This window comes from Scyliorhinus canicula, chromosome 3 (genome assembly GCF_902713615.1).
Source record: "Scyliorhinus canicula chromosome 3, sScyCan1.1, whole genome shotgun sequence".
NCBI lineage: Eukaryota > Metazoa > Chordata > Chondrichthyes > Carcharhiniformes > Scyliorhinidae > Scyliorhinus > Scyliorhinus canicula.
The window spans coordinates 60,733,366-60,853,210 of record NC_052148.1 but is presented as its reverse complement, the minus strand read 5'-3'; the positions used below and the strand labels follow the sequence as shown (position 1 = coordinate 60,853,210).

The 119,845-nt window shown below is 48.1% G+C and overlaps 1 protein-coding gene across 1 annotated transcript; it reads left to right on the top strand.

The window, feature by feature from the left end:
- The first annotated feature begins 10,739 nt into the window (after positions 1-10,739).
- slc45a2 (solute carrier family 45 member 2) lies at positions 10,740-119,627 on the top strand. The gene is made up of 7 exons (XM_038790613.1): positions 10,740-11,314; positions 11,705-11,881; positions 22,317-22,657; positions 24,120-24,263; positions 53,315-53,438; positions 95,597-95,802; positions 118,761-119,627. Exons 1-7 carry the CDS (start codon positions 10,948-10,950, stop codon positions 118,983-118,985), a joined length of 1,584 nt encoding a protein of 527 aa, XP_038646541.1. The 5' UTR covers positions 10,740-10,947; the 3' UTR covers positions 118,986-119,627.
- The last annotated feature ends 218 nt before the right edge of the window (positions 119,628-119,845 follow it).

Below are 119,845 nucleotides of genomic sequence, written 5' to 3'. Positions count from 1 at the left end.
CAGTCGTCCGTCTAAGAGTAACTGTGTGGGGGTGTGTTTGGTCAGAATGGTGATGGGGTTGAGTCCGGGAATGTAAGAAAAGTATTGTACCGCCCAGAATACCGCGAGCAGGTGCCTTTCGCAGGCTGAAAATCCTACCTCTACTGGGTCTAACAGTCTGGAGGCATAAGCCACTGGTCGTAGCTGCTCGTGCCGTTCCTGAAGGAGCACGGCCGAGAGGATCAGATCAGTGCTTGCTACCTCAATTGCATAGGGAGAGAGCGGGTATGGAACTTGTAGTGCAGGTACTGCGCTAAGGGCTTTCTTTAACTCTTCCACAGCCTCTGTATGCTGCGGAAGCCATTCCCAAGGGGCTCCTTTCTTAAGGAGGTCTGAGAGTGGGGCTACCTTGGTCGCAAAACCATCGATATGGTTCCGACAATACCCAACCAGTCCTAAAAATGACCGGAGGGCTGAAACATTTTGGGGAAGGGGCAATTTGACGATCGAGTCAATTCTTTTGAACTCGATCTCGCATTTGCCATGTATGATGATTGTACCCAAATACATCATTTTATTCTCCAATAGTCGGGCCTTTCTGGGGTTAACTTTACATCCGATTGAGTTCAGAAGTTCCAGGTGTTCAGACAGAAGCGTGATGTGCTCTGCCTTGGTGTCTGTCTGCAGTAATAGGTCCTCCACATACTGTGCCAGACATTCGGGTCGGGAAAATTTTGCTAGTCCATTTGCCAGCTGTCGGTGGAAAATGGAGGGGCAATTGTGGAATCCTTGTGGGAGGCATGTCCACGTGCACTGCTGACCTTTGAATGTGAAGGCAAATTTGTACTGGTACGCCTTTGCCAATGGGATTGACCAAAAGCCGTTGCTAATGTCCAATACCATGAAATATTTGGAGTTGAGTCCCTGCTTGAGCATGGTCTCGGGACTTGTTGCTACCGTGGGGGCTACTGCTGGGGTAACTTTGTTGAGTTCCCGATAATGGTCAGACGCCATGATCCGTCGGGCTTCCTCACTGGCCAAATAGGGGCATTATAATCGAGGCTACTGTCCTAAGTACACCCTGCTCTAATAAGCTCTCTATAACTTTTCAATTTCTCCCTCCGCTTCTAAGGGAAATCTGTACTGTCTCTGTGGTCTCGGGTCAGGTGCTGTAATTTGAACTTGTCCAGTCATTCTGCCGCAGTCGTGCTGGTGACTGGCAAATGCTATCCTGTGCTTGTTCAATAACTGCCCTAACCTGTTTGTCCGTGCTAAGTGTGGTCGGGGTCAAAACAACAGTCGCCTACTGCGCTAATCCTGTTTGCGTACTCTCCTACTGTGAGCATTGTGGGTGCTCTGTCTGATTTCGCCATTTGCCAGACACACTGATTGACTGGGTCGAATAACAGGCTGTGGGCATTCATAAAGTCAATGCCCAGTATGTGTTCTGCTGTGCGGGGCAGATTAACTAAAACAACGGGGTGTCTGGTGGAGATATTCCTAGTTGGATGGGTACAGGGGCTGTAATGTGTCCCTGCTGTGAGTGGCCTGTAAAGCCGCTGAGTGTTATTGTGGCTGTAGTGGGCCACGTGTCTGCCTGTGGTGTACTGGAGGAATTAATGGTCGTGCGGGACCCTCCTGTGTCCCAGAGTAATTCTATGGGCTTTCCCCGAATTTTCGTCGTGACTACCGGTCGTCCGGATCGGTCCCAGAGGGTGTCACAGACCCAAGTGGGGGAGCCCGAACACCGTCAGTCTGTTCCGTCCACATTGGTCTGTCCTGACTGCGTCCCTATACTGTGGATAGGCTTAGCTTTGTTCCCGGTCAGAGTGCCTGTCTGCTGGCCTCTCTGAGATTTCTGCGGGGCGTTGCATTCCCTAGAAAAATGCCCTAACTGTCCGCAGTTAAAACATTCCTGTGACTTCTGTGGGGGGCTGTTCTTTCCCTCATTTACCATGCGGGGTTTTGGTGTGCTCTCACTGCCTGAATATCTGCTGCAGCCTGAGCTTCTTTGTGGCTCTTTAATGTTATTTTGCCGTGGACAGATTGCTCCCAAGCGCAGGACAATCTTTTCAATACCCATTTTTCATTATGGGCCTCTTCTGAGGGGTCGTAATTGGAGCAGACATTCTGTCCTGCATCTGTGGCGTGGGAGATGATAGTGCGGGTCCATTTAACAACATGTTATCTCACGTCAAATGTGCGCGGTCTAAATCACAGAAGAAAACTGCAGTGAAGTGAATCCACAGCCTTCCTGTGAATGCTGTGGGGTGCTCGGTCCTTTTCTGCCTACACTTATTAGGCCTTCGACTGGGTCTCTGTTGTACCCTATCGCGTCTAAAATAGCTGTATGCATCTCTTCGAGGGTGCTCGTCCAACGGTTCTGGGGTCGGGGAGGGCTGCAACTACTGATGAGTCTAAACTCAAAAACTGTGAGCTTCACCTGCTCTCGCTCATCCAGGCCGTACATGGTCGCCAGCTGCTTCACTCTTGCGAAGAATTGGTGGAGGTCTGCAGTGGGGTGAGGAACGGGGTGATTTTCTCACCACGCGTCCCTTAGTGAGTTTCGGTTAAGGGGTGGTGTATGTGATATCGGCGTGCGCCTTCTGGGTTGCTTTCGTTGGGTGGTGACTGGTCATTGGTGCGGGTGCTATCTGATCTGTGGGGGGTTGGGGCGACTTTACTTTTCTGCCTGCGCTGCTAGCGCACATGTTCCTGAACATATCGCTGCACTGTCTCACTCAACTCCTGCCAATCTGGGGGCATTTTCTTCTTCTAATTGTGTTCCAAAGGTCTCTTGGAAGCCATTCTGCCAGAAAGCAGAGATTGCAGCTCCGCAATCTGCTTCCTACATTTTGCGTCGTCTACGGTGCTTTGCCTTTGCTCAGTGGTGGCAGCATGGAGTGTCCTTAAAGCTGCCTTTAGGTCGCTACACTGCTTCTTCAGTGTCTCTACCTGTTTTTCTGATTCTTCCCTTATCAAGACTGCAGCGCTGCACATCTGATAGGTCTGTTTCGTACTGAACTTGAGAGCTGCTCAGATGGGCTAGACAAGACTGATGTGCCCTCTTGGCATCATCCACCTCTCTATCCTTATCTCCCAGTCGTTGCCTTAATCCTAAATTCTCCTTTTCGATGTCCCTGACATCCACTTTGCTCATTCTGTTTTTCTCCTCCAACTCTGCTCGGAGCGTCCTGACGACCTCCTCTGTGCCTCGCAATTGTGCCAAGCAGGACACAATTGCCATCGGCTTACGTGCTTTACCTAGACTTTTCTTGTGAATGTCAGACAGGTTCTCCCACCAAGTATGTCCTATACTCCCGGGACCTGTCTCCTCATTCAAACAAAACTCACTCCAAAGGGGCCATCCTTTCCCTTTGAGGTACTTCCTGAGTTCCAGCTCCCAAACGGGACCCTGACCTACTCTGCTGCTGTTGGTTGCTGCGACCACGAACTGCTCTGGGTTCATGAGGCGTTCCATTGCCTGCATGGCCATTTCTTTTTCTCCTATGCTCTCTTAAATTTGGAATGAGGGATTATAAGGCAATGCTATAAAATACGGGTACGGCTTTCACTATGTTCTGAATTATAAACTCCCGACAGTTTGTCGCAACAAAAATCTCTCGGTTTTACCTTACAACCCTGTTAGTTACACATGCAAAAACACACTTCCGAATTATGAGGATTGATTTGAACTACTTGAACACTTGTGGTTTTTCCTTTTCCCAATTGGATTTCAGATTCAAATTTCTGGGTTCTCTCAGAGTGGGGGGGCCACTTCTAATCGAGTCCCGTCGGATGTCGCGACTAAATGTTGCCTCGTTCTGGGTGAGTGTGCTGTTACACTCAATTTGGCTCGTTTGTTCCTTAGCTGTGGAGTCACCAGGTATCGTTAAGATACCGCCACAAGTTTCAAGTTCAAGTTCAAATCAATAACTCCACACACCAGTTAGTAAGTTCAAACAAGACACGTTTATTATAATACAGTAATCTACTAATCATGCATATAAAACTATAAGACTAGGCTAATCCTACCACTGATAGGCCAAATACGTATCTGGATAAGGGGACTGCCGGATCAGGGAACAACGGCTTCTAGCTTTGTCCTGGGTCCGCAGGCTTCCAGTAGTTATGGACTAAAGGGGGTCAGGAGTGTCTACTCTCGTAGCGTGCATTGTATGACACTTACGTGATGGCGGCTACTGTCCAGGCCTCGCCTCCTCAAGGTTCTTCTGCTGCAACTGTGTTCTGCTGGGAGGGCTGGTTGGTCAAGGAGAGGCTGGCAGAGAGAGAGAGAGCTGGGGTCGGGATCTCTGTCTTATACCTCTCTCAGGATCTTGCGCCCACCTGGGCGGACCCTCTATACACTCGCAATCGATTGGGTCTCCTCCCAATAACGGGGCAGTCTCTCGATCACTGGGCGGTTCTTGGGACTTATTGTTTTGGACTTCTCTTGGCGCCGAGAAGTCTGGCCTTCTATTCAATGTATCGATTTGCGTTAACTTGTTTCCATTGTACCTGGGAATCACCCGGTATCGCCTATTAGTACTCTGGCTGCATTTCCTCAAATAGCTGCTTCAACAAAGTTGTTTCAGCCTCTTCCTTGTCTTCAGACAAGACTGCTCTGCTTTAAAATATTACTCTTTTTTTTAAACACTATCCTACTTGGAAACAATTGTGGACTCAGAGTCAGGCAGATCAGAACTCAGCTCCTCTCTCTTTCAAAGCTTCTTCAAAACTCACTGCCTCTCTGCCTTTCTGGGCTCCACCCAGCAATGACCTAATCTCTCCAAATTAAAATATATATGGGGCGGGATTCTCCCTCCTGGGGACTAAGTCCACACGCCCGCCGGAAAACGGGCGGGAATCACTCTGGACTTTTTCCTAGAAAGTCCGGGGTGATTCCCCGTCCTCAAGGGGGCCAGCAGGGCCCCGGCTGCATCCCGCAGCTCCGGCTGCCGGCGATGCCCTGCTGTACAGACCGCACGGCTGCGCATGCGCACGGCGGCCGTCTGTGGATCTGCATATGCGTGCGTCTAAGCGCCGGTCCCCGCGCAACATGGCAGAGCCCTACAGGGGCCCGGCGCGGAGGAACATAGGCCCCCCCTGGAATGTGCGCAACTGCCATAGCCACCGATCGTGGGCCTGGCCACCGTGGAGGCGCCCCCCCCCCCCAAAGTCGGATCCCCCCGCCCCCCACCAGGACAGCCCCTGCAGCCAGAACGCCGAGGTCCCTGCGGGTAGGACCACATGTGAACCACACCAGCCGAACTTGGCGGGTACTCGGCAAGTCAAGCGAGGAGAATCGCCGCCGGGGCCGCTTTCTACGGCCCCCGTGTCAATCGTGCATGCCGATTGGTGGCGATTCTTCGGTCACGGGAGAATCGCGTGCCGCGTGGGAGCCTATTTTGGGTTATTTTCTGCACCCGCGCCGAGCGTGATTTTGGTGCGGAGGGTCGGAGAATCCTGCCCATGATCTCTGCAGGATGAAAAAGAACATTAACACCCCAGGGACTTTCCCAGGCAAACCTCTATGACTTAGTCCAGACTGAAAAACATATCCTGTGTCAATTTCACCTGCTGGCTGTCAGAAGCTCCCAGGCCTGTACAAACCAAAATCATTTTAAAACCATGACCACTGCAAAAAAAAACACTATATCCTCAGGCTTTTAACTCTTGTCCTAATATTTAGAAGTCAATATTCCCAAATTCCTCCAATCACCACAGATACTTGCCCAGAGTGATGTGACAATGACAAAAGATAGTAATCAGCTCTACCATAACCTAGTTTTAAAATCTCCCTTATCGTGATTAGACAGGCATGATTTTCAATGTAAAAAGCATTTGCAATGGAAAAGATGATTCCATAAGGTTAACAAATCATTCACTGCAATCTGTATTACATTCTTGTACAAATTATTATCCTGCATTGTACAAATTAATATCCTGAAACGCAATGTCAATTGAGTTACTGAAATCACATTGCCGGATAACTACTACGACTACTAATAATAATAATCGCTTATTGTCACAAGTAGGCTTCAATGAAGTTACTGTGAAAAGCCCCTCGTCGCCACATTCGGGGAGGCCGGAACGGAATTGAACCCGCGCTGCTGGTCTTGTTCTGCATTACAAACCAGCTGTTTAGCCCACCGTGTTAAACCAGCCCCTAAACTACCCTTACGGGTCACTTTTCCATAAAGTTGCAAGGAAGTCAGACAATAATATGATTGATATTGATATGTACTGAAGTGCAGTGAAAAGTATTTTCCTGCAGCCAAGGGAATGTGCACATTCCCTTGGAATCAGTCCAAGGGAAAGCTGTTGAGCCTGGCAGTTGTGGGGAAGAAGCTGTTCCTATGTCTGGATGTGCGGGTCTTCAGACTTCTGTATTTCTGCCTCATGGAAGGCTCTGGGAGAGGGCAAAGCCTGGGTATGAGGGGCCTCTGACAATGCTGTCTGGCTTTCTGAGGTGTATACAGAATCAATGGGAGGATGGCAAGCTTGTGTGATGAGTTCACCACACTCTGCAGTTTCTTACGATCTTGGGCCGAGCAGTTGCCATACCAAGCTGTAATGCAGCTGGATAGGATGCTCTCTGTGGCACATCTGTAGAAGTTTCTGAGAGTTGATGCAGGCATGCTGAATTTCTTTAGCTTCAGTTGGAAGTGGACATTTTGGGCTTTCTTGACTGTTGCATCAATGTGATTGGACCAGGACAAACTGTTGGTGATGGTGATCCCAGGAACTTAAAGCTATCGATCATCTCTACTTTGGAGCCATTGATGTGGGGGGGGGGGGGGGGGGGGGGATTTGTTTTAAAAGGAATTCTGTTCTGCAGTGATCATGGTTTTAAAAAAGTATTTTGTTTTGCTTTTTAGTAATAGAAGGTGAAATTGACAAGGAATTTTCAGTCTAGACTAATGGCCTGTGGTTTGAGGAGTAAATCCCCTGGGAGGTTAATGTGCTTTTGCAGCCTGCAAAGACCATGGGGGGGGGGAATTCTCCCTCGGCCGACGCCAAAATCGGGAAAAGGCGATGTGGACGTAGAATTGGTTCTGAAGCCGAAATCGTGCCCGGAGCCAGATTCACACCAAATCGCAAGTCTCCAGTGCCTCGACAGCAGTGTCAATGCATTCTATTCCACATGTACAGTAAACGCTGTTCACATATTAGCAGGCCTGACCTGGTATTCTCCAGGGCCTTCGGTATCCTCTGCCTCTGCCAGGGGGGAATTCCCAATGGCGAGGTTGACTTGTGCTTTTAAAATCGGGAAACATAGGGCAGCACAGCGGCACAGTGGTTAGCACTGCTGTCTAACGGCGCAGAGGTCCCAGGTTTGATCCCATCTCTGGGTCACTATCAGTGTGGTGTTTGAAGATTCTCCCTGTGTTTGCGTGGGTAGGTGGATTGGCCATGCTAAATTGCCCCTTAATTAGAAAAATTAACTGGGTACTCTAAATTTACTTTTAAAAATCGGGAAACAGGCGTTCTAGCAGAAGAGGGAGAGAGATGGTGTAGGACATGCAGAAGCACAGCCGTAGGCTGCCGGGCCTGATACTGGCAGTGCTGGCTGGGCGGCAGGAAGTGACCTGGGGATGGGACATGAAGCTGGAGTGACCCTCCAAGGGGACCGGGGTGTCCAGGCTCAGACCATCATTTCCGCGGCCTGCAAGGCAGCCATCTTGCTGCGCACCCCACTGACCACCCACCTTGGCCTATGGTTCTGCAGAGTGACACTGGCCATGTGGGTGCCCCCACCCCACTCCCCAGCCCCCACCGGTGGTGCGGCGGTCTGCAGTAAGTCTTCACCCTGTAAAGGAGATTATTAGCAGCCTTCTTGGTGAGGTTCGGGGGGGGTGGAGGATGGACAATAAACGCACAGTGTTAGACAGTCCAACACATGGAGCCCAGGGGGTGGGTAGCTGGTGGCTTCAATGGCCAGGGTACCCGGCCATTGCATGTGGTGCAGGGTGGGGGTTCCCCAGGTGGGGGTGGGGGGCTGGGGAGGGGTTTTGGGTGTGTGGGATGGATGTTGGTGCTAGGGGCACAGTGCTGCCTACTCACCCTGGCTGCCCTGAGGAGTTTGTGCAGTTTTTTAATGACACTGCTGGCCACTCCTGATGGTGTTGCTCACAACACTTACAACCTCTGCCACCTTTGTCCAGGGACAATGGATGGCGGCGGCTGGCAGCCTCCTTCCGACCCCGGGGCACGGGGTCACCCACCTCTCCTCCACGGCATCTAGCAGGTTCTCCAGTTGAGTATCTGTGAAACTTGGTGCCGATCTCCTTGCTGCCATCTTATTGGCTTGCATGAGTGTGTGTGAGGAGTGAAGAGTGTATATGCGGCTGCAGCTTGTCAGCTTCCTGAGTGTCAATCCTGACCTGGCGAATCCAGCACCGTTTCTGCTTGGATTTGATTGTCTTCCCACGAGGCACCGGTGTGAGCCGGTCAGTGAATTGGTCCAGGTGCAGCTCCAGTTTTGCTGTTGTAGAAGTCCACGACTCTTGCCGGCGTCAACACTAAGTCTCAGGAACGGTGTGTTTTCCAGCTTGGGGAGATGAAGCCATTTCTGGTTGGAGCTCAGAAAGACAGAGAGGCAGTGAGTTTAGATAAGCTTTGAGAGAGGAGCTGAGTTTTGCTCTGCATGACTCTGAGTCCAGAATTCTTTTTAAGTAGGATAGTTAAAGCGGAATAATTTTTAAACCAGAGTAATGTTGCCTGAAGACAAGAAAGAAACTGAAACAACTGAATTGAAGCAGCTGTTTGAAGATAGTTAGCCAGAGTCTGAAGGGGTTCTAACAAGAGCCAGAATCTGCTCCGTACCACAAGTATTACTCCATGCCATGCTAATTTTAACTGGATTAAGTGCTGTATGTTTATTTTCTTGGTGTTTAATGGGAAATTGCATAGTTGTATTAAAGGATAATTTTAAGCTGTTCCTTTTTGGGTGTGGTTAAAAGTTTGATATTGTAGTTAGAATAAAATTTTGTTTGACAAATACCAAAGCCCTATTTTTTTCTGCAATCACTCCCGCAGCGAATCATTCTTTCTGCCCAGTCTTAAAATAAGCTAAATTATTGGGGGTTCAGTCCAGTATCATAGCCACAGTTGGGGTCTGGTCTGGGTTTGTAATAGAAGCCTTATACACAAAAAGCAGGACAAAGCCAAACAGCTAATTACTGCCCCATCGTGTGCTCTCAATCATCAGCACAATGATGGAAAGTGTCATCGACAATCGCTATCAAGTGCCACTTGCTCAGCAGTAATCTACTCACTGACACTCAGTTTAGGATCCACCAAGCCACTCAGTCTCTGGCCTTGTTGCGGCTTTAGCCCAAACATGGACAAAAAACTGAGCCCTAGGGGCGAGGTGAGAATGACTGCCCTTGACTTCAAGGTAGCATTTGACCGAGTATAACATCAAGGAATCTGAACAAAACTGAAGTCAATCAGAATCAGAGAGAAAACTCCCCACTGATTGAAGTCCTGCTTGGCAAAAAGGAAGATGGTTGTGGTTGTTGCAGGTCAACCATTTCACTCCTAAAACATCACAGCAGAAGTCCCTCAGGGTAGTCTGCTGGCTCTACCTAACCTAGCTACTTCATTAATGATGTTCCCTCCATCATAAGGTCAGAAGTGGGATGTTCATTGATGACAGCACGATTCATGATTCCTCAGATACTGAGGCAGTTCATGTCCATATGCAGCAAGACCTCAGCAATATTCAGGTTTGGGCTGAAAGGTGACAAGTGACATTCACTACGCACAAGGCAGGCAAATACCAACTCCAACAAGAGAGAATCCACCCATCTCCCACTGACATTCAATGGCATTACCAGCATCGAATTCCCCACTATCAACATCCTGGGGGTTACCATTGAACAGAGATTGAATGTGACCAGACACAAAAATATTGTGGGTATAAGAGCAGGTCAGGGCCTGGGAATTCTGCCGAGAATAACTCATGACCTGACTCCCCAAAACTTGCCCAAGGCGCAAGTCAGGAGTGTGATGGGATATTCTCCACTTACCTGGATGAGTGCAGCTCCAACAACACTCAAGAAGCTCGACACCATAAAGGATAAAACAGCCCACTTGATTAACACCCCATCCATCACCTTCAACATTCACTCCCTCCACCAACAATGCACAGTGGAAAAATTTGCTACTATGTACATCACTGCAGCAAACCCCAAAGACTCCTTTGACAGCTCCTGCCAACGGGCGACCTCTTGTCAAGGAGAAGGACAAGGGAAACATGTATATGGGAACACCAACACCTGTGAGTTCCCCTCCAAGCCTCACACCATCCTGACTTGGAAATATCACTGTTGCTTCACAGTCACTGATCAAAATCCTGGAACTCCCTTCCTAATAGCATTGTGGATATACCTATACCATATGAACTAAAGCAGTTCAAGGAGGCACCTCAGCACCGACTTCTCAAGGGCAATTAGGGATGGGCAATGAATGCTGGCCGAGCCAATGATGCCCACATCCTAGAAAGAACTAAAGAAACCACCACTTCAGGCTGTGTGTTCCAGATCGTAACTTGTACAGAAATTATGATTTTATACTTAAAGAGGGGGATAAATACAGTGTCGCAAAAGCAATGTGCGCAAGCATCATAGCCTGAAGAACTGCTCCATCAGCTATGAAAGGGCAGAAAATAGAGAGAATAAGGGCAGAGTTACAGTTTTTGGAGAAAATAATGACAAATACCGCATACTGATTACTTGAAAGAGTTTGAAGGAGTGGTAGGTTTCACACGTGACGGTGTGCTCGCTTTGCAAAGTTTAACAAAACCGATGACAGACGATTAGTATTTCTCTGCCCCCTTGGACTTGCGTCACTGTGGGAACGGGAGATCCAGAAACATTTCTGCCGCTATTCCCGAGAAGTTAGCCGCCTGCAAAGAGGAGGAGGGGAAAAGAAGAAAGAGAAAACAAAATCCGAGGAGCTATGACACGTTCCACGGCGCTGCCCGGGGACAGCGAGGGCCAGGCGGCCGAGCTGCTGGAGCCACCCGCCAGGTCGCGGCTCAGGCTGCTCATGCACAGCACTGTGATGTTCGGGCGGGAGTTCTGCTACGCTGCAGAGGGCGCCTTCGCCACCCCGGTGCTGCTCAGCGTCGGCCTCCCGCGCAGCCTCTACAGCACGGTCTGGCTCATCAGCCCCATCCTGGGCTTCATCCTCCAGCCCGTCCTGGGCTCCGCCAGCGACTACTGCCGCTCGAGATGGGGCAGGAGGAGACCCTATATCTTGGTGCTGGGGGTGCTGATGGTGCTGGGATTGACTCTGTTCCTGAACGGACACGCTTTGGTGACAGGCGAGTAACATCCACCCCAACTTCTGACTAAAAACGCACAGTCGGGCGAGGGTGACAGTTATGGAAGTGCACCTTCATCCTCACAGAACTTTAAAAAAAAGTTAATGTTTCACATTATTCTCAGAGTTCACACCTTATCGGTATGATTTTAACACGATTTAAAGTGCTCCATTCACGAAATATCTGCCTTTAAACCTGTCTGCAGCAAGTCGTTTAACATAGCAAAGTGCTAAACTATTGCAGTCACAACTCTTAATCATCTTTAAAAGGGATCAGGAATAGTATACATAGAAATGTGTCCTGCAAAAAATGTATATGTTAAAATAACCTCAAACTCAAAACTTGTGAGGAACCTTCGAGCTTGATGATCTAATTGAAAATTTATTTCAGCTACCCTGGAGGACAGAAAACAAAGGCTTATTTGGGGCATCCTTATTACAGTTCTCGGCGTGATCGTCTTTGACTTCTCAGCTGACTTCATCGACAGCCCTATCAAGGCTTATTTGTTTGATGTCTGCACCCATCAAGATAAAGAAAAAGCCTTACACTTCCATGCACTGTTAACTGGTGAGTGCATCCCTTCCAGGCCTCTCACTTGGCCGTCTGCAATTATCACGAGTTTCTCCGTGACTTCAGTAGGACTCGACTCGTGATTTTGTCAACCAGAGACGCAGAAAAAAAATAAGCAGCTAACTTTCAGGTATAAAAGAATCCCTTTGACTTATTGGTCTTGAATTGGGGCAGCACGGTAGCATAGTGGTTAACACAAATGCTTCACAGCTCCAGGGTCCCAGGTTCGATTCCTGGCTTGGGTCACTGTCTGTGTGGAGTCTGCACGTTCTCCCTGTGTGTGCGTGGGTTTCCTCTGGGTGCTCCAGTTTCTTCCCACAGTCCAAAGATGTGCAGGTTAGGTGGACTGGATATGCTAAATTGCCCTTAGGGTCCAGATTGCCCTTAGTGTGAGGTGGGGCTACTGGGTTAAGGGGATAGGGTGGAGGTATGGGCTTGGGTAGGGTTCTCTTTTCAAGAGCCGGTGCAGACTCGATGGGCCGAATGGCCTCCTTCTGCACTGTAAATTCTATGAAGTCATTTGTGGACAGTCAGCTGAATGGAGCGGCACAGTGGTTAGCACTGCTCCCTCACAGTGCCACGGATCCGGGTTAAATTCTGGCCTCGGGTAACTGTGGAGTTTGCACGTTCTCCCCATGTCTGCGCTAGTTTCCTCTGGGTGCTGCAGTTTCCTCCCCCCAAGTCCAAAGATGTACAGGTTAGGTGGATTGGCAATGCTAAATTGCCCCTTAGTGTCCAAAAATGTTAGATGGGTTTACAGGGGATAGGGTGGGGGGCATGGCTCTTTCAGGTAGTGTGCTCTTTCAGAAGATCAGTGCTTATTCGATAGGCCGAATGGCCTCCTTCTGCATTGGTGGAATTTTATGGGCGCAATTCTACGGACAGATTTCTGAGTGCGGTAGCGAGCGGGAACTGCCGTGAGCTTCCCGGCAGTGAGGCCGGCAACATAATTCAATGTTAATTGGTCCATTTAATGAGGCCCCACGGTCTTCTCGCCTCAAAGGAAGGCTCGCCAGCCGATTCGCCGGGATCACCCTTGCCAGCATACTACGGACGTTCTTCCCCCCCCCCCCCCTTCTTGCTAACAAGTTTGACCAGCAATTAGACAGCTCGCACTCAGCTCACAGCCATTGCACCGAGATGACTGGCCCCAAGATTCGGAGATGCAGACCTGGGAGGCTCCTCGATGCGGTGGAGACCAGGAAGGATGTCCTGTTTTCCCTGAGAGTGTGAGCCACAGGGCAGCCAGTGCTGCCTGAGACGAGGTGGCGGCGGCTGTCAGCTCAGGGTGTGTGACCAGGAGGCCTGGCCTCCAGTGTCGTAAGAAGGTCAATGCCCTAAGCCAGGCAACATGGGTGAGTTGACACTGATGCCCCCCCCCCCCCCAGCTCAAGACCTTTCTGCCCCCATGCGAGCATCCAGCCTCCAACCCTCCATTTTGGCCCCCAATCCTCCCTTCACCCTCGTCTCCCTTCAAATCCCCCCACCCTTCCTTTACACCCCCCCTCACCACTATTAAATGCGCATGCCGCTAATGATGCTTTTTGAGTCTCTGCAGGAGAAGCTCTCCCACAATCATCGGCAGAGGGCCCAGACAGGCAGAGGGGTCCCAGACATATAAATCCTCACAACCTTCAAGGGGCGGGCCATGGAGGTAACTGGAGTGACGGAGGACAGAGCGGTCACAAATGCAGAGGTTGGTGGCTGCCGCCAAGATGAGGATCCACTGGGCCCCTCACGGAGGACCTGTCATGTGAGTTATTATTGCCATACAGACTGACCCATACCTCCTACTCACCACAGGTCCTCCAGCCAATAGTGCTGGCCCATCACGGGTGACCCCTCACCTGTCTCCCAGGAGAACACCTTGGAGGAGAGCTCCGAGGATGTCATGATGCTGAGCCTCTGGTACAGGGCTACCCAGAGTTGATGGAAATGTTAGGGTGCTGCCGGGCCATTCACAGAGAGATGTTAGCAACACTCCAGCAGGTCCAGCGCCGATTGGAGGAGTTACAGAGGCTACGGGCGCAGGAGATGTTGCCAGCAGTGTGTGGCACCGAGGCCAATATGCTAAGGTGGCGACCGCAGTGGAGAGCCTGGTGCACAACATAAGTGCATGAATGAAGGTGACGAAGGCGTGGCGCAGCCGATGAGGGCCTCAGCAGAATGTCTGACTCATTGGGGTATGTGACCAGCTGCCTCTCCATCCAGAGGTGAACCCCAGGGTCCTATGGGCACCGAGCGGGGGGAGAGGGTGAGGGCATCGGTAGACAGGGGGTGAGGGGGTGGAGGGTAGAGTGGGACACTGCCATCATGGGAGTGGGGTATTGTCGGACACCTGTGACACATTTAAAAACCCTTGACCACAACCAATGTGATGCCTCTGTCACTTTCTTCTGCAATGCGGTTCGAACTCCGAACCCTTGGCCCATCTCTCCAGGCATCCCGTCCCCCCCATAGCACTCGCCCACTCTCCGGCTGTGGACATGTCCCCAGAGCTATGTCCCATCCCCTGGGTGTTCGGATGTTGGCTGCTGCATGTGTGGTGTTGCCTCGCACGGTGACTATGCATCAAGGTGTGATTGGGATGCTAGGTAATGACTCCTGTCCACTCACGGGAATCCACTTGGGTTGTGTGAAGTGCTCAATGAACCACGTATACCAGTTCCGTATTAGCAGTAGCCTTCAGCCGCATGGCCTGGGAGAGAAATAACCCATTGCTTGCTTCTTGTGTGATACCCCCTGTGAAGGGTCCCCACACCCCCGTCGAGCACTGGGACGGCAAGCCCAGCTCTTTGCCTGTGAGCAAAGATGGCTACTTGGCTCCCCGCAGAAGCCCTGCCACCAGGTTCACGTTTTTCAAAAGGAGTGCTAATCGGTGCCAGAGATAGCACTTGTAGGTGAGGCCGACGAATCATGGGAGGCCGTTTTATATGGAATCGCTCCCATTCATTGCATGGAAATAAGGCTTTAAGTGGTAATCATTGGTTTCTCACCACGCTATGGCGAGATCCAGGTTTTGCCTACAGGAGCGGACCGGTTGCATCGCAAACTGCTGCCTGCCGCTGTTCTCATTTTCAGCCTCTCCTGCTTTTCACCAGCATCATTTCGCTCAAGCGAGAGAGCAGGCCAGAGAATTGCACCCTTTGATTCTCTGTTTGAATGTAATCAACAGGCAGACTGGGGTTTCTAACACAGTTTATGCAGCATGTGCCTTGTAACAGTGGGTGGATTATGAAATGATGAACCACAAAATGGATCTTGAAAGTATGAGAAGCTAATCAAGGTGAAAACTCTTTTTTCACAAAAACTGAAGTCAGTGGGAAGGAAATCTTGTCACAATGTCAGTACGGTCTCTATTTCTGAGCCAGAAGCCCTGGGTTCAGGACCTAATGGCCATGGAAGGAATGTTCATAATGTAGCTGAACAGGCTGATGATCAACCTGGAAGCCCTTCAAATGCACTGATAGCAGGTGATGGGAGTGGGAGAGTTTCCTGGTCCCCATGCTTGATGCAGCGTGGCACTCCTCTGGTGATGGCTGGTGACCTGTTAAAGGAGAAACACAAGCTTCAGAAAACAGGCATAAGCAGCTTTGTCTGTCTCGTTCATCTTTGACGCAGATTTCAGATTTCTGGCCTCCACAGTATTTTGCTTTTGCACAAAAAAAAGCTTTTAATTATTTTTATTACGGAAGGGCTTAACAAGGTGAATTGTAAGGAGAAGAAAGAAAGGCTTGCAAATATGCAGAGGACATTCCAAGGCACTGTACGGTGAATGAAATACCTCTGGAGTGCCGCGCTGTTGAAATATATGAAACAAGGCAGCCAATATGAGCGCAAGTGCTGTGAGATCCTACCTGGAATAAGGTCACTGAGCTTCAACCCACCTCATAGTGGATGTTAGTTAGTTCACATTATAAAACTATCCTCAATCTCGCTTGCTTGAAATGTTCCCTCTGTACAATCATTGGGATACAATCATAAAGTTAGGTTTAGTCTTGTTAAAATTATTAAGCACAGAGAGGAAAGAAAAGTTATGTAAAATCTGACATTTCAGTGCAGTACTGAAGGATGCTCCACTGCCGGGGGTGCCACAATTCTCACACCCTGTTCAGCTGAGGCCCTGTCTCCCCTCTCAGTTGGACAGAAAAATCCCATGGCATTACTTGAATATAAACTGAGAAAGGTATGATAGTCACTCATAAAATTCAACAGGATGTTTAGGTGAAACCTCTTTACCCCAAGGGTAAAATGGGTGAGATACCCTCAATTGCGACACAGGAGAGAAGATTGGTAATTCAAAGGCTTTAATTACCAGAGAACCGGACAGCTGCCGAGAAGTGTGGTCACAGCATGCTTCCCAGTGAGCATCATCTCATATACCATTTCCTGGGGGCGGAGCCAGAGGCGGAGTCCCCCAGGGTTCCAAGCCCGGTCTGAAAGGGCCAATGTATTAAAAGCAAGGTACAGTTACAGCAGTTACCGATACCATTCATCACATTGGGGAACTTGCTATTACAAGTGTTAGTTGAGGTGATCAACATAGATACATTTAAGGGGAAGCTAGATAAACGCATGATCTAGAAAAGAATGTCAGGGCATGTTGATGAGGTTGGAAGAAGAAGGCTTGGAGGAGGCAGGGGAAATTAATACCAGCATGGACCTGTTAGGCCTAATGACCAATTTATGTGCTGTAATTATGTACATTTATAAAATTCTCTAAGAATACATGGTTTTAAAAGGAATTGAAGTGTGATGGGATGGCTGGCCGCTTGCTGCAGGCACAAATCCAATAATGGCCAGTAAATCTCAGAGAAGCCTAAAACTGGATTTGCGCTGGAAAGATTTTGGTTTGGGATCATCCCCGCCTCTCTCCGATGACGTGATCAAGTTCAGGCCCAGGAAGGGAATAGGTCTGTGATGTACCATCAATTGGGCTCGAGTCGTGAAGAAGTTCCATATATCAGGCTTTAATCAACTAGTTGTGTGCCCGGCAGTCGACTTACAGAGAAAGGCCAACTGCCGGATCCTACGGGTTCTTATACCCCGCCTCATAGGCGGGACTACTTGCCTCTCGGCCAATCGGTGAGCAGTCACATGACTAGCCTCAACCAATCAGCAGAGAGGCACATGACCGACCTGAGCCAATGGGCAGCGAGTGCTCTGCACCAATGGCAGATAGGTACCGTAAACCTCCTAGTCATACCACCACAGTCTGATTAGCAAATTTTTAAATAACTTAGCATCTAATTATAGTGTTTAATCCTGTTACTTACGCCCTCACTGTAACGTCCCACCCAGCTGGTGCGAATAACTACTGGTTTTCAAAAATGAAAACCAGTAGTAATGACCACGCCAGGGGGCAAAGGTACGTATAGACACTGGGTGGTGAGGGAGATTTCAGGCACTGCCTGCTGGTAGTGCCAACATGGGGGAGCCCCATTTGGGAGGTTCCCCTTGTGTGTGGTGACAAATTCCACTGCAGCCTATTAGTTGTGGAAGTTTGGAAGATTAGACGCCTTCTACACTGTGCCAGCTGGCAGCTTGGGCCTAGAAGAGGCAATAAAATCTCAAGAGTAGACTTCTGGTGGTGGCCATGGTGTGAGTCGTCGCATGTTTGACAGCTCCCGCTCGAGGCAGTCTTTTTGGTCCTTTTCCCCGGTTGCCGGGCAGATGTTTTGAAGGAAAAGGGTGCAGGAGTGGTTGAAGAAGACTATACTCCAGCGGTGAATGGATTTGTGGACCAGAAGTGGATTTAGAAGAAAGGAGCTGCAAGAGCAAGAAACTCTTTGTGTGACGCAGGGAAAGATGGCGGAGAGCAAGGGGCCCTACTAGCCTTACCAACCCAATGGTTGACGGGGCAGTTGGTATACTTTTTGAATGAAAAGTTCAGTCGGCAGAGGGCGATGGCTCTAGAGGACGCGTGGAAGGTGGTAGACCATCTGAAGGCAGGAATCAACCGTGTGGAGCTGAGGATAGAGACACAGACCCAAGCGATCCAGGGGGTGGTGGAGGAGCATGAGGAGCAGTTTACCTTGTTGCCGGCCGAAATTGGGATGTTAAGGGATACCCTGAAGTGGCTCAAGGAGAAAGCGGAGAACCTGGAGAACTGCTCCCGAAGGCAGAATTTGAGAATTGTGGGGTTGTCAGAGAGCATCGAGGGAGCAGATGCAGTCTCTTATGAAGCCAAAATGCTGGAGAAGCTGTTGGAGGAGAGGGCCTTCGAATGGCCCCTGGAGGTTAATCAGGTGCACAGAACGCTGCTGAAGCCGCAGGCAAACGAATCACTGAGAGCGATGGTGGTGAGGTTACGTTGATTCCTGGATGAGGAGACGATCTTGAGGTGGGCCAGGTGGACGAGAATATGTACCAGGGAAGGTAATGGTTGGGTATACCTGGTGCAGAACTGGCCAAGAGGAGAGCAGGTTTCAATCGAGTCAAGACTGCCTTCTTTAGGAAGGGAGTGAAGTTCGCGATGCTGTATCAGGCCCGGCTTTGGGTGACCCACAACGGTCGTGAGTATTATTTTGGCACACCGAAGGAGGCAATCGAGTTGTGAGAAACAATGGATGGGCAGCAGTAGAGGACATTGAAATTTGGAGGAGGTGTGAGGGGATGTTGGTTCTCTCTGCCCCCCTTGCTGGGGTGTTTTTTTGTTCTTGTTTTTATTGCTGTTTCTTTTGGGGGAGTTTTATCATTGGAGTTGTTTTTCTTTTTCATGGGGTTCTTTGGTGGTATGCTGGAGCATCGTGCTGGGTGAGAACCTTTTTTCTTTTTGTTATTGTTGCGTGCACCATGGAAGTGTGCAAGCGGGGAGGAGGGGAATCAGTGGGGTGTAGGATGTTTGGCGTCATGGGCGGGGGCTGCCAGGCTAGCTTGGCAGGCTAGTTCACGGGAGTGCAGTGGGGGGTGAGCTGGTGGTTAGAGAGCTAGAGGGGGTTGGGATTGTTCTTTTGTTTAGGGGGGGGACTGCTGACAGGGATGAGGCTGTTGAATTGCAATAAGTAGGGAGTTGGTGATGGTGGGCATCCGAGGGCGGGATTGGAGGGTTGCATGACACGGGTAGGGGGTTGTCCCAAGAGGGTTGATGGTTGATTGGGGGGGGGATGGAATTCCCCCCAACCAGGCTGATCACATGAATGTGAGAGGTCTGAATGAGCCGGTCAAACGGTCGTGCATGTTCGTGCTTTTGAGGAGTTTAAAGGCGGATCTGGCATTTTTACCAGAAACGCAACTGAAGATCTGGGATCAGACTAGGCTAAGGAAGGGGTGGATAGGCAGGGCTTCCACTCAGGATTAGATATGAAGACGCGGAATGTGGTGGTGCTAATAAATAAGTGGGTGGCGTTTGAGGTGGGGAACATAGTGGCAGATTCAGGGGGTAGGTTCATGATGGTGAGTGGGAAACTGGAGGGGATGCCAGTGAATGTCTATGTCCCAAATTGGGATGACATCGAATTCATGAGGCGGGTGCTAGGAAAGATTCTGGACTTGGACTCGCGGCGGCTGATAATTTGGGTGGGGGGGGGGGGGGATTTTAATACAGTTATTTTTACAATATTAAACCGGTCGAGTCCATAGTCGGGTACTGTATTGGCGGTGGCGAGTGAGTTAAAAAGGATTATGGTGCGCACGGCATGGGGGCAGTGGACCAGTGGAGGTTTGAGAGGCTGAGGGAGATGGAATTTTCGTACTTCTCCCATGTGCGCAAGGTGTACTCCCGGATTGACTACTTCATGATGGATAAGACTCTACTGGCAGGGTGATCAGCTTGGAGTTTTCACCGATTGTGGTCTCGGACCACGCGCTGCATTGGCTGGGCAAGTGGACCGGGGGGGGGGGTTGCAGCACCTGCAGTGGAGGTTAGATTTGGGTGTGTGAGCGGGTGAGGTTCCCTATTTGGTGGCATGTGGAGCTGAATGATACGAGTGAGGTTTCGGCCGCCACGCTATGGGAGGCGCTTAAGGCAGTGGCCAGGGGGAAATGTATATCGATATGGGTGTATAAATATATACATATATATATACACCTTAATAAAAACATTTATAAAAAATCTCAAGAGTGGGGGAGAAAGTTAATGCACTATCAATTACGATGAGACGAGAGTAGAATGAAATCGAGGCTTTATTACACAGAGATGTGTGGCCTCCGACAGCAGCTGGCGAAATGGCTGATGTTCGCAGAGCACACACATTTATACTCTGCCTACTGGGTGGAGCCAGCAGGCAGGGATCTACCCCCATAGTAGTACAGGGGCCTTACCGTAATACTAGTATATACAATGTAATACAACAGTGGTGACTACCACAAAGTACAGTGCGAACAGGTCAACGTATTTTGGTGCAATCAGGTCGTCCACTCCTGCTGCTGTTGGCCCCGCAAAAAAATAAACAAAATGTTTGTGAAGGAGACCTGAGCAGTCCCTTTAAGGATTAGGTGTTAGAGCAGTCATTTTCAAAGTCGGGGTCGCGACCCGTAATGGGTGGCAAGTGGGTGTGTGGAGGGTTGTGGAACCATCCATCGCGCCGTTCCCGATCTTGGGAATTAATGGGCAATAGCCGAAGGAGCCGGCTTCTAAAGACGCCGACTGCGAGAGGCTTTAAAAATGCGGGCGTGCTGCGCATGCGTGCCCGCTCATCAGTGTGCATGTCCGGAGCCCAGCGAGAAGCACCACCTCCTCCTGACATCAGCACCATGACTCAGGAGAAGATTTTTCTTTTTAATTCAATTAGTCTTCCTGCCTGAAGCGAGGCAGAAAGCAGATCACGCGCCTCGAACACTGATGTCACGTGCTCTGGCAGCGATTGCGTTTCCTCCATTTTGTCAGCAGCAAACAAGCAACAGGACAGAAACATTTTAAATGGATTATTTTGTAATAAGAAACCGAAGGCCAGAGACACAAACAGGCCAGGATCTCCAAAGTAAACCTGCTGGGGTGAGTGGCTCAGGAGAATCCACAGCAGCACAAAGCAGTTGTGGCGTGAGTTGTTCAGTGGAGTCCACAACAGGACAAAGCAGTGCTGGTGTGAGCTCCAGGAGCTCTGATGAATAACTCATTCAGGAATGTATCATTGAATGCCAAAACAAGTGAGATCGTGAGGACCAAGCAGGCTCACCTGTTGCATTAAAGGGATGTGAAAATGGTGGGTCACCAGGTTTGGGCGGCATGGGTTGCGAACATTGGCCGGCGTGGGTCTCGAAGGTTGGCCGGTCAGTAAAAATGGGAAAAAAAGTTTGAAAAACTCTGTGTTAGAGAGTTTGCAACATAGTAAGTGAGCGGAGTGTGCTCACTACACGCTCTGTCCTCTTATACTCCAGACTTACAATCTGATCCACAGCAGTAGAACCTCCCCTTGCATTTGCACAGTTTTAGAGGCATGCAAGACACAGAGCTGGGGGTGCCCTTGCACAAACATTTGAAGTGAGCAGGACATGTTAACAAATCAATTCATTATGTAGAGAGGTTCCTGGACTTTAAGGCTGGGAGTTAATGCATAGGTGGAACTCTTCTCCCCACTACCCCCAGCAACCCCGGTCAGGATCAAGCCTGCCTCCATCAGTAGTTAGTTCCTGAGGTTGTGGTCTCCACCCCCATGGGGGAGGAGGACCTGCCTCCAAGAACTTTTGGCTAATCAGCGGGCCAGAACTCTTCAGTCCCAGCAGTGTCATCGAGAATAGTGACCACCATTAGGACTGTCATCAGTCCCTGACCAGAAGCATCACCGGGGGTCAGAGTACAAGGTAAGTGTGACTGCCTTGCCCAGGCCTGACTGACTGATTCTTGGGAGAGTGGTCTTGGAGGAATCAAGAGGCTGAGAGGGTTAGTGGAAGCAAATGTGGCTGGCCCTTTCTGCTGAGGGGGCCTTCCATGGTGCACTGGGTGTCTAAACAGGAAGGCACCCCGACCTTCTTTCCCCATCCACCCTTCGAATCCACCAACTGGTGTCAGCACAAGGCGTGGCAACAATTTTAAGGGAATTTTGAGTTATTTTTCATTTTCTGTGATTAGTGTATTTTTCCAGTTCAAATGCATAAATTTGTAATTTGTGAGCTGAATGGAGCTTTGCTGTTTTGAAACTCAAAACGGATAATTAAATATGAATACTTGAATTGGTCTTTTATTGAAATAACAATTTTGGAGTTTTGACGAATTCCACCATGCAGATGGCACTGCGTAGCAGCTGAGTTAGAACTGGTATCCATATTCCCTTGTTATCTGTTTATTCAAGTCCTTCAGGTTGTCAGATTTAGACATCTTTCCAAGTCAATTCCTAATATTTGAGCAGCACCGACTATTTTTAAAAAATTAGGGGAAGAAACTTAGCTTTCTTTGTCCAACCTATTTGAAAAGAGACACTTAAGTAGTAAGTTGCTTTGATACAAATTGTTCAGATTTTATTCATGTTAATTGTTCTGCCTTCTCTTTGTTTAGGCCTTGGAGGTGCTGTAGGCTACCTAACTGGTGCCATAGAATGGAAGAACACTTTTCTGGGGACTATTTTTGGATCTGAATATCAGATTATTTACATCTTTTCTGTAATTAATTTCATCATATTTCTAATAATACACCTGTGCAGCATTCCGGAAATTCCATTTGGACAAGATGTAGATCTTCAGAAATTATGTTTGTTGCAAAATAATACTCATGGCTATGGAAGCATTGAGAGTCCTGCAGACGGTCACTCTGATCCAAATCTTTCTAAGCCGAGATCTTTGTCAGTGGTGGGAAAATTGGAAGACAATTCGCAATGCATGAAACCATCAGAGGAAAAGGTAATTATCCTTCAATGTGAGTTTTATTTTGAAGTTAGACTTTGTTGGTATGGCAAGGAGGGAGGGCATTGGTTTCTGAAGTGCAGCTGATCAAAGAACAAATGTCTTCAAACTCAATTTCAAGATTTAGGAACCTGACATGAGAGGGTGGGCACGTGGCAACCTCGTAGCAGTGTGTCACTCCCTTGGGGAGTGGGCTGTTGCTGCTGGCAAGAAGGGGAGACCCAATGCCAATGATCAAGAGGGATTGGGGGGTAGAGAGGATGGTTGCCGTCAAGGATGGTGTGGGCGGGAGGCTCTGAAGCCCCGATGCTGGTGATGTTGGGGGGAGAACCTTTACTGTCACTTAGCAATCGGGGCACCCTTTAAAAATGGTACCCCATCTCTGTGAAGCCAGGTTTGCCAGCATGTTTAAGCCCAACCCCTCTCAGTGCCAATGAAAAACTCGCGCCCCTCTAAAATAATTTCTAAGTGTTGGTGGATTGTGATCTGAATTGCACCCAAACACCCAGCGGTAATCGCACCATGTTTCCCGCTGGAGACCACATATATTTCCGTCCACTATGTCTGGAGCATTTTGCGGTGCAGTGGTAGCACCTCTGAACAGGTTCATTATCAACCTGTATATTCTTTCCATATTCCTGATGCCAGGCGGTAAGAGCAGGAACGTTTCCTGGTCAGCTATTCTGCAGAAGGCAGTAATGCAACGGCTCTATACTATATTTAAAAGAAAAGCAACTTGTGGGTCGTTAACAAGAATACAAATAATTCCTTTTAAATATCATGAAAAGATACTGGAAAATCTCCAAATCTTGTTATTGCAACAAAATATGGATGTCAAAATCATGTTGAGACACAATCCCATTGAGACAATGATTATTATGCACACCATGGAACAGATAAGCACTTATGCAGACAGGAAAATATTCTTTTTTTGTTTATAACACAAATGGCTTACAATCGGGTGGCACGCTAGCATAGTGGTTAGCATTGTTGCTTCACAGCTTCAGGGTCTCAGGTTCGATTCCCGGCTTGAGTCACTGTCTGTGCGGAGTCTGCACATTCTCCCCGTGTCTGCATGGGTTTCCTCCGGGTGCTCCAGTTTCCTCCCACAGTTCAAAGATGTGCAGGTTAGGTAGATTGGCCATGCTAAATTGCCCTTAGTGTCGCAAAAAGTTAGGTTGGGTTACAGGGAGAGGGTGGAGGTGTGGGCTTAAGTAGGGTGCTCTTTCCAAGGGCCGGTGTAGACATGTTGGGCTGAATGGCCTCCTTTTGCACTGCAAAATTCTATGATTCTATGAACGCTATAAAATATTTTAGATTTTTATTAGCACCAGCAGAACCTCTCCACAACATGTGTATTGGCATTTTGTAAAGGATCTCTGAAATGTAATGCAATCAACATTGGTTTATTGGTGAAAGTGAACTTAGTAATGCCAATATATTTTTAATGTGTTTTCAGGCATTAAGACATATAACCCTGAAGTCGCTGTTTAAAGCTCTGCTCAGTATGCCTTCTCATTACCGTTCTTTGTGTGTTAGTCACCTCATAGGATGGACAGCATTTCTCTCAACAATGCTATTCTTCACTGACTTCATGGGACAGGTAATAACCAACATGGCATTGGCCAATCTTTTATTTTGAATTTCTTTCTGATGTTTTTGTTTTGGCACCTGGTGTGAACATTTGTCAACAAGAAAGTCAATCAAGACCAAATTGTGCTTTTCATTTCCACGGCTGCCTATCCAATGATACTGTATGCAGTCTCATTTCTGGCCAGTTGTTATGCCTACATGCATTCATTTGGTGCCATCTCACAGCTTCTGGATGCTCATGGACCTCAACTACCAATGCATTACCAGCAGCTTTTTATGCACAACAAGGTATCAAAAACAGTATTGTTCTTTTATTATTCTTTCTTGGCATGCGTACATGGCTGACAGAGCCTGTATTTATTGCCCATTCCTAACTGTCCTTGAGCAGGTGGTGGTGAGCAACCTTCTGGAACTGCTGCCATCCACCTGGTGTAGGTACACCACAATGCTGCTAGGAAGGGAGTTCTGGGATTTTTAACCAGTGACGATGAAGGACCAGTGGTTATAGTTCCAAGTCAGGCTGGTGAGTGGCTTGGAGGGGAACTTGCAGGTGGTGGCATTCCCATGGACCTGCTACCCATGTCCTTCTAGATGAGAGGTTTTGGGTTTGCAAGCAGGGCTTGTAATTGCCTGCTAATTGACCCCTTATCCAACCCGCTCCACTATCATTTCTGCTTTAACTCCATCCCCCTCACATTCTTTAGGTGCTCAGAATAGGGAACCATATTCATGGGTTTGAAATGATATGGTTGAGAAAAACATCTTGGCTTTGGTATTCTTCCATCTCTATTTATAATGCCCATCAAAAGTTCGGGCCTTGGCATGATGCATTTTACTACCACAGCTTTGTCAGACAATTTTTCACAACTTGGTCATTTGTATTGTACAACCAGCTCCGCTCCTTTGAAAATTATGGTCCACGATCAGCATGAGTCCTGTTGAAGGGTCACTGACCTGTTTCTCTCTGGACAGATGCCATCAGACGTGCTGTGCATATCCAACGCTTACTGTTTCTATTGGAGCAAAAATAATCCTTCTTGTCAGCCCTCCAAAAAGCAGCCAGTACCTTATGAGCCTCTCCCCATGCAGTCTTTGCCCATTTAAATAATATTCAATTTCTTTATTCTTCCTACCAAAGTGCATAACTTCACATTTTCCTGCAAAGTTATGAGAGGGCGAGATTGGGTGACAATAATTCTGGTACCTTATTGAGTTCTTTTTGGAAATCCACAGGATAAAACTGTTTCCCTTGGTAGAGAATTCTTGAACCAAGGGACATAGAAAAGTGGCAGAAGATGTGGAAGGGACATGAGGAAAAACATTTATGAAGAGGGGAGTGGGAGTCTGGAATTCGCTATCCAAGTTGGTGGTGGAGGCAGAGACCCAAAACTCCTTTGAAAAAGTACCTGGATCTGCACCTTCAGTGCTTTAATCTACATGGCTATGGACTGGGTGCGGGAAGGTGGGATTAGAAAGGGCACCTGGGTGTCCTCGGGCTGGCATGGACAAGATGGCCGAATAGCCTCCTTCTGTGCTGTATCTTTTCTATGATTCTACTATATTCCATCTGCCAAGTTTTTACCCACATCAAAACTGTCCATATCCTTCTGTAGACTCTTTGTGTCATCCTCACCACTTGCCTACCCTCTTTTTTTTGTCATCCGCAAATCTGGCAATAGTGCATTCACTTCCCTCATCCAAGTCATTAATATATATATATTGTAAATAATTGTGGCCCCAGCATGGATCATCCCTGTGGCACCCCATTAGTTATAACTTGAAAATGCCCCTCTTTACACAATTATGTGCTCTAAGCCAATCCTCTATCCGTGCTAATATACTACCCACAAAATCATGCGTTCTTATCTGATTAAGTAGACTTTTGTATGATACCTTATGGAACACGTTTTGGAAATCCAAGTATATTACATCTATTGGTACCCATTCATCTGCCCTGCCTGTTACCACGTTAAATAATTCTGGTACCTTATTGAGTGCTTTTTGGAAATCCAAGTATATTACATCTACTGATGCCCCTTCATCTAACCTGCCCATCACCACTTTACAGAATTCTAATAAATTTGTTAGGTATGATTTCCTCTTCATGAAGCCATGCTGACCATGCTTGATTTATATTATGCATTTCTCAGCGCTTTGCTATTCTATCCTTTATAATGGACTCTAACATTTTCCCAATGACAGGAGTTAAGATAACTGGCCTATAGCTACCTGTTTTTGTCTCCCTCCCTTTTTGAATATTGGCAGTTTTCCAAATGATAGAATAGAATCCCTACAGTGCAGCTGGAGGCAATTTGGCCATCATGCCTGCACTGACCCTCACAAAGAGCACCCTACCAAGGCCCAGTCTGCCACCCTATCCCTGTAACCCCACTTAACCTACACATCTTTGGACACTAAGGGGCAATTTAGCATGGCCAATCAACCTAACTGGCTCTTTCTTTAGATTGGGACTTTTCCAAAACTTAAGGATTCTTGGACGATTAGTACCAACACATCCATTATCTCTGTAGCTACTTCCTTTAATATCCTGGGATGTAACCCATCAGGTCCAGGGGATTTATCAGCCTTTCGCCCCATTAGTTTCCCTCCTTTTTCACTAGTAATTATTGTATTTATTTCCTCTTCCTCCAAATCCCCCTTCCTCTTCCTCTTGATTGTGTAATATTTTTGGAATGTTATTAGTCTATTCCCCCATGAAGACATGCAAAGTGTTTGCTAAACTCCTCTTCCATTTTCTGGTTATTTCTCCAGTCACATTCTCTCAGGGGCCTACATTCACTTTGGCCTCTCTTTTCCTTTTTGTATATTTAAAGATGCTCTTGCTGTTCATTTTTACATTACGTGCTGGTTTACCCTCAGTTTGTCTTCTTCCTTTTAATTTTTTTGGTGATCCTTTGTTGCTTTTTAAAGCTTTCCCAATCCTCTGGCTTACCACTAATCTTTCCCAGGTTATATGTTTTTTTTTTCAGTTTAAGACGATCCTTCATTTTCTTGGTTAACCATGATTGATTAATCCCCTTTCCAGAATCTTCCTTCCTCACTCGGATATATCTTTGCTGTCAGTCATGAACTATTTTCAGAAACAGCCAGCATTGCTGATGAGCGGTCTTTCCTTCTAAACTCCTTTCCCAGTCTGCTCCAATGACTCTGCCATCATTCCTTTATAATTACCCTTATTTAAGTGTAGCACAGTTGTTTCTCACTCTCAAAATGAATGCTAAATTCTACCATGTGTTACAACACCCTGGGCAAAGTGCGCGGTCAGTTCCAGTCCACTCATTCAGGAGTCACAACACACGTGAATTAATGTATAATTCTTGCAAAAATACACAAAGTGTTTAGCCCTTGGCTGCCCAATAATTACAGTCACCAGGTTTATAAGTTTAAACACAATTACTGTTAATTTATACCAAGACCTATTATGAAATATGCAGTAAATATAACTGGATAACAACAGGTTAATACCTACTTACTCCCTCTAATTGTCCCACCCTCTATCCACAGTCACAGATACACACACAAGACAGGCAAACACAGAGGGGGAGGGGAAGGGGTGAAACATAATGAACATGAAATTCAAAAGATAAGAGTCTTTGCTCCAGATGATGGTCCTTAAGCACATTTTCTTCACAGCAAGCTGGCAGATTAGAATCTCTGGCTTCAAGCCAGTAATGGTCTTTTGCGTAGAGTCACTCATCCAGAGTCCCTGTAGACTGGAAAATGCATTACTCACAGGCAGCAGGCTTTCTGGGGAGAAACTTTATTTCCCATCAAACTGGGCCTTCAGCTTGAGGTTCGCACTCGGGCCTTTATCCTTTTGGAGAGACACTTTATTTCACATCAAACCTTGCTTTTCAGCTCATGGTTTGCCTCCAGGTATCTGTAGTTTCAGGAATCCAACACTCGAGGATAATTGCAATGGGTTCAGCTGGATCTTTTTTGGAGAGGATTTAGTTATGTCTCTTCACCAGGCTGCCAAAATCAAAACTGAAACCAAACTGGATCCTTGGGTCTTTAGTGGAGGCATAGTGGTATTGTTGCTGGACTAGTAACCAAGCGACCCAGGATGATGAGCTGGGGACCCGGGTTTGAATCCCACCACGGCAGATGGTTGAACTTAAACTGAATAAAATATCTGCAATTAAAATTCAAATGCTGGCCATGAATTGATTGTCGGAAAGACCCACCTGGTTCCTTCCCCATCTGGCCAACATGTGACTCCAGACCCACAGCAGTGTGCTTGACTCTGAAATGGCCTAGCAAGCCACTCAGTTGTACTCAACCGCTACAAAAACACAAAAATGAATGAAACTGGATAGACCATCTGGCATCGACCTAGGCACGGCAAACCCAGCCCTGTTCACCCTCAAATTTCTCCTTACTATCACCTGAGGGCTTGTGCCAAAATTGGGAGAGCTGTCTCACAGACTAGTCAAGCAAAAGCCTGATATTGTCTGTAAGGAATGATTCTCTGAGTCTGACAATGTTCCAGACCTCCAAATCACCATTCCTGAGTATGTCCTCTCTCACTGGCAGGTCAGACCCAGCAGAGGAAGTGGCACAATGGTAGACAGTCAGGAGGGATGCCTCAACTTATACTCTGAACCCCATGAAGTCTCATGGCTTCAGGTTAATCATGGGCAAGGAAACCTCCTGCTGATTACCACGTACCAGCCACCATCAGTTGCTGATTCAGTACTCCTCTCTGTAGAGGAAGCACTGAGGGTGGCTAGGATGAATAATATGCTCTGGGCAAGGGACTATAATGTCCATCACCAAGAGTGGCCTGGCAGTACCACTACAGACTGAGCTCGCCAGGTCCTAAAGGACATAGCTGCCAGACTGGGACTGCAGCAGGTGGTGAGGGTAAAGCATATTTGACCTCATCCTCACCAATCTGCCTGTTGAAGATGCAACTGTCCATGACCGTATCGGTAGAAGTGACCACAGCACAGTGCTTGTGGAGACAAAGTCCCAAGTTCACACTGAGGATATCTTCCATCGTGTTGTGTGGCACTATCACCGTGCTAAATGGGATAGACTTCGAAAAGATCTGGAAATTGAAGATTGGGTATCCATGAGGCGCTGTGAGCCATCAGCAGCAGCAGAATTGTAGTCAACCACGATTTGCAACCTCATGGCCCAGCATAGCCCCCACTCTACCATTACTACCAAACCAGGGGATCAATCCTGGTTCAATGAAGAGTGCAGGTGAGCATACCAGGAGCAACACCAGGCATACTGAAAAATGAGGTGTCAACCTGGTGAAGCTACAGCATGGGGCTACTTGTGTGCCAAACAGCATAAGCAGAGATAATAATAAACAGAGATAAGCAATTTCACAACAAACACATCAGATCTAAGCTCTGCAGTCCTACCACAGCCAGCCAGGAATGGTGATGGACAATTAAACAACTCACTGGAGGAGGAGGCCCCACAAATATCCCCGTCCTCAATGATGGAGGAGCCCAGCACATATATGCAAAAGACGAAGCTGAGGCATTCGTAACAAGCTTCAGCCAGAAGTGCAAAGTGGATGATCTATCTCCATCTCCTCCAAAGGTCCCCAGCATCACCGCTATCAGTCTTCAGCCAATACAATTTACTCCATGTGACAGCAAGAAGTTACTGAAAGCACAAGATATTGCAAAGGCTATGGGTCCCAACAATATTCTGGCAATAGTACTGAAGACATGTGCTCCAGAACTTGCCGCACCCTGATTCAGTACAGCTCCAACACTGGCATCTACCCAGCAATGTGATAAATTGTCCAGGTGTGTCCTGTACACAAGAAACAGGACAAATCCAACCCAACCAATTACCATCCTGTCGTGATCTGCATATCTGTATGTGCACAAGGGGTTAATGTATAGACATAACAGCTAAGTAATCACTAGAGGGCAGCACTAGAGATAGGTATAAATAGACAGACTAAAGCCAAAATCCGTCTCTTCATAAGGACAGGGACTAGTGACCAGAGGTAGACAAAGACAGCTCAGCGCAGGTGTAGCTAATCATAAGTATTTCTTATTTAATCTTGTTCATGTAACATCTAGTTTAAGAACTGGAGAGAGAACAAACTCACAGTTAATTTGTCAACTTTACTCAATAAAGTATTTGCTCGAATTCGAGTGTTAATCAACATTGAGTTAAGGATCATCCTGGCAAGAAGCAAATGAGAACATATATATTTCACAAAGCAATATCGGGTTACTAATAGAAGTAGTAATATAATATGGTACCAGGATTTGACTTCAAGAAAGTTTACTAGATATATTAGATTAGAACATGAAAGGAAAAAAGGAAAATTCGTACCGGACATTCGACTTTGGAAGGCTTCGCAGCATTTGGATCTGTCGAAGAACAATCAGCTTGCTGGACCAAGTTCAAGCTCCACATCTACTCAAAACTGCTGGTAATCTTAACTCTAATTGGGAACTTATACAGCAATTCCATATCTTTCGAGAAGCAAAGGATTTGACCACCGCTTCTGAAGCTAGAAAAATAGCTCTGCTTTTATCCATGGCAGGACAGCAGACTGTAGAAATATACAACTCTTTCAATTACTCTGAAAGAGAGGACAAAAACAGATTTGATGTAATAATTAAAAAATATGAAGACCATTGCAAAACGCAGACAAATGAAATCTTTGAGAGATTCAGGTTCAACAGACATTTGCAAAAACATGGAGAATAATTTATTAGCTTTGTCACAGATCTTAAGTTACAAGCACAAAGCTGTAATTTTGCTGCTTTAAGAGATTCAATGATAAGGGATCAATCAGTTGATGGACTATGTGATGAACGTTTAAGACAATCATTATTAAAACAACGATTTAACGCTGGAAATCATGATTGAAAGTGCATGTCGCAAGAAACAAAATCAGTACTTTGAGTTTCTGCAAAGAAAGAACGGTGTGAAAATCCTCCACGAGGCTGAGGAAGTTAAAATGGTGTCTCAACATTCAAAACAGCTTCTTCATGGCAACAGCTCGCATTCAAACCAGTATGCAAATGCACACATCCACAAAAGATGCAAACCGGCAATATTCCGTTCTGCGCACGTGCAAGAAGCTGCGAATGCGCAGTTGAAAAAAACCGTACTGGCTGAAGATCGATTTGCACATGCGCAAGAAGCTCCGCATGCGCAGTTGAAAAAAGATCACACACTGTCCGAAGATCGATTTGCGCATGCGCAAATGATTACGCGTACGCCATGTCATGACGTCAGAAGACTCAGACTACGCCCACTTAAAGGGAAACTCCCCGAAAATCACAAATAAACCCTTAAAGGTACAAAACCCAAATCTTTTACCTCAAAAGGCACAACATTGCCTGAATTTCAACCAGCAGTTGAAAATAAGTTTTGTAGCACCCTAGAACAAGCAGTTTGCAGCATCCAACATGAAGAGCACATTAACAAATCCAAAACTAAAGAAGATGATTTGTTAATTAAAAGTGAAGAGCACAATAACAAATCCGAAACCAAAGAAGATGATTTGTTTGTTGAAGAATACTACTCAGAAATGGCTGAGTTATTCAGATATGATGATCATGGCATCAGCAACAAGTTTGAAAAGCTCAATATGACTCTACTCATGGTAGATGAATCCAATACCATGATGGAATGGCAGATCGTTGATACATTGGATGATAGCAACCTCTCAAATAGCCAAGAAAACGATGCCACACAGAGAGTACTGACCGACTCCGCTGAGAAAGCACTGATCATCTCCACCGAGAGAACACTGCACGACTCCAGAGAGAGCGATGGAAACCTCCCAGAGAGCTCATTAACAGACTCCAGAATGAAAGCAATTAAAAACTCACGAGCGACAACCATGCATGAAGAAGATGATGAAGGTCTAGTCACCTTATTTGAGCAACCAGAAGCAGACTATGAAAGTCTGCTCAGCTCATTTGAACAACAACAAGAAGACAATGAATGTCTAACCACTGTATGTAAGAATAGTGACACAGTGATTACAATCAGCATACAAGATGTGAAAGATCACAGTGAGATTGAAAGATAATACCACGTCAATTAAAACCTCTACTGTTGACAAGAGACTGAAATCTTGAAGACGTTGACCGCAGAAGAGGAGCACCAAGGGATCACAGATGAAGCAGATCAACCAGAAATGACTTCAGAGGAGCACCAAGAAGCAAAGAGGAATCAAATCAACCAGAAATGACTTGTGTCACCAAGATTAATGCAACATCAGATCATTCACACAAACCTCAAGTTGAAAAGCTCAACAAAACATCAGATATCATAAAGGACACAGATACCAATGACTTTGAGAATTACTCAAATTATCCACAAGGAACAGTCATTGAGCACAACAATAACAACAATGAAAACAACAAGAATAACAATGAAAACAACAAGAACAACAACAAGACGACAACAACAGAAAGAACAAAAAAAACAACAATAAAACAACAACCTGTACAGTCCAAAACAATAGCAAGAGTACAAACATAACATGGCATGACAATTAATCTCACATGCATATTTGGTCCAAAACAAACAAGCAAACTAGTTTTCAAGGAAGATGACATACAGAATCGATACTGCAAGCACAGAAAAAAGTACAGGTCAGATAACAAAAGTGATTCAACCATTCAAACATCCCATCATGACTTGTTGCCACTTAAACACAAAAACACTGACGACGTGCAGAAAGACATTAAAATATCAACATCACAACTTCAACTGTTAAGAAGATTCAACAGAAGAAGAAAGAAACTTGAACAACTAAATTTATAAAGATTGGAATCATAAATATTAATTGGCTTTGTATAATTTTAAATATCATCACAACTTGTATAGATATACATATCATCATTTATCTACCTGCTTTGTACAATTTTCTATAAAACAGTACAGAATATATGGAAAAGAAAAAAAGGGGGATGTAGTGATCTGCATATCTATATGTACACAACGAGATGATGTATAGACATAACAGCTAAGTATCACTAGAGGGCAGCACTAGAGACAGGTATAAATAGACAGACTCAAGCCAAGATCCGCCTATCGTAAGGATAGGGACCAGAGTTAGACAAATTCAGCTCAGCGCAGGCATAGCTAATCATAAGTATTTCTTATTTAATCTTGTTCATGTAACATCTAGTTTAAGCATTGGAGAGAGACCGAACTCACAGTTAATTTGTCAACATTACTCAATAAAGTATTTGCTGAAATTGGAAGAGTATGAGTGTTAATCAACCGAGTTAAAGATCATCCTGGTAAGAAGCAAATGAGTAACATATATATTGCACAAAGCAATATAACATTACTATCAGAAGTAGTAATAGAATACATCCTATCAGTCTACTCTCCATCATCAGCAAAGTGATGGAAGGAGTCATCAACAGTGCAATCAAGCGATAACCTGCTCACAGATGCTCAGTTTGGGTTCTGCCTGGGATTTTCTCTCTCGCACATACAGACACTCTCACACACACTCTCTCTCTGCCTCTCTCTCTCTCTCTCACACGCGGACACACACATGCGCTCTCTCTCTTTCTCACACTCTCTCTTTCCCATAGACATACTCCTAAACCCACATTTCCATGCATACACTTTCGTACTCTCTCATATACACACTTACACGGGCGCCCTGTCGCCCACATGGGTTTGGGCGCCCTGTCTTTTGCGTGTTCTCTCTCATTCTCCTGCAATGTTTGCAGCTTTAGTGAAAAAGCCCAACTTGAGTTTTTCCTCCGAGCTGTGCCTCCTCATCCTTCACAATATCCTCCCGCTCCCCCCTCACGCCGCTCACTCCCCCTCATGCCGCCCACTCCCCCCTCACGCCACCTGCTCTCTCCTCGCGCTCAGCCATAAAGAAAGAGGAAGGGCAGGCATGTGGCTGGAGGAAGAGCGGGTGGCGCGGTGAGAGGAGTATTTTTTATATGTTAATAACCTGAGCTATGGGGGAAGACACTAATCCAGAGGCCCAGCAAATGTTCTGAAGAGAAGGATTAAAATCTCACCTTGGCAGCTGGTGGAATTCAAATTCAATTAATAATTTGGAATATAAACATAGTCTCAGTAATGATGACCAGGAGACCATTGTTAATTTTCATTAAAAATCTATCTGGTTCACTAATGCCCTGTGGGGAGGAAATCTGCCATTCTTACCTGGCCTGGCCTATGTGTGACATAGCAATATGTTTGACTCTTAAATGCTCACTGAAATGACCTGGCTGATTATAATTCAAGGATAATTAGGGATGGGAAATAAATGTTGGCAATCGCAGCAACATCCACAGCTCATGAAAGAATAACTTGGGTATATTATTTCCAAGTTTTCAGAAGGCATGAAACCCTGAAACCTGATGGACAATGAGGATATTTTAGCTGACTTCTGGCCAGTTGCTGTTTGGTTTCTTTGGCTGTTTCTATGTAGCTGTTGCCAAGATTGCACAGATGTTTGGTGCTTTCTAAAATTCTTCAAAGTTGTTTAGTTTACAGGAAGTGATGCAGCAGGCGGTGGCGTAGTGGTATTGTCACTGAACGAGTAAACCAGCGTATTACTCTGGGGACTCAGGTTCAAATCCCGCCACTGCCGATGGTGAAATTTGAATTCAATAAAAATCTGCAATTAAAAGTTGTCGTAAAAACCCATCTAGTTCACTACTGTCCTTTAGGGATGAAATCTGCCATCCTTACCTGCTTTGGGTCCATGACCGACAGCAATGTGGTTGACTCATAACTGCCCCCTCAAACACAATTAGCGATGGGCAATAAATGCTGGTACAGCCAGCGATGCCCACATCCTATGAATGAATTTTTTTGAAAAAGGTGTTGAGCATTTGGTCCTGACTCATTAATTTTGGACAAACAAACAAACCAGTTGCTCCCAGATATGGATATAGGAGATGATATTGCTCTTGGAATACAGCACTGCTTGGAAAATGAGCTGAGGTACAGATGAGCAGGGCTGGAAGAGGGAGAATGGGAAGAAAGGCTGCCGAGGAGGCCCAGAGTGCTCAGGGTGCCATTCTCCCACCTAAACCACACTGAGATATCTTCACTTCGCCAGGAAGTGAAAACTTCCATTTACTCCATCCATAAATTCAGTTTTAGACCAGCGTGAGGACCATATTATGAATGGCTGTCGATATACTTTAATGTATCGTGCACCTTCCAGGCAGGAGCTGGCTGTATTTACATCATGTTGGTGTTTGCTGTTCACTGCTGCATAAAGGAGGTTACTGATGCTCTCCATTCAAGGAGAACAAACTGCACCTCAATCCTTCTTTCCAGACACTAGCAGGTTGAGAGAACTCACAGCTTCACCATGATTTCAGATTCCCCACTGGCATAACATGTATGCTGCAGGTGCTGTATGTCAGCTTTGAGATGTACCGCAACTTTAAAACATCAAACTGGTGTGTGGCCATGTTCAATAGATTCAGATCAATACCTGATATCCTGGCATCCGTAGTGCCAGGTATATTTGATTAACTACGAGAAAACAGAGGGTGGCTACTGGGTGACTGCTCACTGATCACTTAGCTCATAACGCTGGTGTACAACCAATTCATAAATGGGCACCATGGGACTTCCGGTGACGGCCATGCGCGGGTAGGTCGAGTTTTCGGCAGCTTCCGCCGCTAACGGGTCCTTTCAAGGAGCTTTGGCGGCCCCTTTTTGGCACAAATCGGCAGGCAAACGGCGCTAGAAGGCTCCCACAGTCGTTTATGGAGGGGACCAGGAGCAGGACGGCCAAACAAACGAGCAATGAGAAGCGGTAAGAACGGGTGTGGGAAAAGAAAATGGCGGCCAGCTTGGATCAGGCAGCGTGGGCCCAGTGGTCATGGGAATGGCAGGAGTTCCTTAGAAGTTGCTTGCTGACCTGAAAACGGAGATGCTGGCTCCAATGAAGGCCTCAATGGAGAAAATGGTTGAGACCCAGAAAATGCAGGAGAAGGCGATCAAGGAGGTTGAGAAAAAGGTCTTAGATAATGAGGACGAGATTCTGGGCCTGGCCATCAGGGTGGAGGCACACGACGCCCTACATAAGAGGTGGCAGGAGAGGCTGGAAGACCTTGAAAACAGGTCCAGGAGGGAAAGCCTGCGCATTCTGGGCCTACCCGAGGGTGTGGAGGGGTCGGACGTGAGCGCATTCGTGACCACATTACTGGGGACCCTGATGGGGTCAGGAGCATTCCCTTGGCCTCTGGAACTGGGCGGGACACACAGAGTCCTTGCAAGGAAGCCCAAAACGAATGAACCGCCAAGGGCCATGGTGGACTGGTTCCACCGCTTCTCGGATAAGGAACGAGTCCTGCGATGGGCTAAAAAGGAGCGGAGCAGCAGGTGGGAGAACAGCATAATCCGCATTTACCAGGACCTGAGAGCAGACCTGGCCAAGAGGCGCGCTGAATTCATCCGTGCTAAGGCGGCCCTCCACAGCAAAGTGGTGAAGTTCGGGCTGTTGCATCCGGCAGTGGTTCACGTATTAGCTCACTGAGCTAAATCGCCGGCTTTTAAAGCAGACCAAGCAGGCCAGCAGCACAGTTCGATTCCTGTACCAGCCTCCCCGGACAGGCGCCGGAATGTGGCGACTAGGGGCTTTTCACAGTAACTTAATTGAAGCCTACTCGTGACAATAAGCGATTTTCATTTCATTTCATCAAGATCGCCACCATTACTTTGATACACCGGACGAGGCGTGGAACTTTATCAAGCAAGAAAAGTTGGACTCAACCTAAAGGACAGCTGCACTGGGACTTTACTCTGGTGGGGATGGTAATTGCCGAGTAGCCGGAGGGAGCGACATTATGTTGTTCCCTCATATTTTTGCTTGCTCCCTGTGCCTTCGGCCATGTTTTTGGCTTTTGTAGAGGTTGGTCGCAGAGGGAGGAGAGGGGCCCTACACGTAGAGCTGCTCTCCTGGCAGCCGGAGCCGGGGTCGGGTTTGTGCCCTGGGTTTGTTGTTTGTTTTGTGGGGAGGGAGGGGGGGAAATGTTGTTTGGGGGCCGTTGAAGCAGATAAACTGGGCTTTCCACAAGGAGGGAGGGGCCCGCAAAAACGAGGCATCTGAATAATCGGAGACAGAACGGGGAGCGGCCGGGGTCAGCATGGGTCAGCTGACTCACAGAAGCGTAATGGAGAGCCAGTGTCAAGCGGGTGCTTGACTTGTGGGTTTGGGACCAGGGGGCTGTTAAGAGGGGGGGTGGGGGGGATGGGAAGCTGCTTTGCTGACAGAAAAGGAACCAACACGGGGCAACAGAGAGAGAGTCGGGGGGAGGGGGGGGCCAATGGGAGGGCTCAAGTAAGCGGGAGATGCGGGCTCGTGGCTGGCCGAAAAAGGGAGATGGCTAATCGGCCGGGGGGGGTAGCATCCCATCCAGGCTGATCACATGGAATGTGCGGATCCTAAATGGGCTGGTCAAGAGGGCTTGTGTGTTCTTGCACCTAAAGAGGTTAAAGGCAGACGTAGCCATGCTACAGGAGACGCACCTAAAACTTGCGGACCAAACAAGATTGAGAAAAGGGTGGGTGGGCCAGCTGGTCCATTCTGGGCTGGATTCAATGACCAGAGGAGTAGCAATCCTGGTCAGCAAATGGGTGGCTTTTGAAGCAGGGACTATTGTGGCTGACAAGGGGGGCAGATACATAATGGTTAGCGGGAAGCTGCAGGGGACTCAGGTGGTGCGAGTGAACGTTTACGCCCCAAACAGGGTGACGTGGAATTTATGAGACATACGCTGGGTAAAATTCCAGACTTAGACTTACACAATCTGAAAATGGGGGTGATTTCAACACAGTCATAGACCCTGTATTTGAGCAGTCAAACCCCAGGTCAGGGAAGCGACCAGCGGCGGCTAAAGAACTGAGGGGATTCATGGAGCAGGTGGGGGGCGTAGACCTGTGGAGATTCGCCCGACTGAGGGCGAAGGCATTCTCTTTCTTTTCCTGTGTCCACAAGGTTTACTACCGTATAGATTTCTTTGTGATGAGCAGGGCGCTAATCCCTAGGGTGGAGGGGACAGAATATTCGGACATTGCAGTCTCCGAACATGCTCCACACTGGGTGGATTTGCATCTTAGGGTGGAGGGAGGTCAACCCCCACTAAGGAGGCGAGATGTGGGGCTGCTGGCAAGCGACGAGGTTTGTTGGCGCATATGGAGGAACATTAAAAACTACCTTGAAACGAATGATACGGGGGAGGTAGCGGCATCCATGGTGTGGGAGGCCCTGAAGGCAGTTATCAGAGGGGAGTTGATCTCTATCAGATCCCATAGAGAGAAGAAAGAAAGAGCGGAGAGAGAAAGGCTAGTTGAGGAGATACTCGGAGTAGACAGGAGTTATGCGGAGACCCCAGTGACGGGGCTCCTGAAAGAGCGCCGGAGGCTGCAGGCGGAACTCGGCCTGCTGACCACAGGGAAGGCGGTAGCACAGCTGAGGAAGGCCAAAGGGGCTATCTACGAATACGGGGAGAAAGCGAGTAGAATGCTAGTGCACCAACTTCGCACGAGGGAGGCGGCCAAGAAAATTGGGGAAATACAGGATAAGGAGGGCAACATGGTCATAGACCCGGAGAGGGTGAACAAAGTTTTTAGGGCGATCTACAGTAAATTGTATGAATCAGAGCCCCCGCCGGGGGGAGGGGGGGGGATGCAGCACTTCATGGACCAACTGAGGTTTCCAAAGGCAGAAGAGGATCTGGTGGAGGGACTGGTGGCCCTGATAGAGCTGGAGGAGATGGTAAAGGGACTAGGGAACATGCAGTTGGGCAAGGCCCCAGGGCCGGATAGCTAAACTGTAGAATTCTACAATACATTTTCGGAACTGCTGTGCCCACTCCTACTAAGGACCTTTAATGAGGCCAAAGAGAGAGGGACCCTCCCCCCAACAATGTAACAGGCTTCGATTTCACTCATCCTCAAACGGGAGAAAGACCCGCTACAGTGTGGATCTTATAGACCGATATCGCTCCTGAATGTAGACGCCAAGATCTTGGCTGCTAGAATTGAGGACTGTGTCCCTGGTGAGATAGGGGAGGATCAGACAGGCTTCATCAAGGGCAGGCAATTGAACTCTAATGTATGGAGGCTCCTAAACATCATCATGATGCCCTCAGAGGGAGGGGAGGCAGAAGTAGTGACGGCGATGGGCGCAGCGAAAGCCTTTGACCGGGTTAGTACCTGTGGGAGGCGCTAAGAAGGTTCGGTGATGGGTTCATAGGTTGGGTCCAGCTATCTACCAAGCCCCCGTGGCAAGTGTGTGCACGAACAGGGTGAGGTAGGAATACTTTAGGCTCCATCGGTGGATGAGGCAGGGGTGCCCCTTCTCCCCGTTACTATTCGCCCTTGCGATACCGCCACTGGCTTTAGCACTACAGACTTTAAGGAACTGGCAGGGGCTGGTTTCGGTGTGGGGGAGGAGCATCGGGTCTCGCTTTACATGGATGATCTGCTCCTGTACATTTCAGACCCACAAGAGGGGATGGGTGAGGTCATGAAGATTCTGAGGGACATTGGCAATTTCTCGGGGTACAAGCTAAACAAGAAGAAAAGTGAGATATTTGTGATCCAAGCTAAGGGGCAGGAAAAGAGACTGGGAGAGCTTCCACTGAAATTGGTCGAGAAGAGCTGTCAGTACCTAGGGATACAGCTGGCTTGAAAGCGGGGTGCCCTCCACAAGCTTAATCTATCTCGGCTGGTAGAGCAGATGGAGGGGGACTTCAAAAGGTGGGACATGCTCCCGCTATCTTTAGCGGGGAGGGTGCAGACCGTTAAGATGACGGTTCTCCCCAGATTCCTGTTTGTCTTCCAGTGCCTTCCCATCTTCATCCCTAAGTCCTTCTTGAGGCGGATGAACAAGATCACCTCGGGATTTGTATGGGCGAATAAGACCCTGCGAGTAAAGAGACTGTACCTGGAGCACAGTCGGGGGGTGGGTGGGCTGGCACTGCTGAACTTTTGCAGCTACTATTGGGCGGCTAATATAGCCATGATTAGGAAATGGGTGCTGGAGGAGGAGTCGACGTGGGAGCGGTTAGCGGCGGCCTCATGCAAAGGTACCAGCCATGGGGCACTTGTAATGGCACCTCTACCATTCTCGCCGGCCCGATACTCCTCCAGTCCGGTGGTGGTGGCGGTATTAAAGATCTGGGGTCAGTGGAGAAGGCACAGGGGGGTGGAGGGTGTCTCAGTCTGGACCCTGCTTTGTCCCGGGCAAAGCTGTTCAAAAGCTGGGCAAAGTTTCAAAGCTGGCATAGGGCAGGCATTAAAAGGATGGGGGACCTGTTCATAGATGGGACCTTTCCCAGCTTGAAAGGGCTGGAGGAAAATTCAGTTTGCCCACTGGAAATGCTGTCAGATACCTTCAGCTCCGCGCCTTTCTGAAAAAACAGGTGGTATAATTTCCGCTGCTACCCCCACGCAGGATACAGGATATGATGGTCTCCGGCACCTGGGTCGGGGAGGGGAATGTGTCGGACATCTACCAGGAACTTCAGTAGGCGGAGGAAGCCCCAGTGGAGGAACTTAAGGGCAAATGGGAGGAGGAGCTAGGTGGGGAGCTGGATGCGGGCCTGTGGGCGGATGCCCTAAACAGGGTCAATTCTTCTTCATTGTATACCAGGCTTAGCTTAATCCAGTTTAAGGTGCTCCACCTGGCACACATGACGGCAACCAGGATGAGCAAGCTCTTTGGGGTTGAGGATAAATGTGCGAGGTGTGCGGGAAGTCCTGCAGACTATGTCCATATGTTCTGGGCATGCCCGGCTCTTAAGGGATTCTGGCAGGATTTTGCTAAGGCATTGTCCAAGATCTTGGACACGCGGGTGGTGCTGAGTCCAGAGATAGCGATCTTTAGAGTGTCGGAAGAACCGGGGTTCAGGGGCCGAAAAAGGCCGACATATTGGCCTTTGCCTCCCTGGGAGTCCGAAGACGGATCTTGTTAATGTGGAGGGACTCGAAGCACCCGAGTATAAAGACCTGGGTCAGTGACATGGCTGGATTTCTCAGCCTCAAGAAAATAAAGTTTGTCTTGAGAGGGTCCATGGCGGGGTTCTGTTGGAGTTGACAGCCGTTCCTCGACTTTCTAGGAGAGCAGTAATGTTCAGCAGCAGCAGCATCCCGGGGGGGAGGGGGGGGCGGAGGTGAGAGGGGCGGGGAGGGGGGAATCGTCACGTTGTATTGTTCTTTTCTCTGTGTATATGGTTAACTTTTATTTTATTTTGTTATGTTAATGGTTGCACACGGTTATGCAAAAATTATGTTTTTGACAACATTTTGAATAAAAATAATTTTTAAAAAAATAAATGGGCACCATGCTGACACTGAAAGGCATGAAATGTGTAGACCATTGCGGACTTAAACTTCACGTCTTCTGTCTTTTCATTGCACTATTAGAGGCATAAATTATCAGTTATGTCATCGATTATCATGTAAACATATCAACCCAAGAGATTGGTTAATCTCCTTCCCCTTATCCACCAGATGCTTTCAGGCCATTTCATGTATCTTGGGGAACCATGCGCTAAAACCATCTCCAACTCCATAGAATTCCTACAAGGCAGAAGGAGGTCATTCAGCCCATTGGGTCTGCACTGACCCTCCAAAAGAATGTCCTTTCTCCGTAACCTAACCTGACCATCTTTGGAGACGAAGGGGCAATTTATTATAATAATAATAATCTTTATTATTGTCACAAGTAGGCTTTCATTAACCCTGCAATGCAGTTACTGTGGAAACCCCCTAGTCGCCACACTCCAGCGCCTGTTCGGGTACACTGAGGGCGAATTCAGAATTCACCTAACAGCACGTCTTTCGGGATTCGTGGGAGGAAACCGGAGCGCCCGGAGGAGACCCACGCAGATACGGGGAGAACGTGCAGATTCCGCACAGACAGTGACCCAATCCGGGAATCAAAACTGGGACGATGGTGCTGTGAAGCAACAGTGCCAACCACTGTGCTACAGTGCCGCATGGCCAGTCCACCGAACCTGTACATCGTTGGACTGCAGGAGGAAACCGGATGTGGTGAATGTATTCATCTGAATATGAACTGTCTGTATAGTACTGTGACCTATGACCAGGAAATGATAATACGATCTACTTCCAGGTATTGTACTGGAACCCCAGTGGGCTCCGCCTCTGGCTCCGCCCTCCCTGGGGCGATATATAGACCGGCCACCTGTGGGCGGCACTTATTTGTACAGCAGACACTGGCAGGCAAGTTCCTGGATAATAAAGCCTTATGTTCACTCGTTCTCACAGTCTCGCAGTGAATTGATGGTATATCAATTTATTTTCCAGCGATATCACCATGGAAGCCGCTCTGAAGCCAGTTAAACTCAAACTCGACGCACGAGCAACAGAAGCTAAGGAGATCTCCCACTGGCTTTGCTGTTTTGAGGCCTACCTCAACTCCTCCGCAACGCCTCCCTCCGCAACCCTCAAGCTGCACCTCCTCCACACATGGGTGACCCATCGAGTCTCCGTAATGATAGAGAAAGCTGCCATGTATGAGGTGCCAGTCGCGACCCTGAAGGCGCATTTCGTGAAGCCCGTAAATGAGGTGTTCGCACGGCACCTCCTCACTACTCGCCGTCAACGTGCCAGGGAATCGCTGGATGAGTACCTAGAGAGCCTGACCCTACTCAAGGAACTGCAACTATCAGGATGTGACGGCCGAGGAGCACATGAAGCTGCAGATCCGGGACACCTACATGGCTGGGGTCCGGTCTAACTACGTCAGGCAGCGCCTGCTGGAAAATGGGACCTCGGACCTGCAGGACACGGTAAAGGTGGTCAACCAGAACCTCAGTGTGTTCCCTGCAGACCCAGTGAACCCCTCGTGGGCACCACCAACCGGACCTGACTACGTCACAGGCCTGTGCCGCGCGGCTGCCCGTCCAGACCGGGGAACCACAGTGCTACTTCTGCGGCCAGGGTCAACACCCCCGGCAGCATTGCCCAGCCCGCACAGCAATGTGCAGCGACTGTGGCAAAAAGAGACACTTCGCCAGAGTCTGTCTGGGCCGGCCTAAAGACCAGAAGTCGAAAACTCACCAGGCCCGGCCCATGGACTCACAGGCCCGCAGACCCCGCAATGTGGCTGCGTGCCTGCCGGGAATGCCCCCTTCAGACGCGTCATCAGCCTCGTGCGACTTGCGGGGACTGCCATCTTGCCCGCTGGCTTCAACACCAACCGACACGTGCGACCGATGGGGGCGGCCGTCTTGGTCGCCATCTTCGACTCAGCCCGACATGTGTGACTTGTGGGAGCCGCCATTTTGTGACCCCGATACCTCCGACCACGTAGGCTACCCGCAGTTTGGCGCAGTCACCCTCGACCACTCACAGCCAAAGCACCTGAAAAGTTCTATGATGGTCGTCCGGGTCAACGGGCATTTTGACTCCGGGAGAACAGAGAGCTTCATTCACCCTGACACGGTAAGGCGCTGCTCCCTCCACATTTACCCCGTGTCCCAGACAATCTCCCTTGCCTCCGGATCACATTCGGTTCAGATCCGGGGGTACTGTATCCCGAACCATGCGATGCAGGGCTCTGAGTACGCCCATTTTAAACTGTACATCCTCCCTCACCTCTGCGCCCCCCCCTACTGCTTGGATTAGACTTCCAATGCAGTCACCGAAGCCTGACCCTACAGTTCGGTGACCCTTACCCCCCTCATGGTATGTAACCTTGCGACACTTAATGTTGCCCCCCCCTTGCTCTTCGCGAACCTGACCCCCGACTGTAAGCCTGTCGCCACCAGGAGCAGGCGGAACAGCGAACAAGACATGATTTTTGTCAAGTCAGAGGTCCAGCGACTTTTGAGGGAGGATATTATCGAGGCCAGCAACAGCCTTGGAGAGCACACATGGTAGTTGTCAGGACTGGAGAAAAGAACAGGATGGTGGTGGACTACAGCCAAACCATAAACTGGATCACGCAACTGGATGCGTACCTCCTCCCCCGCATTGCGGAGATGGTCAACCAGATCGCACAATACCGGGTTTTCTCCACGGTGGATCTGAAGTCTGCCTACCACCAGCTCCCGATCCGCCCGGAAGAGCGCCACCACACTGCTTTTGAAGCAGCCAGCCAACTCTTCCACTTCCTCAGGGTCCCTTTCGGCATCACTAATGGAGTCTCGGTCTTCCAGAGAGCGATGGACCAAATGGTGGACCAGTACGGGCTGCTGGCTACATACCCGTACTTGGACAATGTTACCATCTGTGGCCATGATCAGCAGGACCACGACGCCAACCTTCAGAGGTTCCTCCAAATGGCCCAATCCCTCAACCTCACATATAACAAGGAGAACTGTGTTTACCGCACAACCCGGCTAGCCATCCTCGGCTATGTCGTGAAAAACAGAGTCCTAGGGCCCGCCCCGACATTATGCACCCCCTCATGGAACTTCCCCATCCCCACAGCCTCGGGCCCTCAAACAATGCCTGGGGCTATTCTCCTACTATGCCCAGTGAGACCCCAACCATGCGGACAAAGCCCGCCCACTTATTAAAACCACTACATTTCCCCTAATGGATGAGGCCCGCTCGGCCTTCAGCCACATCAAGGCCGATATTACTAAGGCCGCAATGCACGCTGTGGACGAGTCCGTCCCCTTCCAGGTAGGGAGCGATGCATCAGACATCGCACTGGCCGCCACACTCAACCAGGCGGGCAGGCCAGTAGCTTTCTTCTCTAAAACCCTGCACGATTCCGAAAGCCGACAGTCCTCGGTCAAGAAGGAAGCACAAGCCATAGTGGAAGCTGTGCGGCACTGGAGGCACCACCTAGGTGGTCGGAGGTTCACCCTTGTCACCGGCCAGTGGCCGGTTGCCTTTATGTTTGGCAACACACAACGGGACACAATTAAAAATGACAAAATCTTGAGGTGGAGGATCGAACTCTCCACCTACAATTACGATATCAAGTATCGTCCTAGGGAGCTCAACGAGCCCGCAGCTGCCCTGTCCCGCGGCACATACTCCAGCACGCAAGATGACCGACTTCGGGCTATCCACGATGACCTCTGTCACCCGGGGGTCACCCGGCTTACCCACTTTATTAAGGCCCGCAATCAGCCCTACTCCACTGAGGAGGTCAGGGCCATGACCAGGGACTGCCAAGTCTGCGCAGAGTGCAACCGCACTTCTATCGGCCAGACAAGGCCCACCTGATAAAGGCCTCCCGGACCTTTGAGCACCTCAGTATTGACTTCAAAGGGCCCCTCCCCTCCACCAACCGTAATATATACTTCCTGACCGTCATTGACGAGTACTCCGCTTCCCCTTTGCTGTCCCCTGCCCCGACATGAATTTGGCCACTGTTATAAAGGCACTGCACAGCATCTTCACACTGTTCGGTTTCCCTGCGTACGTCCACAGTGACCGGGGCACTTCATTTATGAGCGATGAGCTGCGTCAGTACCTGCTCAGTAAAGGCATCACCTCGAGCATGACTATGAGCTATAATTCGCAGGGAAACGCGCAGGGGGAGAGAGAGAATGCGACGGTATGGAAGGCACAGTCCTTCCTGCCCTCCGGTCTAGAAGTCTCCCGATCCCCCGCTGGCAGAAGGTCCTCCCCGATGAGCTCCACTCCATTAGATCACTCCTCTGCACAGCCACGAACGAGACCCCTCACGGCCGTTTGTTTGCCTTCACTAGGAAGTCCATTTACGGGGTCTCATTTGTAAACGAATTGAAAATGAAAATCGCTTATTGTCACGAGTAGGCTTCAATGAAGTTACTGTGAAAAGCCCCTAGTCACCACATTCCAGCGTCTGTTCGGGGAGGCTGTTACGGGAATTGAACTGTGCTGCTGGCCTGCATTGGTCTGCTTTCAAAGCCAGCAATTTAGCCCAGTGTGATAAACAGCCCCTTTCATCCTGGCTGACAACTCCTGAACCTGTCCTTCTCCGGAAGCATACGAGGAGCCATATGACCGATCCCCTGGTCAAGAGGGTCCAGCTGCTACAGTACGCCTACGTCGCGCACCAGCACGGATGGCAAGATACGGTCTCCCTACTGGGCATGGCACCAGCTGGTTCCCCTGCCAACGCCCCCCCCCCCCCCCCCACACAGCCTACCGCCACCCCCGCGCCCCTTACTTCCCCCTGGGTCTCCTGTATTGTCCCGCATTGGCCACCCCCCTGCCTACCTCCACCGCTCAACCGTCTCCGGCACGCCTGATGCACTATCAATTACGACGAGATGAGAGTATAATGTAATCAAAGCTTTATTACACAGAGATATGTGGCCTCCTACAGCAGCTGTCGAAATGGCTGCTGTACGGGGAGTACACATATTTATACTCCGCCTACTTGGCAGAGCCAGCAGGCAGGGATATACCCTGTACCTGTAGTACAGGGGCCTTACCGTAAAACACATATATATACAGTATATACATCAGTGGTGACTACCACATTCACCCTCTGTTAAAAAATGAGTCCAGCGGGGGTGGTGGAGAACTATATACAGAACGTTGTGTTTAAAGTCACAGAGAATATTACAAATTCAGGTGGTCCGGTGCCTGGATCTGCCAGCGAGAGCGCCGCAGAGCTGGAGGCGACTCAGGCGGCGGTTTGGTCTTCGGTGACTCCGGGAGCGTGTCGAAATCCTCTTCATCCCCGGGTGGGAGCAAGGGGAGGACAGATTGTCCCGGAATGGGGGCTGTGGTGGGGTGCGCCGAGGGAAGGGAGGGTGGCGCCGGGGCAGAGGGGGTGTGTGTGTGTGGAACCAGCTGGTGCCAGGTCCCTGAGTGAGACTGTGTCTTGGCGGCCATTGGGGTACGCTACGTAAGCATACAGCGGGTTGGCGTGGAGTAGCTGTACCCTCTCAACCAATGGGTCCGCCTTGTGGAGTCGCACGTGTCTGCGGAGGAGAACTGGTCCTGGAGCTGCCAGCTACGTTGGGAGCGAAACCCCAGAGGTGGACTTCCTGGAGAAGGCAAAGAGACATTCATGGGGCGTTTCATTAGTTGCGGTACACAGGAGCGACCGAATGGAGTAAAGTGCGTCAGGGAGGACCTCCTGCCAGCGGGAGGCCGGGAGATTTCTGGATCGTAAGGCCAGCTGGACGGCCTTCCAGACCATCCCATTCTCACGCTCCACCTGCCCATTTCGCCTGGGGCTATATCTGGTCGTCCTGCTCGAGGGAATGCCCCTGTTGAGCAGGAACTGGCGCAGCTCATCGCTCATGAATGAGGATCCCCGGTCGCTGTGGACGTAGGCGGGGAAGCCGAACAGAGCAAAGATGTTGTTGAGGGCTTTGATGATGGTGGCAGATGTCATGTCGGGGCATGGGACGGCAAAGGGGAATCGGGAATATTCATCGATCACACTTCGGATGTACGTGTTTCGGTGGGTGGAGGGGAGGGGCCCTTTGAAATCCACGCTGAGGCGTTCAAAGGGGCGGGATGCCTTCACCAGGTGCGCACGGTCTGGCCGGTAGAAGTGCGGTTTACACTCCACGCAGACCTGGCAGTCTCTGTTGATCACCCTGACTTCCTCGATGGAGTAGGGCAGATTGCGGAGCTTGATGAAATTATAAAAACAGGTGACCCCTGGGTGACAGAGATTGTCGTGCAGGGTCCGGAGTCGGTCCATTTGTGCGCTGGTACATGTACCTCGGGATAGGGCATCGGGGGGCCCGTTGAGCTTACCAGGGCGATACAAAATCTCGTAGTTGTAGGTGGAGAGCTCAATCCTCCACCTCAAGATTTTATCGTTTTTGATCTTGGCCCACTGTGTTATTAAACATGAAGGAACCGACCATTGGTCAGGGAGGAGAGTGAATCTCCTGCCGGCAAGGTAATGCCTCCAATGCCACACAGCTTCAACGATGCCTTGATCCTCCTTTTCGACGGAGGAGTGCTGAATTTCGGAGGTATTGAGGGTGCGGGAAAAGAATGCCACGGGCCTGCCTGCCTGGTTGAGGGTGGCGGCCAGAGCGACGTCTGATGCATTGCTCTCGACTTGGAAGGGGAGCGTCTCGTTGACCGCATGCATTGTGGCCTTGGCGATGTCGGCCTTGATATGGTTGAAGGCCTCGGCTGTCAGGGGAACAACGGTGGAGTGAATGAGTGGGCGGGCCTTGTCCGCATAACATGGGACCCACTGGGCGTAATACGAAAAGAACACCAGGCATCGTTTGCGGGCCTTGGGGCAGTGGAGAAGGGGGAGTTCCATGAGGGGGCGCATGCGATCGGGGTCGGGCCCCAGAACTCCGTTCTGGACCACATAACCGAGGATGGCTAAGCGGTTCGTGCTGAACATGCACCACTTCTTGTTATACTTGAGGTTGAGGAGAGTGGTGGTGTGGAGAAATTTGGAAAGGTTGTCGTCATGGTCCTGCTGGTCGTGGTCGCAGATGGTGACATTGTCCAGGTTCGGGAAAGTGGCCCGCAGTCCATACCGGTCAACCATTCGGTTCATCTTCCGTTGGAAGACCGAGACTCCGTTGGTGACGCCGAAGGGAACCCTAAGAAAGTGGTAAAGGCGGCCGTCTGCTTCAAAAACTGTGTATGAGTGGTCCGCCTTACGGATGGGAAGCTGCTGGTAGGCAGTTTTCAGGTCCACTTTTGAGAAGATCCGGTACTGTGCAATCTGATTGACCATATCAGATATGCGTGGGAGGGGGTACACGTCGAGCTGCGTGTACCAATTGATGGTCTGACGGTAGTCAACGACCATCCTGTTTTTCTCCCCAGTTTTCACCACTACCACTTGGGCTCTCCAGGGGCTGTTGCTGGCCTCGATGATACCTTCCCGAAGCAGCCACTGGAATTCAGACCTGATGAAGGTCCTGTCCTGGGCGCTGTACCGTCTGCTCCTGGTGGCGACGGGTTTGCAATCTGGGCTTAGGTTTGCAAAAAGGGAAGGCGGGTCGACCTTAAGGGTCGCGAGGCCGCAAACGGTAAGGGGTGGTAGGGGGCCCGCCAAATTTCAGGGTTAGGCTCTGGAGGTTGCACTGGAAGTCCAGGCCGCGCAGAGGTTGGGAAGGATGTGGAGGCAGAAGCCGCTGAACTCCACGCCCTGGACGGTGAGGGTGGCGATGCAGTACCCCCGGATCGCCACGGAGTGGGATCCGGAGGCCAGGGAGATTCTCTGGTTAGCGGGGTGTACCGCGAGGGAGCAGCGCCTTACCGTATCGGGGTGAGTGAAGCTCTGTGTTCCTGAAGTCCAGCAGGCAGGAGATCTTGTGCCCGTTGACCTTCACCTTTGTTGAAGCGGTCGCGTGGTTGTGTGGTCGAGACTGGTCAATCGTGACCGAGGCGAGACGCGGCTGATCGTCGGCGGTTGCAGGTGATGAACGGCCTGATGAGGTGCCTGACAGGCAGGGGTCTTGAGGCGGGTAAGGTGGCATGCCCACGGGCCGCACGTGTCCTGGGGGAGGCAAGATGGCAGCGCGCTTGGTTCTGAAAGAGGCAAGATGGTGACGCCCACGGGCCGCACGGTCCGAGGAGGGGAAGATGGCGGTGACCACTGGCCACACGTGGTCCAAGGAGGGGAAGATGGCGGCGCCCACTGGCCGCACATGGGGGGTGCGGGACAATAGCGGCGATTAAGCGAGCCTGGCACACTTGCGCAAAATGTCCCTTCTTGCCACGGCCTTGCAGAGGGCGCTCCGCGCTGGGCAGCTCTGTCTTGGGTGTTTTGACTGTCCACCGGGGTTGGTTGGCTGCCGCATGGCACAAGCACAGGGTTGACTAGTGGTGGTCGCTGATGGAGTCCATGATGGGGTGACCGTCGGCAGGGTACACAATCCACAGGTGGGGTGGGCCGCGCGGCCGGGGGCATAGGCCTGAACATTGCATGTGGCGGCCGTAAGTGAGAGCGCTAGTTTTTCATCGCCGCAAGGTCGAACGTGGCCCCTTCTAAGAGGCGCTGGCGAATGTAGACAGACCGTATGCCCGTAACGAATTCGTCTCTCATCAGCAGATTCGAGTGTTCAGTGGCCGAAACGGCCTGGCAGTCTACAGTCTCTAACTAGGGTGAGCAGGGCACGCCAGAAACCTTCCACAGACTCACCGGGAAGTAGGCGCCGCATGTAGAGGAGATGCCTGGCGTAGATTTTGTTCGTCCGCTGAGCGTAGTTTTCCTTCAGTAGCGCCATGGCCTCTGCGTAGGTCGGCGCGTCCTGAACGAGGGGAAAAACGTTGGAGCTCAGCCGCATTTACAGAATCTGGAGCTTCAGTGCTTCTGGGAATGCGTCTGGCGCAGACCCGATGTACGCTTCAAAACAGGCTAGCCAATGTTCAAAGTCCTTTTTGGCATTGTCTGCTTGAGGGTGTAGCTGCACGCGATCCGGCTTGATGCGGAGGTCTCTGAAAATCTTCTGTGTAATAAATTGATGCACTTTCAATTACAACGAGATGAGAGTACAATGTAACGGAGGCTTTATTACACAGAGATGTGTGGCCTCCTACAGCAGCTGACGAAATTGCTGCTGTACGGGGAGCACACATATTTATACTCCGCCTCCTGGGCGGAGCCAGCTGGCAGGGATCTACCCTGTACCTGTAGTACAGGGGCCTTACCGTAAAACACATATATATATACAGCATATACATCAATGGTGACTACCACAACGCCAGACTGAAGCTCCAGACAATACGCCCCCGGAGTCACCATCTGCAACAACCGTGCCTGCTGCACCGCCAGAGCTGAGGAGGTCGAAAAGAACGATCCAGCCTCCAGACAGACTGAATATTTGTTGATCCCACGTCACCTCTGCCGGACTTTAATTTTTTTAACGGGGTGAATGTGGCGAATGTATTCACCTCAATATGAACTGTCTGTATAGTGCTGTGACCGATGACCAGGAAATGATAATACGATCTACTTCCAGGTATTGTACTGGAACCCCGGTGGGCTCTGCTTCTGGCTCTGCCCTCCCCGGGGCGATATATAGACCGGCCACCTGTGGGCGGCACTCATTTGTACAGCAGGACTGGCTGGCAAGTTCCTGGATAATAAAGCCTTATGTTCACTCGTTCTCACAGTGAATTGATGGTTTATCACCGGAACACCCAGAAGAAACCCACACAGATAAGGGAAGAATGTGTAAACTCCACACAGATGTTGTGTTTGGTCTTCTGTACCTTACAAAGGAATCTACCAAACACCTATAGTTGTCCGAACGATAATCTTTATTGAGTCTTGTGTGGTAAGATAGCAATCTGTTACAGAGCACATTATCATAGAGTCTGCTTATTACTCCTCTGGAATCTACACCGAGCACCAATCACTTGTATGTCTTATTACCCTCTCCAATCTTCTGAATATGGCTGGATGTGGGAGGCACTGGTCACATGATCGAGGCCCTGAGACCGCATGGTGTGTCTGCACCGCCACCTGCCGGTTGAAGGTCGTATACCATCCATCTATGATACAGCCCATGGGCATATCACCACATCAGACACCCGATGTGGGAATCAAACCCAGGTCCATGGCTCTGTGAGGCAGTAGTGCTAACCACTGCCACTGATCAGCTTGAGCTCAGGGTTTCCAAGCTTGAAGGGCAGTTGAAGTCATTGTGGAACATCAAGCAGGAAGCAGGTTTCCGGGGTCATACATCCCAGGAATAGTCACCCTCCAGCAGAAAGAGTTCAGGCTAGGCAGTGTATGCTCATCAGAAGTTACCACACAGCATTCACTGGGAGGACATTTAATTTTCCATTTATTTAAATCTAATCTTTGTGGGACCATCATGTGCTGGTTCCAGTGCTTTACCATGATTTAGCTGAAGGGTTTTTATATCACCATGGACCCTGCCGGATCTCTAGGGTGCTGTCTGCTCTCTTCAGCAAGGCAGCTGCAGCTTCCAACATGGTTGGCATCTACCTTTGCAACAAGCTGACAGGTCCCTCCTTCTGGAGTCCCTTGGCACCAATAATTTGGCACTGAGCTTGTCTCATGGATCTATAAGACTAATATGGAATGCGTTCTGCTCTCCTGTGCACAGTACTCTGCAGCCAAGTGAATGAAGGCCTCCTTCTGTAGTCCTTGAGGTTTGAACATGAGTTATCATAGATTCATAGAATTTACAGTGAAGAAGGAGGCCATTTGGCCCATCGAGTCTGCACCAGCCCTTGGAAAGAGCATCCCACTCGAGCACAAACCTCCTCCACCCCATCCCCTTAACCCAGGAACCCCAATTAACCTTTTTGGACACTAAGGGCAATTTAGCATAGCCAATCCACCTAACCCGCACATCTTTTGACTGTGGGAGGAAACCGGAGCACCCGGAGGAAACCTACGCACACACGGAGAGAACATGCAGACTCCTCACAGACAGTGACCAAGCCGGGAATCGAACCTGGGACCCTGGAGCTGTGAAGCAACTGTGTTAACCACTTTGCTACCATGCTGCCCTATGTTCATTACTCCTAGTTAGATCCAATAATTTAATAATCTTTATTGTTACAAGTAGGTTTACATGCAATGAAGTTACTGTGAAAAGCCCCTAGTCGGCACACTCCAGCGCCTGTTCAGGTACACGGAGGGAGAATTCAGAATGTCCAATTCACCGAACAGCACTTCTTTCGGGACTTGTGGGAGGAAACCAGAGCACCTGGAGGAAACCCACGTGGACACTGGGAGAACGTGCAGACGCAACACAGACAGTGATCCAAGCCAGGAATCAAAGCTGGGACCCTGGCACTGTGAAGTGATAGTGCTAACCACTGTGCTACCGTGCCGCCCATAATCATTACTTTTAACTGTTTAATAACAATCTGCACTCCATATTTTTGTTTTTTCTCATGAAATGTTCACATTTTAAAAATAATATTTAAACTGGGGTGGCATGGTGAGGTTACCACTGCTGCTTCACCGCACCGAGGACCCTGGTTCGATCCTGGCCCCGGGTCACTGTTCTAGAGAGTTTGCACATTCTATCGTGCCTGCATGTGTTTCTTCCCCACAACCCAAAGATGTGCAGGTGGATTGGCCATGCTAAATTGCCCCTAAATTGGAAAAAAATTAATCAGATACTTTAAATTTATATTTTTAAAATATTTAACTTTATCTCTATTTAAATCTTTCAGGTGGTATATAACGGTAATCCTTACGCAGAACACAACTCTACCTCATATATTACATACGAGCAAGGTGTTGAAGTAGGATGCTGGGGCCTGTGCATTAATGCCATTTTTTCAGCAATTTATTCATGTAAGTGCTTGAGACTGAATCTTTCACTGTTTTCTGCATGCTTAGTCTCTCTTTGTTTGAATGGTATTCAGAGCAGACTATTTGTGAGTCTTTCCTGCATTGGACTGGGGTGCCCGTGTTGGACTGGGGTGAGCACAGTAAGAAGTCTTACAACACCAGGTTAAAGTCCAACAGGTTTGTTTTGAATCACTAGCTTTCGGAGCACTGCTCCTTCCTCAGGTCAATGAAGAGGTGGGTTCCAGAAACATATATATATAGACAAAGTCAAAGATGCAATATGATAATTTGAATGCAAGTCTTTGAGCTCGACTTGAGTGGGTTTGTGATCTGTAGCCCTTTCGGGATCTTGTCTGCTTTCTTACATCGTTGTAGAAACTTAATGTCAGTGTCTATATGCGCAATCTTCTTGGAGATCCTCTCCACTTTGAGCCGGCAGTTTGCAGTGTCGATAGTAGCCATGATGTGGAGATGCTGGCGTTGGACTGGGGTGAGCACAGTAAAAAGTCAAAGATGCAATACGATACTTTGAATGCAAGTGTTTGAAGTCAGCATATGCTTCTGGAACCCACCCCTTCATTCACCTGAGGAAGGAGCAGTGCTCCGAATGCTAGTGATTCGAAACAAACCTGTTGGACTTTAACCTGGTGTTGTAAGACTTCTTAAACATGTTGGTCAAGCGTTAGCAGATATAACACATATTCATAAACTGGGATTGAAAAACTGATCAACAAAAATATAAACGTTACCCTTTTCTACTCTTCTGGCTCAAGATATTTACACTCTGCTTTATCTCCATCAATTTTGATTAACAATTGGGAATTTGTATTCTCAGTCTTTTGGCAAAATTCCAATCCAATATTCCTCAGTACTTTTGATAATGCTATCATTTATTAACACAAATTTAAACCAAATCTAATGGAAATGTTTTTTCTGTTTAATTCCTATTTAATTATTTCATCTGGTAGAATTTACAGCTGCACTATCTTATTAAATTCTATTACTGACATCACATTTTCTCTGCCTCCATTCATTTATTTATTTAGCAAATGCAAAGTCGCGAAGCCAAGCAACTTCTTCTGGTCCGGATGTGTTGATAGCGAATAGGTCTCCACTGAGTCTGTGGATTGGACATACTTCAATGATATGGTGGAGTCCTCCCACAGGCACATTGGGGGCTGCCATTAAATCTCCATCTTTGGCGGTTGGCCAAGTAGGGGCCGTGGCTTGTCCTAGGGTGGACCACTCTTTCCTTGCCAGGTTGAAACCAAACAGCTGTTGGGTAGGGTTTGGGAGCAGGTACATTGTTTGTCATGTCCAATGATTCTCATTCATTTGGCTAGGTGGAATTTGCATTGAAGTCCTGTTTGGGAGGATTTTTCCAGATTGGCCTTCTTGATGGAAATTGTACCTTGGGTGGGCTAAAACATCAGCATAAAGTGGCAGGTGGGGGGGCGTTGCAAATTTTTACTGTCATTTTGTGGCTTGTTGCAAGTGGCAGATATGTGGAGGAGTGATGTTTGCCAAGACAGGGAGCCAAGAGTGGTGTTGAGCGTAATGTTCTAGTAGCAATATGCCTGATATCTGCCTCCATACTTTAATGTTTGAGACACATTTTCATGGACAATCTCCATATGACTGTCAATATGACAGGAGGAAGTATAAGCGCTTAGAGAGACAATATGCATTGTTGCGTCCTTTTGCTCCATTTGCCATGACATTTTCTGTGAACAGACATGAGATTGTATTCCTATAAGCAAACATTGCACGCAAAGATATCTTGGAGTGATAGATGGGGAAGTCACCAAGGGTGGGAGAAAACATCACCAAGAGTAAAAGCACAGTTGATAAAAGTGAAAGTTTTGGGTACTGCTAAGAGACAAATTTGCAGAAGTTGAGGATATGGTTCTAGAAAGTGGAGCAGAGGGAATGGTAAATGAGGAGTAGGTCATTACTGACAGCCTTGAAGGGATGTGTTGCAAGGGTAAATCACAAAGTGAAGGAATTAAAAGCCTGTAGAGGATTAGAAAATAACCTTCTGGGATAGAACAACAAAGAACAAAGAAAAGTACAGCACAGGAACAGGCCATTTGGTCCTCCAAGCCTGCGCCGACCATGTTGCCTATCTAACCTCAAACCTTTTACACTTCCAGGGTCCACATCCTTATATTCCCATCCTATTCATGTATTTGTCAAGACGCCCCTTAAACGTCACTATCATATCTGCTTCCACAGCCACGTTCGGCAACGCATTCTAGGCACCTGCTGCCCTCTGTGTAAAAAAACGTCCCTCACACATCTCCTCTAAACTTTGCCCCTTGCACTTTAAGCCTATGTCCCGTAGTAATTGACTCTTTCACCCTGGGAAAAAGCTTCTGACTATCCACTCTGTCCATGCCTCTCATAATCTTGTAGACTTCTATCAGGTCAACTCCTCAACCTCCGACATTCCAGTGAGTACAAACCAATTTCTCCAACCTCTCCTCATAGCTAATGCCCTCCATACGAGCCAACCTCCTGGTAAATCTTTTCTGTACCCTCTCCAAAGCCTCCACATATTTCTGGTAGTGTGGCCTTGGATGTTTAACAAAAATGCAGCATAAGAATATTATGGATAAAGGCACTAAATAGACCAAAGCCTTCACCTGAATTTACTTTATTTTTTCACTGGATGTGGGCTTCACTGGCTAGGCCACTAATTACTGTCCACCACAATTTACCTGTGAGCAGGGAAATCTTCTTCAACTGTGCAGTCCAAGTGTTGTAGAAACACTATGTGCTGTTAGGAAGGAAGTTCCACGATTTTGATCCAATGACAATGAAGGGACGTTGACATAGTTCAAAGTCAGTATAGTGAGTGGCATGGAAGGAAACTTGCAGGTGTGGTGTTCCCATGCATTTGATGCCTTTGTCTTCCAGGTGGTGGGGTCGCAGGTTTTGGAAGGTGCTGTCAAAAGAATCTTGTGAATTGTTCCAGTGAATCTTGTAGATGATAAACTCTGTTGCTACTGTACATCCGTGGTAGAAAGAGTAAATGTTGAAGGTAGAGGATGGGGTGCCAATCAAGTGGGCTGCTTTGTCCGAGAAGGTGTCAAGCTTCTTGAGTGTAGCTGGAGCTGTATTCAGCCAGGCAAGTGGGGAATATTCCACCACACTCCTGACTGGTGCCTCGTAGATGGTGGCTAGGCTTTGGAAGTCAGGAAGTAAGTTACTCGCTACAGGATTCCTAGCCCCTCACCTCTTGTAGGTACAGTATTTATATGGCTAGACCAGTTCAGTTTCTGGTCAATTGTAACCCCCAGGATGTTGATAGTGATGCCATTGAATGTCAGTTGGAGATGTTTAGATGCTCACTTATTAAAGATGGCACTGGCCTGCCACTTATCAGCCCAAGCAGAGGCAAACTTACACTTTGGGTGTCCCACGCTTTCCCTCTATGCAGGAGCCCCACATCACACCCCACACCTGGTGACATTGAGTGCCGTCCCGACAGTCATTAAGCCCAGCCCACATCTCAATTCTCGCTTGGGTGGCCAGGTCTCGACCGTCGATGATTGAGTGTGCACCTGGCTGGTTGTCTAGCTGCTGTTGCTGACCATCTGGCCTGACCTCTGCTCTCTCTCTCTCTCGTTGCCTGGCCCTGTTGCTGCCTAGCCTCTCAATCTCAGCCCTGCTGTCTCGCTGGTCTTTGGCTCTGGTTTGGTCGCCCCACTCCCGCAGACTGCTGTTTCCCAAGGCACGATGCTGGCGCTTCCCTGGCCTTTTTTCCACCTCCGACTGCTGCTCTGCTCACCTCCTGGCTCCCGCTTGAGTGCCGGGCCTCAAGCCTCGACAAGCACATGTGCTCCTGGCTGACAGCCAGCAGGCTGTCAGGCCTGGTGGTCTGGGTTCTTTCTGGTTGGTTGTCCACCCACCCTTCTCTGCACTGGCCTGGAAATCGAGAGTCGCACAGCTGCTCCTGTCGGTAACCATTGGCCAGCGCCTCCTCCTCGCCTTGCTGACGTCTTCGCAGGCTTGCTAGGTCGGCAACCACAATCTTGCCTCAGGCTTCCGACAGACCAAATGCCAGAAATCTGGCTGCTGCTTTGCACCTTTACACAATGAAAGTCCAGAACCTTCACATCAATTCACGAGATCCGTGCCTGAACTGCTCAAAGGCTCCACCACCTCACAATGTCTGGCAAACTGTTCGCCTGTGGCACAGTAGCACAGTGGTTAGCACTTTTACTTCATAACGCCAGGGACCCGGGTATGATTCCCAGTTTGGGTCACTGTCTGTGTGGAGTCTGCATGTTCTCTCCGTGTCTGTGGGGGTTTCCTCCGGGTGCTCCGGTTTCCTCCGGTCCTGAAAGCCATGCTGTTAGGTGAATTGGACATTCTGAATTTTCCCTCAATGTACCGGAACAGGTGACGGAGAATAACAACGAGGGGATTTTCACAATAACTTCATTGCAATATTAATGCAAGCCTACCTGTGACACTAATAAAAATTATTTGAAAAACTAGTGGAATGTTTTCCCTTTCATTCCCATTGACTTTGGTTTTGTGAGGGCTCCTTGTTGCCATATTTCTTGGGAAAGTGGGCAGCATAATCAAAGATCCCTCACACCAGCTTATTTACTCTTCCAACTTCTTCCATCGGACGGGAGATACAAAAGTCTGAGAACACGCATTAACAAATTCAAAAACAGTTTCTTCCCCACTGTTACCAGACTCCTAAACGATCCTCTCCTGGACTAATCTGATCTCGTCACACATCTTCTCTACTGAGTAGTACTACACTCCTGTATGCTTCACCCGATGCCTGTGTCTATGTATTTACCTTGTGTATTTTATGTTTGCCCTATCTATTTTCTTTTCATGTGTGGAATGATCTGACTGAACTGTAAGCTGAATAATTCTTTTCACTGTACCTCAGCACGCGTGACAATAAACAAATCCAATCCAATCGCCAAAGGCTGCCTTGCTGTCAGGGGCAGTGATTCTCACCTCTCTTGCATTTGGCTCTTTTGCCAATGTTTGGAGCAAGGTTGTAATGAGGTCAGGAACTGTGAACCTGGAGGATCTGAAACTGATTGTCAATGAGCAGATGTACATGCCACTTGATAGCACAGTTGATGACCCGTTGCTAATGATCAAGAGCAGAAATGATGCGGCATAATTTGCTGGATTGAAATTGTCCTGTTTCTTGAGTGAAGCTCTCACTGTGTTACTGTGAAAAACCAATTGAGCTTGTGAGGAAGGTGTGATGCCGATACAGGCCTTAGTGCTGGTATTTTGTGGTATTTTTGAGTGGCTTGTCATTTTCGGCTGACAGAGGTTGGGAGAAGATTTGGAAAAATGCAATCACAAGGAGAAGAGACTTTTAAAAAATCTTTCTGACTCTGTGAAGTGTATGGGCTAGCAATTATTCTAATTATGTAAGCTTCATTTTGGAATTTATTCCCACTATGTCTTTCTGGATGAGGAAATACCATACATAAATCAGACATCCATCAGGCTAAAATGGTTACTTAACTTCAGTTACAGAATTGGATAGAGCTATAAATCACAGTGAATTGAAGCTGTACCAGATTACAATTGATATTCATAAACATACGGTCATCAGAGCTCTCATCAGCCTCTCCAGCAGTTAGAACTATTCTTAGAATATGCTTTCAGTACTGCTACAATGATTAAATGTTCAGTTTTCCCATAGCTTTTTACCAACACATACTGTTTCACCACCCACTCGAATATTGACATTAATATGTGAGCCAAAAATTCATAGGCCTCTTTTCACAAGATAATTTTGGATAAGGACAGCAATCGGTGCTCTTAATCCAAAGACCAGGAGAGATTATAAATGCTGCCCATTTCACCTTTCAATTGTTTCTTTCATTATTCCTGGATTGTCACCTCCACTAAGTAATCTGAAGGTCCATTCCCTAAATTGATCACACTTGAAATATAAAATTTCTTGACTTTGTCCTAAATTAACTTTTGTAGTTTGAAGCTAATTATCCTTCTTTTGTAAAGTAATTTACCATTATATTCCAGATTTACCTACTATTCATATTGTCTAAGTCTCTCTCCACTCACTTCAGAACTTATCACATTGACAGTAGGAAACAACCCAGCAAAGAACACTGGATTATTCTCTGCACGACTTCTAGAGTTTGAAATCTATTCTTGCATCTTGATGACCAGAATTGGGCATACTAATGGTGTGGTGTCGCCAGAGGACTACATGGTTTGTGTACAAGTTGTAGTTCAAAGTTCTATTGACTTTGTTGATTGCCTCTCTGTAATTACTGGGCATATTCAGGGTTGAGTCCCAGACACCTAGACATCTCTCAGTTTGGTACTTGGGTATTTCAAGAACATTTGTGGAGTACTTCTTAGTTTTCTTCTTACATGCAGTATTTTGCATTTGTCTGCAGCCAATGTGATCGCCTATTGTTCGACCCAATTATGTAGGTTGGATTTTTCTCTCCTGTTTGCTTGGGCAGGTTCAGCCATGGGTGTGGAAAATATCACGAGAAGTCCAAGCCGTGTTTTAACCTCGGTGGGGAGGTAGGGCGGGGGGATATTTGTGGTGACCAGGGCCTGGCTCTGAAGAGACCAGGTTCTGGCCCACGGGAGACCAGGGTCTTACTCGAGTGTCACTGGAGGCTGAAACAGATGGAATGGGGGTGCAGGGAGAGCACATTGACAATGACTGGAATGAATGTTGCCATCACTGTACATTGTGGGAGACTTCCACATTCCCTATGAGATACAGGCACGACATGTGTTCAGCCACTACGAAGGGACGTCACCAATGTGTTGGGAACCTTGCACAAAGTACACGGAGGAAGCCCTGGATTGTATATTCTGTTCTTTTCTTGTGCAGGAATCAAGTTTTCAGGATGGGATTACAGGAACACAGCTCATCAGAACAAGGAGTCACAGAAAGGGCACAATAAGTGGTAGTTTATTTACAAACATTATGTACAATTGCTTAAAGCCCATGCCTATGCTGTGCAACTCAATGATCTTAATCTTTCTAACGCTGCCGCTAAGTCTTGGTCCATCCCCAATATCCACAACGGAGGTGGAAGCAGTCTGCTGTCTGCTATGCCCTGTGTCTGTGATGACATTGGCAGGGGTTTTCCCGAGGACAGAGACCTGTAGGCTCTGGCCTGCTTTTGGGGTCCTACTGCGTTGCAGTGCCACCCTCCTCGGTCTGTGGATCTGAAGCTGAAGCGGTCACAGGAAAAGGGGATTTGGATGGGCGTGACACTTGGAGTCACCTAGGTGGATAGTCCTGGTGTGTGTACCAGTTGTACCTCCTCCGGAGGGCTCTGGCTTCCTTCTCAGAATAGAGAGATCACTGGAGTGTGCTCAACTAGCCCCGTCGTCCTCTGGCATTGGCACTGATGGAAACAAGCCAAGTGCCTGCACCATGGAGTGCATGTCCTGCAGCAGTGGAGGACAAAATTCTTGCACCAAGGTCTCCATGGTGGCCGCCACACAATCGCTTCAGACATAACATGGACGGACCTCTCCATGCAACCTTTCAATGTGAGGAATGTACCAGACATCCCTTCCTGATTTTCCCGAGTTTGCCTTTGGAGCTCCAGCAACTGAGGCATGACCCAGGTTCAGAGGCACAACATCTGCCTGGGTGTCAGCAGATTCTTGGCCACCAGCGATCCTCGTTTCAGCACCCTTGGACGTCCGTGCCTCCATCTACTGTAGACCTGAAAGTGTAATGTGCTCACCAGACTATGACGTCAAGGCTACTCTGGGACTAGGTATCTCTGTGCTCGTGGAGTGTGTGAGTGAGCAACGTGATGGTTTTTCTATTTCCTGTTCCATGAATCCCTCTTCTGTGCTGCTCCAGGCATTGGAGGTGAAGATCTGACTGGTGGACTCACTGGGCTGCTTTCCAGATGTGTCTGTGAAAGAAAGGAGAGGCCATTAGTGCATGACACAGACCTAAGCAACAGGAGACATGACTCCCAGCATTGTGTCCTGATGGATCCATGTGCTGGATCCTCACTTGGTTTATCACCATTGACCTCCTCAACAGCTTGGGAGCAATCAATATCATCCCCGGCCAGCTGGATGGCTCTATCCTTGAAGACTGTGAGGACCTTCAGCACTGCTATCCCTCTGCCTGTCTGGGATCTCTCCTTTGTGTTAGTTGTGCCAACCTGTCCTGCATCAAAACGGATGGAGTATAAGCAGGATGCGTGCCAGGGCCGATGATAAGGATATATGGCATGTGTGGATGTTGCGTGGGACCAGTGAGGTGATGAGGACACAACCCACAGGGGGCAGTTGAAGATGTGTGGGGGAGTGAGTGGTGGTGTCCCTTGAGCTAGCACTGAGTGAGATCCCCGTGGATGTGCAATGCATGTGTGAGTTGAGAGTAATGAAAAGAGTGACTTACGCTGGCAGAACAGAGGAGATCATTCACCCTCTTCCTGCACTGTATGGCTTGTTAGATGTTTAGCTGCTGTTGTATAAAGAATCAAAGGTTCTGCTCCTTTTCACAAACACCTTTATTTTACTTTGACAGACTCTGCAAAAAACTCTATCATCACATCACCTGACACAAAGGCCACCTGAAGCCCCTTTACATCTCAGTGTCAATTATTGGATACTTAACATAAATGAGACAACTAATTGGAATGTCTCTTAACCTATTACTTAACAGTCTCCCCTTCTTTGGAGAAAAAAAATAATTAGGTGAAAACAAAATTACAAGAAACTCAAAAGAAAAACACGCAATTTCCCCCTTCTTTTTTAACTTTTATTTTTGGAAGAAAAAAAGTCACAGAAACAGGCGCCTTTTATTAGCAATATCCAAAGGTTTCTGTGAACTACCCCCTCTTTTTGTAAAACAGCCTGACAATTGATAGCTACTGTCGACCAATTCAATTTTTATAATTTCCCCACTGTCCAACATCTGCTTCAAACTTGCGATGTCTATCCTTAACCTTTTTTCATTGACACTTTTTGTAGAGTGCACATTTTCCCACAGGATCAGGGAATTATTGTCAATGTGACATTCAATAGATATATTACCCAAATCCCCTAATCCCAAAATTTCTGTCAATATCTGAGATATATAAAAGGCAATATCCACCACCACTACAAGGCTTAACGTCTCAGCAGCCAAAGTGCTTTTGACCACTCTCCTTATTTTCTTTGTTTCCCACACAAGAGGGCAACATTTACCATTGTTCCCCAAAAGGAAAATTATAAAACCTCCTGTGCTTGAAACCCCATCACGTAAATTGACATAGGATGCATCACTATAAACTATGAGTTTCAAGTGCCTAAGGTCACCTAAAACCGGGAACCTCAAAACACACTCCTGCATTTTTAGTTTGACCAACGCTTTATTTGCTCTTATTATGTCTTCCACTTTGGGATCATTCATTTTTGTACTCCACTCTGATACATCAAAACTCATGTCCGGTCCAGTCTGTCTACCTAACCAACTCAGTTGCCCATTTAAACTTCGCAGTTGCTCTTTTTCCATCTTTGACCATTTTTTTGTGCAACCCGGCCATGACTAATTGCTATATGGCTGATGCTTTCCAAATAAGATTGCTGACCTAAAGTTGCCCCTAACTTAGTCTATCCGACTTCCGGTGGTGTTTGCGAGCGGATCGACCGCATCGAGAGGAGCTCCCGCTGGTGGCCACTATTTGCAGTGCATTCAGGGGTTTCCCCGACTCTTCGCTCCCACCACCCCCCCCCCCCCCCCCCCCCCGATTATTGTCAGCCTTTGGGGCTGTCCCAGGCATCAAGCGGAGCCGATTTGAAAACCGGCAAGGAACCCTGCATGGGGGTCGGGCGGCTGGTGCTGAGGCGTCGGGCCCAGCGCGCGCGGAGATCGAGGCGGCAGGCCCGAAGCCATGGTGCAATGTAGATGAGATGTCCCACATTGGGTGGCTCCCGCCTAGAATGTGGTAAGAAGTCTGAAGTCCGGTCCCAGGGAAATTCTGGAGGAATACAAAAAAGAAGAGGAAAAAGTTTTAAAGAAACTTGGTGAAAGTTTTTTTATCTTTTTTTGAAGGAAGAATTTTTTGTTTTTCTACAAAATAAAAAAAAGATTGAAGAAGGAAAAAAAGGTGAAAAAAAAGTCGCTAAAGGGTGCAAAAAGCAGCGTCAAGGAAGGGAGGAAATGCGGGCTCGCCGTTGAATGAGAGGACCAGCAAAAGTGCTCAGAAGATGGCGGATGCCCGACCGCATGGTGGGGCTGCACTACTTACGGTGGAGAAGATGACCAAGGTGATGGCAGTGGAGCTGGAAAAGCAGTTTGCGAGGCACATGGAGGCTTTGGCGAAGGAGATGGCGGTCGCATTGAAGTCATTGCTGGAGGAGGCTATCGCCCCGGTGAGGGTTGTTGTGATAAAGACATCTGCCAAGGTGAGAGAGCAGGACGAGAAGATGAAAGTGGAGGAGGCCGTGTCGCAGCACAGCGACCAGGTCATCTCGATGGGGGAGGAGCTGCGGAGGGTGGTGGAGGTCAACAGAGGACTCAGAGCAAAGCTCGAGAACTTGGAGAACCGCTCGAAGAGCAGTAATTATCTGCTTCCATACGTTCTGCATGAAGGAGAAGGTATTAAGTGGGCGAAGCAGAAACGCGAGGTGCAGTGGGATGGTGCTGGAGTTCTGATCTACCAGGACTTGACGGTGGAGTTGGCAAAAAGACGAGCGGCGTTCGGGTGAGTGAAGCGCCACTGTACAAAAAGGGGGTGCGATTTGGTATGGTATACCCGGTGACGTGAACATGACGTATGATGCCAAAGATATTTATTTTTAGACAGCGGAGGCGGCTGAGGTGTTTGTGAGGGCAGAAGGCTTGGGACAAACGTGAGGAGCGGAGCTGGAAGAGCTACAGTGAACTGTGATTGGGGAGCTGGAAAACGTATAAATGCTATAACTTTCTTTTTACTGACGTGTATTGTAATTTACTTCTCTTCACATTGTTACAGAGTTCAAGTTATTGGTTGGGTTGATTGGCATTCTGTGTTGTGACGGTTATATCTTATTTTGGTGAATTGTATGGGTTGGATTGTTGTTTTTGTTTTTTCTTTCTCTGGGACTGGGTGCGAGGGGACGGTGTACCTTGGCGGGGGGAACCACCTGCGCCAGCTGACTAAAGTCGGCTAGTGAACGGAGGTGAGGTAAGAGGAGGGCTGCGGTCATTGGAGCCTGGTTAGCAGGTTTCGATGGGCCAACGAGGTGAGCAAGGTGGGGGGGAGGGATTGATGCTGGGAGATGTTTTTTTCGAGAGGAAATGTAGGGGCGGTTTTTGGGAGGAGGGAAGAGTTTTGATTTTTAAGTTCTTCTGTTGTTCATTGGGGTTGGGGGGGTGGGGGATGGGATACATACGTCGATACGGTCTGGGGGTGATACAGTTATTATGGGTTATTTTGTTGCATTTCATTGTTTGTCGTTACGTTTTATATTTTCTGTAAAAAATTCCAATAAAAATTATATTTTAAAAAAAAAGTTTGAAAGCCGATGTAGCAATGCTGCAGGAGACCCAATTGAAGCTGAGGACAGGTGAGACTTAAAAAGGGCTGGGATAGTCATGTGTTTCACTCTGGATTTGATGGAAGGGCTCGAGGGGTAACAGTAATGGTCAGCAAAAGAGTATGCTTTCAGATGGAGAATGTGGTGGCAGATCAGGGGGGTAGATATGTGATTGTGACAGGGGCGCTGGAGGGGAGGTCAGTGGCGCTGTTAAGTGTATACGGTCCCAATTTGGACAATGTGGGATTCGCAAATAAGGTGTTTGGGGCCATCCCCGACTTGGACACACATGAACTGATTGTGGGGGGGGACTGGAACTTGGTGCAGGAGCCAAGGTTGGACAGGTCACGGCCGCGCTCCCTGGTCCCATCAGGGGGAGCGAAGGCATTGGCTGGGCTAATGGTGGAAATGGGAGGGGTGGACCCATGGAGGTTTCTGCACCCGAGGCAACGGAAGTACTCATTTTACTCACAGTCCATAAGGTATACTCGCAGATCGACTTTTTCGTGGTGGGGAAGGCTTTGCTGGCTGGGATTAAGGGGTCGGAATACTCGGCAATTGCAGTATCAGATCATGCTCCACATTGGGTGGATATGGTACTGGAGAAGGGGGTAGCGCAGTGGCCGGGGTGGAAATTAGATGTGGGACTTTTGGGGGACCGAGGATTCTGTGACAAAATTGAAAAGGTAATTGAGGAATATGTAGGTTTCAACTGTACGGGTGAGGTGTCGAAGGCAGTTGTCTGGGAGGCTTTAAAGGCGGTGGTGAGGAGTGAGGTGATTTTGTTTAAGGCCAGGGTGGACAAAGAGGAGAGGTTGGAGCGGTAGTGGGTAATAGATGAGATGTTGGAGGTAGATAGGAGTTATGCAGAAGATGGGGACCCAGCGGAGCTGGAAAAGAGGAAGGATCTACAGACGAGCTTCGACCGACTGTCTACCAGGATGGCGGTGCGCCAACTGAGACGAGCAAGGGGTGCAGTTTCCGAACATGGAGGTAAGGTATGTTAGCAGGTCAGCTCCGGAGGGAGGCAGCGGTAAGGGAAATTTTTCAGGTGAGGGATTGGGCAGGGACGTTGTGGTGGCTTCGTATCTGATTGACAAGGTTTTTGAGGAATTTTATCAGAGGTTGTACAGGTCAGAGCCACCTAGAGGAGACGTGAGATGCAGGAATTTCTAGATGGGCTGGAGTACCCAAGGTTAGGGGAGGGGGACAGGGCTACATTAGAAGGAGCGATAGTGGAGCAGGAGATAAAGGATGCGATTGGGTGGATGCAGTCGGAGAAGATGGCAGGGCCGGATAGGTTTCTGGTTGAATATTATCAAAAATTCAAGGATAAGTTGGCACCCCTGATGGTGGGGATGTTTGAAGAGCCAATGGGGAATCGAGGCATCGATTTCCCTGTTGCTAAAAAATGATAAGAATCCGACAGAGTGTGTGTCTTATCGGCCCACATCACTTCTGAATGTGGACGCAAAAGTATTGGTGAAGGTACTGGCAGGTAGGCTGGAGGAGTGCCTCCTGAAGGTGATAGGTGAAGATCAGATGGGGTTCCTGAGAGGGAGGCAGCTCTTTTCAAATGTTAGAAGGGAATTTAATGTCGTTATAGCACCGACAGAGGGAAAGGAAACAGAGGTGGTTGTGGCATTGGACGCTGAGAAGGTGTTTGACCGGGTAGAATGGGGGTACAGTAGTCCCCCGTTATACCGCGCTCCGCAATACCGCGGTTCGCGATATACCGCGGGGGGGCTGATGGACCCCAACTGTCAGTTGCGTCAATTTCAGCGGCCGGCTCCGGAGAGGGAAGCTGCTCTCACTGAAATAATCAGCCGGCCGCTGAAATTGACACTGCCCACTGCTCTCTCCCTCCAATCCAACTTTTAAGTTTTAATGTTTCTGATTGGAGGGAGAGAGCAGCCGGCAGTGTCAATTTCAGCGGCCAGCTGATTGTTTCAGTGAGAGCAGCTTCCCTCTCCGGATCAAAGTGAGCTGATTTTCCTACCAAATGCTTTTTTCAGAGAGATTGGGGAAAGAATTACTTTGTTCATATGGGGAGGGAAAGTGGCCTGAGTTAGAAAGGTGCTGCTACAGAGGGGAAGGCAGGCAGGGGGTTTGGCTCTTCCGAACCTGATGTATTACTACTGGGCAGCGAATGTGGAGAAGGTGCGGAGCTGGGTTAGAGGGGTTGATTCCCAGTGGGTCAGAATGGAGGAGAGTTTGTGCAGGGGTCGGGACTGAAAGCACTAGTAACAGCGCCGCTCCCAATATCCCTGGGGAAATACTCAGGGAGTCCGGTAATAATAGCTTCATTGAGAATTTGGAGGCAGTTTCGCCAACACTTCGGGTTGGTGGCAGGGTCAAGGGAAATGCCGATTCAGGAGAACCACAGATTTGAGCCAGGGAGGTGCAATGGCAATTTTCGGAAATGGGAAGAGAAGGGGATTAAGACATGAAAATATTTGTTTCTTAGGGGTCGGTTTGCAGGATTGAAGGAGCTGGAAGCGAATTATGGGCTGGAGCAGGGGAAATGTTTAGATACATGCAGGTTCGGGATTTTGCCAGAAAGGAGATACAGGGCTTCCCGGTGAAGCCGGCCTCCACTTTGCTGGAGGAGGTGCTGACGACAGGGGGACTGGAGAAGGGGGTAGTGTCAGCGGTTTACGGAGCTACTTTGGAAGAGAAGAAGGCACCACTGGAAGGAATCAAAGCAAAGTGGGAGGAAGAGATGTAAGAGGATATGGAGGAGGTGCTCTGGAGAGTGAATTCCTCCACGTTGTGCACGAGATTGGGGCTGATACAGCTGAAGGTGGTATGCAGAGCACACCACACGAGGGCGAGGATGAGCCGATTCTTTGAAGGAGTAGAAGTTTGTGTGAACGTTGCGGGGGGGCCCCGTTAATCACGTTCATATGTTTTGGTCCTGTTCAAAGCTAGAGGATTACTGGAAGGAGGTTTTTAGGGTAATTTGTTAAGTGGTGCACGTGAAACTGGACCCGGGCCCCAGAGAGGCCATATTCAGGGTGTCGGACCAGCCAGGGTTGGAACCGGGCGCGGAGGCAGATGTTGCAGCATTTGCCTCGTTGATCACCCGAAGGCAGATCCTGATAGGTTGGAGAGCAACCTCTCCACCCTGTGCCCTGACGTGACGGGGGGACCTGGTGGAATTCTTGACTCTTGAGAAGGTTAAGTTTGAACTGAGGGGCAGGACAGAGGGGTTCTACAATTCATGGGCATTATTCATTATGCACTTTCAAGAACTGAATAACATAGAACATTAGTTGGGACATATGGGTGGGAGGGTTGGGGGGAGGGGGGCTGTGTGTGTTAATGGCGACTATGGGTGATCCCTAATTCCTTTTCGTCATTTGTTTGTGTGAACATGCGGGCTAATGTTTGGGGTTAGGTGGGAGGATGGGATCGTTGTTATTGATATGGGGATTGACATTACATTCGTTACTGATTGTTGTTTATTGTTGGGTGTAAATTTGGGAGAAAATGTGAAAAAGGAGAAGAAAAAATATCTTTTTTAAAAACTTAGTCTGTCCGATTTCCAGTCCAATATATTTGAATGCACCGGAAGACTGACTTCCAACCCTGAATTATTTCCTCAAACCAGCGATTACAATAGCTTTGAAATCACTAGTCCCACCCGAAAAAAAAATCATTGACATGCATCATAAAGATGTCAGAAAGATTTCCTTTATAGTGCTAGTAAAACATTGCCGGATCTGCTTTCAACTGGCAAGAGCCTAACTTTAACAAAACTGACCTTACCGAAAAATACCAGACTCTAGATGCATCATTTAATCCATAAACACATTTGTTCAACTTCCAGAGTACCCCTTCTGTGTTAGCTGCTTCTTTAGGAGGACGGAGAAAAATGTCTCTCTGGAGCTGATGCCCCTGCAAAAAGGCAGCTTTTATATCTATAGATTTGCATTCCCATGCCTTTGTGGCTAATAGAGCCAAGGAGATCTTTAAAATAACCTTTCCTTAAATCCTTATCTTCTAAGGTTTCTTCAAATCCCCTTGACACAAGCCTGGCCTTTGCCTTATAAGTTCCATCCGGATGAACCTTTTCAGTGCAAATCCATCTGTGGGATAGAGCTCTTTGTCCCCTATCCGGTACTTCATGTATCCCCCAAATTCACTCCAACTATGTAGTTCTTTCTGTTTGGCATCTTTGATAACTTTTCATCTAATTTATTGGAAGCCACCAAAATCTCATCTGGTCTTCTGCTCCTATTAATATTCGTAGTCTTACTCATGTTCTGAGATCTTGATAAACTACCTCCCCTCTCCCGCCTGGCATCTCGTTCTGTACTGCTACTGCTTGATCTTTCCCTTCTGCTGTGGAATGTCCTTTCAATAGTTCTCAACCTTTTCCTGCGGACCTGTTCATTATCCAATGTACTATCAGAACTGGCACTGCGTTTCTGTACCCTCCATTTTTGAACATCGTGTTCCCAATCCATTGCCTTGACTCCCTCCTCGGAATGCTGTACATTCTACCAATGTTTATACTTTCCAGTGGCCTTCCCTACTCTACTAATAACAGTTGCATCCTTCCATTGACTAGACCCTTCAGGTAAGTATGTCACTGTTGTACCAACTTTTGGCAGTTGTCCTTTCGGAAAAATGGACTGTTCTAATTCATCAGAAGTATTGTGTTCCTCTACAGAAACCCTGTCTATATCAGTTAACTGGTCCTCATAGTTCTGTTGCACGTGCATACCAGATGACCCTAGTTCCTCGTCATGTCTGTCTGCTCTGTCTAAATATGAAAATTTGTAGTCTGTACCCATTATCCTTGATGAACAGTTTGATTGCCATGTCGCAAATTGTTTCAGAGACTTCTGCTTCCAAAAAAGCTTTTCTACTGCTGTGCAATGCATTTAAATGCTCAGCAAAGGCAGAGCTAATTGTAGTCCCTCCCCAAGCTGGAGGCTGGTCATCCAAAATGGATGGAATTTTAGGATTTCTACCAAACACTAATTCATAGGGACTATAACCCCAGCCATCTGCAATGAGGGCAGCACGGTAGCATAGTGGTTAGCACGATTGCTTCACAGCTCCAGGGTTCCAGGTTCGATTCCAGGCTTGGGTCATTGTCTGTGTGGAGTCTGCACGTTCTCCCCGTGTGTGTGTGGGTTTCCTCCAGGTGCTCCGGTTTCCTCCCACAGTCCAAAGATGTACAGGTTAGGTGGATTGGCCATGCTAAATTGCCCTTAGTGTCCAAAATTGCCCTAAGTGTTGGGTGGGGTTACTGGGTTATTGCGATAGGGTGGAAGTGTGGGCTTAGATAGGGTGCTCTTTCCAAGAGCCGGTGCAGATTCGATGGGCTGAATGGCCTCCTTCTGCACTGTAAATTCTGTGATTCTATGAATTCTTTGCATGTGCCGCCCATGCTAAAGCTGAATTTAGCTTGCAATTTGGTCTATCTGCCAAGATTTTCTGGAGCATGTCATCAATTACAGCATGGTTTCTTTCACAGACGCCATTATTAAATGGGCTTTCAGCAGCCGTATTCAGAACTGTGATATTCACGTTTTCACACATATCACTAAACTCATCATTAGCAAATTCTCCCCCATTGTCCGTAAGGAATTTTGCCGGTGTAACCATTCCTGTCCCTATCTATTTTTTCACGATTTGATGCAGAATTACTCTCTTTTACTTTGTACAATTGTTGATTGACTAAATCTGGTTGCTACATCTACAAAATGCAAAATAAATATATTATTGGATTTATCCCATATCTTAAGGTCCATGGCCACAATGTCGTTAAAATCCCTGGACTTCACAGTGATCACTAACCTGTTCTACCAGTTTAGTATAGTCTTCATCCCTTACCCCTGCATCCTTTAATAAATTTTTCAGCCTCCAAGGAGACGGATGCGCAAATTGTCTTTGCAGTTTTAATACAACAAGCTTTTTATCAGCTAAAGTCCCATTTTCAACTGCCATCAACACATCCTTAACAACTGCACCTGAAATATTATTTGTCAGTAATGAAATACAATAGTGTCCCGACTGTGTAAATTGTAAGTCCACACCGTCTTTCCAAAAACTGTTGCCTTATCCTGTTCCATATCCAGTTTCATGTGTGCTTTCTTCATCGCGGTCTGCTCAGAAGCAAAGGTATCTCACTTGATACAACATCTGTGCTGATGAAATATGCTGAAACTTGTGGAACTTTCAAATTCCTTAACCTTGTTACGATTTTCAGCATTCAAGCAGTCCAGGTAACATTTTAACCAGTCAATTAGACGTGCAGCCACTGTCCAATACAGCACAATTGAACGATTCTGCAACCAACACCCTCAGTACCGGTGTAAAACTGCTTGTTAATAGGACAATGCCTTCTTTCTGGTCACTATCATTTTCCTCTTCTGACTCTTCCGTGTCTTGTGTTGCTTCAAACACTATTATAACGTGTTGGACAGTTGAAAGCATAATGGTATTGAGAGTCACATCAAAAACATTGATTTATCATACCCCGGGCATTTCTGGGGTTCATCTTCCTATTGTAAGTTCTAACTGGGTTTCTGTCTTCATAATTTCTGTGTCCCGATCTCCTTCTATACTCTTGGAACCTGTTTGTAGCCGTACAATTTTGCCATCCAGTTAGTAGTGTATCTTCCATATTCTGCTTTATTGCAGACTGACCTATTTGGGTCATCAGAGCCATCAGAATCGAATGTTTCCCCAGAAACTTTTTTAAAGCTTCTGTCATCGGATTGAATAAGGTATTCTTATCCGCAAACTGAACTCCTGTCAAAACCAGGAGCCGATCCATGTTGCTCACTCTAGCACAGTCAAGTAATTTAAAGGCCAACACAGACTGTGGAAATTCCAGGTTGTGTTCCTGCAGCCTTTTATATAGTTTGCCAAATTCCATTATAGTGTTCAATGGAGAAATCCTTTCGTTTCCGGAACCTATCAAAATCCGACCATGCTTCATACGCACTTAACAAGTCATCCTTTTTAGAAATCTTATCAATATAACGTAATAGAGTCTCCAGACCTTCTTCTGAGTATTAACTCTTCCAATTTCAGCTCAAAAAATACTTTGCTCCGGATTTTACTGTCATAAGGTAGAGAAAGAGCCAATGCCATACCTTGTTTTCTCTTTCCCAAGGCAGTTACCTTAGTCCACATAACTACTGCACTTCTCCATTGGTCGTATAACCCCCTTGTGGTAAACCACTGTTACACCTATATTAGGTGATGTAAGTTAGGACCCATATTACAGGTTCGCCGGTAACCCCTGCCTGCTGGCTCCGCCCAGGAAGAGGAGTAGAAATATGCGTGTCCTCTATTCAACTGCCATTTCACCAGCTGCTGTAGGAGGCCACGCATCTTACTGCAATAAAGCCACAGTTGTACCCAATCTGAGTCTTTGTACAATTGATCGTGCAACACCCCTTTCTCCTAGGTTCAGCCATATATCTTTAATATTTCTTCTCACTTACCAATTACCCATTACCAATTAGAAATCTACCTAACTCCTCCTTAAATTTACTCACTGTTCTAGCATCCGCCGCACTCTGGAGTAGCGAATTACACAGATTCACAACTTTTTGGGAGAAGTAGTTTTTCCTCAACTCAGTTATAAATTTGCTACCTCTTATCCTAAGACTATGACCCCTTGCATTGTGCCTTGCAGATGGTAGGCAATGTCTGTCAGTGGTAGGGGGAGTGAATGGCAAAGATGATGGATGTGATGGCAATTAAGTGGAATGCTTTGTCCTGGTGGGGTTGAGCTTCTTTAGTGGACAGGCTTTGGGGAGTCAGATGGGGAGACAGGAAGTGAGGCAGCCACTGCAGACTGCCCAGACCCCAACCTTGTGTTAATGGCATTTGTGTAACTTGTCTAGTTAGGTTTCTCATTAGTTGTGACCTTATGGTGAGGATTCCGTGATGATAATCCATTTAATTTCAATGAAAAGTGGTTACACATTCTCCTGTTGGAGATAGTCATTGCTTGGCATTGTTTCATGTATACAGACTGATGCGACCATCAATTCACACGACACGTAGTTGGAAGTGAACATGGTTTTAATGATCTTACAACGGAGCCTGCCTGCGACGAGATGAACTTGCAGGCAGGCTCAGACTGCCAGGCTTTATACTTCCAGTTAGTGGGAGGAGCCATGGGCGAAGCCAAGGGTGGAGCCCAGTACAAACTCCTCCTCTCCCCCTAGGGACAGAGCCGCGCAACTGCTCGTATACCGAGCTTACACAGACACAGTACATCATATATAATAACAGTGTGAATAACACGGACTGTGATTCACTACATTCACCCCCTGTAAAAATTGAGTCCAGCGGGGGTGATGTGTCTACCAATTCCCATTTGCGAATTACAAGTTACAATTTACAGGTTATAAATTACAGGTTAAGTCGATCTGGTGGCCGAGTCGTCCTCTGGGATCGACAAAGCACCGGGGTTGCAGCCTCTTCTGGTGGCTGGGCGGTGGCGATCGGCGAGGGAACCATGGCGGACTCCGGGGGTGATTCGGCCAGAGCTTCGTATCCAACTGGTTCGACTGGTGACGGGGAGCGCCGGAAACCCAATGGCGCGGGGGCACGGAGCACGGGCAGCGGAACTGCAGGCGTGGGGGCGCCGGGGGTTGGGACGAGTATAGTGTGAGGAGTACCTCAACGGCGGTGGTGTCGGAGTTGGATCCTGCAGGTGCCAGGTCCCGGAGAGAAACAGTGTCCTGACGGCCGTCAGGGTACTCTATAAATGCGTAGTGTGGGTTTGAATGGAGCAGGAGCACTCTCTCTACGAGTGGGTCAGTCTTGTGCGCCCGGACATGCCTCCGGAGGAGAACCGGGCCTGGTGTCTTTAACCATGCTGGGAGCGAAACCCCGGTGGTAGTGCCCTTGGAAAAAACAAATATCCGCTCGTGAGGGGTCTAGTTGGTGGCCGTACATAGGAGGGACCTAATAGCATGGAGCGCGTCGGGGAGGACTTCCTGCCAATGGGAGGTCGGGAGCTTCCTGGACCAGACGGTCAGTAGGACGGACTTCCAGACCGTCGTGTTCTCCCTCTCCACCTGCCTGTTCCCGCTGGTGTGGTAGCTGGTAGTCCTGCTCGAGGCAATGACCTTTTCGAGCAGGTACTGACGCAGCTCGTCACTCTTAAAGGACGAACCCCTGTCACTGTGTACGTAGCTGGGGAAACCAAACAGGGTGAAGATACTATGCAGGGACCTAATGACTGTGTGGGAGGTCATATCGGGGCATGGGATAGCAAAGGGAAAACGAGAGAACTCGTCGATGACGTTCAGAAAGTACACATTCCTATTGGTCGAGGGGAGTGGCGCTTTGAAATCGATAGCGAGGCGTTCAAAGGGCCGAGAAGCCTTGACCAGGTGGGCCCTGTCTGGTCTATAGAAGGGCGGTTTGCACTCCGCACAGACCGGGCAATCCCTGGTGATGGCTTTCACCTCCTCTGTGGAGAAAGGTAGATTTCGGGCTTTGACGTAGTGAGCGAGCCGGGTGACCTCTGGGTGGCAGAGGTCATCGTGAATAGCTTTCGTCTTGCGCGCTGGCGCACGTGCCGCGGGACAGGGCATCTGGGGGCTCATTGAGCTTCCCCGGTCGGTACATAATATCGTACTTGGGGCAGCAAGGTGGCACAGTGGTTAGCATTGCTGCCAACGGCGCTGGGGACCCGGGTTCGAATCCCGGCCCTGGGTCACTGTCCGTGTGCAGTTTGCACATTCTCCCCGTGTCTGCGTGGGTTTCACCCCCACAACCCAAAAGATGTGCAGGATAGGTGGATTGGCCACACTAAAATTGCCCCTTAATTGGAAAAAATAATTGGGTACTCTAAATGTATAAAAAATAAGATAAAATAAAATAATATCGTACTTGTAGGTGGAGAGTTTGATCCTCCACCATAAGATCTTATCATTTTTGATCTTGCCCCTTTGAGAGTTGTTGAACATAAAGGCAACCGATCTTTGGTCGGTGATGAGGGTGAACCTCCTACCTGCGAGGTAGTGCCTCCAGTGACGTATCGCTTCCACGATGGCTTGTGCTTCCTTTTCGACTGAGGAGTGTCGAAGTTCCGAAGCGGAGAGGGTTCGGGAGAAAAAGGCGACTGGTCTCCCAGCCTGATTTAGTGTGGCTGCCATAGCGACCTCTGAGGCATCGCTCTCTACCTGGAAAGGGACGGATTCATCCACCGCCCGCATGGCCGCTTTGGCGATGTCCTCCTTGATACGAGTGAAGGCCTGACGAGCCTCATCCGATAGAGGGAAGAGTGTGGCCTTAAATAGTGGGCGGGCTTTGTCCGCATATTGAGGGACCCACTGGGCATAATACGAGAAGAATCCCAGGCACCTTTTGAGGGCCCTGGGACAATGAGGGAGAGGGAGTTGGAAGAGGGGGCGCATACGGTCCGGGTCGGGGCCCAGGACTCCGTTCTCCACGACATAGCCGAGGATGGCTAGCCTGGTCGTGCGGAAAACGCATTTCTCCATGTTATACGTGAGGTTTCTGGGCAGTCTGGAGAAATCGATCGAGGTTAGCGTCGTGGTCCTGCTGGTTGTGTCCGCAGATGGTGATGCTATCCAGGTACGGAAACGTGGCCCGCAGCCCGTACTGGTCCACCATTCGGTCCATAGCTCGTTGGAACACTGAGACCCCATTAGTGACGCCAAAGGGAACCCGGAGGAAGTGGAAGAGGCGGCCGTCGGCCTCAAAAGCCGTGAATTGGTGGTCCTCCGGACGGATTGGGAGCTGATGGTATGCAGACTTCAGATTTACCATGGAAAAGACTTTATAGTGGGCGATCTGATTCACCATGTCTGCAATTCTGGGGAGGGGATACGCATCAAGGAGCGTGAACCGATTAATGGTCTGGCTATAGTCCACTACCATTCGGAAGTTTTCCCCGGTCTTGACGACCACCACCTGAGCTCTCCAGGGACTGTTACTGGCCTCTATGATCCCCTCTCGTAGGAGCCTATGGATCTCTGTTCTGATAAATACCCTGTCCTGTAGGCTGTATCGCCGGCTGCGAGTGGCTATGGGTTTGCAGTCCGGCGTGAGATTGGCAAAGAGTGGAGGGGGTCGGTTTTTAGGGTGGCGAGTCTGCAAATAGTGAGTGGGGGCAAGGGCCCGCCCAAGCTGAGTGTGAAGCTTTTGAGGTTGCACTGGAAATCGAGTCCCAGTAGGAGTGGGGCGCAGAGCTCAGGGAGCACATACAGCTGGAAGTTTGAGTAGCTAGTGCCCTGGATCGTTAGGGTCGCGATGGTGCGCCCTTGGAGGTGAACAGAGTGGGAGCCCGAAGCGAGGGAGATCGTTTGCCGTGCATGGAAAATAGGGAATGAACAACGTCTTACCAGTTCTGGGTGTACGAAGCTCTCTGTGCTCCCGGAGTCGAAGAGGCACGGTGTCCTGTACCCGTTGATTTCAACGGTCATCGTGGAGTTGCGGAGGTGCTTTGGACGCGACTGGTCCAGTGTCACTGCGCTGAGTTGCGGGTAGAGGGCGGCTCGATCAGCTGTGCTGTAGTGGCCCCGTGGTGACTGCCCTCTGAGTTCGTAATCTTCTAGTCGGATTTCTGAGTTGGAAGAAGATGGCCGGCTCCGTGGATCGCATGTGGCGGGCGGCGAGGAAGATGGTGCCCAAGATGGCGGCCCCCATGAGTCGCACGTGGCCGGCCACGTGGAGGGGGGTTGCCAAGATGGTGGCGCCCATGAGTCGCACGTGTCATTTGGGGGCGGAGTCGGAGTACAGGCCGCAGCATTTCGGGGCCTGCGGGCCTGTGGATTCTGGAAACGGGTGCTCTGGGCTGCGGGGGAGTTAGAAGAGGAGGTCTGATTCGCCAGGCAGACCCGGGCGTAGTGTCCCTTGTGACCGCAGCTGCTGCAGGTCGCATTACGGGCCGGGCAGTACTGCCGTGGGTGCTGGGGCTGCCCGCAAAAGTGGCACACTGGGGCTGCGTGATGGCTTCGTGGCGCAGGCCTGGGGCAGTCGCTGGTCGGGGACACAGGATGGGGTCGCTTAGTCCGCGGGGAACGAGGTGAGGCTGTGGAATGAGACCTCCATAGTGGTAGCTATTTCTACCGTGTCCTCTAAGTTGTGGGCCCCTTTTTCTAACAACCGCTGGCGCACATAATTCGATCTGAGGCCTGCCACGTACACATCCCTAACGGCAAGTTCCATGTGCTGTTCGGCTGATACAGCCTGATAATTACAGTCCCGAGCTAAAATCTTTAACTCCCGCAGGAATTCTTCTAACGACTCCGCGGGGCGCTGGCGGCGGGTCATAAAAATATGGAACGTGTAGACCTCGTTGATGGGCCTCACGTACATTCGATCTAGCATGGCTAGGGCCCCCGTATACGAGTTGATACTATTTCGTTGAGAAGATTATACGGTGGCTCACCCTTGCGTGCAGTAGACTGAGTTTCTGCTCCTCTGTAGTTTCTGGAGTACTTGATTCAGCCAAGTAGGCCTTAAAACATCTGAGCCAGTGCTGGAAGATTTCTCTTGCCTCTGCAGCCTGCGAGTTGAGTTCTAGTCGGTCAGGTTTGAGGGCTGATTCCATAGTTGTCTCTTGAGTTCTTTCTTCGATTTCTTCTTATCGATTTCTTCTTGTTTCCTAAGATCATTAAATTGATGTGACAATCAATTCACACGACACGTAATTAGAAGTTAACAGTAGTTTTAATGATCTTACAACGGAGCCTGCCTGCGACGAGATGAACTGGCAGGCAGGCTCAGACTGCCAAGCTTTATACTTCTGGTTAGTGGGAGGAGCCATGGGTGGAGCCAAGGGTGGAGCCCAGTACAAACTCCTCATCTCCCCCTAGGGGCAGAGCCGCGCAACTGCTCGTATACCGAGCTTACACAGACACAGTACATCATATATAATAACAGTGTGAATAACACGGACTGTGATTCACCACACAGACAGTCTTCAATATCTCCATTAAAGGAATTATTGAACTGGGTAGAAATGGCTGCCTACAGATAGCTTTCATGGCAGAGTCATATAACTATGGAAAGCTGGGCAGTACACCTAATAGGATTACATCTTCAAAACCCAAACAATTCCCTTTTTTATACTAAACAAAATATATATTTTCTACGAACAAAAAACGCATTTGCATGCACAATCCTGTGTGACTGCAAGTTATCCAGTTTATGTTGCATGACACACCTGTGACTTTCTGACTTGCCCAGGCATATCCTCTGAGGAAAACAATGCAAGTCCAATCCATCCACTTACTGCCCAATCAACCTATCCTCATTAATCAGTGTGCTTAATAAGCTTCCTCTGTGGTCATCATCGTAACAGTAACAAATCATTTGTCTCCTATACATTTGACCGAATAAACCTGTTGTGTCTTGTTTAAGTCTTCATCAGAGTCTTCTGATGATATCTCTCCTGTGGCCTGTATAGGCTTGTTTTGCTTCCTTCGAGACAAACACTTTGTGTAAAATGACTCGTATACTTACAGTTAAAACACTGCTTTCCCCATGCTGAATAATTCTCCTTTTCCAGTACATGCTATTCTCCACATTATTTGCATCCTGCCTTTGTGAATGATCTGCACTTTCAGCTTGGACTGTCTCTCAGCATAATGTATCTCTTGGTTTGCTCTACCATACATATGCTCTAGCAGCTGTTTCACTACTTCTGCATTTTGACACGTCTGTCGCTTTCTTTAGCATCAGTTTCTCATGTTTCAGTAAATGTGCTCTTACCAATGAGTGTCGCACACCTCAGATTTGTCTTTAATCTTCATTTAGCTGTTTGAATTCACGTGATTCAGCCAGCTGTGTTACTCTTGTCATGTACCATTCAATGGTCTCATTTTCACTCTGAGCTCTTAGTGTTGAATACATATGTTCACATTTAGCATTCACTCGGAGCTCAAAATGTGCATTCGAGACATTTAAAATATCTGTTGTCTGTTATCTTTGCTCGTCAGTTGGATTAAGTCCCTCCCCAGTGGTGTTAGGAGTGTGGCTACTCTTATCGGTTCAGATTTATTAATTAAGTATGTTGCAATCTCATCGTTTTTCCATTTGAAGTTTCCATGCATCACTTTTCAATTCAACTGGAGTGGGATGGAAAATGTATTTCAGCCATTTTTACTCACTTAGTATTTACTTGCTGTTTTTGTCTGTTTTCCTTTGTGCTTTTCAGCCTTTTTGTTTTAGCAGATTTTAACCTTTGTGTTCCTGGATTCTCAGCTTCTTCTCAACATCATTTCCAACCTTCAAAATCACTTTTTGTTTTCTTCACGTCCTGAAACTATGGTCGCAATTCTCCGACCCCCACGCCGGGTGGGAGAATCGAGGGAGTGCCAGGCGATTCACGACACGCCACCCTGGCACCCGCACGCGATTCTTCCCCCCCCCCCCCCCCAAAAAACGGCATGTCGCGTTTTACAACAGGCCGCTTGGAGAATCGGCGCTCGCCGTTTCTGATGGTCGATTGGCAATTCTCCGGCCTGGATGGGCCAAGCAGCCTGCCTAATCCGACCGGTTCACGCCGGCGCTAACGACACCTGGTCGCTGCCGGTGTGAACAGCGCGCGACCGCTGCATGTGGGGCCTGTGATGGGGGTGGGGGGGGTGGTGAGGGAGGATCGAGCACCAGGGGGGTGCTCAGGAGGGGTCTGGCCCGTGATCGGTGCCCACCGATCGTCGGGCCGGCGTCTCTAAAAGACGCACTCTTTTCCCTCCGCCGCCCCGCAAGATCACTCCGACATGTCTTGCGGGGTGCCCGCGGGGAGGACGGCAACCGCGCATGCGCGGGTGATGTCATTTACGCGCCGCCGCTTTGACGCGGGCGTCAAGGCCTGGCGCACGTAATTGATGCAGCGCCGCTCCTAGCCCCCTGGGGGTGGGTGAATAGGGGGCGAGGAGCGGCCTCCGACACCGGAGTGAAACACTCCGGTTTTCACTCTGGCGTCGGCACTTTGTCTCTCTTTGGGAGAATTGCGCCCTATGTTTTAAACTGGGTAGAAATGGCAGCTTTCCTCATGGTAGAGTCACTTGACTATGGAAAGGTAGGTAGTACACTTAGTATGGTTGCATTTTCAAAATGCAGACAGGCACCCATGACCCATATGGGGTCTGAATGCAGGAATGGTCAAATGGCATGAGTCTTTGGGGGGAGGGGTCAAATGGCATGAATCTGGGGGGTGGGGGTCAAATGGCATGAATCTGGGGGGGGGGGGAAGTAGTTTAGATTAGAGTAGGGGGTCAATAAGGGAGGGACCTGTATGAGAGCTTTTGCACTATGTTTATGGTTTCATGAATATTATTTATTTTGGTATTATTACTATTCCAAAAATACCTCAATAAAATGTTTATTAAAAAACAAAATTGGCATGAGTCTGTACAATGCCTCATAGAGAGATCACTATTCAATAATGTAAATGTGCTGAAGAGGATTCCTCTGCATGCATTGAGACAGTATACCCTTTCTGTACCTGATATCCGCAAGTGCTGGAAAATGGGATTAGAATAATTTTCAGTGCTAAAGACCTCTATGACTCTCTGATTTGAAAAGTTAAGAAATGCCCTTTGAGGCAGAGGCAGATTTACAATTCATGGGGCTCCACATTCTGCCCCATCCCTCCCCCAACCTTACATCCTTTCCCCAATCTCACACCCTTACCAACCACACCCACCCTTGTCCTACGGAATGCAAATGCGGAAGGCGCTAAAATTCACAAACTGGTCATTGCTTTTTAACTTGTAAAAACACACTTCGATGAATAATTACTGAATTAAAATCCAGGTTTACCTCTTGTCAGAATGACGGTAAAGATGTTCAATATTGCGATGTGTGAGTTTGAGGCGAGCAAACATGGAACTTGCTGATGTGCAAAGAGATTGCAAATTAACCGATACGATCGCTGTAGCACAGGGCAGTGCAGAACAGGATGAGCCAGGCCAGTGCAGGAGCAAATACTCCAATCAACAAGATGCATATGCTGCCATTCAGTATATTTCACCGAGTCTCATTCAGCTTCAAAAATAAAAGTTAACATCTTTGCTTCCTCTCACTAAATCGAAGAGGTTATTGTCGTAAATTCACATGAGTGGAGTGTCCAGTTAGTCTAAGTCTAATATCAGGTAGCTTGGTCTGGCGGAATTCCGTTCTTTGTCCTTGAAGACACTTTCCGCAGGCCAGTCTTGAAAATAATGGTGGTTAGAGCTACCAGCACATGACCAGCTTCAGTCATTATAATCAGACCAGCAATGGTCCATTTTGAAAAATAGAATTTAAACAAGAGAATATGAAAGATGGGCTGAATTAAAAATTTACATGCTTCATCCTTTGTTGGCATGGCTATTTAGCTGGCCTTTTTTCTACACCTTTCTTTATAAACTTTTAACATCATCATTAGTTAAATTTTGAAACACACATTTTTAATATTCCAGACTCATTGTACTGAGCAAATAATTTTAAACTCTTTTACGGAAAAAGAACATTCACCAGAAGCATTTGTGACAGACATTGTTATAAAATATTTTCGGAATGGTTTCTACATTTGGAAAGATTGCCATCAAACCATCACATACAAGTCTGAACAAATAAGGTAGTGATCTCGAAGTACAGAACTCATCATTATCAATGAAATTAATGAATTGTTTCACTTAATCTTCAAAAAGATTTGTGTCTGTGTCCTCCGGGTGAGTTTGTAATGATATGCATAAGCAATTATGTATGCTAACATGTCAGACCTCCAACCAGCAGGTGTCAGTAGAGATGTACCATGTGATACTGCAGTCTCGGGGAGTTTGTGTTTAGAGGTCGTCACGATAGTCGTATTTAGTATTAGCTCTCATGTTATAGTTATCAGCAGTTCATAGTTTAGTAGTTTTAGTATTGCTTTCCTTCCCACATTATTGTAATTTAATAAATCTTTAACTAGGCACTAACTAGACATTCTCTGGTGCACTGACTCAATCATTGCAATGCGCTAGAACGTAACAGAGTTCACTCTGTTCTTACTGCATCGGCTTTTAGCATTTCCATCCACACTTCTCTGTCTAAAGCACGCAAAATAACTCAACAGGTTTCTTCAGAGATTCATTTCTACTTAGTAATTGCACCATTGTTTTTTCACAAATAACCATTGACAATCTTAATGATGATCTTCTCTTTCCCTTTTACATGATTTCATTGTCTCTAGTTTCATCGAAAAATAACTTCCTACTTGTACACTTCTCATCATCAGAGGGACCCATATCTTTTGTTAATGTTAGTCCCTAAGCTTCCTGAGCTATGGTCATTTAAAACTTCCATGACAAAACGTTTAACTAAGGCTAACAATTATGCAGCATTCAATCAAGTTACATTTTCATTTTGCAGCGATTTTCTGACAGCATTAATTCTTTGAAGTAAATGGTTCACAAAAAAGTAAAAACAGCATATCATACTTTTCAAACTTCTCTGCTAAATATTTTGCTTCAGCTTTCACACATGGGCTGGAATTCTCTGGCCATTGAGATTTATTGTTGACGCTGGCAGCGTGCCCCCACTCAATGGTTTTCTGGTGGCATGGGGTGGCTTCAATGGGAAATTCCATTGACAAGCGGAGGGAAGAGAGAATTCCGTCACCAACAGGGAAACATGCAACTGGGGGACTGGAGACTCCTGCCTGTGTTTTGTTTTTGAATTTCACACGGCTATGTCTAATAAAGTTTCCTTCATATCAACAAACTTCTTTTTCAAAGCCAAAACAGAATCTGCATGAGTGGACCACCTGGTGTCTCAAGTTTTCTTGACTGTCAAATGTTTTCCATTTGGCTGTTCCAAGCATTATTGCAACATATTCCACCTATGTGTGGAAACAAGAAAAAAGATTTTGAACAAAGTCAAAAAAACAGTTCTCACAGTTCAGCTGCAGCATTGCAGATTAAGTTCAAGAAGTGACTGGAACACAAGATGAATAATGCACAGGAGCTTGCATTGTTCAGTCTTGCTTGTAGACATCATTATTTTCCTGCCATATTTGCTGCCTTATGGAAGCTCATCCCACGGCAATTTTTGATGTCCAAACCTAAATTTGCAATGATTTCCAAAACCGTTCTCTCCAGACATTCAGAAGTATGGGACAAAACAAAGAAATCGCTCTACAACTTTGCCATCACCAGTAACATATCTCAAAATTACACATGGCTCACGTCTGGTGTTGAATCAACCATTATGGAATAAAATATGGCATCTATTGCTTCATTAGTGAATTAGTTTCTGAGCCACTCTGCCTTTATATTGGTGAATCATCGTAGGTTCTGTGCGTTCAGAAAGTTGGTTTTACCTGAGCCACAATATTGATAACTTTTCAAACGCTCTTTGAGAAGCTTATCAAATTCACTAAGATATTCAAGGCAGCTAAAAAATTACCTGAGTTGACAATGATGGCTCATGTTCTCTTAGAAGTAGTCGCAAAGAAGACAGCAGTTTGACCTCGACAGTTTTCTCCATTAAGAACACTCCTTTTCAAACTGAGCTGATAACGCAGAATCAATTCTTCCAGATAACATCCACCTTTGAAGAAATGCACACCTGGCCTTAATATGATCTTTAGAATTTTCATGATCAGCAAGATCTCTTCCAACATTTCCCCAGTTAGGTTACTGGTTGGCAAATACTCACTTCCCTTTACAAGGGACAGGGAATAATTTGCTAATATAACAAACTGCCTTTGGAGGATTCTGGAAAAAAAAGTTAATCAATTTCTAATTTCTGTCATCCCTTTTTTCTTCACAATCAGAACATGAGACTTATAAAGACTTCTGTCCTGCTTTCAAATTTTCCATATTACCTGTGTTTTCTGGCTTATTTTGTACAAAATATTCTATGATACCCAATGGAACAGATTTTGGCCATAAGGCAATAAATCTTCAGGGTAGGTTTCTTCACTCACTTCAACAGAAGAATTAGCAATATCTTGTAGTTCTGATGTCATTTCACTCCACTTCCTGTTCAACCTTTTCAAGCAATGTGGTACCTTCGGAAATTGGCAAGTCTAATAATTCACCCATACTTTTGGATGAAGATGAATATGCAGTTTGTGCACTATTCAATACTTCAAACTTTTAAAAAGAAAACGACAAGCTGTTTTTTGCCTAGCTTCATCCTCTTGCCTTCATGTTTCTGCATTTTTGACGGCCAGGTTGATACTGTTACTTCATATTGCTCAAGGAAATGATTTTGATTTTAGTCAGCTAATAAAGTGCCTGAAAGAGCAGGTGGTTTTTTTTGTGCAGTTGCAGTCAATCTCATATTTTTAATCAGCTTCAAACTACAAAGCTGTGATTCTAATCATGGATTTCAAACCACACTAACTCTACTCTCCTGCCCATTCCCCTCAGAATCAATTCTTCCGGATAACTTCCATCTTTGAACAAATGCACACCCGGCCTTATTATGATCTTTGTAAATTTCATGATCAGCAAGATCTCTTCCACCATTTCCCCAGTTAGGCTACTGGGTTAGGGTTTTTTTTGTTCAGTCAATCTCATCGTTTTAATCAGCTTCGAGCTATGAACCTGTGATTCTAATCATGGATTTCAAACCATGCTAACTCTACTCTCCTGCCCATTCCCCTCACAAACTCTCTCTTCCCATGGACCCCCAATGCCATTACACACCCTCCCTCCATAATGCAACCCAGCACTCACACACACTCCTCTCACCCCCACACTTCCCCCTGTCCCCGCCCCCCACCCCTCACACTAGCTCTTCTTACAATCTCAGTCACCTGGGGTCTTCAAGGCAGCCTGCCTTACTGATCATGGTCGCCGTGCCCCTCTCTCGTCTCAGTATCATCGCGCGTCTGTTGCTGACCTGGGTGTGCCCCGCTATTCATCGTTCCTCGGGGCTTGATTCATGGCGTCACACCTTGCGCGCCTGTTGTTGGCCTGGGTCTGCTAGTGCCGGCGCCCGATGCAAATCTGCTCACCTCGCCTGCTTGGCAGCTGATCTCATGAATTGATAGGAGATTGCGCCACAGCCGCCTGTTGCTGACCTGGGACCGTTAGTGCCAAAGCCTGGCACAATCCTGCTCGCCTGCTTGGCACATGGAATCATAGAATTTACAGTGCAGAAGGAGACCATTCAGCCCATCAAGTCTGCACCGGCCCTTGGAAAGAGCACCCCACTTAAGCCCACAGCTCCACCCTACCCCAGTAACCCCACGTAACCTTTTTTTTTGGACACTAAGGGCAATTTAGCATGGCCAATCCACCTAATCTACACATTTTTGGATTGTGGGAGGAAACCTTAGCACCCGGTGGAAACCCACGTAGACACCGGGAGAACGTGCAGACTCCGCACAGGCAGTGACCCAAGCCGTGAATCGAACCTGGGACCCTGGAGCTTTGGAACAACTATGCTAACCATGTGCTCCTCATGGCTTGATTCGCAAACTTTACCAGCCTCTCCCTCACCTCTCATTGTTGTCTTGCATGCACCTCAAGTTAATCTTTCTTTACCAGTTTACCCGCTCTTTCAGACTAGCCAATCAAAGTCTGATTTTGCGCTGTGTTTGTTGCTGATTTGTTGAGTTTATCAGCAGCAAATGTAGAGTAATCAGCTTCCAATCGGATGCCCAGTGCACTGTCTCTGCACAAGGACCCCACATTGGTTGGAGGCCTGTGCCCAGGCACCGTGTGTTTCATTGTAAATCTGCTTCTGCAATGAGGAATTGAGGAAATATTAATGGGTTGGTTTGAACAAGACTTGATAGTGCCAGACTGTTTTGTATAAGTGCTGATATAACAGGATGTGATTGGGCTGAATCGATTGTAGGTAATAGGAAGATGAATGAGATAGGGTTTTGTGAAATTTGATTTGAAAGAATGGTTAAGAGATTTCCTGTATCATGTAGTACATTCCTATTGATATATGGAAACATAGAAGCAGGGGGAAATGTTAGCCCATTGAAACTACTCTGCCATTCAATGTGATTGTGGCTGACTCTCTATTTCAACGCTATACCTCTGCTATCTCCTTTAATTCCAGATTTTATTGATTGAATTTAAATTCCACAAGTTGCTATGATGAGATTTTAACCCACATCCCCAGAACATTCTTCCTGTGTCTCTAGATTACTTGTCCAGTGATCTTGCCATAATGCCAATATCTCCCCTATATAATAATGTTGTGCTGGTGAGAGGCTTCTTGCATTGTAAGAGGATGAGTAACTGAAATTAGGGAGGTATTGAGGAGTCTTTAATTCACTTTTGATGCATACTTAATGCATGCTTGATATATACTTCAAACTGAATTTTTTAATGATGCCTTGAAATATATATTGTTCATGAAAACATTGAGCTATGCAGCCGCTAGATGGCTTTAGGCTAAATTTCCTTATTTGGAAAGATTTTTGTTGCCTTTTTTTATTCATTCATGGGACGAGGGCACCGCAGGCTGTGTCAGTATTTATTGCCCATCCCTAATTGCCCTTGAGGGGACAGTTAAGAATTAAGGGATTTGAATCTAATATGTCCTGTAATGGGCCCATATAAACCAGCATAACAATAGGGCTATGGTCAATTCACTTGCTGTTTGGGGCAGCACGGTGACACAGTGGGTTAGCCCTGTTGCCTCACGGCGACGAGGTCCCAGGTTCGATCCCGGCTCTGGGTCACTGTCCGTGTAGGGTTTGCACATTCTCCCCGTGTTTGTATGGGTTTCACCCCCACAACCCAAAGATGTGCAGGGTAGGTGAACTGACCACGCTAAATTGCCCCTTGATTGGAAAAATGAATTGGATACTCTAAACTTGCTGTTTGAAATTCTTTTGTCCTGATTCTAAAGTAGACCTACTGTGAATTACAGGAACATATATTTAATGGCTCAGATTTTGTAGTTAGCATTAAAATAATGGCACTCACTACTAACTGATGTGGCTTACCCAGAACTATTCAGCAGGCTATGTGACATTAATTTCCTCTATTCTGACATGATTTTCAATCCAGTAGGGATTTTCTGCTACCCAGGAACAAGCTTAATAGCCAATTAAGTTAAAGAATTTTCACAGACACAGCAAACCAGGAAGTAAAAGCACTGATCATTATTCACTTTTAAATCATTTTACAGAACACAAAATATTAAGACACATATGGGGCAGAATTCTACGCTCTCCACGTAGCATGGGAGAATTGTGGGAGGGCCTCCCGACATTTTTACGCCCCCCCCCCCCCCCCCCCCCCCCCCCGGCGCCCCTGCGATTCTCCCCCCTCTTCACGGCGAACGGCGATTCTCCGAGCCCAATGGGCTGAGCGGCCGGCCCTTCACGCCCATTTCACCATGGCAGCAACCACACCTGGTCGCTGCATTCGTGAAACAGGCGCCGGATGCCCGTTTGGGGCATCCAGGGGCCCGATTGGGATGTGAGCACCGCGACTGTGCTCCGGAGGGGACAGGTCCGCGATCGGTGCCCACCGATCATCGGGCCTGCATCCAAAACGGACGCACTTTTTCCCCTCCGCCACCTGGCAAGATCAAGCCACCACGTCTTGCCGGGCGGCGGTGGAGAAAGACGGCACCACGGGTTCGCGTCGTCTGCGCGCTGATGTCATCCGCGCATGCGCGGTTTCCTGCGCATGCGCGGATAACATCCGCGAAGCGCCGTTCGGGCGTCATTTCCGGCGGCCAAGGTCGCGGCCGGGAACGACGGGGGCCTGTTCCTAGCCCCCCGGGTGGGGGTGAATTAGGTGCGGGGAGCGGGCCCCGAGGCCATCATGAACCTCGGTCGAGTTCACGCCGGCCTCCACGATTTTGGCCACCAGCGGAGAATTCCGCCCATGGGTTTCAGGTAGAAGCTGAAGTATCCTTCACAAATCTTTTTAAAAAGATTCACTACTATAAAAATCTACTCATTTTAAAATCATAGAATAGAAGGAACGACATAACATACTTATCAAGTTAGTTTCTCAGGGCCAGAGAGGTTATTCTCAAGTAATTTTGACTTAGCATGCCATTAAAAACTATGTTACACCTCATACAGCATGGCTTAACTTTCTTCAATGGTGTGCAAAAACAAAATCAAAGTTTTGTGAATTCACTGACTCTCTAAATGCCCCACTGTGGGAGCAGCACATCATTAATTGAAAAGTCTCGATTTCCACATTTTACTGTTATGATGATGTTTTGATTTATTGTCACATGTACCGAAGTACAGTGAAAAGTATCTTTCTGCGGCTGAGGAAAAAAGCAAAATGGTGAAAATAGTTACTAGAAATTTTAAAAGAGAATAAGAACTGTGGGCCTCTCCAAATGGAGCTAACCTGAGTACAATCATTGACTGAAATAAATGTGCTGCAATACTGATGCATACGGAAAGTGCTTAACAAAAAACACAAAGAAATCCACCGGATAGTTGGTATATATCCTAGAGCAGGGGTGGGTAAACTACGGCCCGCGGGCCGCATGCGGCCCGCCAAAGGTCTTTATGCGGCCCACCAAGTCATTAAAAAAATTTTTACATTTTTTTTTAAGGTTAATGGGGGGGGGGGGGGGGGCTGTTGGGTTACTTACTGGTATAGGGTGGATATGTTGACTTGAGTAGGGTGATCATTGCTCGGCACAACGTCGGGGGCCGAAGGGCCTGTTCTGTGCTGTTCAATGTTCTACATGAGGCGCCCAGAATCATAACCGGGTGAAGTAATTATTTTACTTAATATACTATGCGGCCCTTTAAAATTGTGAATTTCTAAATGTGGCCCTTGCACGGAAAAGTTTGCCCACCCCTGTCCTAGAGTGCTGTGAGACATTAGGGAGAAGATCGTCTTGTAGCCAATTAGGTTGTAGAATTTCTGAAGAATGTACTGGACACCCTTTACAGTGTATGTGAACTTTAGACGGTGATTATGATAAAGTGAGCACTAAATTTGGGCTCAATAGCACAGAAGAGTCTATGTGTTGGATTTGCATGCAAGTTGAATGATGGGTAATCTAATTAACATACCTAAAGGGAAATCCTTAATGTCAAAGGGCTGATTGATGAGGAAAGATGGCAGAGGACTAGGCTCCTTGGCCTGGAAAATAAATCTCTAGGGAAAGTTGATCCTCTCAAACTTTATATGATGGTTAAGTGTATGGTTAAGCTTGCGCTTTCAAAGGAGACACATCCGGAGTGAGGCACATCCAGAGTGGGAATTGCAATTTGGTACAGTGAGATAATTCGGTTCAAACTGAGAGATGGTGCTTTTTCGGAGGTGCTTTTTCGGAGGTGCTTTTTAACCCTGATAAGTGACGGTAAGTAGTTTTTCTTTTCATTGTCTAATTTATTTATTTTTATTTTGAAATTGTAGTTGTATAAGTTTACCTAAGGTTTAAGACATGGCAGGAGATCCCAGACCCGTGTCATGCTCCTCGTGTGCGATGTGGGAGCTCAGGGACACGTCCACTGTCCCTGGCTCCTTCATGTGCAGGAAGTGTGTTCAGTTGCAGCGCCTGTTAGACCGCTTGACGGCTCTGGAGCTGCGTGTGGACTCACTTTGGAGCATCCGCGATGCTGAGGAGGTCGTGGATAGCACGTTTAGTGAGTTGGTCACACCGCAGGTGAAAGTTACTGAGGGAGATAGCAAATGGGTGACCAAAAGACAGAGCAAGAGTAGGAAGGCAGTGCAGGTGTCCCCTGCGGTCATCTCCCTGCAAAACAGATATACCGCTTTAGATACTGTTGGGGGAGATGGCTCACCAGGGGAAGGCAGCAGCAAGGTTCATGGCACCGTGGCTGGCTCTGCTGAACAGCAGGGCAGGAGGAAAAATGGCAGGGCTTTAGTGATAGGGGACTCGATCGTAAGGGGAATAGACAGGCGGTTCTGTGGACGCAATCGAGACTCCAGGATGGTATGTTACCTCCCTGGTGCAAGGGTCAAGGATGTCTCGGAGCGGCTGCAGGACATTCTGGGGGGAGGAGGGGGGGGGGGGGGTGGACAGCCAGCTGTCGTGGTGCACATAGGCACCATTGATATAGGTAAAAAATGGGATGAGGTCCTACAAGCGGAATTCAGGGAGTTAGGAGTTAAACTAAAAAGTAGGACCTCAAAGGTAGTAATCTCAGGATTGCTACCAGTGCCACGAGCTAGTCAGAGTAGGAATGTCAGGATAGATAGGATGAATGCGTGGCTCGAGAGATGGTGCAAGAGGGAGGGATTCAAATTCCTGGGGTATTGGGACTGGTTCTGGGGGAGATGGGACCAGTACAAACCGGACGGTCTGCACCTGGGCAGGACTGGAACCAATGTCCTGGGGGGAGGGGGGGGGGGGTTTCTAGAGCTGTTGGGGAGGGTTTAAACTAATGTGGCAGGGGGATGGGAACCGATGCGGGAAGTTGGAAGGTAGTAAAACAGGGACAGAAGCAAAAGGAAGTAAGGGTAAAAGTGCAAGGCAGAGAAGACATAGTCAAAAATCAAAAAGGGCGACAGTACACTTTACAGTGACTGAGGGGAGCTCAGTGAATAGGCCCAGTAATACTAAAAGGAATAAAACTGTAGATGTTAAGATTCAAAACAGAGGTAAAAAACCAACATAAGTGTACTTTACCTGAATGCTCGTAGTATTCGGAATAAAGTAAATGAGTTGATGGCACAAATCATCGTGAATGACTATGATTTAGTGGCCATTACTGAAACATGGTTAAAGGATGGTCACGACTGGGAGTTAAATATCCAAGGGTATCAAAGTATTCGGAAGGACAGAGTCGATGGTAAGGGAGGTGGTGTTGCTCTGTTATTTGAGGATGACATCCGGGCAATAGTAAGGGATGACATCGGTGGTATGGAGGATATGGTTGAATCCATTTGGGTGGAAATCAGGAATAGTAAGGCGAAAAAGTCACTGATAGGAGTAGTCTATCGGCCACCAAATAGTAACGTTAAGATGGGGCAGGCAATAAACAAAGAAATAACTGATGCATGTAAAAATGGTCCAGCAGTTATCATGGGGGATTTTAAGCTACATGTCGATTGGTTTAACCAGGTAGGTCAAGGCAACCTTAAGGAGGAGTTTATAGAATGTATCCGCGATAGTTTCCTAGAACATTATATAATGGAACCTACGAGGGAACAAGCAGTCCTAGATCTTGTCCTGTGTAATGAGACAGGATTGATTCATGATCTCATAGTTAGGGATCCGCTCGGAAGGAGCGATCACAATATGGTGGAATTTAAAATACAGATGGAGGGTGAGAAAGTAAAATCAAATACTAGTGTTTTGTGTTTAAACAAAGGAGATTACAATGGGATGAGAGAAGAACTAGCTAAGGTAGACTGGGATCAAAGACTTTATGGTGGAACAGTTGAGGAACAGTGGAGAATCTTCCAAGCGATTTTTCGCAGTGCTCAGCAAAGGTTTATACCAACAAAAAGGAAGGACGGTAGAAAGAGGGAAAATCGACCGTGGATGTCTAAGGAAATAAGGGAGAGTATCAAATTGAAGGAAAAAGCATATAAAGTGGCAAAGATTGGTGGGAGACTAGAGGACTGGGAAATCTTTAGGGGGAAACAGAAAGCTACTAAAAAACTATAAAGAAGAGTAAGATAGAGTATGAGAGTAAACTTGCTCAGAATATAAAAACAGACAGTAAAAGTTTTTACAAATATATAAAACGAAAAAGAGTGGCTAAGGTAAATATTGGTCCTTTAGAGGATGAGAAGGGAGTTTTAATAATGGGAGATGAGGAAATGGCTGAGAAACTGAACAGGTTTTTTGGGTCGGTCTTCGCAGTGGAAGACACAAATAAAATGCCAGCGACTGATAGAAATGAGGCTATGACAGGTGATGACCTTGAGAGGATTGTCATCACTAAGGAGGTAGTGATGGACAAGCTAATGGGGCTAAAGATAGACAAGTCTCCTGGCCCTGATGGAATGCATCCCAGAGTGCTAAAAGAAATGGCTAGGGAAATTGCAGATGCACTAAATTGCAGATTTACCAAAATTCACTAGACTCTGGGGTGGTCCCGGTGGATTGGAAATTAGCAAACGTTACACCACTGTTTAAAAAAGGAGGTAGGCAGAGAGCAGGAAATTATAGGCCAGTGAGCTTAACTTCGGTAGTAGGGAAGATGCTGGAATCTATCATCAAGGAAGAAATAGCGAAGCATCTGGATAGAAATTATCCCATTGGGCAGACGCAGCATGGGTTCATAAAGGGCAGGTCATGCCTAACTAATTTAGTGGAATTTTTTGAGGACATTACCAGTGCAGTAGATAACGGGGAGCCAATGGATGTGGTATATCTGGATTTCCAGAAAGCCTTTGACAAGGTGCCACACAAAAGCTGCATAAGATAAAGATGCATGGCATTAAGGGTAAAGTAGTAACATGGATAGAGGATTGGTTAATTAATAGAAAGCAAAGAGTGGGGATTAATGGGTGTTTCTCTGGTTGGCAATCAGTAGCTAGTGGTGTCCCTCAGGGATCCGTGTTGGGACCACAATTGTTCACAATTTACATAGATGATTTGGAGTTGGGGACCAAGGGCAATGTGTCCAAGTTTGCAGATGACACTAAGGTGAGTGGTAAAGCGAAAAGTGCAGAGGATACTGGAAGTATGCAGAGGGATTTGGATAGGTTAAGTGAATGGGCTAGGGTCTGGTAGATGGAATACCATGTTGACAAATGTGAGGTTATCCATTTTGGTAGGAATAAGAGCAAACGGGATTATTATTTAAACGATAAAATATTAAAGCATGCCGCTGTGCAGAGAGACCTGGGTGTGCTAGTGCATGAGTCACAGAAAGTTGGTTTACAGGTGCAACAGGTGATTAAGTAGGCAAATGGAATTTTGTTCTTCATTGCTAGAGGGATGGAGTTTAAGACTAGGGAGGTTATGTTGCAATTGTATAAGGTGTTAGTGAGGCCACACCTGGAGTATTGTGTTCAGTTTTGGTCTCCTTACTTGAGAAAGGACATACAGGCACTGGAGGGTGTGCAGAGGAGATTCACTAGGTTAATCCCAGAGCTGAAGGGGTTGGATTATGAGGAGAGGTTGAGTAGACTGGGACTGTACTCATTGGAATTTAGAAGGATGAGGGGGGATCTTCTAGAAACATATAAAATTATGAAGGGAATAGATAGGATAGATGCGGGCAGGTTGTTTCCACTGGCGGGTGAAAGCAGAACTAGGGAACATAGCCTCAAAATAAGGGGACGTAGATTTAGGACTGAGTTTAGGAGGAACTTCTTCACCCAAAGGGTTGTGAATCTATGGAATTCCTTGCCCAGTGAAGCAGTTGAGGCTCCTTCATTACATGTTTTTAAGGTAAAGATAGATAGTTTTTTGAAGAATAAAGGGATTAAGGGTTATGGTGTTCGGGCTGGAAAGTGGAGCTGAGTCAACAAAAGATCAGCCATGATCTCATTGAATGGCAGAGCAGGCTCGAGGGGCCAGATGGCCTACTCCTGCTCCTAGTTCTTATGTTCTTATGAGAAGGCAAATCCTCAATATTTCCTGAAACACTGCTAGCTTTCCTGACCAGATTTTCTGACACTGCTGACCCCATCCTGCCTATGGGAATGTGATCCAAGGGGTGGGATGGAGCTGGGAAACCAGAATGCCGGCTGGTGGTGTAATTATTAGCACCCGCATGTCTCCCTAACTGACCCCAATGAGAACTGAATATCCTGCCCTATAATTCAGAAGGCGTTTCCTGGGCTGTGAAGCACTTTGTGATATCCGAAGGTCATGAACGGTTCTGCAGGAACTGAAAACATCCCAGCAATGTGGGAATATTGTTGCCAAGTCAGGTCAAATGTAGAATGTGGATCAAGAATATTTGGTTGAAAATTAATGCAAGCAGTGTTTAGCTTTCAGGGGAGACAGTGTCATAGTGGTAATGTCACTGCTGCAGTGATCCAGAGACCTAGGTTAATGCTCTGGGGGCTAGGGGTTCAAAAGGCACCATGATGGCTAGTGGAATTTAAACTCAGTTAGTAAAATATCTCTAATTGAAAGCTAGTCTCAATACTGCTGACTGGAATTATCACCGGTTGTTCTTAAAACGCCCTTTAGGGAAGGAAAGCTACCATCCTTGCCAGGCCTGATCGGCATGTGACTCAATACAGACCAGCCTCTACCCTGGCCCGGGAAGAAGGCTGCCAGCCTGGGCGTAGGTGGCAGAGGCCGTCAGCGCCATGAGCAACACCATCTTCTGATACTCTTGACAAAGGGTCATCTGGACTTGAAACGTTAGCTCTTTTCTCTCCCTACAGATCATAGAACATAGATCAGTACAGCACAGAACAGGCCCTTCAGCCCTCGATGTTGTGCCGAGCAATGATCACCCTACTCAAACCCACGTATCCACACTATACCCAACAACCCCCCCTCACCCCCTCGCCTTACTTTTTAGGACACTACGGGCAAATTAGCATGGCCAATCCACCTAACCCGCACATCTTTTGAACTGTGGGAGGAAACCGGAGCACCCGGAGGAAACCCACGCACACACGGGGAGGACGTGCAGACTCCACACAGACAGTGACCCAGCCGGGAATCGAACCTGGGACCCTGGAGCAGTGAAGCATTTATGCTAACCACCATGCTACCGTGCTGCCAGACCTGCTGAGATTTTCCAGCAATTTCTTTTTGGTTTCAGATTCCAGCATCCGCAGTAATTTACTTTTATCCAATGTTCTGGGGACCTGGATTTGAATCCCACCAGGGAAGTTGGTTGAATTTGAATTCAAAATAAAAGTAAATTTGAATCTAAAAGTCTCACGATGGCCATGAAACCATTGTCAATTGTCATACCCCATCTGGTTCACTAATGTCCATGAGGTAAAGAAACCTGCCATCCTTACCTCGTCTGGTCTACATATGGCTCAGGGGTAGACAACAAATGCTGGCTCAGCCGGCGACGCCCACATCCCATGAACGAATAAAGAAAGAAAGCGGCTATAACCGGATTTGTGCCCGCAGTGAATATGTTTCAGAAGCTCCTGTAGTTGAAATGTTTCAATTAATTTGTTAGTTGAACTTCCTGGTTTCTAACTATACTCTAAAATGAGGAAAGTAACTTCAAAGAAATAGTCATTGACATGCTGCGTTCATTTTGAAAAGTTTTCTATGTGCCATTTCTGTGCAATTTAATTTTTAGTAAAAATGTCATCTTGCTACTATGTTTTCACATTTTTGGGAGGAATCTTCGCCACCTAAACTTAATTGGCAATATGCAAGTTTTTAAACTCACTCAAAGTTATATGCTTTAATTTATGTCACTTTATGGGAAGCCTGAGGCAGCACGGTGGTGCAGTAGGTTAGCACTGTGGCCTCACGGCGCTGAGGTCCCTGGTTCGATCCCAGCTCTGGGTCACTATCCGTGTGGAGTTTTCACATTCCCCCGTGTCTGCATGCGTCTCACCCTCACAACCCAAAGATGTGCAGGTCAGGTGGATTGGCCACAATAATTGCCCCTTAATTAAAAAAAAAATTAAAATAAATATCAAATTTCTGATTAATTCTGATTATGTGTCTCATCTAAGATATGAACCCATATTTATTTTTTCCATGTGTCTGAGACTTCAAATTCTGGAATTTCTAGCCTTTGTAGCTTGCAAATAAATCTCACGCACTACTCTTGAAATATGTTTAATAGTGTTTTCTCGCCCCTGATTCTCTTTCAGATTTGCAGAAGGTCCTTGTGCCAATAATAGGTTTGAAAGGAATGTACTTTGTTGGATATTTCCTGTTTGGCCTTGGAACTGGATTGATTGGCCTCTTTCCTAATGTTCTCTCCACACTGGCCCTCTGTGCAGCTTTTGGGGCGATGTCCAGTACACTTTACACTGTGCCCTTTAACTTGATAGCAGAATATCACAGGAAAGAAGAGGTAAGCTTATGGAGTAAATTGATGCAAAAAATAGGAACCATCTCCTTTTCTTGGAACTAGATTTTGTTACAAATACAAAGTTTATAAGATTTATGTTTTGGGGCCATTTCTATAATTTAAGGTAAAATGAAGAATGAAGTGGGTCATTGGACCTGCTTTGAATTCTGCCTGACATTAAGTCTGGGTGGCTTAGTTGTTAACGGCTTAAGGAGGGTGCACATTGATCTACAGGGAACAAGGTGTAAAATGTTCACACCTGTGGACAATGGCAAGAGCATTTTTGTTCACTGTGTAGACTGTTAGTCCCTGACTCTCACAGAGAGATTATTAATGCCAGGTTTTATAAACACTTATACTTCACATTGCCTATTTAATTCTAAACTAGAATGCAGTTGGGGGTCTAGCGGAAAGATAATTCGCATTTCTACCTAGGTACAAATGATTCACGTTACCATGGAGATGGCTGTTGTGAGGCGAGAAGTCCATAGAAAGACATTGTAGGATTGGGTTACAGGGTGCCATAAACCAGTACTGAACCTGACAGACATCAGTCAGTCTGCAAGAATCTGAGTGACCAAGTGAAAGAGAGAGAGAAAGAGCAGGACAATAGAGACAGTGAATTCTGCACTTGAAGCCGAGAAAATGCTGACTCTATTGCTCACCACATAGAATGCAGGTGGGAGCTCACACTCGAATTGAAGAGATTGAATTCATGAGGCGTTAGGAAGACTAGAAGATTGACCTGGCCTGGGCTAACTAGAGAAGGAATCTCCAGTGTAAACCTCACAGGGATTAGAACCTTAGAATTAGAAGTTACCAGGCTAGGATGGAAGAAGGAAAAACCCAAGTGCCTCTGATGATGTCACCACATAATCCTGTGACATACTATACAGAAGGGCATTGGTTACAATAATAACACCTGCCAGCATATATGTTTTATATTTTAACCTCCTTAATGCCCAAGCATTGTACAGAATGTTCAAATTATAATATACATACATAACGTAAAGAATGGCTTAGTTATATCACGCACTATTAATATCATGGATGAGATTGTTTGAACATAGGACCATAATGCTTGGAGTGATAGGTAACAGTTTATGACATGAGTTGCTCAGTAAATTGGACAGTGCAATTGTTTGTGCAGTTGACAGTGAAATGCTTTGAGACATGGTGGCTGTGAAAAGCTCTATATAAATCTTCTTTTAAGACTGAAAGGCCGAAAAGGTTTAGTTCACACATTTTAATCTAGCTCCAATCGGGCTTTTATTTCATAATATGAACAAAGGTTTCTGCACTTGCTGTCCATTAGGTGCCAGACGATCCTTCCTTTTTAACTGTACCAGTTAAAGATTTTTGAATTGTTGCCTATTGTTCAGCCTATGAGAATGCAGCTATCCCTTGTTTAATGCTTATAATATTAATCTTGCTAATTAAAAAGCGCTAAATTATAATCACTTTCCCAAAATAAAGCATGTAATAAAAGCGGGTTATGTTCCTGAACTGTAGTTTTTCCATTAAAAACCTATTGGGTGACTTGAACCTAACTCACCTGAAAATCCTTTTATAGCTTACTACTGGTGACATTTAGATCCTGTTGCCTGGCACCCCTCATTGTTTCCCATTGGACAGGCCTCTCTAGAGCCCTCGCTAGAAGGGAGAAGGGCAGCAAATAGGAGGGAATGAGAAAGGCACTAAAGTAAACCAGAGGACAGGGGTATGGGAAGGGTGTGTGGGCAAGATAAGAGATTGGAGTGCCAATGGACAAGAGGGGGTTCAGGGGGCTGGCGGGCATGAGGGGGCCAGGAGAGCCGGCAGCAGAGAGGGTGAGGGATTAGGGAGCCAATCGGCTGGAGGAAGGGGGGAGGTGGGAGGAAGAATGAAAAATGAAAATGGAGACAGCATTATTCGGGTAAGTTCCTTAATTAACAAGCCACACAAAAATCATGCTATTAGAATGGTACATATCTGTACTCTTTCACTGTCCGCTGCTACTGTATGTCATGCTTTGGAGACAGATTGATGGATGTGACAGTGATAAACAGTGCTTCCTCAGAATCAAACAATCTTGGGGGCTTCGAAGAGACCGTATCAAAGTCAAGGGCATAAACATAAAACCGGAAAAGGAACTGTATTAATACTGAGCCTTGGGGTCCCTCTCCCTCTTGATGGAGGGAGAGACTGGATCTTGCCCAGGGGCGCTTTAGTAAAAGGCGGGATTCTCCGCTGCCCACGACGGGTTGGAGAATAGCGGGAGGGCCTTCCCGACAGTTTTCACGGCCTCCCGCTATTCTACCCCCCCCCCCCCTCCGGCCACCCCCGACACTAATCGCTGCTTGCCGTTTTTTATGGCGAACAGCGATTCTCCGCAGGCCGATGGGCCAAATACCGCGGAGTTTACGGCCGTTTTCACGGCCGCGATCACACCTGCTTTCAGCATTCGTCAAAACGGCCGCAAAGTCCCAATCCCGGACAACCATGGCACCGATTGGCACGGCCGCACCATGGCCATGCCAAGGGTGGCATGGGCCTGCGATCGGTGGGCACCGAGCGCAGGCAGCGGGTCCGATACCCGCGCACTATTTGTTCTTCCTCCGCCCCGCAGGATCAGTCCGCGGGGCGGCTGAGGGGCATGACGGCCCGCGCATGTGCGGGTTTGACGCGTCTGCGTGATGACGTCATCCGCGCATGCGTGGGTTGGAGCCGTCCAACCCGCGCATGCGCGGCTGACGTCATCGTGCGCATCAGCCGCCGTGACTCTTGGCGGGCGGAGTTAGCGACGTTCGCTAACTCCGCGTCGCCGTGATTCCCCCGGCCCCGATACTAGCCCCGCCCGGGGGGGGGAGAATCGGGTCCCGGGACGGAGCTCCGAGGCTGGCGTGAAACGAGGCCAGTTTCACAGCACGCCGGATTGGCGGAGAATCGCGCCCCTTCTTCAGGTTGAGGCTGAGACCAATTCTTTGGTATTCTCCGTGAAAATGTCAAGCATGGCTTGGGGATTCTCTTCTGAAAGAGTGGCGATGACGATGTCATTGGCATACTGAAGCTCCACAAGATTTGTCAGTGTCCTTTTCTTCTTGAATTTCAACCAGTTGTGGTTGAATAGTTTCCCATCCATCCTGTAGATGACGTCAACTCCACTGGCAAGCTTGCTGTTGGCAAGGTGGGGGCGATGACACACATTCCTGCTTGTCTCCAGTCTTGAGGCCGAAGGCTTCTGTCTTATTTCCGTCGGTGAAGGCTGTCGCTGACATCTTGTCGTGGAAGTGTCAGAGGATATTGATTAATTTCTCTGGACAGCCAGCCTTTGACAGGGTCTTCCATAGCACTTCCTGATTGAGTAAAATGCCTTGGTCAGATTGATGATGACAATGTAGAGTGGTTGGTGTTGCTTTTGGTATTTCTCTTGAAGTTGTCGAGCAGTGAGGTATGATTGGAAGCCAAACTGGCTTTCCGGAATGATTTCTTCCGAGACTGGGAGAAGGCGCAAGCGCGGATTCGAGTGATGATCCTCCCAGCGATGGGGAGGAGGGAGATTCGTTGGTAGTTCCTACAGCTTGGTTGTCTCCTTTTTTGAAGATGGTGGCAATGATGCCATCCCTGAGGTTGGCAGCAATCTCTCCCACATTTTCAGGATCAGCTGATGGAGATGACGGGTGATATCTTCTCCTCCAAGTTTGAAAAATCTCCACTGGGATCCCGTCCACTCCTGCAGCTTTTCCATTCTTCTTGTGTTTAATGGTGGCTTCAACTTCATTCACGCTTGGTGGCAGTCCAAGATCATCTTTGATCGGGGGTGGGGGGATTCCCTCGAACACGTCCTCATCTATGATTGCATCATGGCTTATGAGCTCTTGAAGTGTTCTCTCCGTCGAAGACTGATGTTTTCTCTGTCTCTCAAAACGGTTCCGTCCTTACTCCGTACCAGTTTGAGGCCTAGGGTACATAGAACATAGAACAGTACAGCACAGAACAGGCCCTTCGGCCCTCAATGTTGTGCCGAGCCATGATCACCCTACTCAAACCCACATATCCACCCTATACCCGTAAACCAACAACCCCCCCCCCCCTTAACCTTACATTTTTTTTATTAGGACACTACGGGCAATTTAGCATGGCCAATCCACCTAACCAGCACATCTTTGGACTGTGGGAGGAAACCGGACCACCCGGAGGAAACCCACGCACACAGGGGGAGGACGTGCAGACTCCACACAGACAGTGACCCAGCCGGGAATCGAACCTGGGATCCTGGAGCTGTGAAGCATTTATGCTAACCACCATGCTACCCTGCTACCCCATATTGGGTATATATATTGCCTTGGTGGCACTAAAGAACCCCTGCATGTCATGCTTGTCAGCAAGAAGTTGCAGTTCCTTAGATTTCTCAGTCCATCATTGGTTCTTGATCTCCTTGTACCTCCGCCATGGCCATTTCTTGAGCTCTCTTCTTTGACTTTCTGATTATGTAGTTTTTACAGGCGTGGAGAGGAAGGTCTTGGATGGTGTGGTCATTCTCATCGAACCACTCTTGGTGCTTCCTGGTTTTGTAGCCGATGGTTTTCTCACAGCTTGTGATGAAGACTGTCTTCAGTTCTTTTCAGTTCTCCTCCACTCCATTAGAATGAACACTTTGGAGATTTTGGAGATGGCATTGTTGGAAGTTCACTAGCATGATTTGCTCCTGAAGTCGCTATACTTTGATCTTATTTATGAACTGTTCCTTCATTTTCCACTGCTTCTGTTGGAGTTTGATGCACATAGAGAAGCAGATGAGCTGATGGTCTTTCCAGCAGTCATCTGCACTGGTAATCGCTTTGTTAATGAAGGCATCCTTTTGGTCTCGGGAGCAGATGATGACTTAGTCAACCTTGTGCCAGTGCTTTGATCGTGGATGGCTCCAGGAAGTCTTGAACGTGTCTTTTTGAAGGAACAGCGTGTTAGTGATGACAAGCTGGTGTTCCGTACACATGAGCAGGAGAACCCGTTGGGAGTTGCAATTCCCAACCCCTTCCTTTCTGATGATTCCTTTCCAGATTTGGGAGTTCTTTCCAACTCTGGCACTGAAGTTCCCAAGGAGGATGATCTTCTCTTCCTTAGAAATGTTGGAGAACATGTTGTCCGGGGTGCAGTAGAAACCTTCTTTGGACTCATCATTGCATCAAGGGTTGGGGTGTGGACAATCATAACTGTTGCCTGCTGGTTCTCGGCAAGTTGTAGGCAAACGGTGATGAGGTGTCATTGATGTTGACAGGGATCTCCAAGAGTCGGTTGATGTGTTTGTTCTTGATGGCAAAACCAATTCCATATATCCTGAGCTTATCCTCAGGTTTTCCTCTCCAGCAAAAGGTGTAATCACTGCATTCTTTCCTGAACTGCCCTTTGCCTGCTCTTGAGGCAGGGCAGTGATGTCAATGTCAAAGTGCCTGAGTTCACGAGCAACAAGGGCAGTTCTCCCTTTCGGTCGATTGTTTTGTTCATTATCCATGGGGATTGTATATTCCAGGTTCTGGAATTCAGTTTAACTTTGATTTTCTGACCACAGATAGATGAGCCTGCTGTGTGTGGTTTTCCAGCCAGGTTGGGGACAGAACAGACCTTTCCCCATCCAGGGCAAGCAGAGTGGATCCTGAAGAGGAGCTGCTCAGTCATGAAGAAAGCTGCCAAAGCGCTTTCCCGTTCCTTTTTCAAGAGTGAAACGACTGAATCAAACTCCACCGCCTATGTGCTGGTCCAAAGCTAGGGAATTCCACATCCCATTGTCCTGTCCCCATCACCTCTCACCGATCTCCGCAGGGCCTGTCTGTGTGCTGGTTTCCTCTAGGGGAGTGTGCTGGTTTCCTCTAGGTAGACAGCTAGCGCAGGACAACTTTTAACGTGGTATGCCGTTGCACATCAGCAGACACACAGTGCTTGACAGGTAGGTCCAGTTTCAGTGGAATGCGAACCTCGTCAAATGGGGATCTCCCTATAGGCGGCCGGGAAATGTTTGTGCAGGCGTTGAGGGTCGGGCGCGTGGCCTATCGAGGGGTTTATTTTTCGGGTCCAGCTCTGCGTTCCGAGTCCACCATGGAGCACGACGCAGCCGCAGGAGGCCGCTGCCGTGCACATGCACGGCTTCCGACCCAGAAGTGCCACTCCACCAATCTTGGTGTCATCTGTGAACTTACTAATCAGACCGGCTACATTTTCTTCCAAATCGTTTATGGACACTACAAACAACAGAGGCCCAAACACAGATTCCTGTGGAACACCACTAGTCACAACCTTCCATTCAGAAAAACACCCTTCTTCTGCTCGCCTTTAACTTCTGTGACTGAGCCAGTTCTGTATCCATCTTACCACGTTACCTTTGATCCCGTGTGACTTCACCTTTTGTACCAGTCTACCATGAGGCACCTTGTCAAAGGCTTTACTGAAGTCCATGTAAATAACATCCACCGCCCTCCCCTCATCAATCATCTTTGTCACCTCCTCAAAAAACTTGATCAAGTTAGTGAGGCATGACCTTCCCTTCAAAAATCCATGCTGTCTTTCGCTTATGAGTCCATTTATTTCCAAATGGGTATAAATCCTGTCCCTGAGAATTCTCTCCAATAATTTACGTACTACCGACGTGAGTCTAACCGGCCTATAGTTTCCAGGATTATCCCTGCTACCTTTCTTAAACAGCGGTACCATATTAGCTATTCTCCAGTCCTCTGGGATCTCACCCATAGCCAATGAGGATCAAAGATGTCAGTCAAGGCCCCAGCAATTTCCTCCCTTACTTCCCTCAGTATTCTGGGGCAAATCCCATCTGGCCCAGGAGACATTTCTGCCTTAATATCTTTTAAAAGACCCAATACCTCTTCCTTTTCAATGTTAACATGATCCAGACTGTCCATACACTCCACCCAAGAATCATCTTCCACAAAGTCCCTTTCTTTGTTGAACACTGATGCAAAGTACTCATTTAGTACCTCGACCATTTCCTCTGTCTCAACACATAGATTCCCCCTACAGTCCTTAAGTGGTCCAATCCTTCCCCTGGCCACCCTCTTGCTTTTTACATATGAATAACAAGCTTTGGGATTCACCTTAATCCTACTTGCCAAGGATTTTTCATGACCCCTCCCAGCCCTCCTAATTTTCCGCTTCATAACCTTCCTACTTTCTTTATACTCCTCAAGGATTTTGACTGTCCCCACTCTTCTCCACCGTGCAAAAGTCTCCTTTTTCTTTTTGACGAGGTTCACAATATCCCTCGTTATCCAAGACTCCCTAAACCTCCCATATTTATCCTTCGTTCTCTCAGGAACATCCCCCTCTATCTCTCCTAAAGCATCTATATCCTCCAAAGTTCAGCTGACAATCCTGCCCTTCCTTTAACTATGTTTCTGTGATAGCCACAACATTGTAATTCCAAGTACTAATAAATGCACTAAGTTAATCTGCCTTATCCACTATACTTCTGGCGTTGAAACAAATGCACTTCAAACCATTGCGTTTGAGCAGACAGGGTGATGTTGTTCTCTTATTTTTCTTCTCTATTTCCCCTTCAGTTGTTACACCTTCTAAGCTAACGCTCTGGTTCCCACCTCCCTGCCATACTAGTTTAAATCCTCCCGAGTGACTCGAGCAAACCTCCCAGCCAGGATATTGGTGCCCCTCCAGTTTAGATGCAACCCATCTTTCTTGTACAGGTCACACAGCTATTCATCTTGTTAGAGAAATAAACAGGCCCTTTCATTCCAGTAAGATGCAGTTAGTGGATGATTCCAATTGCCTTATCTTACACGTGAATCTTCAACTCAGGAAACTGCCACTGCTTGCCGTGCCTGCCTCCTTCTGATATCCTTCCGAGTCTGAATGAGCACTTCCCCTGGAATTTCGAAGGCCCTTCTAATGATTCACCATATCTTCAATGGAAGATCAGCAGAAGCATTGGTGAAGCATAAATGTTTTTTCACTTTATATCTGTGGGGTTCCTGTCCAAATTTGCAGCAGGTTATCGGGGATACACACAAGGGTTGTTTGTGCTGGTTCTCCTCTCTTGCTGGTATATTCTTTGGGTTTCCTTCTGTTTAAGTCACATAACTGCATTCACCCATATCAGCTCATACATATCATTGCAGCGAGAGCTACATGTGCATCCTCTCTCTTTAAATGAAGTGCCTTGAGAACCAGCAGAGGTTTTTGTGCCGACGAAGTGAATTGACCGAGTGGTTTTGAGTGATGACGGTACTCGAGAGCTGCAGAGGCTGACCTTTGAATGAATGATTTTCTTTAACAGCCAATTCTGACAAACAGTGTGATTGCGAAGGAAGGGAGTGAAAGCTGTATCAGTGGTATAGGCTGTGAATTGGCAATATTTTCTTGATTTCCCCGGTCTCTCCCACAGATATCATTAAAACTCATTCTGAACTGTGGGGAAGGACTAACTGTTTCTGGCACCTCCAGCCAACATTGCCTCCAGTAGGGCTTTCTTCACTCGATGACAAACAGTTTTTCTCTTCTGGCACTGAATTATTTTGAAAGGATATCAATGAATAATTTTGGCATTGGCACCTGTTCCTATTTATACCCACTACCTCCTCAGCATGTGCCTGGAGGGTTTCCTGCCACCCTGCGAGTGCAGAACATCTCCTTTCCATCAATCCCATTCAGGAATTGTTCTTAGAAAGTCTTGATTTATTCTCTCCACTGGTTCAGCTGATTTTCAAGCTTTGAAGGAACACATTCTGCCCACAAAGGACTGCCACCATTTTATGCAATCAAAGGAACACAGGAATTAGGAGCAGAAGAAGGCATTTCAGCCCTTCAAGCCTGCTCCGCCTTTCAATCAGATCATGGCTGATCTCTTCCTGATCTCAAATCCACCTCCCTGCCTGTTCCCCATATCCGTTGACCCGTTTTTTAAAATCAGAAATTTATCTATCTCCCCCTTGAAACCATTTAATGGTTCGGACTGCACCGCACTATGGGGCAGCGAGTTCCACAAATTCACCACCCTCTGCGAGAAGTAGTGCCTCAGTCATAATGCCGCTCCCTTTTAAGAGCTGCAGGCATCCTTTATGAAAAAAACAGCAGGCAGCATGAACAGACATGGGATTCTCTGATCCCGCTGCAGGGAATGGGAGATTTGGCTGAGCGTCAAATTCTCAGTCCTTGCTAGCAGGAGTAAGGACGTCAGGGTCCCAGGTTCGATTCCCGGCTTGGGTCACTGTCTCTGCAGAGTGTGCACGTTCTCCCCGTGTCTCTGTGGGTTTCCTCCGGGCACTCCGGTTTCCTCCCACAAGTCCCAAGAGATGTGCTTGTTCGGTGAATTGGATATTCTGAATTCTCCCTCCATGTACCTGAGCAGGCGCCGGAGTGTGGCGACTCGGGGATTTTCAAAGTAGCTTCATTGCAATGTTTTTTTTGTTGTTTTATTTTAAATGTAGAGTAACCAATTAATTTTTTCCACTTAAGGGGCAATTTAGCGTGGCCAATCCACCTACCCTGCACATCTTTTGGGTTGTGGGGGCGAAACCCACGCAAACATGGGGAGAATGTGCAAACTCCAGACGGACAATGACCCAGAGCCGGGATCGAAACTGGGACCTCGGCGCCATGAGGCAGCAGTGCTTCGCCTACTTGTGACACTAATAGAGATTATTATTAGCAGGATGGACTCTCAGCGGAGAATCACTGGCGCTGTGTTTATCTTTAAACACCTTTTTTCAACAAGTGTGTAACTTTTGAAATTCTCCAATCCCCGGCACCACCCTGAATCCAAGGAAGACTGGGTAATTGTGGCCAGTGCCTCTGGAATTTCCGCGCTCACTTCCTCAGTATCCTAGGGTTAATTTCTAGATTAAAATAAAAAGCAGAAGTTAAACTTATGCAAAAGCTTGGTTGGACCAAACGGAGTTCTTTGAACAGTTCTTATCGCCAGATTGTAAAAAAAGATAAAGAAGCATTGCAGAAGATGCAAAAATTATTTATTAGATTGATGTCGGAACTGAATGGTTATACCGATCATGAAAGACTGAACATTCTGGGCCTCTTCTCTAGAATGAAGTCTGAAGGGTATTCTGAATGAGCCCTTAAGGTTGTGAAAAGATTTGACAAGGTAGATGAACATATGTTTCCCCTTCTAGGGAAGATCAGAACTAGGATCCATAAATAGTAACATAGAAAATAGAAGCAGGAGGAGGCCATTCATTATGTTCATGGCGGATCATCAAGTTCAATACCCTGATCCCATCTTCCCCATATCCCTTGATCTCTTTAACCCCAAGTGCTATATCTGATTCCTTCATGAAATTACACAGCATTTTGGCCTCAACTACTTTCTGTGATAGTGAATTCCACAGATTCACCACTCTCTGTGTGAAGAAATGTCTCCTCACCTCAGTCCTAAAAGGTCTACCCCTTATCCTCAAACTATTACCCCTAGTTCTGGACTCTTTCTGAATCTACCCTGTCTAATCTTATTACAATTTTGTAAGTTTCTATCAGATCCCCTCTCACTCTTCTAATCCAATGAATATAATCCAAACTGATTTCGTCTCTCCTCATATGACATCCCAGGAATCAGATGGTAAACTTCGCCGAACTCCCTCCATAACAAGACATAAGGACAGCAAAACTGCACACAACACACCAGGTATAGCCTCACCAGTGCCGTATACAATTACAATAAAACATCTCTATTCCTACACTCAAATACTCTCGCTATACTCAAATTCTCCTACTATGAAAACCAACATAACATTTGCCTTCGTTACTGCCTGCTGTACCTGCACATTAACTTTCAGCGACTGATGCACGAAGATACCGAGATCTCGTTGACTATCCACCTCTCTCAATTTACACCCATTCAAATAATAATCTGCCTTCCTGTTTTGCTACCGAAACAGATGACCTCACATTGATCCATATTATACTCCATCTGCCATGCATGTGCCTACTCACTCAGCCTGTCCAAATCCTGCTGAAGCATCTCTGTATCCTCTTCACAGCTCACCCTCCTACCCAACTTTGTATCTTCTGCCAATTTGGAGATAATACATTTTGTTGCCTTGTCCGAATTATTAATATATAATGTGAGGGAGTCCGAGGGGACTTGACTTCCGGGCGGCGAGCGAGGAGGTCGCAGGGAGAGGGGCTCCCGCAAGCGGTGGACAGCAGGAGGAACAGCCCCCCCCCCGACAGGCCGGACGGCGGAGGAGGAGCCGGAGCGGGAGCCGAGGAGCCGGAGCGGAGGAGCCGAGGAGCCGAGGAGCCGGAGCGGAGGAGCGGAGGAGCCGGAGCGGAGGAGCCGAGGAGCCGGAGCGGGAGCCGAGGAGCCGGAGCCGAGGAGCCCCGAGGAGCCGAGGAGCCGGAGCGGGAGCGGAGGAGCCGGAGCGGAGGAGCCGGAGCGGCGACAGGGGGGCCCAACAGCAGCAGGTCCATCCCCTCTCCCTCCCCCCCCCCCCCCCCCCACGCGGGCCAGGAGCGGTGCGGCGGCGGCCCCTCTTCTCTTCCCCCCCCCTCCACGCGACCCAGGAGCGGTGCGGCGGCGGCGGCCCCTCTTCTCTCCCCCCCCCCCCCCCCACGCGGGCCAGGGGCGGTGCGGCGGGGGCGGCCCCCCCTCCCCCCCCCCCCCCCCCCACGCGGGCCAGGAGCGGTGCGGCGGCGGCGGCCCCTCTTCTCTCCCCCCCCCCCCCCCCACGCGGGCCAGGAGCGGTGCGGCGGCCCCTCTTCTCTCCCCCCCCCCCCCCCCCAGCCAGCAGCGGGGACCCCCCCCAGCCAGCAGCGGGGACACAACCCCCCCCCCCCCAGCCAGCAGCGGGGACACAACCCCCCCCCCCCCCCAGCCAGCAGCGGGACACAACCCCCCCCCCCCGCCAGCAGCGGGGACACAACCCCCCCCCCCCCCCCCCCCCAGACAGCAGCGGGGACACAACCCCCCTCCCCCCAGCCAGCAGCGGGGACACAACCCCCCCCCCCCCAGCCAGCAGCGGGGACACAACCCCCCCCCCCCCCCAACCAGCAGCGACCACCGGCCCACTCGCCCCCCCCCCCCCCCCCCCCCCCCCACCAACTGCTGTGACCACCACGTGGCAAAGACAAAGGGACTCTCTCTCCTGGTTGAGTGGGGAAAAAAGAAAAAAGAGACTTGTATTTCTGTTCTTCCCAAAAGAAAACTGGTAAAGAGAAAAGGGGTAGGGGAAATAAATTTAAAAAAAAAAAAAATATATATATATATATATATATATACATATATAGATATATAATAATAAATTAAATAAAAATAGGGTGCGGAAAAGGGGGAAAAAGAAGAACAAGGAGAGAAGAAAAGATGAAGGGGAAGGGGGAGAAAAAAGTGCCAGAAAGGGGGCACCGGAAGTAGACTGGGCAAAGGGAAAGCCAGCTCGGGCGAACGAGTCAACACGCGAAGCGGCGGGAAGGATGCTTCGCCGCATCCAGAAGAGCTGGACGGGCGGGCAACCTCTCCCCTGGGGTTAGAGGGGGGCGTGAATTGGAAGGAAGCCTTTGCCGAGGTGGTGAGGGAGCAGCTGCAGGCATTCAAGGCAGAGTTAAAAGCAGACGCAGAGGCCGCAGCACAGGCAGCAGTGACCAGGGCCATGTCAGGGGTGCAGCAGGTTCTGACCAGATTGGAGAAGAAAGTGGATGCCCAAGGGAAGATACTGGAAGCCCAAGGGAAGATACTGGAAGCCCAGGGGGCAACCATTAAAGAGCTGGAGAAGGCAGCGACTGACGCGAGCGACCGGGTCATATCCCTGGAGAGGGGAATGGTGAAACTGAGTGCAACACAGGGGAGCCTGAAGGGCAGGGTAGACGACCAGGAGATCAGCTCGAGAAGGCAAAATATCAAGATAGTGGGCCTGCCAGAGGGGATAGAGGGTAGAAATCCCACAACATTCGTGGCTGCGATGCTGGGCTCCTTAGTGGGGCGGGAAACTTTTCCCACCCCACCGGAAATGGACAGAGCTCATCGGTCACTGCGCCCGAAGCCCAAGGAAGGGGAAAAACCGAGAGCAGTTATAGCCAGACTGCACCGGTACCGGGATAGGGAGACAATCCTGCGCTGGGCCAAGGAGAATAGAGCCTGCAATTGGGACGGGCACGCCATCCGAATCTACGAGGATTTTGGAGCGGACATAGCTAAGAGACGGGCAGAGTTCAACAGAGCGAAAGCAGCTCTCTATAAGAACAAAGTACGTTTTGGTATGCTGTACCCAGCAAAACTCTGGGTCACATACCAACACAAGGAATATTTCTTTACAGCCCCGGCCGAGGCGAATAGATTCGTCGAGGAGCACGGGCTGGAAAAACGCCATGGGAAGTAGGGACGAGGGGCCCATGGCAAGGAGACACGTCATGCCGACGGGGGGGTGGGGAGGGGCGAGGCAAAGCCAGCCCCCTCCCCCCTGGCAGAGACACCCAGAACGGAAAACAACCCAATGCCCTAGGGCCCGCTCCAGGTGGGAGGCCAGGCCCCGGCACGAGGGAACGGGAGTACTGGAGAGGGGAGAGGGGAAGCGGGACAGCAACCTCCGAGAGGGGAGCCACCGTGCTAGCAGGAAAGCTAGCGAAGGGGGCGCGCAACAGAGCAGGGCCGCAGCGCACCCCCAACAGGGGGGAAGGCGCCAGGCAGGGGAGGGGGGGGATCACCCATCAAAGGTGGGAGAGCAAATGGGGACAGGAATGGGGGAGAGAGGGGCAATGGAGGGGTACACAGGGGTATCCCCGAAAGGGATGGAGCGGGGGGGGGGGGGGGGGGGGGCACCCGGGGGGCGAGAGACCAGGGAGGGGAAACGCAGGGACGAAGGGACAAAAGAGGCCAGTAAGGGAATAGGGCCACAAAGTGCCACAGACAAGGGCTCGAAACAGGGAACTGCTGCAAGCACCCACCCAGTACGGTCTGTGGGTGAAGGGGCCCCCCGGAGTGCAGGGGACTACCCGCGTGGCGGACACAAAGTGGACGGCCATGGCGGGTGTCCCCGGGACAAGGGGGAACCCCGGAGCGCAGGGACCCGACCGCATGGGGAGAGCAGTGATAGTGGACATCCTGGACGGCCCCCTAACATAGGGAAACCCCAGAGGGCAGGGGCGCGTCCACCGGACAAATATGGTTAACCCCACAGGAGCAAGGGGGCAGAAGCCCCCCACCAGAATAGTCACCTGGAACGTAAGGGGACTTAACGGCCCAGTGAAGAGATCTAGAGTCCTCACCCACCTTAGAACATGAGGGCCGACATAGTCTTCCTCCAAGAGACGCACTTGAGGGAGCAGGACCAACTGCGGGTAAGAAAGGGCTGGGTGGGACAAACCTATCATTCCTGTTATGGGGCAAGGGCCAGGGGGGTGGCGATCCTGATTGGCAAGAGGACAATGTTTAGGGCGACAAAGACGGTTACGGACCCAGGGGGACGGTATGTCATGGTCAGCGGGGCCCTGGATGGGGCGCCGGTAGTTCTAGTTAACGTGTACGCGCCCAACTGGGACGACACGAGCTTCATCCAAAAGACCATGGCAGAAATCCCGGACATAGCGACGCACCGACTAATCATGGGGGGGGACTTCAACTGTGTACAGGACCCAACGACGGACAGATCAAACCCCAGAACGGGGAAAACCTCAAACATGGCAAGGGAACTCAGCCACTATATGGAGCAGATGGGAGCAGTAGACCCCTGGAGATTCGCCCACCCGGGGGAGAAAGAATTCTCTTTCTTCTCCCCAGTACACAACGTGTACACCAGAATTGACTTCTTTGTGGTGGGGAAAACGGTGCTTCCAGAGATAGACAAGGTGGAATACTCCGCAATTGTGATATCAGACCACGCTCCACACTACATGGATGTGCGGCTAGAGACGGGAAGGGCCCAGCGCCCCAAATGGAGGTTGGACGGTGCCTTACTAGCTGACAAGGCCTTCAGCGAAAGGATAGCGCAGGCCATAGCGGAGTACACTGAGATCAACCAAAACGGGGAGGTCTCACCCTCCACGTTCTGGGAAGCGCTTAAGGCCGTACTAAGAGGGGAAATCATAGCCTACAAAGCGCAAAGAGATAGGGAGGAAAGGGTGGCTAGGCAGAAGCTGGTCGACTCCATACTGGAGGTAGACCATAAATACTCCGAGGCCCCGACTGTAGAACTCCTGGCGGAGAGAAAAGAATTACAAAGGAACTTTGACCTGCTCTCCACCAGGAAAGCAGTACACCAACTCCGCCAGGCACGCGGGGCCCTATACGAACACGGAGACAAAGCCAGCCGCCTGTTGGCCCACCAGCTGAGAAAGCAGGCAGCCAGCAGAGAAATTGCGCAAATCAGAGATACCAGAGGCACGTTGGAAACAGAACCAGAGAAGATTAACAAAACCTTCAAGGCCTTCTACCAAGAGCTGTACACCTCAGAGCCCCCAACGGGGAAGGCTGGGATGAACCGGTTTCTTGACGGACTGAACATACCAGTTGTGGGAGAGGGCAGAAAACGGGATCTGGAAGCACCACTAGCACTGGGAGAGATCATGGAGAGCATTAGCTCCATGCAGGCGGGGAAGGCGCCGGGACCGGACGGATTCCCGGCGGACTTCTACAAAAAATTTGCGACAGCGCTGGCCCCGCACATGCGGGAGATGTTCACAGACTCGCTAGCTAGGGGCACGTTGCCACCCACGTTAGCACAGGCCTCAATCTCGCTGATACCTAAGAAAGACAAAGACCCAACGGAATGTGGGTCATACAGACCCATATCTCTGCTGAATGCAGACGCCAAAATACTGGCCAAAATCCTAGCCAAAAGGCTAGAAGACTGTGTACCTGAGGTGGTCACAGAGGACCAGACGGGCTTTGTCAAAGGTAGACAGCTTACCTCGAACACCAGGCGCCTGCTGAACGTGATAATGACCCCCTCCGGGGAGAGAACACAAGAGGTGATCGTCTCCCTGGACGCAGAAAAGGCCTTCGACAGAGTCGAATGGATATACCTCATAGAGGTACTGGAGCGGTTCGGGCTTGGAACAGGGTTCACAGCTTGGGTAAAGCTCCTGTACAACGCTCCCATGGCGAGTGTACAGACCAACAATACCAACTCCCAATACTTCCAGCTGCACAGGGGCACCAGACAAGGATGCCCACTGTCCCCGCTGCTGTTCGCACTAGCAATCGAACCGCTAGCAATCGCGCTCAGGGCAGCAAAAAATTGGAGGGGGATCCGAAGGGGAGGTAGAGAGCACAGAGTCTCACTCTATGCGGATGATCTGCTCCTCTATATCTCGGACCCACAAAGCAGCATGGACGGAATCATCGCGCTCCTGAAAGAGTTTGGAGCCTTCTCGGGCTACAAACTCAACATGAGCAAAAGTGAGATCTTCCCATTACACCCGCAAGGGGGGGGGGGGGGGGGAGCACTAAAGGGGCTGCCGTTCAAACAAGCCCGACATAAATTCCGCTACCTGGGGATCCAAATAGCCCATGACTGGAAAGGGATCCACAAATGGAACCTCACCAGCCTGACGGAGGAAGTTAAAAAGGACCTGCAAAGATGGAACACACTCCCGCTCTCCCTCGCGGGGAGAGTTCAGACGATCAAAATGAACGTACTGCCCAGGTTCCTCTTCCTGTTTAGATCCATTCCGATCTACATCCCCAAGGCCTTTTCAAAGCGCTGGACAAACTCATCATGGCGTTCGTATGGGGGGGTAAAAATGCTAGGATCCCAAAGAAGGTCTTACAAAAAACAAAAACCAGGGGAGGGTTAGCCCTCCCGAATCTACAATTCTACCACTGGGCAGCAACAGCCGAGCGAGTAAGGGGATGGATCCAGGAGCCAGAAGCTGAGTGGGTGCGTGCGGAGGAGGCCTCCTGCATGGGAACCTCCCTCCGGGCCCTCGCCACGGCAGCACTCCCATCCCCACCCAAAAACACTCCAGCAGCCCAGTGGTGACAGCCACCCTCCAATCCTGGAACCAACTGCGGCAGCAACTTGGCCTGACCAAAATGTCGAACAGGGCTCCCATCTGCAACAACCATAGGTTCAAACCAGCACTGACCGACGCCACCTTCAAAAGGTGGAGGCAGGACGGGGGGACACTGACAGTCAGGGACCTATACACGGACGACAGGATCGCAACACTGGACGAACTGACAGAGAAATTTCAGCTAGCTGGGGGGAACGAGCTACGGTACCTGCAGCTCAAAAACTTCCTACGAAAGGAGACAAGGACGTACCCACAACCGCCACGACAGACACTACTGGAAGACCTACTGGACGCAAGTATCCTAGAGAAAGGGAACTGTAGTGACATGTATGACCGACTGGTAGATAGGGACGACACCGTACTGGACGCAACAAGGAGGAAATGGGAGGACGACCTGGGGATGGAGATCGGGTGGGGACTCTGGAGCGAAGCACTGCATAGGGTCAACTCCACCTCCACGTGCGCAAGGCTCAGCCTGACGCAACTAAAAGTGGTACATAGAGCCCACTTAACAAGAACCCGTATGAGTAGGTTCTTCCCGGAGGTGGAAGACAGATGTGAACGGTGCCAAAGAGGCCCGGCCAACCACGCCCACATGTTCTGGTCCTGCCCCAGACTCGTGGAGTACTGGACAGCCTTCTTCGAGGTAATGTCCAAAGTGGTGGGAGTGAGGGTGGAGCCATGCCCGATAGTGGCGGTCTTCGGGGTTTCAGAACAGCCAGATCTATTCCTGGGGAGGAGGGCGGATGCCCTTGCCTTTGCCTCCCTGATCGCCCGCCGTAGAATCCTGTTTGGCTGGCGGTCAGCAGCACCGCCCAGAGCTGCGGACTGGCTGTCCGACCTCTCGGAATCTCTCCAAATGGAGAAAATCAAATTTGCCATCCGAGGGTCGGACGACGGCTTCCACAGAACGTGGGAGCCATTCATGCAACTGTTCCGGGACCTATTTGTGGCCAATGTACAAGAGGAAGAATAGTCGGGGGAAGGTAGCGGGAGGGGGGGGGGGGCTACAGGTTCGTTACGGGGGTTCGATGGCTAGCTAAGGCCCAAAACCAAGCTAAATAAACATGTTGAGGGGGGGGGGGGGCGCAGTTACTACTACGAAGATGCTTACCTGTAAATATGTATGTTAATTTTTGCGTGTTTGTTTTTGTTTGTTTGTTTTTTTTCTCTCTCCTAACAATTTGTAATTTGTTCAATATAAAATACGAAAACTGAATAAAAACATTTATAAAAAAAAAAATATATAATGTGAACAGTTGGGGTCCTAGCACTGATCCCAATAGTCACTGCCTGCCAATTAGAAAAAAACATTTATTCCAATTTTTTGCTTCCTGTACGCTAACCAGCTTTCTATCCATCTCAAGACACTACCCGTAATCCCATGCGCTTTAGCATTGTGGATAGCACCATTGCTTCACAGCTCCAGGGTCCCAGGTTTGATTCCGGCTTGGGTCACTGTCTTTGCGGAATCTGCACATCCTCCCCGTGTGTGCGTGGGTTTCCTCCGGGTGCTCCGGTTTTCTCCTACAGTCCAAAGATGTGCAAGTTATGTTGATTGGCCATGATAAATTGCCCTTAGCATCCAAAATTGCCCTTAGTGTTACTGGGTTATGGGGATAGGGTGGAGGTGTTGACCTTGGGCAGGGTGCTCTTTGCAGGCTTGATGGGCCGAAAGGCCTCCTTCTGCACTGTAAACTCTGTGATAAAACTTTACACATTAATCGAATATGTTGAACCTTGTCAAAAGTCTTCTGAAAGTCTAAATAAACCACATCCACCAGTTCTCCCTGGTCAACTCTACTGGTTACATACAATCATAGAATTCCTAATAATAATATTTATTATTGTCACAAGTAGGCTCACATTAACACTGCAATGATGTCACTGTGAAAATCCCCAAGTTGCCACACTACGGCGCCTGTCCGGATGCACTTGAGGGAGAATTCAGAATGCCCCATTTACCGAATGGCACTTCTTTCAGGACTTGTGGGAGGAAACAGGAGCACCCGGAGCAAATCCACACAGACACAGGGAGAACATGCAGACAAAGTGACCCAAGCCGGGAATCGAACCTATAGTGCAAAAAGACGCCATTGAGCCCATCAAGACTGCACCAATCCTCTGAAAGCGTACTCCACCTAAGCCCACTTCCCCACCCTATTCCTATAATCCTTAACCTAACCTACACATCCCTGGACACAAAGGGACAATTTAGCCAATCCACTAAACCTGCACATATTTTGACTGTGGTAGGAAACTGGTGCACCCGAAGGAAACCACATAGACACAGGGAGCAAATGTAAACTCTGCACAGAGTCACCCATAAGACATAGGAGCAGAATTAGGCCACTTGGCCCATCGCGTCTGCTCCGCCATTCAACCATGGCTGATATTTGTTCATCCCCATTCTCCTGCCTTCTCCCCATAACCACTGATCCCCCTTATTAATCAAGACCCTATCTATCTCTGTCTTAAAGACACTCAGTGAATTGGCCTCCGCAGCCTTCTGCGGCAAAGAGTTCCACAGATTCACCACCCTCTAGCTGAAGAAATTCCTCCTCATCTCTGTTTTAAAGGATCGTCCCTTTAGTCTGAGATGGTGTCCTCTGGTTCTAGTTTTTCCTACAAGTGGAAACATTCTCTCTACATCCACTCTATCCAGGCCTCGCAGTATCTTGTAAGTTTCAATAAGATCCCCTCTCAACCTTCTAAACTCCAACAAGTACAGACCCAGAGTCCTCAAACGTTCCTCATACGGCAAGTTCATCATTCCAGGGATCATTCTTGTGAACCTCCTTTGGGCCCTTTCCAAGGCCAGCACATCTTTCCTTAGATGTGGGGCCCAAAACTGCTCACAATACTCCAAATGGGGTCTTACCAGAGCCTTATACAGCCTCAGACGTACATCCCTGGTCTTGTATTCTAGTCCTCTCAACATGAATGCTAACATTGCATTTGCCTTCTTAACTGCCAACTGAACCTGCGCATTAACCTTAAGAAAATCGTGAACAAGGACTCCCAAGTCTCTTTGTGCTTCTGCTCTCTGAAGCATTTCCCCATTTAGAAAATAGTCTGTGCCTAAATTCCTCCTTCCAAAGTGCATAACCATACTTTTCCACATTGTATTTCATTTAGGACCTCTTTTATCTCTTTTAGGACCCTGGGGTGTCATCCATCCGGTCCAGGTGACCTTCAGACCTTTCAGCTTCCCCAGAATCTGCTCCTTAGTAATGGTCACTGCACTCACCTCTGCCTCCTGGTGCTCTGGCATCCCACTGGTGTTTTCCACCATGAAGACTGATGCAAAGTAACTATTCAGTTTGTCTGCCATTTCTTTCTTTCCTATTATTCTCCAGCCACATTTTCTAGTGGTCCAATGTCTATTTTTGCCTGTGTAACCTTTTATATATTGAAAAAATCTCTTCCTATCTTCCTTTATATTACTAGCTAGCGTGCACTCATATTTCATCTTCTTCCCCCTTATTGCTTTTTTAGTTGTCCTCTGCTCGCTTTTAAAGGCTTCCCAAACCTCTGGTTTCCCACTCATCCTCGCCATTTTGTATACTTTTTCTTTAGCCTTCCTGCTGTCCTTGTCAGCCATAGATGCCTTGTCCTCCGCTTAGCATGTTTCCTCCTCTTTGGGATGAATTTCTGTTGTGCCTCCCGAATAACCCTCAAAAAATCCTGCCATTGCTGTTCCACTGTCTTCCCTGCTGGGCTGCTTTTCCAATCAACTTTGGCCAGCTCCTTCCTCATGTCATTGTAGTTACCCTTATTTAATTGTAATACCGTTACATCTGATTGCAACTTCTCCCTCTCAAACTGCAGGGTAAATTCTATTATATTCTGATCACTGTTGCCTAAGGTTCCTTCACCTTAAGTTCCCTAATCAAGTCTGCCTCATTACACATCACCAAATCCAGAATTGCCTGTTCCCGAGTAGGCTCTGTCACAAGCTGCTCCAAAAAACCATCTCTTAGACATTCCACAAATTCCATTTCTTCGAATCCACTACCAGCCTAATTTTCCCAGTCCACCTGCATATTGAGGACCCCATGATTACTGTAGTATTGCCTTTTTTACATGCCTTTTGTATCTCCTGAGTTATTTTCTGCCCTATATCCTGACTACTGCTACGGGGCCTGTACATAATTCCCATCAGCGTCTTTTTACCTTTGCGATTCCTCAACTCTACCCACAGAGATTCTATGCCTTCTGATCCTATATCGCTCCTTCTATTGATTTAACTTCATTCCTTACTAACAATGTAACCCCGCCTCCTTTTACCATCTGCTTGTCCTTCGATAGGACATATATCTTTGGATATCGAGATTGCAGCCACGTCTCTGATGCCCACAACATCGTACCGGCTAATTTCAATGTGCGCAACAAGCTCATTTACCTTGTTCTGTATACTGTACATATTTAGAACATAGAATATACAGTGCAGAAGGAGGCCATTAGGCCCATCGAGTCTGCACCGACCCACTTAAGCCCTCACTTCCACCCTATCCCCGTAACCCAATAACCCCTTCTAAACATTTTGGTCACTAAGGGCAATTTATCATGGCCAATCCACCTAACCTGCACTTCTTTGGACTGTGGGAGGAAACTGGAGCACTCGGAGGAAACCCACGCAGACACGGGGAGAACGTGCAGATTCCACACAGACAGTGACCCAGCGGAGAATCAAACCTGGGACTGTGCTATCCACTTGTGCTACCGTGCTGCCCATTAAGGTACAGGATTTAGGTACAACACCCTTAATCCTGCATTGGCCACCTCCCTTTTCACACTCTCCTCAGGCACTGTGCCCTGTACTGTGGCCCTTTTTGATTTTTGACTGTGGCTTCTCTGCCTTCCACCTTACTGCTTTTTGTTTCGGGGCCCGTTTTACTTCCCTCCGACTTCCTGCATCGGTTTCCATCCCCCTGCCACATTAGTTTAAACCCTCTCCCGAGACCGGAATTTAACCCATCTTCAAAGAATTCAAGTAGATTTGTCAAACATGATTTCCCTTTCGTAAATCCATGCTGACTTTGTCTGATTCCACTTAAACCACTGCTTTCCAAATGCTGTGCTATGAAATCCTTGATAATGGACTCCAGCAACTTCCCTTCTCCCGCCGTCAGGCTCACTAGTCTATAGTTCCCTGTTTCCTCTTTACCTCTCTTTTTGAATAGCAGGGTTACATTCACTACCCTCCAATCAGTCGGAACTATTCCAGAATCCAAAGAATTTTGGAAAAATGACCACCAATAGATCTACTATTTCGAGGGCTACTTCCTTCAGTACCCTGGGATGAAGATTATCAGGCCCTGGAGATTTGCCGCCTTCAATCCCATTAATTTCCCCAAAACCATTTATTTACAAATATTAATTTCCTTCAGCTCCTCACTAAAATGTGTGCTCCTCAGAGCTTCCGGTACATTTCAAATTAGTTACTCATAAGTTACTTATGAAACCAGGAGAGAATTCAGGAGAACTTTCTTTACCCAGAGAGTGATTAGAATGTGGAAGTCACTCCCGCAAGATTCAGTTGGGACACATAGCAGTGGTCTAACTAGATAAACACATGAGAGAGAAAGGAATATGTTGATGGGTCCAGAGGGAAAAGGATGGAAGAAGTCTCACATGGAGAATAACATCAGCATGGACCTACCTGTTGAGCCAAATTGCCTGCGTCTGAGCTGTGACTGCAATGTAATACTGTGTAACTCTTTATTCATTTATTCACAAACAACATGCAATGATGAAAATCACCACAGAGTGCAGGTTTGCTTCACTTGTTGTCATTTTCGTGACAAAGCTTATCCATGATTCTTTTAGTCTTCTTGCTGGCGCTGAGCAAAAGTTTTGTTGTCAATACAAACATTTTCCTTGAAGGTCACAGCCCAATGAAATGAAATCTCTGATGTTAAACAGCATTATGGCACGCATAAAATTCTTGTGAAACTGAGACCTAATAATTATATGTGGTGTTCCTTCTCTGTTTTCAGATTGAAAAAGCAAAAGGTGGAAAAGCTTTGAATGAAGGCAGAGGTAAAGGCATCGACTGTGCCGCACTCAGTGCTATGGTACAGCTGGCACAAATCCTGGTTGGAGCTGGTGTTGGAGCTCTGGTCAACTTGGCTGGCACTGTGACGGTTGTTATGGTTGCTTCATCTGCCATCTCCCTGTTTGGCTGTTGCTTTGTTGGATTTTTCGTCCAATATGGTCCGTGAGGCCATCAGAAAAATATAAGAAGAATAATCGATTTTCCATAACTTCCTCAAATGTTCTGAATTGATAACTATGCAATACATTCAATTTCCCCCAATGATTTCCACAGGCCATGGGCGAGAGTCTCCAGTCTGCCAGCTGCGTTTTCCTGGGTGGCGCACTCTCGCCGGCAGTGGGATTCTCTGTTTCTGTCACGTGACAATCGGATTTCTCATTGTGGCTATCCACGCTGGGAAATCCACAGGTGTGGGTGCACTGCCAGCGCAATGGAGAATCTCACCAGTGGAGAATCCAGTCCCATCTCTCAGATATATGAATTATGGTGATTAATCACAGTTGGTCTTATCAAATGGTGGATCGGGCTGTAAGAGATTAATAACTTACTCCTGTTCCTACGACCTATGTTCGTAAGAGTCCTTTCGAGGGGTCATTGCAGTGCCAATTTTTAGCTGGTGTGTCTCTGAGGCCTTTGGAGGATTTGGGGCAAAGATCCAGGGCAGTGAGTATGAAATTGAGCAGTACAGGCCAAGAATGCAATAGTCTATGCAAAAACATGTGCTGACTTAGCTGATCTCATCTGGGCCAACAGTAGGGATAATTTTTTTTTTCTATAAATTTAGATTACCCAATTATTTTTTCCAATTAAGGGGCAATTTAGCGTGGCCAATCCAGCTACTCTGCACATTTTTGGGTTGTGGGGGTGAAACCCATGCAGACACGGGGAGAATGTGCAAACTCCACACGGACAGTGACCCAGAGCCGGGATCGAACCTGGGACCTCAGCGCCGTGAGGCGGTTGTGCTAACCACTAGGCCACCGTGCTGCCCTACAGTAGGGATAATAATAATAATAATCACATTGT

What these genes read in the sequence shown, in the direction of transcription:
- slc45a2 (XM_038790613.1), top strand. Translation starts at nt 10,948, where the DNA reads ATGACACGTTCCACGGCGCTGCCCGGGGACAGCGAGGGCCAGGCGGCC. An exon ending in CGGACACGCTTTGGTGACAG is followed by an intron (nt 11,315 to 11,704) that starts GCGAGTAACATC and finishes AATTTATTTCAG; the next exon opens with CTACCCTGGAGGACAGAAAA. An exon ending in TTTTTCAGCAATTTATTCAT is followed by an intron (nt 53,439 to 95,596) that starts GTAAGTGCTTGA and finishes ATTCTCTTTCAG; the next exon opens with ATTTGCAGAAGGTCCTTGTG.